At 42.9% G+C, this 144,179-nt stretch overlaps 1 protein-coding gene across 1 annotated transcript; it reads right to left on the bottom strand.

Annotated features, from left to right (window-relative positions):
* Positions 1–46,538: 46,538 nt before the first annotated feature.
* Positions 46,539–139,818, bottom strand: bnc1 (basonuclin zinc finger protein 1). Its single transcript, XM_068017612.1, has 5 exons — positions 139,613–139,818; positions 82,489–82,591; positions 78,243–78,478; positions 53,291–55,227; positions 46,539–48,134 (listed from the first exon to the last, which is right to left on the bottom strand). Exons 1-5 carry the CDS (start codon positions 139,619–139,621, stop codon positions 47,471–47,473), a joined length of 2,949 nt encoding a protein of 982 aa, XP_067873713.1. The 5' UTR covers positions 139,622–139,818; the 3' UTR covers positions 46,539–47,470.
* Positions 139,819–144,179: the final 4,361 nt, after the last annotated feature.

Raw genomic sequence — 144,179 nt, 5'->3', positions numbered from 1 at the left:
CAACTTTTTACCATTCAAGTAATAATCCTTTTTACCGTTACTCCTACCGAAATGAATGACTTCACATTTATTAACATTGTATTCCATCTGCCAGACCTTTGCCCACTCATTCGATGTATCTATGTTCCTCTGCAAAGTTTCACAGTCATCTGCACACTTTGCTCTGCCACTCATCTTAGTGTCATCTGCAAACTTTGACACCCTACACGTGGTCCCCAACTCCAAATCATCTATATAAATTGTAAATAATTGTGGTCCCAACACCGATCCCTGAGGCACACCACTAGTGACTGATTGCCAGCCAGAATAGCACTCATTTATCCCCACTCTCTGCTTCCTGTTAGTCAACCAATCCTCTATCCATGCTAATACTTTACCCCTAACGCCATGCATCCTTATCTTATGCAGCAGCCTCTTGTACGGCACCTTGTCGAAGGCCTTCTGGAAATCCAGGTACACCACATCCACTGGGTCCCCATTGTCCACCTTGCTCGTAATGTCTTCATAGAATTCCAAAAGATTTGTCAAGCATGACCTGCCCTTCATGAACCCATGCTGCGTCTGCCCAACGGGACAATTTCTATTGAGATGCCCTGCTATTTCTTCCTTGATAATAGACTCAAACATCTTCCCCACTACAGAGGTTAAGCTAACCGGTCTATAATTCCCCATCTTTTTTCTACCTCCCTTTTTACACAGTGGCGTCACATCTGCTGTTTTCCAATCTGCTGGGACTACCTCAGAGTCCAGCGAATTTTGGAAAATTACCGCCAGTGCACCTGATATTTCTCCCGCCATCTCTTTTAGTACCCTGGGATGCATTCCATCAGGGCCAGGAGACTTATCAATCCTTAGCTCCATTAGCTTGCCCAACACTACCTCTTCCGTAATAATGATTGTTTCCAGGCCCTCACCTACGTTCGTCTCTTTGTCAATTACTGGCATGTTATTAGTGTCCTCCACTGTGAAGACCGATACAAAATACCTGTTCAATGCCTCGGCCATTTCATCATATCCCATAACTAAATTCCCCTTCTCATCCTCTAAAGGACCAACGTTTACTTTAGCTACTCTTTTTCGTTTTATATATTTATAGAAACTTTTGCTATCTGTCTTTATATTCTGTGCTAGTTTTTTCTCATGTTCTATCTTACTTTTCTTTATAGCTCTTTTTGTGGCTTTCTGTTGACCTTTAAAGTTTTCCCAATCTTCTAGTTTCATGCTGTTTTTGGCCACTTTGTTTGCCTTCTCTTTCAATTTGATAGCCTCCCTTATTTCCTTAGACACCCATGGCAGATTACCCCTTTTCTTCCAGTCCTTCCTTTTTACTGGAATATACTTTTGCTGAGCACTTTGAAAAATTGCTTTGAAAGTCCTCCACTGCTCGTCAACTGTCCCACCATAAAATCTTTGTTTCCAGTCTACTTTAGCCAAGTCCTCCCTCATTCTATTGTAGTCCCCCTTGTTCAAGCACAGGACCCTGGTATTGGATTTTATCTTCACACTCTCCATCTGTATTCTAAATTCAACCATACTGTGATCACTCCTTCCAAGAAGATCCCTAACTATGAGGTCATTAATTATTCCTGTCTCATTACACAGGACTAGATCTAGGATAGCTTGCTCCCTTGTCGGTTCCATTACATACTGTTCAAGAAAACTATCACGGATACACTCAACGAACTCCTCCTCAAGGCTACCCTGACTGAGCTGGTTCGACCAATCTACATGTAGATTAAAATCCCCCATGATAATTGCCGTACCATTTTTACAGGCATTAGTTATTTCTTTGTTTATTGCCCGCCCCAATGTGATGTTATTATTTGGTGGCCTATAGACTACACCTATCAATGACTTTTTCTTCTTAGAGTTTCTAATTTCCACCCAAATGGATTCAACCTCATTCTCCATAGAACCTATATCATCTTTCAGCACCGCCCTAATGTCGTCCTTGAATATCAGAGCCACACCACCTCCCTTACCTTCCTGTCTGTCCTTCCGAATAGTCTGGTACCCCTGGATATTTAACTCCCAGTCGTGACCAACCTGTAACCATGTCTCCGTAATGGCTACCAAATCATATTTATTCGCGATGATTTGTGCCGTTAACTCATCAACCTTGTTACGAATGCTACGAGCATTCAGGTAAAGTGCCTTTATGCTAGCTTTCTTACCCTCATGATTTCCAACATCTCTAATAATATCTCCTGAGTTATCCTTCCTTTCTGCTTCTTTCATAGTCTGCCTTGAACTTAAACCCTCCTGCACACGTTAACCTGCTGCTTATCTTTTTATTTATCATCATACTCCCTGTCGTTTTCCCTTTCCCTTCCCCCCGACTCATTAGTTTAAAGTCCTAGAGACCACCCTATTTATCCTTTTCGCTAGAACACTGGTTCCAGATCGGTTCAGGTGGAGACCGTCCCATCGGTACAGATCCCCCTGGTTCCAAAACTGATGCCAATGCCCCATGAAATGGAACCCCTCTTTCCCACACCACTCCCTTAGCCACGTGTTTACTTCCCTAATTTTCTTATCCCTAAGCCAATTTGCACGTGGCTCGGGCAGTAATCCGGAGATTATGACCCTCGAGGACCTGTTCCTTAATTTCGTTCCTAGTGCTTTATAATCCCCAAACAGGTCCTCCATCCTAGCCTTGCCTATGTTGTTAGTCCCAACGTGGACCACAACAACTGGATCCTTCCCCTCCCACTCCAATATCCTTTCAAGCCGGTCAGAGATGTCCTGCACCCTGCAATACACCATGCGGGACTCCCAATCCGGCTTGCAAAGGATACTATCTATCCCCCTAATTATAGAATCCCCTATAACTACCACTTGTCTGTTTGCTCCCCCCTCTTGAATGGCCTTCTGCACCATGGTGGCGTGGTCAGTTGGCTCATCCTCCCCGCAGCCCTTTTCCTCATCCACACAGGGAGCAAGTATCTCGTACCTGTTGGATAAGGTCAAAGGCTGAGGCTCCTCTACTCCTGAACTCAGGATCCCCCTACCTGCCTCATTTGCAATCACACCCTGTTGTCCCTGATCACTAACTGAATTTGAATTACTTAATCTACCAGGTGTGACTGCCTCCTGAAACAAAACGTCCAGGTAGCTCTCCCCCTCCCGGATGTGCCGCAGTGTTTGAAGCTCAGATTCCAGATCATCAACTCTGAGCCGGAGTTCTTCCAGCAACCAACACTTGCTGCAGATGTGGTCACTGCCGTTCACAATGGGATCAGCCAGCTCCCACATTATACAGCTATAACACATCACCTGCCCAGCCATCTCTACTTAGTTAATTACTTTATTACTTTATATAAATTTATGAGTTAAATACTCTGATACTTCTCTGCTATGGTCTTTTTCAAATAACCAATTAATAGATAAATCAAAAAAGAAAGTAAATTTTTGACCAATCACACGATACAGAAGAAATAGAAAAGCTTACCTTATCAACACACAATTTGCAGCAAAAAAAACAGTTTTTAAAACTGCAAACGCAGCATGGATTTTGTTAAGGAATCATAGACAGTTCATCATAGATTAAGGTTTATTAAATCTATCCATTACATTGTATTTACTAACTATTGTATATGGGTCAGCAGCCTGCTGTTTTTGCCAATGCCACTCAGCCCAATTACACCATACTGTGGTATTCATGAGGAAATACAATGCTGACTTCTGGAGATTCCTTTGATTTTCCTGCCTGTTTTTCCCTCAATACAAGTTCTGGAACAATCTGATTCCAAATGGATAGCAGCAGAATTGTGACATTTATATAGAAGTAAAAGTCCAGCAACTTTCAACATGTCAGAGCTTGTGTCCTAGGTGAAAGTAATGCATGCCAGAGTGTAGAAATTGAGACATTCCCTAAGTGACTTTTGCCATTTTAAAATGAACTTACATAACAAAAACCTTTAAACTTGTGTTTTAAAATAACCTAGCAGCTAGGTTATTTTAAAACACAAGGTTAAAGACTTGGAGCAGAGGTGTCCAAGTTTTTCACATGGGTGGGGTGGGGGGCACATTACGATTTTTGTCTTACATAGGGTGCCAAGGAGATAATTTCAGTAAGATAAAGGCATGAAAAATTTATCTTACTATGAGCCTCAACAACAGCAAATGTGCATTTTTGTGAAGAAGCCTAAATGAGAAGACTGATTTATTGACTTACTTTCTCGTCACTATGTTGGAGACTGATTTAGTGAGATACCTGACATTTCTTTTGCTTGTACAAGTAGGCAATATCTGCCAGCAAACTTCTTGAAGTGATGTGGAGTATTCCGGACAGATATCCATTTGTCAGGCGTGATCTTGATCACCCTCTCTCATTCCTTTATCTATCTCTCTCTCTCTGTCTGTCTCTCTCATCTCCCTCTCTGTGTCCGTCTATCCGTGTAACCCATTTTTCTGTGTTCCCCCCTCTCTGTGTTCCCCCGTGTTGTTCCCCCAGTCTGTTTCATTCCCCCCTCTCTGTATCATCCCCCCTTCTGTATCCCCCCTCTCTCTCTGACCCAATCTCTCTGTCTGCTCCTCTCTCTCTCTCTGTCCCCATCCCTCTCTGCCCCCTCTCTCTCTGCACCTGTCTCTGTCTCTCTTTTTCTTTGTCCCTCTTCCTCGCTCTCTACCCCTTTCCCTCTCTCTTTTTGTCCCATCCCTCTCTCTCTGCCCCCCTCTCCCTCTTTCTCTCTGCCCCTGCCTCTCTCTCTCTGCCCCCTCCCCCCTCTCTCTCTCTCTCTCTCTCTCTCCCTGACCATTGCTGAGAGTGCGAACAACAGTTTCTGAACTTCAGACAGCTTTGTGGCTTTCCGGTAGGCTTTTTAAAAAAATCAGAACCCTCCGGAAAACCTGAAATCTGTCCAAAGTTCAGAAGCCACGGTTCCTGGCCTCAGCACCTGTCAGCTGTGAAATTGACATTTGCATTTCAGTTGGCTGAAGACTGGCATTTATGATGGTGGGGAGCTCAGGAGGAGCTTCTGGCTGAAGACTGTTGCAGATGCTTCAGCCTTGTCTTTTGCAATGACAAGCTGGGCTTCGCCATCATTGAGGACGAGGATGTTTATGGAGCCTCCTCCTCTGGTTAGTTGTCTGCCACCGTTCACGATTGGTTGTGGAGGAAGTGCTGAGCTTTGATCTGATCCATTCGTTGTGGGATCGCTTAACTCTGTCTATAGCATGCTGCTTCTGTTGTTTAGCATGCATGTGTTGAAACTTCACCAGGTTGGCACCTCATTTTTAGGTATGCCTGGTTCTGCTGTTGGCATGCTCTCCTGCACTCCTCATTGAACCAGAGTTGATCTGCTGGCTTGATGGTAATGGTAGAGTGCGGAATATGCTGGGCCATGAGGTTACAGATTGTGGTTGAATACAATTCTCCTGCTGCTGCTGATGGCCCATAGCGCCTCATGAATACCCAGTTTTGAGCTGCTATTCAAATTCAAATGTCATGGTTAAAATAAGAGAAAGGAGTTTCTTGGTAGAATCCCATAGAGTAATTTCAAGGCCATTTTGTGGGAAATTTCACTCAGACAATTCAAAGTCCAGGGAGCTCTGACTCTTTTCTATACCATAATTTTTTTTCAGTTTATTAAACTGTAACATTTTAATTGTCACTTCAATTAATGAAGATGACATTAATGAATGACATGAGAACAGGTTTATGCTGCTGAATTATATTAGGTATTCAGAACTGCGCATATAAATTTATATTAATAACAGCATTGACAAACATAGCCTTAAAATGTTTACAATATAAATGTGTTGTGGCATTGAATAGCTTGATACCTCTGGTGGGGAAATCGAGAAGGAGGGGACATAATCTTAAAACTAGAGCTTCGGCCATTCAGGTGAGAAATTAGGAAGCACTTTTTCACACAATAGTTCATTTAAATCTGGAATACCCATCCCCCAAATGGTTGTGGATGTGGGACAACTAATACTTTCAAGACTGAGACTGATAGATATTTGTTAGGTAAGGGTTCGAAAGGATATGGTGCTAACGAGGATGAATGGAGTTGAAGTGCAGATTGAATAATGGTGCAGACTCGAGGGACTGAATGGTCTCTTCCTGTTGCCGTATTCCTCTTATAATATTGTTTGCATCCGCAGACAGTGGTTGTGATTGCAAATCTTTCTTTGACAATATATGTCCCTGGATCTCATTGATTAAGCATTGACAATTGATTGCCAGAGACCTCCGGTTCTACAATACCCCACAGTGGAGTGTCTCTTTTTGGTTAATCATGGAGTAGTTTTGATGGAATATCGAAAGCTCATGTAGCCAAAGCTATTCAAGCTCTCAGGCTGATGTAGAAATTGTACTTAATTACAGATAGTTTTAGATGTGCCTTTTTAAATGTATTAGTTCAAATCACACTATGAATAAACCTGTCAAACATAAATGTTTTTAATTATAACCCACTGGCAATGCTGTTAAAACAATTTGAATGCACCAAAATCTACTGACCTAAGAAAATATTATTCTTATACTACATCGTAACAGCTGTCACAAGCAAGTGCAGTGCACAAAATCCAATGTTCTGTACTGTCCAGTGGTATGGACATTTGTTTAGTTACTAGTCCCAAAGCACTTATTTAGTAAGGCTGAACTGTTTCAAAAGTGGATTCTTAAATTATTTGCAATATTCCTCTTGAAATCACTGCTGATTTGCATTCAAAATATCAGCATTTACACAATTTCATATTTATACTTTGAGTTTTTTTAACGAGTATCAGCTCATACGCTCTGACACATTAATAACTTGTTATCTAGTACAGATCCAATGTTCAACCAATTCAACACAGAAACAAAGCAAACCACTGCCATTGTGTTTGGCCATAAAAAACTCAACTTGAAACTTGGGCAATACGCTGTGCCAAAGACATTATTTGGTCAAGCGTTAAACTAACAATGCAAAAAATATTAAATATCAAAATGTATAACTGTAAAATTTTGGGATAATTCCTGATTACATTGACTTGCAAACAGCATGTTTTTGTGATTTTTTTTTAATAAAAGGATGTCTGGCTAATGAACAGTTCCATAGAAACAATTCTGGTCAGTGTATTTCTTCAAACCATCATATTGCAGAGGCAGATTGCAACTTTAGTTAGCAGCGGCACTCTCCCCAGTGACTGAGAAATTGATGTTCATTAACTGGAAGTACTGTCAGTTGAGGAATGTATCTGTGGTTTTGTTTATACAGGTGGCCTGCATTTATGGCAAAATGTATAATTGGGGGCATTGATTTGCAGGATTTGTCCACATGTATATCTGCAAACATGAAAACCTTCTCACAGCTTTATTTCTCGTGGAGAAGGAAGGTCAAGCATTCACTGAAGCTATACATAGACTGCTCCATGGTTATGGGTGTCAGATGATAAGTGTACAAATAACATACACACGAGGCACATGTGTTATTTCTGGTCAGATACAGGAGCTGTAAAAATATATCATCCTGGTCTGCCAGTGTTGAGATGTATCAATACTTTCATTCTCCAAAATATTTTTTTAAATTAATTAATTCATCAGAGTCGCCCAGTTACTGATGCAGTTATTACGAATGTTTGAGGTATCTTGAAGCAGTATCACAGCCATGATATTACACTATAGACAGATTTATTTGGCTCAGACATGGCTTTTGAGGTGAAGCAGTAATTAAGACACCAAAACATCCAGGAAGAAGCAACAAACAATTGAAAGGTCTGTGTGCAAAAATTGAATGACCAAAAAACAGATTCTAATACATTATTACTCACAATATGGTATTATATGTTGACTGTGGCTCAGTGTCAGTGCTCTTGCCTCTGAAGGTTGTGGGTCCAAGTCCTACTCCACAGACATAAGTACATAATCTCGGATGACACTCTCAGTACGTTACTGAGAGATTTCTGCATGGGACAGTAAACTGAGGCCCTGTCTGCCCTTGCAGGTGGATGTTACTGATCCCACAGCATTGTCCTGTCCAATATTTATCCCTCTCTTTTGGGCCTCCTTATCTCGAGAGACAATGGATAAGCGCCTGGAGGTGGTCAGTGGTTTGTGAAGCAGCGCCTGGAGTGGCTATAAAGGCCAATTCTGGAGTGACAGGCTCTTCCACAGGTGCTGCAGAGAAATTTGTTTGTTGGGGCTGTTGCACAGTTGGCTCTCCCCTTGCGCCTCTGTCTTTTTTCCTGCCAACTACTAAGTCTCTTCGACTCGCCACAATTTAGCCCTGTCTTTATGGCTGCCCGCCAGCTCTGGCGAATGCTGGCAACTGACTCCCACGACTTGTGATCAATGTCACACGATTTCATGTCGCGTTTGCAGACGTCTTTATAACGGAGACATGGACGGCCGGTGGGTCTGATACCAGTGGCGAGCTCGCTGTACAATGTGTCTTTGGGGATCCTGCCATCTTCCATGCGGCTCACATGGCCAAGCCATCTCAAGCGCCGCTGACTCAGTAGTGTGTATAAGCTGGGGGTGTTGGCCGCTTCAAGGACTTCTGTGTTGGAGATATAGTCCTGCCACCTGATGCCAAGTATTCTCCGAAGGCAGCGAAGATGGAATGAATTGAGACGTCGCTCTTGGCTGGCATACGTTGTCCAGGCCTCGCTGCCGTAGAGCAAGGTACCCCTCTACCAACATCTAAAACAGGTGATCTGGTCATTTATTTCATTGCTCCTTTTAAGAACTTGTATGTAAATTGGCTGCCGCCTTTCCTTAATTATATCATTACTCTGATAAATCTAGTCAAAAACTAGAATGATATTTCTCCACCCAGAGAGTGGTGAGCCTGTGGAATTCACGACCACAGAAAGCAGTTGATGCCAAAACATTGTATGTTTTCAAGAAGGAGTTAGATATAGCTCTTGGGTCTAAAGGGATCAAAGGGTATGGGGTGAAAGCAGGAACAGCTGGATGATCAGCCATGATCATAATGAATGGCGGAGCAGGCTCAAAGGGCCGAATGGCCTACTCCCGCTCCTATTTTCTATGTTTCTATAAATAAAGTGTCAATGTACCAGATACAGTAAAGTATTATATATTTATCGCATGCCAACCGCATGTGATAAAGGAACATCTATAATTATGAGTGACTTTAATCTGCATATAGATTGGGCAAATCAAATTAGTCACAATACCATAGAGGAGGAATTCCTGGAGCGTATACGGGATGGTTTTCTGGACCAATACATTGAGGAATCAACTAGAGAACAGGCCATCCTAGACTGGGTATTGTGTAATGAGAGAGGAATAATTGACAATCTAGTTGTGCAAGACCCCTTGGGGATGAGCGACCATAATATGATAGAATTCTTCATCAAGATGGAGAGTGACGTAGTTGAATCTGAGACTAGGGTCCTGAATCTTAATAAAGGAAACTACGAAGGTATGAGGTGCGAGTTGGCTATGATGGATTAGGAAACGTTACTTAAAGGAATAACGGTGGATAGGCAAAGGCAAACATTCAAAGAGCGCATGGATGAACTGCAAAAATTGTTTATTCCTGTCTGGTGCAAAAGTAAAACAGGAAAGGTAGCCAAACCATGGCTTACAAGGGAAATTAGAGAAAGCATTAGATCCAAGGAAGAAGCAGATAAATTCGCCAGAAAAAAACAACAGACCTGAGGATTGGGAGCAGTTTAGAATTCAGCAAAGGTGGACCAAGGGATTGATTAAGAGGGGGAAAATAGAGTACGAGAGCAAGCTTGCGGGGAACATAACAACAGACTGTAAAAGTTTCTATAGGTATGTGAAGAGAAAAAGATTAGTGAAGACAAATGTAGGTCCCTTACAGTAGGAAACAGGGGAATTTATTATGGGGAACAAAGAAATGGCTGACCAACTAAATGCATACTTTGGTTCTGTCCTCACAAAGGAGGACACAAATATCATACCAGAAGTGTTGGGGAACACAGGGTTTAATGAGAGAGAGGAACTGAAGGAAATCTGTATGAGTAGAGAAATGGTATTGGGGAAATTGATGGGACTGAAGGCCGATAAATCCCCAGGGCCTGATGGTCTGCATCCCAGAGTACTTCAGGAAGTGGCCCTAGAAATAGTGGATGCATTGGTGGTCATATTTCAAGATTCCATAGACTTTGGAACAGTTCCTACAGATTGGAGGGTAGCTAATGTAACTCCACTATTTAAAAAGGGAGGTAGAGAGAAAGCAGGGAATTATAGACTGGTCAGCCTGACGTTGGTAGTGGGAAAAATTCTAGAGTCCATTATCAAAGATTTTATAGCAGAGCACTTGGCGAACAGTGGTAGAATCAGGCAGAGTCAGCATGGATTTACAAAAAGGAAATCATGCTTGACAAATCTACTAGAATTCTTCGAAGATATAACTGGAAGAGTTGATGAGGGGGAGCCAGTGGATGTGGTTTATTTGGACTTTCAGAAGGCTTTCGACAAAGTCCCACATAGGAGATTAGCGTGTAAAATTAAAGCTTATGCGACTGGGGGTAGTGTATTGCGATGGATAGAAAATTGGTTGGCAGACAGGAAACAAAGAGTAGGGATAAATGGGTCTTTTTCCGACTGGCAGACAGTGACTAGTGGGGCAAAAACAAGAAATGCTGGATTCACTCAGCAGGTCTGGCAGCATCTGTGGAAAGAGAAGCAGAGTTAACGTTTCGGGTCAGTGACCCTTCTTCGGAAGGGTCACTGACCCGAAACGTTAACTCTGCTTCTCTTTCCACAGATGCTGCCAGACCTGCTGAGTGAATCCAGCATTTCTTGTTTTTGTTTCAGATTTCCAGCATCCGCAGTATTTTGCTTTTATTTTAGTGACTAGTGGGGTACTGCAGGGATCGGTGCTAGGACTCCAGCTATTCACAATATATATTAATGATTTAGATCAGGGAACTAAATGTAATAGCTCCAAATTTGCAGATGACACAAAACTGGGTGGGAGGATGAGTTGTGAGGAGGATGCAGAGAGGCTTCAGTGTGAATTGGACCAGTTGAGTGAGTGGGCTAATGCATGGCAGATGCAGTATAATGTGGATAAATGTGAGGTTATCCACTTTGGTAGCAAAAACAGGAAGGCAGATTATTATCTGAACGGCTATAAACTGAGAGAGGGGAATATGCAACGAGACCTGGATGTTCTCGTACACCAGTTGCTGAAGGTAAGCATGCAGGTGCAACAGGCGGTAAAAAAGACAAATGGTATGTTGGCCTTCATAGCGAGAGGATTCGAGTACAGGAGCAGGGATGTCTTGCTGCAATTATACAAGGCCTTGGTGAGGTCACACCTGGAATATTGTGTGCAGTTTTGGTCTCCTTATCTGAGGAAGGATGTTCTTGCTATAGAGGGAGTGCAGCGAAGGTTTACCAGACTGATTCCAAGGATGGCGGGACTGACGTATGAGGAGAGATTGAGTCGGTTAGGATTATATTCGCTGGAGTTCAGAAGTGTGAGGGGGGATCTCATAGAAACCTATAAAATTCTAACAGGACTTGACAGGGTAGATGCAGGAAGGATGTTCCCGATGGTGGGGGAGTCCAGAACCAGGGTCATAGTCTAAGGATACGGGGTAAACCTTTCAGGACTGAGATGAGGAGAAATTTCTTCACCCAGAGACTGGTGAGCCTGTGGAATTCGCTACCACAGAAAGCAGTTGAGGCCAAAACATTGTATGTTTACAAGAAGGAGTTAGATATAGCTCGTGGGTTTAAAGGGATCAAAGGATATGGGGCAAAAGCGGGAACAGGTTACTGAGTTGGATGATCAGCCATGATCATAATGAATGGCGAAGCAGGCTCGAAGGGCCGAATGGCCTACTCCTGCTCCTATTTTCTATGTTTCTATGAAACCTTGTAAGTACTGTAATCATTCTGCCTTTTATAAGTCTGTAGGAATTTGCCATCACCTTTGACTGCATGACTATGTTTAATAAAGCTACTGCACAGAGTTCTGAACATATGAAAATGAAAGACCATTGAATCCAGGAAGCCCATCCATTCAGAAATGGCATTGTCAGTGCATCGTCAATCTCCCTCCCTGACAATGATGCACTCTCTCCAGGGAGAGGCAAAAAGCCAGAGAGAAAAAATAAACTTAAGACCAAATTCCTCTCCAACTCCTGAAGGCAATCAAGCAAACTCCAGGAGATTGTAATAATTCATGTTAATAATCATCTAACATAACACAAGAAATCCTCCATTCTTGTCAACTCACCCAGCTTCCTTGTGAAGGGAATGGAAGCTTAACACACTTCGATAATCTCTTCCAGAGGTCACTGACTCTGCAGAAAAAAATACTTTCTGATTGATAAATTAGATATTTTTACCTTTTCACCATTGTTCCCTCTAAGCTGCGCGGTCATGTGCCCATGCAGCAACCCGAAAGTTCCTGTGCAGGCTGTGCACGAGTTAGCCCCTTTAAGTTACTATACATGCATGGCCAAGCAAAAAAATTAAAGGGCCTGCATATTTAAACAAATGGCCCGCGCACTCCAAAAATTTAGAGGGTATGTTGCTTTTCACCCATATTTAGGTTTAAACAAAATCCCTCAGGGCTGCCAGAAATACTATTCATTCTGCTTGCTGTTTGCAAAAGATTTTCCTGATCATTTGCTGATATCTTAGACATCATTACTTAATTTAATTACTGAATTACCGCTTTAAAGACATCTGCAAATGCGACATGAAATCCTGTGACATTGATCACAAGTCGTGGGAGTCAGTTGCCAGTGTTCGCCAGAGCTGGCGGGCAGCCATAAAGGCGGGGCTAAAGTGTGGCGAGTCGAAGAGACTTAGTAGTTGGCAGAAAAAAAGACAGAGGTGCAAGGGGATAGCCAACTGTGCAACAGCCCCGACAAACAAATTTCTCTGCAGCACCTGTGGAAGAGCCTGTCACTCTAGAATTGGCCTTTATAGCCACTCCAGGCGCTGCTCCACACACCACTAACCACCTCCAGGCGCTTACCCATTGTCTCTCGAGATAAGGAGGCCAAAGAAAGAAAGAAAGAAAGATTACTGAATTGCTCGTATTTATGATCACGTGCAGATGCAACTTTTGAGTGACCGCACAACAGCACTGTGAACACAATCATCTTTATTGCAGTCAGCCTGAGTCTGGTGCAAGGGAATAAACACTTGATCAGCAACCCCACATTGTATTCACCAATGGCAGTTCCACCTGCCTCCAAATGCTTTACTTCCAAATGCTGGTGATTTAATCCAATTTCTCACCTCTCCCTGTAAGTCTTTTGAATAAAATGCTTAAGAAGATCTCAAGGCCTTGCAGAGGGTGCAGAAGAGGTTGACCCCAGAATGATACCAGGGATGTGGGCAGTCACGGAGAGAGACTAGTGAAGCTGGGATTGTTCTCCTTCGAGCAGAGGAGGTTATTGGAAGACTTAATAGAAATGTTAAAAATTAAAAGGGATTTTTGGTAAGAGTAGATAGGGAGAGATTGTTTCCACTGGCAGGAGGGTTGGCAATCAGAGGACACAGATTTAAAATAATTGGCAAAACAGAACACGGGGGGCGATGAGCAGAATTCTTTTCCTCAGTGAGCTGTCATGATCTGCCCGAAAGGGCGGTGGATGCAGATTCACTAGAAACCTTCAAAAGGGAATTGAATATAAATTTGAATAGGAAAATTTGCACAGCCATTGGGAAAGAGCAGGGGAACTGGGATTAATTGGATAGGTTTTTCAAAGAGCTGGCAGTGGCACAATGGGCTGAGTGGCCTCGGCTGTGCTGACTGCTTCTGTGCTGCAGATTGCTTTTTGTTTAACGCTGTGTTTGAGTTTATACCTCTACTCATTCATAGATTGCAACACAAAGGTTGCATTTAGGAAGAGCTCCATTGGTGTTCCAATTCCAATGATAAATAAACACCAAACCCAAGCTGGTCTTAGAACAAGTAACATAAGAACAACGCACTTCTTTGATACAAACTTTTGAGCCGCATTTAATAAAATATTCCACGGCTGGATTGAACTTTTACAGTTGTTCACTGACCTGAAAAACAAATCAAAAGTGTTCATTCAGCAGGAACCTTGCTTTTTTCCAAATTCATTTTTAACAGCTGAAAAGTGATTGCAAGCTGATTGATCCAGAAATAGAGCACTACAATATATTTTATTTCCAATAGGCAGGAGGTCAGTTTGCTGAAGTCAAATTGTGAGATTATAAAAAACACAAGAATATAAAAAGGGGATAATTCATACTAATTCCAGACTTTTAAATGCAGGGCGTTTTCCACCGATGTCTATCAAGCTGTGCAGAAACTTAATACAAATATCATCATTTCTGTTTAGTACCTACCCATACGTCCATCAACTATCTCCCATGGATTGGTTCCTCATGGACAAAAAAAGCCCATCAATTAATTTTTGGCCTCTTGTTACTGACGGCACATTGGCCACTTCGATATAAATATATATAGATATATATATAGAGCAGCAGGTTCTCTAACTGCAGGATTGCAGGGGCAGAAAGACAGAAATATTTACAGCAGTCCCCCAACTCCAGGCCACGTCTCATCTCACACTTGACAACATTGTTCAGAGTAAGTTTCATGCTCATATAACTTAATCAGATGAGAATTTAGAAGTGCTGAGAGATTATGATATCTTAGAGACATGATAACGCATTGGGCATACGCTCATCGATTGCTTCTGTAATTACTGGTTACCTATCCTTTTAGAGGGATATAATGGAAATTGTCTCACTAGATGACTCACTAAATGACTAGATGACATTTTTACATTTTTCTCAAGATTACACTTACCAATATTCTGAACGTCATTGTTTAACGCATCCCAGCTATAGAATAGGTTGTGTTATCCTCTATGTTAATTAAAATTACAATATAACATTGTCGTGAATAAATCCAACAAGGAATTCAGGAGAAACTTCTTTACCCAGAGAGTGATTAGAATGGGGAATTCACTAGCACATGGAATAGTTGAGGTGAATAGCAGAGAAATATTTAAGGAGAAGCTAGATAACTACATGAGGGAGAAAGGAATACAAGGTGCTGCTGATAGGGTTAGGTGAAGTAGGGTAGGAGGACACTCATGTGGAACATTAACACTGGCATAGACCAGTTGGGCTGAATGGGCTATTTCTTTGCTGTAAATTCCATGTAATTTTGATGGGAGGATGTGCTGTCCAACCAGCCCAAAATAGGAGAGCAGATGTATCAATGCCAGATTATTGACTTTAGCCAGGGTTCAGCTGCTTAGGTATATTGCACAATTTGATACTCCTATTCTATCATATATTTCTTAAATTCTTTGGTTTGGTCATATAAAGCTGCTACTTTCACAAAATCAGCAGCTTGGCATTGAGAGCAGGACTATCTGAAATATCCCTGAATTTGTCGAAGGTTGAAGAGAAATCCAGCCCTTCTGTTGTGCCACCTTTTGACTATCCCATCAAATTGCTAAGCACAGTTCTGTGCTTGGAATACCCAACATTGAAACTCTGCCTCCCATCACTTGTTGGAGGTGCAGACAGTTAGCTGCTTAAATCATTGTTAAAATGTACCTGATACTTGATGCAGTATAACTGGGCATGAGTGTATCAGGCTTTGCTTCATAAATGTAACAAAATCTATATTTGGAGGTTACCTCTGGGATCTAATCAAGTTGTCAGGGAAGAAATATAGAAAATGCATGTCCCCAAACTGAGTTACAATAACAATTTTGAGCACTACTCTTGACTTTGTTTAAGAGTGAACACACTATTCATGTGTTAATTTTATTCATACTTGGGTCCATAGTTGGCAAACAATTGCTGGCAAAGTAATGAGGAATTTCTTGTGTATTGTTTTGAGAATGCCTGTGCCAATGCCCTGAGTCTGTTACATCACTCAGCTACAGATTGTAATCAATCTGGCTGGAAGCCACTCTGCACTCAGGAAGCACTGAGTGCTAAAACAGCTGATTTTCATTTTTAAATACAGGGGACAGCAAATAAGTTTTCATTCTAATTGAGGACCAACAGTCATTGGAGGCAATTTTCCCCAGATGCTTTAGACATTAAAGAGCCTCCGAGGTAGCTAAGATGGGGTCTTCTGTTGTAATGCCAGTTTAGCCCACCTTTGGTGCAAGATGCCAACTTTGTAAAGGAGCTGAAGTGTGGTGTGCACTAGGTAAGGCAGCCCAGAGACATTGTGAAGACTCCAACTGACAACTAAATTGCTGCTAGTGCTCATTAAAGAGGCTGCATGGCATTTTGGTGGTTCGTGCTTCAATTGATGACCTCACCTAACAAATAACAGCTGAACAGGAGTACAGAATCATAGAATGTTGCCGAAGATTTCGAGTATCACTTAAAGCCATGCTCAGCTTTCACTCTTCTAAAGAGTACTTGAGATACATCACAATACTTTCTAACACAGTTTGTCAGACTTCACCATCACTTTTTCAACATTTATTCCGGAAACTCTGAGGACTTCAGCAAAAAACAGTAAGTACAGTGCTCCTCTATCTTTATCGGAGTTACCAGGGAAAAGGGAGTGTTTGGTGATGGGATCTTACTGAAGATCCATTTTAGCTGTGGCTCAGCGGGTAGCACTCTTGCCTTTTAATCACAAGGTTCCAGGTTCAAGTCCCACTCCTGGGCTTGAGTGCAAAAATCTATGCTGGCACTCCAGTGCAGCAGTGAGGGAGATTTGCATTGCTGGGGGTGCTGTCTTTTGGATGAGACGTTAAACAGAGGCCCCATCTGCCTGCTCAGGTGGATGTAAAAGATCACATGGCACTATTTTGAAGAAGAGCAGGGGAATTATCCCCAGTGTCCTTGCCAATATTTATCCCTCAATCAACACCACTAAAACAGATCATTACCACATTACTATTTGTGGGAGTTTGCTGTGTGCAAATTGACTGCTGCATTTCCTGCATTACAAAAGTGACTACATTTCAAAAGTACTTCATTATCTGTAAAGTGCTTTGAGACATCCGGTCGTCATGAAAAGTGTTTACAAATGCAAGTCTTTCTTTTAGAGGAGGAATTGGGGGTGGGCATGAGGCCAGGCAGAGCAGCAGTAGCTGCTGCATAATAGAGGAACAATGGGATGAGGTAGGCTACCCACCTCTCCACACCCCACAGGTACAGGACATTCTACCTCCTCCAGGACCTCCAGTGCTGTGTGCAAGAACCTGTACGACTTCTCCCTCGGTCCCTGACCTATCTTGAAATGTTCCATTGTGTTTCACCCAGTGCACTCACCCCTCAGTGGAAGCTACATATAGCATTCCACAAAAAATTGCTTCTAATCATGCTTGAGTGCGAAACGTGCAAGTGTCTGTTTTAGCATCTAGGGATGTTTAAATCATGATCAATTAGCCTTATAATTGCAGGCCAAAGCTAGACTTTCAAACATGTGTGTCTTATTACCACAGCACCCACTTGGCACCTGTTCTCACTCTTTCACCAAAATGAACCCCATTATATCTGACACTAGCAGAAGGATGGCATATAACTATCTCCTGACCTGGACACATCAACCCCTGCATCAGCTCTCGACTTGTGAGAAAATCATTACGGTGTCACATCAATTAATTTTATATAGATTTTCAGAGTACACAACAGCATGATACATTGTGGCATCTGTAATTTTTAAACTCCTTTCCTGTGCAACAGTACTCTTTCTCTGTGTAACCCTATAGATATCTAGTGAAGAATGTAATGGAGAACAACTTCAGTTTTTGTCTGACTCAATAGCTGTTGAGTTTGTATTGTTTATGTAGTGTAGCCATAAATCAATTTTTTTGAAGAAGTCGCAAATTCTGGCAGATGTGAATTATTAACAGGGGACATTGACGTGTAGCGGAAGGATAAAGAATCACTCTGTAATGGTCTGCCTGATGAATACTCTCGTGGCTTCATTAGGATTTGTTCCAAAGATTTTCTTTTACCTTTTTTTGTACATTAAGGAAAAGTAAAATTCACTTTAATATTTACTTTCCTGGGTTCCGCTGCCTCTTGTAATGAAGGCCCAATCCATCAACGCTCCATGCCTCACATATTGTTTCTATTTCTCTTTCTGTATTATTGAATCTTTTTAACATTTAATAAGGCACACTGTTTCATTTGGATTAAAACCTAATCATTGCTGAAGAGAACACCTTTGAAAGCAGTGGTTCAGAATTCATAAAGGAAGTTACAAGATACCTAAAATAAATAATTTCTACTTATTGAAGCTGGTAATTTTATTCAAACTTATCTGAATTGACAATAAAGGTCAGCAGTTAGTGAATCCAAAAGGAATGTCAAACATAAAATGTTGCACACAAAATCAAATGCTTTGAACTATTGTTGTTTTTCTCGCCAGCTTTTTAGAAATTCAATCTCGGGGTGTGGGCCAGCACTTATTGCCCATCTCTAGCTGCCCTTCAGGATTGCTGCTGTCAGGCGATGATGGTGCTCCCACAGTGCTGTTAAGTAGGGAGTTCTAGGATTTTGACCCAGAGACGATGAAGGAATTTCAATATAGGTCTACTTGGAGGGTAACTTGGAGATGATGGTGTTCCCTTGTACTTGCTGCCCTTGAACTTTTAGGTGAGGAGTATGGGCATCTGGGAAATGCTATTAGTGTGTTGCTGTAGTTCATCCTGTGGGTAGTACAGTTACCTATTCTCGAGTGAGACTTCACAGGCACCAGTCACTCTACGATTCCTCAATTCAAATGATCAATATTCATGGATGATATTGGACAGTAGGGACTTTTGACTGAGGGGACATTTTAGACCACATTCTCACTTGACATCTACACATGTGCACTTCCATCAAGTGTCACTTGGTAATGCTTATGAGCAATTCCCATCCCCCCACCACATGGGTACTGATCTAATTGTAATATCCCTACTGGTATCAGCAAACTTTTGGACCTGGAACTTGCCTGGTATATACGGTTAGCCTTTTTACCAGCCAAAGTCATTAAGCTAAAGAGGGAACCCTGTAAAAGTGTGCCCTTTTGGATCTCTGATATTACATGGCTTAGAATATTTTCTAAGTGGGTACTGTTATCATGTTAAAGTGACCATATTTGTATAGAGAGGGCAATTGCGAATGTGACTATATAACTGCCTCATTAAAGCCATTTGCTTCTGGACAGTCATTTGCAACATAGTTTATCAAATGTTAAGACAGAAATTGGAAAAATCTCTTGCAAAGGTTTGTGTTGCTCTAGGTATACCGTGTGATAAAACTTGAAAGCTCACCAGCAGGTAAGACTTTTACACAACTTTCTCAGTAGGTTTTAACCATATGTTCCAAAAAAACCGTCCTTTTGCTATGAAAACAAGGCTCTTTTAAATATCCCACAAAAAAGACCGCATTCAGATCTGCATGGAGAATCATACCAATTTCACCACAGATGGAGGCTATTCAACCCATCATAAATGTGCTGGCTGTTCAACAGAAGCTGCCAGATTATCCTTTTTATATTCTTTTTTATATATTTGTCCATTTCTCTTTTAAATGGTGTAAGAGCCTTTGCCTCAATAGCCACCTGTGATAAAACATTTCATGTTCTAATAATCCAGCATATGGGGGCAAAAAATTTCTAACTTATTGTTCTCAGAACCTAGGCCGGAATTTTGCGCTTGTTGGACGGGAGCCGTCCACCGACTGAAAGGTCGGTGGTGATCCTGCCTCCACTGGGCATAGGGATCCAATCCACATTTTACAGTCCCCAGGCCCTTAATTGGTCTGAGATGGGACTTCGACCTCATTGAGGCAGGAAGCCCTGCCTATTAGAGCTGCAGGCCAATCAGCGGGCCGGCAGCTCTTAGTCCCAGCAGCATTACTGGGAGTGGTGGCCACTGCTGGGACTGCAACCCAGCCTCCAGATGAAGAGGAAGGACGGCCCCTGAGTAGATGTGAGTTTTTGGGGCCTCGTGAGGGGTGATTGGTCGAGACCTGGTGAGACAAGGGGGCGTGCTGGGTGTTGGCGGTGGTTGGGGCATCGGGGGCGGCCCTCTGTAAGACACATGGAGCTCGATCAGGAGGGCCCTCCCACTAGTTGGTCAGAAAGCTGCCTACTTTTTATAGGTGGCTTTTCTGAAGTCTGGGCTGCCCGCTTGCCAAGGGTAAAATCTTGTGGCGGTAGGCGGAGACCCTCAAGTGACCGTTAACTGGCCACTTAAGGACCTTGATTGGCCTGGGGTGGGTGGGCTGTTTTTTGCTGCCACCACCCCCCTAAAATGGCAGTGGAGGTGGGAGTGGGTCAGGAAGGGCCCCCAGAGCCCCCCATTCCATTTTATGCAGCACCCCCCCCCCCCACCACCGCCCCCAATCCCCTGCCACCATCCTTCTTTTTGGGATGCCGTAGAATTCCAGCCCTACACTCTGTATCCTGCTGTTGTTGATTCACCAATCGGTGTAAAGAGATTTCCAATATTTTACCACATATTTTATAATGTTTAACACCTTTATTAGATCCCCTCCTTTAACCTTCTCTGATCCTATGGAAAAATCCTCTTTTTTTCAAGACTTTCTCCATAACAAAGTCTTATTCCTTTTCCTCTCATTCTAGTGAATCTTCACTGCAAGAGTTTGGCTATGGTACCTCCAAAATTAGGGTGTCCAGAACTGCACACAATACTCTAACTGTGGCTCAACCAAACACTTGTACAAATTCCTTACTTCTACATTCAGTGCCTCTATGTAAAAAAAAAAAAGTCACACCAATAAGGAGCAACTAAAAATGGTCTACCAATAAGATTGCCATTCGGCATTGCCACCATGGAAGTGGTATTTCAGGTCTTCGACATAATTCAATATAAGTTGGCATAATTCTCCAGTAGCTAGTGGATGAAATGACCTTAAACCTACCATGTGGTGTCAGCCTTGGCTCAGTAGGTCGCATTCTGATCTCTGAGTTAGAAGGTTGTAGGTTGAAGTCCACTCCAGAGATTTGAGCACATTATCTAGGCTGACAGTACTGAGGAAGTGCTGCACTGTTGGAGGTACAGATGAGATATTAAACTGAGACCCTGTCTGCCTCTTAGGTGGACGTAAAAGATCCCATGGCATGATTTAAATAACAGTGGGGACATTTCTTCCTGGTCAATATTTCTCCTTTTTAACCAAAGCCACTTAAAAAAAAGATTAGCTGACCATTTATCTGAGAGCTGTTTGTGGGATCTTGCTGTGTGCACATTGTTACGACCAGGTGATAAGGGGTCTAGGGTTCCCTCTCAGCCTTCACCTGGTCTTACCATAATAGGGTTTAATTTTAAACACACCATTTTTTTTTAGCTCCCCGTTAGTGAATCCTTGTTCACTAACTTCCAATTATAAGGCACAGAAACTAGCCAAACAGGTTTTCTTCGGTTTAAAGAAAAAAGGTTGAACTTTATTAAACTTAAACTCTAATTCAGTTAACGCCTACAGATGCGTGAGGCGCCCAGCAGAGACAGAAAAGAGCACAAGAAATAAAGTGGAAAAGTTTGCGGCAATATCTGAAGATCGTTTTGGTTATTGTTCTTCGAGCTCGCTGTAAAGTCCTTGATTGTAGATAGGTCTTGCTTTTCTTGGGGCCCAGTATTCTTCTTAAACTTTGTTCAATGTAGGAGACTTTTCTCTGTTGAAGTTCATGTGTCATCAGTGGGTCAAGAGGCTTATGAGAAAGAGATGGGAGCAGACAGGAGAAGTCTTCACACTTCAGGAGCAAACAGTCTTTCCTGAGTTCAAAAACTCTGTGGCTCATTCAAAAAACCCTGGACCAGCCAGTTAGTCATGTGACCAGCTGGTTTAACCAGTCCTGGCTTTTGTGGACTGTATCACCTTAGCAGTCTCTGGAATGCTCTTTCTTACGCCTTCAATGTCTGGTGATCAAAATCCATTGTGGATTGAATGTGTCAGGGAATGGTTCTTTTGTCTCCACAAGCACTGTCTGTTAGTATGCACATGTTTTTCAGCTTCGTGTCTGGCAGCCCTTGTAACAGGCCTTCTCTTCCCAGCAAGTTTAAAATCAATGTTCATATGACAAAATTAATATGCCTCATTCTTGGCAGGTGGGGCCTGCATAACAACATTAATAGCTGTATTTCCTACATTGCAACAATAACAGCACCTTAAAAGTTCGTGAATGGCTATAAATTGCTTTGGGATGTCCTGATGTCATGAGAGTTGCAAGATGAGTGAGTTTTTTTCTTCCCTTTACATGAAGATGTGTGGGAGTGGCCAACATTATTGTACCATTTCCCCAAACCTCTGTTGCATAACCTGACCTCCTCGAGAAACATCACTTAAAATGGCAGTATGAGCAGTTCTATAGTATCCCTCAGGTGGCTTCAAAGTGGAGGAGGACATTTTGGACTTCCTGATTGAAACTTTGCTTACATTGTGATTTTTGGTTGGTTCTTGCTCTAAAACGTCTTTGAAAACCTCGACTAACATCCTTTCTGAGTATTTAAGAAAATAATTTTATGGATTGGGGAAATGGATTTCCTGATGGGAATCCCTCTACTGGGGTGCTATGAAGAACAGGAAGGAGAGGCTGGATTAGAGGCTCTTACAGCACGTCAACAAGAAAGATACTTGCTTCCTATGTCCATACCCACTCCACAGCGATTACTATAAGTTATTACTTAGCTTCTATGCATGTCAATGGTTCAAAAGATCTCCAAATGTTACTGGGAAGTTATGCCAGCTGTTGGCTGAAAACGTGTAGCCCACTGCCACATGATGAACAGGACTGTCTGCAGCAGTGAAAGTGACTACTTCCATGAATTTCTTTTCACACTGAGTCCTTCCAAGCAGACATGGAGTGACCTTTGTCACATTAGTAATGCGACAACTTCCCATTGTGCACAGAGGGCCTGTAATGCTCTATTCAGGTGGGCCTCACAAGTTATTATCTTCCCCATGTAACCTGTGAAACAAAGTGCAAACAGTCCAATTCTATAGATTAGGAATGTTCCCACCAGTGCAAGTACAAATTGACAGAACACTGTGTGGCATTGAAAATCCCATATGACAATGTCCAATTTCATTAATAGGAACATTTTCATTCAGCTGTATGCGTCCATAGTATTGTATGATCGCCTTAAGAGTGATGTCCCTTTAAGAACTCAGTATGCTAATGAGCTAAGGTACTTGGACAGTTACTTGAATGAACAAGGCATAGAGGAATATGGAATTAATGCAGGCAGGTGGGATTAGTATCGATAGGCATTATGGTTGGCACGGATGCGGTGGACCGAAGGGCCTGTTTCTATGCTGTACGACTCTTTGATTCTATGACTAAGTACCAGGATGTAGGCATGTGACTAGAAGCCATAGTCACTCTGCAACTGTTGCACCTGAGACAAAGGTTCTGTATATAGTTTGCTCTGTATTCTGTATGCTAGTTTAACTGTTAATAAAACTTCTAGATATCTTCAATGAACTGGAATCCATGCACCTCATTGTGTTGCTTTAGATAACATGACAAAACCCATGAAACATACCTTCATTATAGTGCTTGCAGCTGCTGGCTCCCTTTAAACACCTTTCCTTTCATATTAGTACCATCCTAACATGATAGAGGATCTGTGTTACATACATACGGACATACAAATTAGGAGCAGGAGTAGGCCAACGGCCCTTTGAGCCTGCTCCACCATTCAACAAGATCATAGCTGATCTGATTGTAACCTTAACTTCACATTCCTGCCTACCCCCGATAACCTTTCACCCCCTTGCTCATCAAGAATCTATATACCTCTGCCTTAAAAATATTCAAAGACTCTGCTTCCACCGCCTTTACAGGAAGAGAGTTCCAAAAACTCACGATCCTCTGAGAAAAAAAAATTCTCCTCATCTCTGTCTTAAATGGGCGACCCCTTATTTTTAAACAGTGACCAGTAGTTTTAGATTCTCCCACAAGGGGAAACATCCTTTCCACATCCACCCTGTCAAGACCCCTCAGGATCTTATATGTTTCAATCAAGTCGCCTCTTACTGTTCTAAACTCCGGCGGATACAAGCCTAGTCGGTCCAACCTTTCCTCATGAGAAAACCCGCCCATTCCAGGTATTAGTCTAGTTTATGTCAATGGTACGTTAATAAGGTACATGGTAATGAGGAATTGATAGCAGAGGTTCTCCATGAGTAGTTCAGATTTCTCTTCACCCAAGATTGGCACTAAGAGAGAATGAAAGATCAGTGGTAGGGTGCAGGTTGTGCATGGGGCTCAGTGCCTTCACTCACCTGGCCAAGCTGGGAGGTCACTAAAACACTTCCTGCACTGTGGTGGAGGTGCACAGACTGCCTCAACATTCCCTTTTCCATTTGCATTTGCACCTTTCCTTTCTGTGGCTTGCAGTCCTTCGCTTCTGATGCTTACTTTTACTTGTAACACATTGAGGAGTGAATCAGAAAGGCCATAAGGCCTTCCCAAAGCTGATGCTCCCACACCATCCCCGCCCACAATCCCTGCATTTGTGCAACTCCTTCCTCAGTCACTGATGTGCCTGACTCAGCTGAGAAGACCAAGAGAATGAACAGCCATTTAATCAGCCACGGTGTTTTAAATCCAAAGCTGATGAGTTTACACCAAAGAGTTTGATCAAATAATCTATAGATGATACATTTTATGATCCTAAAGATTAAAGAAAACAATGAAAATATAATTGTATTTGAATCAGATGGAATATCGGTTTTCCGTCCCGACCAATATTACTGTCCATTGACTAAAATGGAGAGTAAAATCCAGGAACTTAACTGGACTAGCCGTACAAATACTGTGACTACAACAGCAGGTCAGAGGCTGGGAATTCTGCAGTGGGTAACTCACCTCCTGATTCCCCAAAACCTGTTCACCATCTATAAGGTACAAGTCAGGAATGTGATGGAATACTCTCCACTTGCCTGGATGAGTGCAGCTCCAACAACACTCAAGAAGCTCGACACCATCCAGGACAAAGTAGTCTGCTTGATTGGCTCCCTATCCACCCACTTTAAAAATTCTCTCCCTCTACCGCCGGTGCACAGTGGCAGCAGTGTATACCGTCCACACGATGCACTGCAGCAAATGGCCAAGGCTTCTTCAACTGCACCTTCCAAACATGCGACCTCTACCACTTAGCAGAACAAGGGCAGAGGGCACATGTGAACACCACCACCTGCAAGCTCCCCTCCAAGTCTCTCACTATCGTGACTTGGACCTTCATTGTCAAAACCCTGGAACTCCCTACCGAACAGCACTATGGCTATACCTACACCACATGGACTGCAGCCGTTCAAGAAGGTGGCTGATGATCACCATCTTAAGGACAATTAGGGGTTAGAAATAAATGTGGGCCCACATCCCAGGAATGAATTTTTAAAAATCGTGTAGGAGGCAAAATCGGCATTCCACCCAATCCCCTCAGTTTCCTGAGACATCAGCTATGACAGTGGCTACTCTTCTTTAGAGCAATATACTCTTAGTTTTATCCCCGTATTTAATTACAGTACATTTTTCACTGATTCCACTGAACAAGGAAAAAGTATTACAGTCCATAGGAATAAATTTGATTTTTGATAATTTCCTTAATCAGTGATTCCTAAGCAAGGACTTCATTGTGCAAAGAACTAGTGCGTGTAAAGAAAACTATTGGTTGCTAATAAAAGCAGGCAGAGGAAAAATTGCATGTCAACATGGACAAAATTGGCTGTGTAAATACCGAACTTAACTTCAAAGTCAACTACACTAGCCGTGAGCTAATGGTGAGCTGTGGCTCAACACGTACAAGTAAAAATGGAGGCAAAGGCACGTCCTGTAAATTCATGAGGTTACCTGAACTTCAGCACGTTGCCTGAATGTAATTTTTCAAATGCAGGCAGAGTAATTTTATCGGAAGCAGTTCCATAATCAGAAGCAGATTTTTGGTTACATTTCACATGATGTGAAACATAAACTTTTCCATTATATTCATATATACAAAAAGATTGGAGAATTTCAAGTGATTTTCACCAGTAGAAGTAAATCCACCTGTGAATAAATACCAGTTATAGTAATGATTTCCCATGTTTTTTCTATATTATATAGCAATAGGCCAAGTTGAATTTCAAGACATAAATAATTGATTCTTCATGAAAATCAACTCTTCTTGCTACAAGTCCAACCTATTACATTTGTGATGCAGCCCGCAGTACTTCACCCCTAACTTTTGACTATCCATGCTCAACACTCATTACAGTGCGGGGACTTTTAAGTCCTTACTTAACTGTTCTGGAATCATACCATTTGTATCACACAGGAGGCCATTCAGCCCATGCACTTGGCAGCTCTCTGAAAAAGTGAGCAATTTAGTCCCAGTCCACACCCGACCCTTCCATCCCCCCCACCCCGCACACTTTCCCCATACCCTTTTAAACTTTTTTCAAATATTAATCCACTTTTCTTTTGAAAGTTATGACTGATTCTGCTTCAACCTTTTTGGTAGGGCATTGCACACCCTAACAATCCTCTTTGTAAATATTCTCCTACCCTCTCCATTTATTCTTTTGATGCTGACATTAAATTTATTTTAAACTTTTGAACTCAGTATCCAGTGGATATAATTGTTGCCAAATTTATCGTGACGGAATCTCACAATTTTCAACACCTCTCTCAGATCTTCTCTTCACCTTCGCGAGCCCCAGTTTCTGCCGTCTCTTCTCGTATCCAAAGCCACAATGATTGGTTTGTTAATTGCTATCTGTATGTCAAATTTAAACCACATCCAAATGCAAGTCCGTAACTCTCAAAGGATTCAAATGCTGTCAAGAAATGCTCCATACAAACCACATTCAGTGAATGCTAGTCACATGTTGATGAGTTTTAGTGAGGAATGGTGATTAACAACTGTAATCAGCATCAACAGGGCTTGTTCACAATAATCAACAGCACGATCCAGCAACATTGTCCCAACAATGCTACAAAATTATCGAGGTAAAATTCAACAGCGACACAGGCACGGTGGCTTGCAGGTTGCCACCTGTTATACTCCCATCTCATTCAATGGTGGCTTACTACTGCTCGTTTTGCTCCCACAACGTCGAATTTTACTCCGCTAGTATTTTTTGAGATATAAATAATAGCCTAGGATACCAACCTGTCATTAGATACTAATCCAGACTGTAGCTCTTTTAAAGTCACACTAAGTATCAGGATCAACTAATGCTGCCAGTTCCTATGTTGCTTTGTATCCAGAGCCCAATGCCCAAAGATAATGACCTCAGTGCCCATTCATAGTGAGTCCTTTGCCCAGAGATAGTGACCTCTGTGCCCAGCAAGTGCATCCTGTGTCTAGCAATAGTTAGTGATGCCCAGTAATAGTGAGCTGTGTGGCTAGCAGTAGTGAGCCCTCTGCAAGTAAGGTCAGAGCTCAACTAAGCAGAATCCACATTCCTGATAAATGTTAATTTTAGAAGACAACTGACTGTCCCATCCACTCTCAGTCCAGATTAAAGTTTAAAATTGGATTAGAGATTTACCATTCATGTCTGAGAGTTGTAAGGTATGTGCTTTATTGCACTGCTGACTTCAGCTTTACTCAGCTGATGGGCAGGAATCTGTTTTCTCCTGGAACAACCCATTTCTCTGCTGGCTTCTGGGTTACACCTCCATTTTCTTACTCAGATTGCATTGTCTACTGGACTGCCTCTATTCAAGTACCTGGTCTGCTTCTGTAGGCTCAGTTTTCTGCTCCTCTGCTGCGGTTTCTTTACCCTACGCTGCGCTGCATATGATCTGCTCCTGCTGGTTTCCATTCTGCTCTGGATTCTGCTCCCTTGCTGCCCGATAATCTGTGTGCTGCTGCTTTCTGCTTACTTCCTGTGGCTCTGACTCTACACACCCTTTAGAGTTACTCCACCACTCTTCACTGCAATGGATTGGACCGGCTCATCAAGCCCCTACTCCTGCTCCCGATCTTATGTGCTCTTCATCTTCCCACATCTGTTCCTCTGACCAGCTCTTTCATTTGCACTGATCCTGTGGGTTTATCTTTTGTCCTCCTCTGGCTCCCTGGACTTCACCATTCTTGACCCTTGGATTTCACTTCCACTGCTCCTTGCTCCCCTGCTAGAATACTGGATCCATTGCTGCCTGCAGTTAACATCAAGGCTACTACGCACCTCCCTGGATCCTTGTAACAATGCTTGCTGCCTCATGGTTAAATCTCCGCTCTTCCTCTGCCCTCTGTTTTCATTGGATAACCTCCAGAAGTGTCACCACTTCAGGAGATGCTCTACTCCCATGACCTCAATCACAGTCAAGGCCATCTCCGAGCACCTCCTTGTATCTGGCACCACCCCCAATTCCTGCCGTCTTCTAACCTCACTTCCTACAGCACCCACTCCAGGAGAAACCCTCCATCTAATCAATTAAAATTGCACTTTTAAAGCTGCAAACTGCTTAGCTTTAGGCCTTCCATTCACCATGATACTTCTGCAGCTGTTAATCTGCTCATCCACTCTATCAGCTCCAACTGTAACACCCTTGTCCCCAGTAATACCTGAATTCTTGTGTATATCCTATTTTAATCACTTCAAGATTGGTGGTGGTGCCTTAAGCTGCCTTGGCTCTAAGCTCAGGAATTCCCTCCCTTAGCCTCTCCTCCTTTTTTGCCTCTCTTTCCTCCTTTAAGATGCTCCTTAAAACCTACCTCATTGGTCAAGCTTTGCCCTAATATCTCCTTATGTGGCTCGGTGTCAAATTTTGTTTGATAATACTCCTTGAAAGCATCTTTGGATGTTTTATTACATTAAAGGTGCTATATAAATGCAAGTTGTTCTTCAAGAAGATGCCTAAACTAGCTTACCTTTGAACCATCTTAGATTTCAGTTACATTGACTTAGCAAACCAAAACAACCATTGCACTCCTCCTGGCTCCACATTTTTTACTTACTATTTTGTTGGCAGACCAGATGGCATGGCTGCTCTTTGCCAGAGCAAACTGACTGCAGAATGCACGGCACCTGCTGTTGTCAGTCAGGAACCAATGGCCTCAGATTTGCATACACACAGGTGGCGTGTAGATGATACCTGGCACGGAATGAGCATGTGCACACAGCATGCCATATTGGACTCCTCTGCGCCCATTGTCTACCTGTAAAATGGGCACTGCGCAATCAATTTCTGGATTGTTGCTTTCTGAAGCCTTTGATTGCTTCTGGCTGTGAACAGAGATTAGAAACAGAGCCAGAAACACAGGCAAGCAGTCAGGTCAAGCCAGGGTTACAAAGTCAGCCAGGCTTTAAACAGAAATGGGTACTTGCAAGGGAAACACTTGGCCAGGTTTGGCAGGTTAGCATGCAGAAAGGAAGTTAGGAGTTATTTTGCTTAAGTCAAGTACGATGACCCCCTGATGTGGTTAAATGTAGCATGTTTATTATTTTGCTTTGATATGCAAAATGTAGCTGTACTGTTTGAACAAAGTGAGTCTGATCCTAACTGCTTTACATGCTCACCTGCTGTGAAATCCAGCAATGTAATAATTTGTATCTGGCCATGCCTCACCAAATGTTTTCTTGAATTGAGATTGAAGGAGAACACACAGGAAAGACATAAATATTCAGTTCAGATCACAAAGCAATATGACAGCTGCACCTCGGGTTATATAATCATACTGTTAATTATTGGGATTTACATACACACCTCTCATTGCAAGGTGCTCAGACCACTTACAGGAGTAACTAGCACTGCTGTTTGTGAGAGATTATCCAAGGCAAGACACTAAACTTGTAATAGACAGCAATGCCAGACTTTCAGAGTCAGCGATAGGCTTCCCATCGCATCCCCCACCTTATTTGGTTTAGAGATACATCCAAGCAGAAGTTGAATTACTTCATTATTCATGGACAGTGTGGTTAAGTAATTGATTCAGGCTTTACCTGCTTTGAATTTCAGTAACATGGTAACATCTGCACCAGATTCCTACTGATAGATGGCTACATATCTACCAGTAGGATAATGTGAGGGATGTGCTATTTGGTCTCCTTGTAGTGTAGGGAGACTTGTGTGTTAATTGTATAGTAATTGAATGTTTAATTGTATTCAAGTGGTGGGCATTAACTGGGGATTGACTTGTGTTTCTATATATAGGAGCAAACAAACTGTGTTGCTGGGTTATAGGTGCATGTTTGTAATGTGTATCTCTGTAAATAAAAGCTTATAACTGTCTAAAGATTAGGCTCTGGTTCTATCCTTCAGTGCCTGGCTATCTGAATTGTAACATTGTGTACCAGTTGGTTGAATTGGTATAGTTTTAATTTTATGCATATTTCAATTTTAGATTTCATAACTGCATCCCTCAGCACATAATGATACTGGGGATTTGGAGAGGGGTTAAACTTTGTTGTGTATATTATTACCACAATGCTACTGAATGAACCATTACATGACCTTTTTTTTTAAATCATAAGGGAGTGTCCATGAGTCTGTCTATAGTGCTGGAGCTGAAAGACCGACAGACCTGGAAATATCTCAGGTTCAAGACATGGCCTGTGTTATATGAGCTGATCGGAGCCAGGCAGGCAGTAAATGGAAGATGTTATTGTAACTGGCTGATGCTTCTTCACATAGATTAAAGGGGGGAGGAATAGATATGCCAATCACAGATGTGGCTCACAACTATCACTTGACCCACAATTAACTTGTACACATTGGATGCAGAGAGAAGTGGGATCAGCTACAATAGGATCTACTGGTAAATCAGGCCTCCAATATCCATTCTCCAAGTTACTCATGGAAAAAAATAGGCAGATGGGTAAGGCATCAAAATGTCCAAGGAAATATACACCGGAATTAGGGTTGCCAAATCTGGTTGGATGTATTTCTGGAGGTTTCATCACATGACCTCCTGCCTCCGACTGTCCAGGCTCCCACTCTCCCGTCATTGGTCACCCAACACACTTAGCTTCACCATGCACCCTGTTTCCTATGTCAAATGGGAAATAAACAGACACTTTGTGCTGGTTGTAAAGTTAGAATCGTAGAAAGTTTACAGCACAGAAAGAGGCCACTTCATCATGTCTGCACTTGCCAAAAAATGAGCCACCCAGCCTATTCCCACCTTCCAATAGAATCATAGAAAGTTTACAGAAGTTCTCAATGCACTGGGAGTGGGGGAGTAGGTGGGGGTCATGGGCAGGTGCTTCAGTTGTACACAGGGAATCCGGTTGCAAGTGCTGCACGTCCATCACTGTTTTTTTAACCCTGCTACTACATTACCATATAATTTCCGGGTTGCCCAGCTACTTAGCACGAGTTGGCCTGGTGACAACCCACGTGAGTTGATTTTCAATTCCATTATTTAAAGGGAACTCCAAACATACAATTTGGTGGAGTTGGGAGCACAACAGAAGGAATTGACAGAATGGAGTTCAGATGTTCAAAGGCTGCACTTTGTTTTAGTGACACTTCCCTGGACATGCTGCTGGTGGATGTAAGGGCCCCCAGGGAGATACTCTTCCCTAATGACAGGAGGAAGAAGCTCATCAGTGAAATCAAGAAGGCATGGCTGGAAGATGCCCATGAGTTCCGCAGCAGGAGTAGAAACATAGAAACCTAGACAAATAGGAACAGGAGTAGGCCATTTGGCCCTTCAGGCTGGCTCTGCCTTTCAAAAAAAGATCATGGCTGATCATCTAATTCAGCACCCTGTTCCCGCTTTCTCCCCATATCCCTTCATCCCTTTGGCATTAAGAAATATATCTATCTCCTTCTTGTATATATTTAATGACTTGGCATCGACTGCCTTCTGCAGTAGAGAATTCCACAGGTGCACCACCCTCTGAGTGAAGAAATTTCTCCTCACCTCGGTTCTAAATGGCATACCCCATATCCTGAGACTGTGACCCCTGGCTCTGGACTCCTGACTTTTGCGTATTGAAAGAGGCCTCCAGGTCTCTTCAGGCACCAGAAGCACACCTTCAGCATCCTGATGGGTTTTCAATGACAAACATCTGGTTGTCCTGTGACTTTCCCTGCTGTGTTCCTGGGCCTCACTGGTTGGGTTCCTCACAGGTGTCACCAACTATGTTTTAGGTGGGTGTTCCTTGTCTCTGAACAGCCAGTCATTAGCTCTGCTGCCAAGTGATTAGGGAGGATGAAAACAATGTGGCAGCTGCCTAGAAATCTTGAGCACACCTGCAGAAACTTTTTTTTTTTGTGGTTCACTCCAGCTGCACATTGATGGAGTGGAAGCCCTTGCAGTTGATGAACGCTCCTGGGTGAGCTGAGGGTGCCTTAATTGTCACATGCTTGAAGCTGATGACTCCCTGTACCTATGGGAAGCCAGCCAAAGCTGCAAACCCAAGCGCCTGCTCATTCTGACTGGTGGCATCGCAGGCTAAATTCATACAATTGGCAAACAACCCATCAGTCACCTGTCTTATACATTCATCGGCAGTCAACTGCAAGATCCTGTAAATGTCTCCAGCAGAGCCCTAGAAGGATCCAGTGGCAAAGACGTTGAGGGCGCTGGTGACTTTGACAGCCACTGGTGAAGTGTGGCCATCAGGTCCAGCTGGCAGTAGGTCTTTTTCCAGCAGGCTGAAAATGTCTGCCAGCGTCTGACAGGAGACCCTGAGCCTCCTGAGACACTGCTGTTGAGGAAGTCTATCCTCTGCCAGTAGACCCTGTGTGCATGGGTATGAGCTCCTGTGAGCTGCACCCCTCTGCTGATCCCCTCTTCTGTGAAGCTGCAGGTCAGTGAGGAGCAAGCAGTGGCTGCTCCAGCTGTTACTGCTCCTGTTCCTGCTGCTGATACTATTGGTGTTGCTCCTGCTGGTCATCTTAGTGCCGATCTGAGGTCCAAAGTAACATAGCATAAAGCCATACCCATGCTAGTCTGATAGATCAGAGCTGCAAAATACAGATCAAATTGTCAAAATAACTTCTCAGCAAAAGTACTGTGTACAGAGCCTTTCACACAAGCAGGCAAGGAAGCAGCTGTGAGGTTTAAGTACTTATTGGCATATTTCCCCGTCATGTCTTCAGCTACCTCAATTGCCACTGTGTTCTCGCCTCGTTTTCCCTGGTGAGTTCCAAGAAGCCGGGGAAATCCATCGAACCACAGTCACATTGCAAAAGTCATGTTATTATTGCCGTAATTGACCGATTAACATATTGACAACCCACTTGTGCTCCCATGCAGCCTAAAGTGCTGCAGTCAAATTTAGAAACTAGCGGATTGGAGTTAGCTTCCCGAGGTGGTCAATTTCTCCAATTTTAATCTCCCACCCACTCCCAAACCCACGTGCTTCTGCATATTAAACGTCAGCCTTTTGTTACCCAATTGGATGATTTATGACTCTCTTTCTTACCCATCAAAGAAAATTTAAAAAAATGCAAATTGCGTCTTAATGTACAGAATGGTATTTCTCCTGGGTTGCTTTCCGCAGTTTCCTAGAGACTAATCTTCAATTCCTGGAGATTCCAGGACTTCTGGAAGATTAGCAACCCTACCCTGCACAAGACACCACCGACAAGAGACAATGTGTAAGCGAAGAAACTAGCAGATTCCAAAAAGAACTTTGAGGAGTTGTTACAGTTTACTTGTATGTTACCCAATGAATAATTCAATTTTATAAGGAATGCAGCAAGCAGGTGTTAAGTTTCACATCTGAGTTGAGTAACCTCAGGGCTATTAAAAATCTCCTCAACATTCTCAGCCCACCCAAGTACCTTGTAGCCCATTAAAATGTCGGCAAAAACAAAACCAAAACCTTTTACTCAGTGCTATGATTTAATGTCTAGTCCCAGCCACTTGACCCAAATGGTGAAATGATTTGATTGTGGCCTGTTCATACAGCAGATTTCAGTTCCGACCAACAATAATCATCAGCGGTTCAAAGGATAATTAACTAATGAGAACTGTTCTTCATTTCCTCGAGAGCTTTTTCTACCCTTCCAACAGTTGCTTGCCTGCTGCTGGGGCTGCAGTTCTCCGGCATCTTTATGCATGAACCTATTCAGTATCAGCAGCCTATTCGATCATAAAGAAAGATTTGCTTTTATATAGCATCTTGCACTACCTCAGGACCACACGCAGTGCTTACAGCCAATGAAGCACTTTTGAAGTGTAGTCACTGTTGTAATGTAGGAAGCCAATTTGTTCACAGCAAGATTCCTCAAACAGAAATGACCAGATAATTAGTTTTTTTTGTGATATTAGTTGAGGAATAAATATTGGCCAGGACACTGGAGAACTGCCCAGCTCTTCTTATAAATCATGCCATAGGATCCTTTACATTCACACGAGGCACCAGATGGGGCCTCGGTTCAATGTCTCATCTGAAAGGTTCACCTCCGACAGTGTAGCACTCCCTCAGAACTGCACTGGAGTGTCAGTCCAAATTTTCTGTGCAAGTCTCTGGTGGGGAGTTTGAACCCACAACCTTCTGACTCAGAGTGCTACTCATTGAGCCACAGCTCTTCATTTTTTAAAAACTCATTCACGGGATGTGGGCGTCGCTGGCCAGGCCAGCATTTATTGCCCATCCCTAATTGCCCTTGAGAAGGTGGTGGTGAGCTGCCTTCTTGAACCGCTGCAGTCCATATGGGGTAGGTACACCCACAGTGCTGTTAGGAAGGGAGTTCCTGGAGGCTATCACAACTGAGCTCAGTCTTGTCCTTGCCTGGCGTCCTTAAATAAACACTTTCATGTTAGAATCATTAGACACTGTTCAGGAGCAAGGACCTAGACTGATTCTACTCCTTCGCAGAAGAGCATTGAAGCTAACCGAAGTACTCTGACTGTTTCCATAATCAACCAAGACCAGGAATCAAACCCTGGACCTGCTGGCCTTTCATTAAACTATAGACACAATTGAGAAAACTTAGTTAATTAATTAATTTCCATGCAACAATGTAATGTCAACATTTAAAAATGCAACTGTCCAATTATATAAATCCTATCGTAGACAGTAATGCAGGACTGCAAAGGTTGAAGTGAAATATAATTTTACACAATTCTTAAGACTGGGAGAATTGAAGAATCTGCATGTTACAAGTAAAAAAGAGTTTTTAAAAGAGCTACGACTTTGCAAAGCACCATCGCTGTTGCATGTGATCTCACTTGAATACTTTTGCCTGGAGTGTTTTCCATGCACAATCCAAATCAGAGTCCAAATCACAATGTTAATATATTCGTGCAGATTACACATCTGACCTGAATGTGGGGGAGAAAAGAAACAAAGAAATCTTTGTTACTAGACAAATTATATCCTAATATATCCATCTATCTTCTCCAATCATAAGTTCTGTTAACAATATATATTTGGATGACACTTTTTGTTAAAAAAATTTAATAGCTACTGTAGATGACAGTTCACACGAACACAGGCCCCAGAAAGAGTCTCTTAACTTCCTCAGTATAGAATTCTTGCTAAACAGGTGGTTATAATTATAATCAGCTCTTGAAGCCACTCTAAAGGTTCATTTGGTTATTTTCATGTGTTTCATTTCCACATTTATGTGCACTTTCTTGGCTTCAATATAAACTGTGGAATGTTAGTTATATTTAACATGCCAGGACATTGGTTTTTTGATGTCTTAATAAGAGGATTTTGAAAAACTCCCTCCTCACAGTATTTCGATGTTATAGTTTGAGGGCTCTGATGCCCACGAATTGAAACAAACCTTGCTGGGAGAGCAACCACATCAAAAAAGTGTCAAAACTGAATGGCATCTCATCACTCAGGTAATGTAGCTGTAGTAAGACAGATGCACAACTAACAGAGAGAAGGGCTTGTTTCTTCATTTTTCATGCAGGTAACTTCAGTGAAGTATCCTGCAGCACTCTCTATCCAAGTTAATGGCTGACTGCAAAACAGTGAGCAAGCCATAACTAACCCAAACCACGGCCTTTGCTAATGCAACACCATGTTTTTAAATTAATAAAAATAAATTTGCATTGATGGAAACAGATGTAGAACATTAAAAATATTTTTATAGTACACATTTAAGAGCTTAATAAAACAAAGTACTTGTGAGACAAACTGAAATACGACATCGACTTGGAATTATACAGCAACTTTTAACATAGTAAAATGTCCCAAGGTGCTTCACAGGTCAAAAATTGACAGCAAGTTGTCAAGCAGTCCCCCCACTTCCAAGAATGAAGCACATTAATTTCGCCACATGGACATTAAATTTTAAAATTGTTGCTGGGAAGAAAAGAAGGCCTATTACAAGGGGTTGCCAAGCCCCTGACTGGAAAGAGATTTTTTGCATACTAGCAGACAGTGTTGGAACAAAGGAACCAGTCCCTGCTCCCCAATACACAAAAGAGACCTGGTCAAACCAGTCAGTCATGTGACAACCTGTTGGCAAACTAGGGGAGTTTTAAACTGGAGAAACAGTATTGGAACTCAGAAAGCTGTTTGCTCCTGGACTGGAAAAGACCTCTCTCTTCTGTCTGCTCTCATCTCTTTCTCACCAGCTTCGGAATCCATTGAAGACACATGAACTCCGAGAGAGAAAAGTCTTCTACAGTGAACAAGGTTTAAGAAGAATACTGGGCCCCAACAAAAAGCAAGATCTACCTACAATCAAGGACTACAGTGAGCTCGAAGCACAGTAACAAAAACCCCTCTTCAGAGATTGCCTCAAACCTCTGTTTTATTTTTCTGTCTCTATTTGCATGTGCGTATCGCGTATGCATGCTAGTGTGGGCGCAGCGTGTATCTGTAGGCATTAACCGAATTAGAATTTAAGTTTAAGTTTTAATAAATTTCACTTTTCTTCTTTAAACCTAAGAAAGCCTGTTTGTGCTCATTTCTTTGCTGTATAATTGGAAAGTGGTGAACAAGGATTCACGAAGGGGGAGCTCAAAACACGGTGTGTTTAAACAAAACCCTGTTACAATAAGACCAGGTGAAGGCTAAAAGGGACCCCTAGACACCTTTCTCACCTGGTCGTAACAAAGCCAAAAAAAGAGACCTTAGGAAAGGCAACCAAACACTTGGTGAAAGAGGTAGGTTTTAAGGAGTGTTTTAAAGGAGGAGAGAGAGGTGAGGGAATTCCAGAGCTCAGGGCTTAGATGGCTGGAGGAAAGGCAGCCAATAGTGAAGTGAAGGAAGTGGGGGATGCACAAGGGGCCAAAGTTAGGAGATGTAGAGCAGAATTTTGTCAGGGCAATGGAGAAGGTCTGGCAGGCGGGGAGGGTTCAAATGTCGGGACAGAAGGCCGATGTATTTATGCCGCGAGGGGATATTCCCAGAAGTGGCTGGGCTGGCGGATAGAGGCTGTGCTTGAAGGTAACTGTGCCTGTTAAACAGGTAATTAACGGCTATTTTATGAGCTATTTACAATTTTGCGAGGGCGCACAAGAACAATGAAGTTTCAGAGCCTTATCAGCTGTAAGAAGGCAGAAGCTCAGCAGCAGGTCTGTCTTGGCTGCAGTTGGCAGCCATTGTAAGGTAGTCTGGCATTGTAGGGAGGGTAATAGTGAGTAAACCGTGGCAGTGGCAATCTGGAGGCGAGCCAAACTTGGCTAGAACAATGAAGGTATTCTGATTGAGTATCCTCTCTGATTTGCCACTTGAGAGTACAGAGTAAGGGGGGGTGGGGTGGGGTGGCTGGTGAGAGGCTTTGAGAAGTGAGTGCAGCACTTTGTAATGGGTCTCTCATTCATTCAGGCTTTGAGACCTTCAGTGAGGAGGAACATCAGAGAGGGAGAGAGCTGCAGCCACTGGGAGTGGGGCTGCTGTGCCCAGAGGGGTATGAGAATCATGAGGCTGGAAGGGAGTGCAGAGGGGCGCACAATCAGCCTCTTATGCGCAGATGACACTACCCACTGGAGAGGGCTTACCATCAGAGGCACTGTTTCCTACAAATATCAGAGCATCAGTGTCACCGAAACTGCACCTCTCCAGGGAGGTGGTCATCAAGCTGTGCACCATGATGCAGGAGCTTCTGAACCAAATGGCAAGTGGTGGGCACCCATTGTCTGTGGCAGTGAAGGTCACCATGCCAATGAATTTCTATGCCTCAGGATCATTCCAGGGATCTTCTGGATATATCTGCGGGATCTCACAGCCTGCAGCTCATCGCTGCATCAAGATAGTCACTAACGCCATGTTCAAGAGGGCCAGTTTCACACCGATCTGGACAGTCAGGCTGAGAGAGTTGTAAGATTCAGGGCCAATGCTGGATTTTTCCCAGGGTGTCAGTGACTGCACAAATGTGGACATCAAGGCTCCCACAGACCAGGCAGCAGGATTCATCAACAGAAAGGGTTTCCATTTGCTCAATGTACAAATGATCTGTGACCACTGCAAATGGATCCTTTATGTCTGTGCAAGGTTCCCAGGAAACTGTCATGACTCCTACATACTAAAGGTGCCAGACCCTTTCAGACCCCCCGAGAGCCTTCAAGGATGGATACTGAATGACAAGGGCCACCCACTGAAGACATGACTTAATACACCTGTGGAGAACCCCAGCACAGATGTAGAGGAGATTGTTATGAGCAGGTGAGTAAGGGGTCTAGGGGTTCCCTCTCAGTCTTTTCCTGGTTTGGACATAACAGGGTTTAATTTTTAAAACACCGTGTTTTAGCTTCCCGCTCAGTGAGTCCTTGCTCACTGCTCTCTAATTGTAATGGCAAAGAAATCAACCAGGCAGGTTTTCTCAGATTTAAACAAGAAAGGTGTAAGGTTAGGAACCTTAAAACTCTAATTCAGTTAAAAATACTCGAAATATGTGATGCGACCATGCTAGCATGCATATGCAATAAACACACACGCAAATAGAGACAGAAAAGGAGAAAGAATCAAAGGAGAAAAGGTTTGAAGCAATAGCTGGAGTTCAGTTACTGGCTTTAGGTTTGATGTAAAGTCTTTGATTGCAGTTAAGTCTTGCAGTTCTCGTTGGGGCCCAGTGCACACTTTCAAACTTTGTTTTGTTGATCTTCTATCTTGAGGCTTGAGTTACTTCTGTGGGTCTCTAGAACTCTATGTGAGAGAAAGAGAGAGAGACCGGGAGAGACCTTCCTTCTCTGTTGACTTCAAATTGTACGCTCTTCTAAAAAAACTGCTCTGTGTGGAACAATTCAAACAACTCCAAGTTGGCCAGCAGGTTAGTCATGTGACTAGCTCCTTATTTGGAACAACTTCCTGTGATTGGTGGATGTCCCCAAGCTTACCAGACATTTTCAGTAGGTGGAATGCTGGCTCAATGACCCTCAATGTCTCTTGATCATTCACCATGGACAAAAATGCATCTGGCTAATTGAATCAGGGAGGCACTCCCATTATCTTCTTCCTGCAACTGTCTTTTAGAATGCAAATGTGTAGCCATGTTTTCAGCCACTATTGTGGTCTTTTTAAACAAGTTATTTCGCGTCCAGTAACAGTTCAAAAATAATATTCCATATGATGAAATTAGTCTGTCTCAATTTTGGCATGTGTGGTTTCCGTCACAAATGATATAACAGCTGTCACGTGACAACTTGAGGGTCCATCAAGCAGGCCATAGGGCTTCTGAAGAGGCAGTTCAGATGCCTTGATAGATCTGGTGGAGCCCTTCAAAACACCCCGGTAAGGGTCTTGTGTATCATGTTGATGTGCTGTGCTCTGCACAACCTGGCACAGCTGAAGGGGAGAAGCTTTAAACAATGAGGACATCCTGGAGCGTGATGCTGCCTCCTTTGATGAGTGTTTGGAGGAGTTGCTGACCAGGTGGACTATGATGAAGACCCCAAGGGACCGTAGGCAAAGTGCAATGAGATACGCGCAAGGGTGGCTCGCGACTCACTAATACAGACTCGTTTCTCATAAGCCTTCCTTACACACCCATTCAACCAAATAAATCTTCCTTCTTCTAAAGCCTGTTGCCCTTTCCTTGAATGCCCTTACCATATCCCTGGACCCGTCATCACATCATCACATGAGGCAATGGCATGGGAAATACATTGACCTCATGCAGTGTGATCCTTCCCATCACGCCCTGTGCAGCAGCCATCAATTTGTTAATGGCCCAGTAGTATATAAATAAGTAAGGGATTTCTTTTGAGCTGCAGTATGTTGGAATTCACTAAAGACAAATAAACAGCAAGGTAACATCTAATTACATAATACAACCTCATGAAATCCAACTGCAGCATGGAGGACTTTCTCATACACTTGGCGTTGCTCCCACGTGGTGCTGTCAGCTGAGGTGAAGGCAGGCTACTGACCTTTCTGCTCTGTGGCTTTCGATTGCTGTGGTGGTTGTTCTCTGGTTGTCTGAGGCCTTGACTCAGGCATATTGGGGGCCTCCTGTGCATGTGCAGGAGCTGCCTCTATCTTTGCAGCTTCCTGAGGTGTTGGTGTCATTGTCAGAAGGCATGAGGACCCATGGTCCATGCCAGGAATGCCGGGAGAGAAGCCCCCAGGTGCTTGAGACAGCTGCTCCTCTACCCTTTCATGGCACACTTGCTCCTCCCTGCTCACCTGAGGATTTTGAGCACCTGGCAATGACTGTAGGCATCTCCCCCCCTCCCACCACCCCACCGGCCCCCTCCCACACCCCGCCGGCCCCCTCACCCAGCCCAGCCGTTGCATTCATGACCTGGATGGACTCCTCCATCGTTTGCACATGGGTGCATAAAGCCTCCAGACATGTTTATTGGCCAAGGATCAACGGTGACATTGCGAGTTAGTGAGGATGTGTGAGGCATACCATAACCACCAGCCACAACAACGTGAAGAACCTCTACACCCTCACAAAAATCCATCAGTCCCTTAGTTCAAAATCTACTTACCGTGAATGGAGACAACTTTATCTTAGTCATCGATTATTTCTCCAAATTTCCAATTTCAAACAGGTAAAAGACACTTCACGCGTGTTGAGTGCCATATTCAGTCTGTTCAATGCACCTGACGAAATTATTTCTGACAATGGGCCACAGTACACGGGCAGACCTTTCAGGGATATGCATGCCAAATGGAGCGTAAACGTGTGACGTCCTCACTACATTACCCTAGATCTAATCGTCTTGCTGAGCGAATGGTTCGCACAGTTAAATCACTTATCCTGACATGTAGGACAAAGAAACAAGATTTTCGTGTTGCCATGTTACACCTCAGAGCTACACCTATGGATATGGGATTACCGTCACCAGCAAAGATCATGTTTGGCAGACAAGTGAAAACAATTCTGCCAAACCATCATCTGGCCAAATTCTCCAAGATGCGGGAGACACTGCTTGAAAAACAAGGGAGAATGAAGATGGTGCATGACCAACATGCAGGGGCGGAACTACCTCAGCTACACGTAGGACAAAAGATCAGGGTCATACACCCCACAATGAGTACATGATTACCTGCAGAGGTATTTAAAGTATGTAGTGACCCTAGGTCCTACGAGGTTACAACATCTAACAGAACAGTGGTGAGGAGCAGCCAAAGCCAATTAAGAATTGCACACAGAGGACTCGAAAGTACATACTGCGGTGATGTGGGTGTGATGGAACAACAGGACAACAACCAACACATTGACAACATGCCTGCAAACCAAAAACAGCCAAAAGTAAAATCCACATCCCCAGAAGGATATATCATAACAAGATCTGGAAGAGTTGTCAAACCACTGAAATGATATATGGACTCTTAAGCTTCTGCACTCGTAAATTTCACATGAGTTTCTTTGTGTTATCTTTATACTTGTAAATTTTATAATCTCTATCCTTGTATAACTATCTTTATACTTGTAAATTTTATAATCTCTATCCCTGTATAACTAATTTAGAAAGAATCCAATTTTATGTGTTTTTACTTGTAGCATACAAGACTTATCTTTGGAAAGAAAGGGGATGTTGTATGATTGCTTTAAGAGTGATGTTCCTTTAAAAACTCAGTATGCTAATGAGCTACGTACCAGGATGTAGTCATGTGACTAGAAGCCATAGTCACTCTGCACTGCAACACCTTGAACAAAGGTTCTGTATATAGTTTGTTCTGTATTGTGTGTATTAGTTTAGCTGTTAATAAACCTTCTAGAGATATTCAAGGAATCCACGTACCTCATTGTGTTGTTTAAGATAACACAAAGAAACTCATGACACCCCCATCAGCTGCTCAGTTGTGTCTCTGTTGTGCTCATCAGATTTTGACCCCTTTCCTACTCACACGTGACTGTCCACCAACGTGAGGGCGCTGGTTCAGGTTGCTGGGGAATGATGTGACGCTTACTCCTCTGAGGTTTCTTCCTCCTCCTCCTGAAAGGTGGAAGGCTGTCCTGAAGAGTTTGCAGCTGCCTGTTCTCATACATGACCTGTGAGAGAGAGGAGAGTGATGAGAGTGCAATATTCATTCCAAAACATCCTTCTGGCTACTCATCATCTGGAACTCCATGTGACTAGTGGTGGCCACATGTGCAGTATACGTTTTGCTCACCAGAGGGTCTATTTCCCCCATCCAATAGGCCATTCACTCACAGGGGCTCCAAACACCAGTCTCATCATCAGTGACAGCCTGCCCTGCCACCAGGCCTCCTCGCTCCATTTCCTTTTTCCATTGGCATCAGGATCGCCATATATGTGAGGTCACCTACAGTCTTTCCTCTCTCTCTTGCATTGTGAGCTCTCTTCTCCTGCAAGCATATAAATTAACATGCCCATCATAGACAGACACGCAGTATGCCTATGTTGGTGGCAGCCTAACTGTCCATCATAGTGCCACAGGGATGCCTGCTGAATGTGGCCATTCAGTACTGACAGTGCAGGGGTCAAATCTGACTCCATAGAGAGGTTCCCATGCATGTGGCAGCCAAAGCTGCTGCCTGGGCATTGCCACTGACTGGGTAGGCACCCCTTCTCCAAATTCATATTCATTTTTTTGTCACATTTAAAGCTGCAAACTTAACCTTATGCGCTGCACTCACCTTGCCTCTTCCTACACTGTAGCCATGTATGTCAGACCACCCTATAGCTGCTGACCTCCTCTGCTATCTCCATTCATGCCCTATGCATCTGATAAGCCAGCCTCCTCCTCCCATCCCAAGGGAAAAGGACTTCCCTCCGAGCCTATGCTGCCTGGAGGAGCAGCTCCAGGGAGGCATCAGAAAACTTGGGTGCCACTCTTGCTCTGCCTTCTGCCATTTCCCGATCACTCGTTGCCAGGCTTCCCACTGCGTTTCCTCCAGGGCTCCTGCCTTTAAAACTGCTGCTGCCTGCTGTTTAAAGATGGTGCTAGCCTATCCTGCCTTGGTACTTCACCACCGCCTGTGCTGCCTAACTGGCTGGCTCCCATGCCTGCTGAGCGTTAATTACGTGCCCCGACAATATCACTGTTCCACTTCAATTCCTCGCCCGCGGCCATGCCACCCCGTTTATGTCAGGACATCATCACTGCCGGTAAAATCCTGGCCATAGAGTTCTTGGAGGGGTGTAGGGCTGGAGGAGGTACAGGGATAGAGAGGGGTGAGACCATAGAGGGATTTGAACAGGACAATGAGAATTTTAACATTGACTCTCGGTGTACCGATGCCTCAATGTAGGTCAGTGAGCACAGGGGTTATGGGTGAATGGGATTTGGTGCGAGTTCGGAGAAGGGCAGCAGAGTTTTGGATGAACTCAGATTTACAGAGGGTGGAGATCGGACAGAATATTGGAATAATCAGGGCTGGAGGTAACAAAAGCATGGATGAGGGTTTCAGCAGCTGGTGAGCAGAGACAGGGCAGAAACGGGCCAGGTTACAGAGAAACAGTAGCAGGAGTAGAATAGGATGGAAAGGATATGGGGTTGGAAGCTCAGTTCAGGGTCAAATAGAAGACAAGGCTATGAACAGCCGGGTTCAGCCTGAGACAATAGCCAAGGAGGGGGTGGAAACGGTGACGAGGGAACAAAGTTTGTGGCAGGGGCTGAAGACAATAGCTTTGGTCTTCCCAATGTTTCATTTAAAATTCAGTTTTGCATTCTCTGTAAAAATGCAGGAGAAATGAAGACTAACTTGCAAATAAATGACCTGCAGAAATAGTTTAGTCATTGGTTTATTCTCTACCGAAGCACCACTAAAGTGCAACATTATTGATGACACAAGACATCAATAGTCGTAATAGTACTTTTGAATATACTGCGACTGAACTCGAATTCTCAAGCACTGAAAACAAGAAATGATGACCAAGCGTGCCAGTAGCACTGTGTGTTTTCACGTGCCATCCTTGCTGAATTTCAAGTTGTAGGTGAGTATCGTTGATAAAGTCACTGTACCGTGTAAGAATGCATCAGGGCCAATTTTAACTCATGATGTTTTCAGGGTGTTTGGGAGGGAAACTTCTGAAGAGAGTTCAGCGTGAAGCCCAGGCCTTTTTAACACCTGGACCTCATTTAAATAATGCAGCATTGTGTCCCCACCGAAACCAGTGAGAGCGACATCAGAGCCAGTGAGCATGAACGGAAATTGAGAGGTGAGCCCAAGGGTGCCGGGAACCCACATGAATGGTCTCCAAGCCTGATGTTAGTGCTGGCGGTGGATTGACAGCAGATGCTGGCACTTGGAGGGAAAAGCAAGGTCTGGGCTGGGGAGGCCCAGGCAGTAAAGCCCCTCCAGCCCACAATGAATCCTCCGAAATGTTTATGTTCACATGCTTACCTTAGCCTCTTTTGACCACTTTGCTGACTCATGGCAGGTCCTGCTGTCGAATATCATCGCATTTGGGCCTCCAGAATTTTTAAAAAATTAAATTGGAGTCTCGGCCTAATGACATCAATGTAAAGTAGGCCCTCACCCGTCTGGAGCTGGCGACCCTCCTGTGCCTGTTTTAAGTGTGGTGAGGTGAGGTGAGGTGAGGTGAGATGGTGGGGCACGGAAATGTGTCACAAACCCTCTCGCCATCTTAACCCCTGAGCCACAAATGGTCTTGCCTCCTGGGAGGTTGGGTTAAAAGCAATCCCAATGTGCAGAAACACTATTATATCACAGGTGGAAAATTTTGGGTAAGTTTACATTAATTACAACTGACCAAAGAAAAGGTTGAGTTATTTACCTGGCAGATCAGAGTATAAAAACTGGAAGTTATTAAATCTCTGGTAATATAATATTGAACTTTACCGTCCCATTTAGTACCCTCATCTTCTGATTTTTGAGAGAAGATTGTAAGAGTCAGGCTCTGATGTGTTTAAGTAAAATCTGAAACAAGTGATATTAAGTGTAATCGCAATGTTGATCCTCTTATGAAAAGCATATTTGGAGTTCATGATCAGTACGATTTACACAAAATGCTTTGGTATGAAAACAAATTTTAATGGACATTCTGGTGTCCATGTTTTAAGTAAAAGTTTAATTATTAATCACAGTTTTTTTTCAAATGAAGAGAATATAAAAACTTTTCACGTGAACAAATGTTTCTTGCCAATGGAAACAAATTAATTTCATCAATGTCAACTCAAATTATGGGTGTAATAATGTTGTAATGTGACTTTGAACAATCACAAACAGCTGTGTAGATTATTTCTTTAATTAAAAACAGTTAATTTCTGAAGAAATGCTTGCTTGTCTTCAATGTTTGAGTATCGCTTTCTTTCTCTTCTCCTTCTGCCAAATTGCCTGATTGCAAACCTGAGGAAAATGAAACTGGAATGTACTTTCAAATTAGATCTGAAACTTTAGAATCAGAACTGTGCAGTGTATACAAAGTTGTGAGAAACAAATGTTAGCAAGCACGGAGTCCAGGGTCTCACGCCACTGTGAAAGTTTTATTTACAGTGAGTAGTTTTCCACTTTAAAAAAATCTTTTATTGCTATTAACAAAAAAGGAGGCTGTGAGCTCTTACAGGGATTCATGCTTAATTATAACTGGAGGTCTGATTGAGAGGTCACTTGTCAGTCAGTTGTGGCACTGTACTGAGGGATTTCTCTGGACATGCTTATGTAACTGGAAGTAGAACACTGGTTTTCTATATTGGAGTGGTCGACCAACTTTGTGGGATATTATTTATAACAGCCAATCTCTGATGATGACTAAATTATCATATTTGATGGAGTTATTTTAGAAAAGTAAAAAGCAAAAAGACTTGCAAGCTCCTGCAGACAGAAATGAGATAATGAGCAGATAATCTGTTCTTTTAGTAATGTTGTTCAAGGGTTAAATATTAGCTAGGACATCGGGGAGAATTCCCCTGCTCTATTTGGAATAGTGCTGTAGCATCTTTCACACCTACCCGAAAGGGCAGAAGGGGCCTGGTTTAATGTCTCATCTGAAAGATAGCACCTCCGACAGTGCAGTGCTCTGTGAGTACTGCACTGCAGTGCCAGCCTAGATATATGCGCTTAAGTCTCAGGAGTGAACCTGAACCCACAACCTTCTGACTCAGAATACTCTTGTACACTGTGGTAGTCATATAATTTTTTAGCACTAGCAATGTTATACAGCTCGAAACAAACTGTCAAGAGAAAAGTGACTTTTCAACTCCGCAATTATAATTAAGTTTAGCTTTTCCTTTTTAAACAGTTGGTTGCAACACATTTACATACATTAAATAGAAACACAGCACATTTTTAAATCATACATCATTTAATATTACAAAGTAATATTTGGAATTAACAAAAAATGTTTTTTTATTATTTTAAACAGAATTTGCTGCCAAGACTATTACTAGTCAATGTATTTATTTACAGATTAGTACATTGGATCCATCTTTGGCAAGGTGTGATTTGTAGGTTTCTTGTGAGCAGTAGGATGCCCCAATACCAAATATTTTTGCATGTCACAAAGCAGAAAGGTTGAACATTCACAATGTTATGGAATAACTTAAAAGCACAAAAAAACAGCAAAACACTTTACATTCTTAATTTCAACAGACCCCACAAAGCCTTACCACAACCTGAAAAAATATTCCAATTCAATTCTCTGAACCTTCACTTTGCCTAAACACATCTTATTCAGACTGAGGAAACATCATTCAACAAAAGGAGCTTAATTAAATGATTGTTTTTTTTTTGCGCGTATTGGGAGTTACATTCACAGTAACAGGATTTCAGGAAAACTTCTCGACAATAACACTATGGAAATAACTTGGAATCAGAATTGCTGAAGACTTAGGTTATTAGAAAAGTTAAATATTTGGGTTGCATCTGGTCATGTTTTTGTGCCTCATTTGCCAATCCAAAAGTAAAGATTTTTTTTAGTCAGGAAGCTCGAATGTGAAAAAGGTGGCATAAGTGCACATGAAAAGGCATCTTTAATCAAACAGAGTGAGAGCCAAAAGCAAGTATCAAAAGTGCCTTTTGATCCAGATAATCAAAGAATTGCAACAAAGAGCCTTTCATGCTATAAAAGAATCTAATTCATAAAATGAAGTTTTCAGGGACTATGAGGTCAATTTGATTCCTATCTTCATCACCTATAAAACAGGAATGTTGGAAATATTTGGCCGCATTCTATTATTTTTGAGGACCACAGAAGGTAGCAAAACATAACGATATCAATACACAATACAAAAAGTCTTGGCAGTTTCTTGTGAGCATCTGAATTTCTCCATCTGTCGCTGTAACAAATGTCGGATCGACAAACCAATAGGAAATTTGAAATCCATTAACTTAAGAGGTGTGGGAGAAGCTTAGAGATTCTCTTTGGAGCAGAAGAATGTGTCTTTGTGCAAATTAGGGTTCTGACTGTGCCGGTTTCGACTCCGAACAGATGAAAACATGGTGCTACAACCAGGCACCTTGCACTTGTGCAGCTGACGAAGGTGCACAGTTTTGTAATGAGCCCTGAAAGTCCCTTTATTACTGTACATCTTCTGACAGATGTTGCACATGATTGATGAGTTTGCAGAAGGGGATTGTATCAAACAGTCAATAGGGTCCTTGACCACAGCAGCTAGCTGGTATAACCTATCTTTCACCATTAAATCAGAATGCTCAAAACCTTCCTCACCATTCACAGGAACTCCTTCTTCGCTCCCAATGTCTGAATCCCATGAATGGATACTGCTTCCGGACTTGATACTGGATGTAGTGCTAAGATCCAGCACAGTTCCATCATAAAAACCATCTCCTCCTTGGGCATCACTGGACTGCTCCTGAGCATTGTTAAGAGAAAATACAAACTGTTCATTTTTGCTCTTTCCTTTCAGTATTACTGGAGTCTGTCCCATCTGAGTTCTTACCAGAAGACCTTCGCAAAGTTCCTTCGTTACAGCAGTACTGTTGAAGAAGTTTTGGGTCTCATATGAGCCTTTGGTCAGAAGTTTGTGATGAAGATTGATGTTCGAACTATGTCTAAAGATCAGAAAAAGAGATATCAAACAAATTAGCCTATTTTTGATGCTGGATTAAAATGCAATCATCTCTATTCTGTGATACACCAAAAGGTGCAAATCTTCTTCTAAACTGTCAAATTGGAGCTGTAGACAAAGTTTTTTAAACATGCATTTATTTCTCTTCAGTTTAGTTATAAGGTATTTTATTGACTAGTGGATCTTCTCGCAAGTCAGAAACATGCCGTTTTATAAATACATTATACCATGCAACACAGTGTATAACTTAGCCTGTCACGAAAATGGCCACAAAGCATATTCACTGTGCAATTTTCACGACAATTGGAGGCTTAGTGGATTTTCGGGCAACAGAAACTTTGCTTTTTGAAAACAAAATTGACAACGAAATGTGACAGTGTGACAGACGAAGTGTAATGAACAAAGATGAATGTCAGATGTTTTTATGCACTAGTGTATCTTCCCTGGCTCTGCGCTTAGTAACTTGGATAATATTATGATGTATAATGATGGGTTGTTATAATCCACAATGCACTATTCTGTTAAACTGACAATGTGACTTTAGTCTATGTAAACAGCGACTTTGGTCTATCAAAGTTTAACTGTTTTGTCAGCGAACTTTGCAGAATGGAATGTAATCATCAATTTCAGGCTGTAGCCATGGAGCCAAAATCAAATATGTTTTGTATTACATGGTAAACAGATTTTTAATTGGTGAATTCGGGACTGAATTCTGCAAATGTCCATTTTTCCATGGAAACTGTAAATGGCCTTGATTATTGTATGGTCCTTTACCTTTGAGTTTAACTTTTATTTCGTCCTTTTAAAAAAAGTTCAAGATGGTAGGCAGCATATCAGAGATTTACAGTAGGCGTATGCATTTAGGAGCAGTGAAGAAAGAAAAGAAAATCATTTGCATTTATATGGCACCTTATCACATCCGCAGATTGCCTTTATAATGCAGTCACTGTTGTAATATAGGTAAATATGCCAGCCAATGAGCAGACAAACGGGGATTGTGGGCTTTATTGTAATTATGGGAGAAGGATTACTGGGTATTGCTAAGAGGGAATGACAGCACTGCAGAAGAAGAAACTGGAGTTTGATAGCACTAGAAGATGGAATATGAGGTTTGATTTACAATGTGACCCCTGGGATCTGCTGGTATTGGGGGAGATGCCATAGTTTGGAATGGACAGGAGGGAAAAGGGATCTCTGGGGTATGGAAACACTATGGATCGGGTTATCCCAGGGTCAGAGAGCACTGGGGGAAGCACTGGGGTGGCAGATATTAGGATGGTGTTGGTACCTTGAGCATTGAGAAAATCTTGTTATCCAGGAGTTAGGAGTAGGAAACCTGGGCTTTATTGGTCCTGGGGCAGAGAGTTATGAGGTGTGGGTACATTGCACAGGGAAGACATTCTTTTGCCATGGATGGGGGAAGGTCTTGTATTCTAGCATTAGTGGAGGGGGTAATGGGAAGTGAAGCACTGGGGGTAGAGAGGGTGCAGTCTGTGATTTACTTTTGGTGAGGTCCAGCGGCATGGGGGAGGAGCCTATGTTCAGCGAGTATTCGGTTGGGGGTTCAGAGGAAGAGGTAACCTGACCAACCTGGTCAGGATCTCAGTGTGTTGCCAGTTTTAAGGCTCTTTCATGCCAATGCTCTACTGCTAATTGTATGCACAAAGAGCATGTCCAACTGCAAATGATTCTACAAACCAGCTTCAGCCCATGACCTTATGGGCAGGAACCAGGCTGTTGCCAGATGGATAGGTGGGACAGTCCTGGCAGGTAAATGTGGGTAGTAGGTTAGGATGGATCCCTACAGATGTCAGGTCTCGGGGGGTTGAGCTAAGACACATATTTATCAGGAGTTCCAAAACTAGGATTGGATTTTACCAGGTTCCCAACATTGGGCTCCGTGGTGGGAGGGGGCGCCGGAAGATTGTTCCAGCAGAGACCTGTCAAGATGCTCGACGCTGGGAGGGCCTGGCCTATTCCTCCCGGCGGCGGCGAGCCTCTGTGGCGGCCCCCCCTGTCGCTGGGTGACGGGACCTGAATTTCAATATGTAAATCAATAACATGAATAAATTTAAATACACTCACCGCCAATCTTCCAGGCCCGCCGCGATCTTCAGTGCGGCAGCCGGCACTCCTGTGCCTTCACTTCCCCCTCTGGGGAAAGCCAGCCTGACACTGGTGGGGAGGGGGGGGGGCATTAAGATTTTTAGTGCTGGGCAGGGGGGGAAACGGGGTCAAATAAACGTAATGGGTGTAGGGGATGGTGGGAAGGGGTGAACTGTGAACTTTGTACAGTCTGGGGTGGGGGGGGGACGGTCAGATTTCAACGGTAATGTTTTGGGGTGGGGGAAGGGCAAATACTTAATGTAATTTTTATTGGGGGGTGGGAAAGGGGCATTCGGATTTTATTTGATACATTTTGGGGAGGTTATATCTTTAAAAATTTAAAGGTGCCGACAGGGCTGGCTGCCCTTTTAAAAATGGCACCTGATGCCATTGCTGGTGTTGGACAGCCCGCCCCCTCCATGTGACTGGCGGGGGGGGGGGGGGGGGGGTGCGGGCTGCTCCAGCTATTTAAATGAGCCATCGTGCGGGAGATTGCGGTGGCTCTGCGGCATGGGGGCCACCATTTTTTCTGCCCACCACCGTTCTCGGCAGCAGGATCTTAAAATCCAGCCCCTAGTGTCTCTGCCCTGGTCACTGCACTGAACCAGTCCAAAATATAAATGACACTCCCTTTGATAGTGACCATGGAGCACTCTCCTTCCTCACTCTCTCTACAGTCTTTGACATGGTCAGCCACAACACCTTCTCCAACACCTCTCCTCTGTTGTCCAGGTCAGTTGTTTGCTCTCCCTTAGTTCCAATCTTACCTATAAAGTCATAGCTGGAGCAATTCCATCAATGGCTTCACTTCCTGCAATTGCATTGTTTTCTCTGAAGGCTCCCAAGAATCTATCCTTGGCCCCTTCCTCCATCCAGACTAACCTGTACACCATCTGCCTTAAACCCTCCACTGCCTCTAAACAACCTGACTTCTCATCCTATACCCAGTCTTGGATAAGCCAGAATTTCCTCCAATTAAATATTGGGAAGCTTTTGTCTTTGACCCCTGCCATAAATTTCATACCCTTGTCACTAATTCATCCCTTTTCCCAGCTACTGTCTTAGTTGGCCCAGACCACTAGAAACCTTGGTGCCCTATTTGAACCCAAGTTGAACTTCCAATCTCATATTGTGTCCAATGCAAGGACTGCTAACTTCCTCCTCTGTAATATGTCTGCTTCTGCCCTTGCTGTGGAAATTCTCACCCATAGCTTTTCCACCTCCAGATACAACTATTCCAATGCTCTCCTGGCTGGCCTCCCATCCTCCATGTCTGTAAACCTCACCTAAATCAGGACTTGACTGACTGCACTTTGGCCCGCACTAAGTCCTGCACACCCACCACTACTGTTCTTACTGACCCAGCCTGACTCCCTATCCTGCACTTGCTCCAATTTATAATTCTCATTCTCAGATTTAACTCTCTTTGTGGCCTCATACTCTGGATCTCTGTAACCTCCTCTAAACCTGGAAGCCCACCCCCAGAACTCTCCAATATGGTTGCCTGAGCATCCCTCTTTCCCTTCGCCTCTCCAGTGAAAGCCACGCCTTCAGCCAATTAACCCCCTGTTCACAATTCATTGCCTAAAATCCTGCAGTTCTCCACCTCCCTCTCTTTTTAAAACCTCTTTGCCTATCCTCATTTCTCCTTCATTTGCATGCCATTCATTTTTGGCTGATTGTACCTCTGTGTTAAAGGAGATATACAAATGCAAATTGATGCTGTTGAGTAAGTGAGTGAGTAAGAAACAGATAAAATAGATGAGAACTATATCAGGCTTGGCTGTAATGCCTTCCCACAGTTGAAAAACCCAACAGTAGTTGCCGCGGCATGTAAGAGCAGAAAGGCCACTGGGGACATCTGACTGTGCCCTTCTACAGGACAGAAAGGATATTAAGATTAAGAGAGGAATCTGTTAAGATGTGCCAGTGTTAATAGTGCATCCAAAACAGGTTTAAAAAAAATCATTGCTACAAAACTGACAGTAGGACACAGCTGGACTAACCTCCTCCTCTTTGAGTGCATGAGCACTTTTCAGACAAAAAAATGTTTAAATGAAATTTCAATAGCAATTCCTACATTTGGCTCACATCCTGTGGACTGTGTAAATGAGTGACTGACACAAAGAGCGTCCTACACACCAGTGATTGCCACTCCGACAATTGCTAGCTGCCCCTCTCCCGATTTCCTACATTGAAGGCATGAATTCCTGCTGGGACACCAGGAGCCCCTCAATACCTCACCCGAGTGGCTATTCTTCATCTATGAGTCAATGCAGTGAGTTTCAGTAGGCTAATCAACAGGAAGGTGCATCACACCACCTGTCCTCAATTGATGCGATTTCTAGCAGGAGCTGTGTTTCTCTATCCTTCCACCAAGGGCACCGAGGCCAGCTATACTACCACATGGCTGAGATGAGCTATCTCAGGGGATCAGACTGGATATATTCCTGGTCTGCCTGGCTCAACTAGTCATCGACTAAACTCACTAGAACAGCAGGGAAACCCTCTTTCAGATTTTAAAAAAATTAATTGAAAGCTGAAATTCTGTCCCAAGGTCACATATTATTTTAAGTACGTACTGTGCAAGGCATTTTATTTTACATCTGAAAACAATCTGATGATTTTTGTTTCAATATAACAACTTGAAGGCAAAATTGAAGATAAACCACTTGAAGGGTCGATCTCCCCTCAGCCACCTAACCACCCACCCTCATCACCCCACCACTGCCCAACCCCCACGATTTTACTTGCATCCCATTCCTCTGCACCTCGCAGCTGCAGTTCTGGCTCCCTAAGGCCAATGCAGGTGGGACAGCCAAAATTCCGACAGCACTGTCTCAGACACAATTCTGCTTTCTGTACCTGTGCCAGACACAAGTGATGCTTGCCAAGGAGAATCCAGGCAAAAGGTTTTCAAAACATGCAAATGTGAGGACCGATTTGAGAACACAAGGTGAAGTGAATCAGAACATTATTAAACCAACTGCCATCAGCTTTTAAAAACAAGACAAGAAGCAACTTTTCACTGACCTGTCCCTACTGCGCCTTGAAGGGAAAGCTGCATTACAACCTCCAACTGTGCACATGTGCATCTCCTTTAGATGCACATTTTTGTAATGCAATTTAACACTGTAAGAACTTTTAAACACCTTCTTGCAGACATAGCAATAGTTAGGATTAGAAGTACCCTGATTATCCCCCTTATCTGCAAATAGTTGTGGACATGTGCATCCATTGACTGCTGGACTGTCGGAGCATGGTGAACCAGCCCTCTGATGCAATAATGAACTGCCGAAGCCTCCATTGATCAACCCGCGCTGTACTTCTTTATAATTGTTCACCGGCTGCTCCTCCTGCAACCAACCTTCTGATTTAGATACCAAGTTCTCGCCATTGTCTGGTTCAGTATCCCTTTGCTCATCCCCAAGGGACGAAATGATTACAGTTTTTGCCTTCACATAAGCATCTCCATTTTCCATGTGGAGTGGGCAATTGGCTGATTTTCCTTCAGTATCTGCTCGGGTATTGGCAGCCATCAAGTCTTGTTGCTGCACTTTGAGGCTCTGTTCCTCTGTATCAGACAAATAACTTATACCACTTTCAGTTCTTTCTAAACTATATTTCATATTCTTAAACTCATTGTCACTTCTACATTGTGCAGCCATGCCACAGTCAGGAACTCCACTTTCAGGGTCCTCTAATTCTTGCATTGTTTCTTTCTCGATTTTAACAGGCATGCTAGATTTTCGTGATTTCTTTTTTGGTACAGGATCGGTTGATGGGTCTCTAGCTGGAAGCTGCTCCGGTATCAAAGGAGCTGCAGGAGGCAAAGAAGGGAGGGCACCTTGACGAATGGAAAGTTCCGACGGTGTTACAAGGCTGCGATAGAAAGGGAGAACTGGCTGCACAGTCTTCAGGTTTTGAAACATGGTACTATGCCCGGCATTAGAAATGCTAGTCTGAGCAGTATTTTGAAGGTTTGACTCTGCACGGGGATGATCAAATCCTGTGAGAGACCGGGTGTCTGCGCCAGGACAGTTACTGATATCAAGTTTTTTGTTATTGACCTGGATAACTGTTGTTAAAGAGCAATTTCTTAGATCCTTATCACGATTGTTTTTCATGGTTGGCATGTGAAGCCGGGGATTGGGATTGGAACTGTGGCGATTGCGGCTGCGTAGAGAACTGAAAACCATATTACAACCTTCGACGGTGCATCTGTGTTTAATTTTCAGGTGAACAGCATTGTAATGAATCTTTAACGTGCCTTTATCATAAAAGGTCTTCTCACATGCACTGCAGAACACCCGCCCCTTGGTCATTAGGCAACCAGTTTTTTCCATGGATTTGACTCTGGTATGAGAGGGCACGTGTACTTGTTCAAGTTCATGCTTTGGTGTTATACTTAGTGAAGGGGATGCCACAACGCTGGACTCATTGGTGGAGTTATTCTTCAGATCTAGGTTAATGTCATCTTGGGAATTCTGGCAGTTTTCTTCAATACTCTGAAAAGAATCAGGACGAGTACTTAAAAGAAAACCTTTACTGATAGGAATTGGAATTTCTTGCTTGGTTTCTCGTGGTCTATCTTGAGCTTGATCAAGAAGAAAACTGCTGGGAGATGCCCCCAGCAGAGGCATTGGGATAGGATTAAAAAACTGGAATGGCAACATAAAAGCCAGGTTGTTCACGATGTTCTCAAAGTGGTGAATACTGTTTGGGTTTACTTTTTCAGAGTGAGTGGCTACACCGGGATTTCGGGTTTGACTGTTGCTTTCTATAAATGCTCTGATGTCGGAGTTATTTTTGGTAGGTGGGACCACAACAGCATGTCCCTCCTTCTCCTGAATTGCCATGAGTTCTACGATGGATTTGGTCTCTCCAAAACGAAGGAACTGGTGCAGAGAAACCATTTCTTCCTCATAAGTCATTATGCTCCACCGATCGAGTACTTTTCCTGAGGCATCCTGTAACACAAGAATTAGCATGGAATAAAACTCGATTATAGCTTAGAATGATTTAATTCATTGGTAAATGTGGTTTCATGTTTTCCCACTGGTGCTGGGGAACCTACTCCCTCGAAGGGCACATGTTGGAATTCTGTGGGGATAAAAGCTCAAGATTTTCTAATATGTGCTGGCAGTGGATGAAGGTCCCAGTTATCAGGACAGATTCAGAAAATTGTCCCCATTATATCATCCGCAGCAAATAGTAGACCCAGTTTTTGAACAAACACTTCCTATAGTTCTCACGTGATTTATCAATTGACTATTAATCCCAAGGTCTCAAGTCTCCAAACAGCCAATCAAACATTCTTGCTTCAATTGGGTGAGCTTTATCGGTTTTCACTCAAGCCATTATATGCAACAAGATGTAGAAGCAAGGTGGAACAAGCCAAAAGCAAAATCAAGTTAAACTTATCCCACTGGAGTTACACCTTTTTATCTCATCATTCTATGGGCACTGAGGTAAGGCATGGGGATAGTTTTTCGCTAGTCTCTTGCTCCCTCCTAGCTGAAGCAAGATGAATTACTTTTGATAGCAAAAGTGGGAAAGAGGGAAAACTTTTTTGGGTAACTTACCCTTTCAAGATTAAAGAGGGTGTTCCACCCTGAGACTGAAAAGGGTATTAACTCACAAAGAAGTACTGACAAGAACATTTATAGAATGACCTTGCATACTTAAAACCCAGAGGTAAAATGACTTAACAGAGCAACTCTACCCATTTAACAATAGTTACAATTTTTCCTAACACATACTCAAATAAACTACAAACCCAATTTGTATCTATAACCTGGTCATAGGTTTTGAGGAGATTTTTGAAGCAAGAGAGACGTAGAAAGCCGGAGGGATTAAGGAAGAGAATTTGAGAGGACAGGGATAGGATGGCTTGAGGCTGCGCCACTGATGATGGAGTTGAAGGTGGTGTTTGGGGTGGGGAAGGAGAAAACAACAAGACACTGTCAGAAGAGTGGAAGTTGTAAACTGTGACATAGGGCTGGAGAAGGATGCTGAGGTGGGGTGGGGTGAGGCCATGAAGGGATTTGTAAATAAGGTTGAGGATTTTGAAAGTGGTACATTAGAGCTAATGGAAGTTAACTAACTCAGAGATGATAGGAAATGAGACTTTATACAAGATGGGCAAGTGGTGGAGTTATTCATTCATTGAAATTTATGGGAGATGGGATTTGGGAAACTAGCAAAAAGAGTGCTGAAGAAGTTTAATTTAGAGTTAATAAAAGGTGTCCTGAGAGTTTCAGCAGCAGGGGAAGAAGGGTGAGGTTAGGTTCCAGCATAGTCTGCTCTGACTGGAGGATATCATCCTGTTTATAGGCAGTCCATAGTGGGAGTTGCTTAGGGACAGGGTTTGACCCTCAATTGTGGCAGCTGATCCCCCTCTGCCCTATATAAGGCACATGGGAGGGAGCTAGAGCTGCTGTTATTTGTTTCTAAATATCTTTGCTCAGATCTGAAAAGAGAGCATTTGGGGTGAATTTGAAGCAGTTTTAGCTCCTTTATTCCCTTGCATGTGCCACTGTTTTTGCAGCCTGGGATGCTGTTGGTTTGGAAATTCTGGCACGGAGGGACAGCAAAAGAGGGTAAGTCTTATCTGGAGCTGAGGGCCACAGGTGTCCGTTGCATGAAGTCATCAACCGAGCCAATGAAGCCACATAGGTTACTTATACCTACCTGTAAAGGAGGGGGAAGTTGGCTGGTATCAGATGAGATAAAGGTGACCATGCTCCTTACTTCAACAACAAAAACAACTTGTACTTGCAAAGCACCTTTAACATAGTAAAGCATCATAAGGCACTTCACAGGAATGTTATCAGTCAAAGTTTGACACTGAGCCACAAAAGGAGATATTAGGGCAGGGGACCAAAAGCTGGATCAGATAGGTTTTAAGGACCGTATTAAAGAAGGAGAGGCTGAGAGCAATGCTTCCTTTAAAATTTAGTTATTCTATGCTGCCTGTTTTTTAAAAGTGTATGGCCCTTTAAATTGTTTTGTGCAGCCACATACATGCTATTTATCACAGAACAAGGCCTGCACAATACCTTTTAGGCTGCTGCGTGGCAACGCACCCACGCAACTTAGTGGGACAATTTGTAGAGAGGCAAAGAGGTTTTAGAGTGGGAATTTCAGAGGTTAGGGGCTAGGCAGCTGAAGGCACAGACATCAATAGTGGAATGATTAAAATGGAAGATACGCAAGAGATCTCGGAGGGTTGTAGGGCTGGAGCAGAGAGAGATGGGGAAATGAGAACATGGAGGGATTTGAAAACAAGGATGAGAATTTCTGCATGCATTTCTCATTTTGCCCGTCAACCACAGCACGGATTTAATTTAAAAACTGAAGGAGCCTCTGAGGGTACCTCTTCAGGTATTGTGCACAGCCATTGCCTGTTTGTGTTGAAGCCACTTGACACATTTTTCACCAAGATGAAGGTGCCAGGCCTGAGGGAGGAAACAGATGCTGAGGCATCAGGTTGCAGTACTATGTTAGCATTCAACCTCTGCCCTTCTATGATTCACAACAATACGTTTCGAGGAAGCATGAGACACACGATGGTAGAGCATTCTGAACTGACTTTATTGATACCGAGGATGAGGGATCAACTTAACCCAGATCAGAGAGCGGCCTTTCGGCTTCAACTGCAATTTTTCAAGTCCTCCAAAGAACTGCAGAAAACCATGCTCCTTTGTACATCATATTTTGCCTACATCAAGGGTACATGTCATGTAGAAGACCTTATGACATATCCATTCCGAAATGTTTGAAGACAGTCAACTCATGTAAGCAGATGTTTACTGCAAAGCTACTTCCCTCAAACACAACTTCCTGACCTTACTTTTCATAACCTCTTTGAAGAACAGGCTTTATTAATCATTATATTTCTATACTACAGTTAATGAATCCCTCTATGTTTATTACCCTAGCCACCAAAATTATACTTCAAACTCACTCATGGCTGATCCATACTTCGTACCAGAAGATAAGCCATACAATCCTCTCACGATACTTCAAAACTATCTTGGAAAGTCTGCTGCTCCACGTTACAAAGAAATTTGACTATTAATCTTTAATTCCTCCAGATGTCCAACATATAACTCTACAGGATATTATCCAATACTCTACTACTGGGTATTTCTCAGTGCAATCCACAGCCATAGATACAGAGGGTAGTTCAGTTCATTGGAGTCATTCACCCAGTATTTCTTCTCCTTCAGATAAGATGAGCATTCTTGAAAAGCTGCTACTTGGATGCACATGATAAGAAGTTCAGTAGTAAGACATCACTCCAACTGTGATTGAACACAAACCCTTTCTGCTGCTAAAGGTTATGGGGTTAATATTAAGAACCTGGATTTCCACATGTAGCATGTAGAACCATGTCACCTGGTCAAAACTCTGTATACTAGTTTCTGGTGCCTGCATCTCATAGGAAAAGTGATGAAGGTGTTGTCCGCCTCCCCTCCCCCACCCCGTAACCATTGCAGTTGTCACGTCCTTGACATTTGCATGTACTACAGCTGGTCTAAAGTGGCAGGTGTCTCGTGGAATGGCTTGGAAGGATCAGGTAGCACAAAGGCATGCAGTAAATATGACTTTTGTGGGAAAATGATCGAGATGCTGTCTGCAGCTCATTGTGCAACAGGTGTCACACCTCTGTGTCTGTCTGTATTGTGAAAAAGGCAGTGAAGATAGATCTTCTCACATGTTCTTCTACATGTGCAAGTGTCTGTAAATACAGGTCCTGGGATAGAGATGGATGTGACCATAATTGCCCCAGAGTTGTTGCATCTGCATTTGATGGGTCCTCAAACTTATATTTTTAATCCCCAAAGGAACATCCATCCTTCCCTTTTTGTATTGTGTGCATACAAAGTGAGCAGCAACCAAGAATAAAATATTGATGGGGGCAGAAAATACATAAAAAGAAAAGAAAGAAGAGACTTGTAATTATATAGTGCCTTTCACGATCACCAGACATCTCAAAGTGCTTTATTATAGACAATAAAGTACTTTTTAAAGTGTGGCCATTGTTGTAAAGTAGGAAACGCAGCAGCCAATTTGCACACAGCAAGATCCCACAAACAGCGATGTGATAATGACCAGATAATCTGTTTTTGTGATATTGATTGAGGGAAATCAATATTGGCCAGGACACCAAGGATAATTTCCCAGCTCCTCTGCGAAATAATGCTGTAGGATTTTTACATCCACCTGAAAGGGCAGACAGGGACCTCAGTTTAATGTCTCATTTGAAAGACGGCACCTCCAACAGTGCAGCAAGCCCACTGACTGGAGTGGCAGCTTTAACTCTTGTACTCAAGCCCTGGAGTAGGCCTTGAACCCACAGTCTTCTGACTCAGACGAGAGTACTACCAACTGAGCCACAGCTGACACTGCAAAAATTGAGGAGTATGAGAGGTCTTGTGTGTTCCAAACACCGCATGCAGAAGAGCATAGTGTTAATGCTGAAAATGTACTCTTCATTGTGCAGAGACTGCAGTAAACAAAGGATTTGTCGGTAATAAGAACAAAAAATGCTGGAAATACTCCACGGGTCTGGCAGCATCTGTGGAGAGAGAATTAGAGTTAACGTTTCAGGTCAGTGACCTTTCATCAGAACTGGCAAAGGTTAGGAATGTAATAGGTTTTAAGCAAATAAAGCAGTGGTGGGGCAAAAGTTAATACAAGGGAAGGTATTGATAGGGCAGAAGATCACGGAGAATAACTGACAAGAAAGTCATGGACCAAAAGCAAAGGGTGTGTTAATGGTGTGGTGAAAGATAAAGGGTGAGTGCAGAGAGGGTGTTAAATGACAGAATAATGAACAGCCCTGGCCAAAAGCACAAACAGGAAAAAAAACAGTGGGCAGGCACATGGTAAAAAAAATGAATGATGAAACAAACTAAAATAAAATAAGAATAAAAAACAAAACTAAAAATAAAAAGGGGAGCCAGTCATGCTCTGAAATTATTGAACTCAATGTTCAGTCCGGTAGGCTGTAGCGTGCCTAATTGGTAAGTGAGATGCTATTCCTCGAACTTCCATTGATCTTCACTGGAACACCGCAGCAAGTCCAGGACAGAGATGTGAGCATGAGAGCAGGGGAGTGTGTTGAAATGGGAAGCGACAAGAAGCTCGGGGTCATGTTTTCAGATAGAGCAGAGGTGTTCCGCAAAGCGGTCACCCAATCTGCGTTTGGTCTCCCCAATGTAGAGGAGACCACATTGTGAGCAGTGAATACAGTATACTACATTGAAAGAAGTACAAGTAAATTGCTGCTTCACCTGAAAGGAGTGTTTGGGACCTTGGATAGTGAGGAGAGTGGAGGTAAAGGGGCAAGTATTACACTTCCTGCGATTGCATGGGGAGGTGCCTTGGGAAGAGGATGAGGTGTCAGGGGTAATGGAGGAGTGGATCAGGGTGTCGTGGAGGGAACGATCCCTTTGGAATGCTGACGGGAAAGGGAGTGGAAGATGTGTTTGGTAGTGGCATCACGCTGGACGTGGCGGAAATGGCGAAGGATGATCCTTTGGATGTGGAGGCTGGTGGGGTGGAAACTGAGGATAAGGGCAACCTTGTCGCAGTTCTGAGAGGGAGGGGAAGGGGTGAGAACAGAGGTGTGGGAAATGGGCTGGACACGTTTGAAGGCCCTGTCAACCACAGTGGGGGGGAATCCTCGGTTGAGGAAAAAGGAAGACATGTCAGAAGAAGGATTTGTAGGAACAAGTGCATTGTCAGATTGATTGCTCTGGAAAGATCATGAACCCCAGCTCTAGGATTCTCAAAGCACAGACCTCTGATGGAAAACCATCTTGAATATATTAATAGAAAATACAATTTCACTGTTATGTTTAATCATTTTCATGGAATTGTTCAAACATTTCACTGTTACAAATGTTATTTCCAGTACTAATTTTCTCACCTACTGAAAGCTAAAGACAACAATAAGTCTATTTTAATCTACTTCATTGGTTCACCTTTCTTTTATTGGTTGATTGTCCATTTTTCATTTGGGTTTTGCAGTCCTGCTTTCTAATTGATGATCAGTAAATGCAGTGTGATGACAATCAGTAACTGATGCACAGCTGAACTCATGTTCAGCTGCAGAAAGGCACCCTTCCCGCCTCATCAGCAATGTTTAAAGGGACCATCGATTACTCACAGGTGAGTTGCTGGTTGATTTTTTTCTGGCTGTTGCTATGATTCTACAAATGATTAGTGCTTTCTATAGTTATCTCAAGGTGCAAAAATCTACAGAGAGTGGTATGGCAGCTGCTGAAGGACTTTTTACTGACTTCAAGCGTTCTGCACAAACCAGTTGCTCCCACACATGGGTGCACTTACAAGCAATTCGTTTGGAATACAGCAAGACTTGAAAAATGAACAAAGGCCACGCAAAGCAGAATAAGCTGCCGGAAGAGGGGGCAGGAGGAGGAGGAGGGGGAGCAGGGCAGTGGCAGGCCATATCCACCAGGGTGTTCAACGAGAAATACTTCTACCTGAACCTTAAAGTGGAATAATGGGTGAGAGGTCATCGTTTCAGTAAAGACGTCTTCACTGAAATCTGCTGCCACAACTGCAATCTCAACAGCAATGCAAGCAGCGCATTGCCAGTGGCTGTGATGGTGACTATGGTGATGAACTTTCACGTGTCTGGCTCCTTCCAGGCCGGAGCTGGAAATATTTGCAACATCTCGCAGTTTGCCGTCCACTGTTGCATGAGGGAGATCATTGTGGTTCTCTATTCAGAAAGAGCTAACTGCATATCATTCTTTCATGCCAGAGATAAGCAGGCGGAGTGAGCATGCGGCTTCGCTAGGATTTCAGGCTTCCCCAGGATGCAGGGTACCATTGACTACAAGTACATCTCTCTGAGGACGCCACATGTCAATTCTGCCATGTACTGGAACTGAAATGAGTCCACTTCCACAACATCCAGCTGGTGTGTGGCCATAGGCACTGTATCATGTAGGTGAATGCTCAGTATCCTGCCATTCATTCTGCAGCAGGCTGCTATGCCAACTGCATTTACGCCACCACTGCAAACCAAAGGGTGGCTACTGAGTGACAACAGCTGTCCGCTGCCGACATGGCTGATGACTCCGGTGCACAACCTATGCACAAAACATCCAATGAAAGCCAGGCTGCCACATGACATGTAATAGAGCAGGCCATTGGTGTACTGAAGCAACGATTCCGCTGCCTGCACTGCCCTGGAGCAGGCCTGCAGTACTCAGCACAGCGGGTCTCAAAACATGTGGCCTTCTGCTGCATGTTGCAGAACCGTGCGATCATGAGGGGACAGCCCTTGCCACCAGCAGCTCAGCAGCAGGAGAATGAGGACGACAAAGATGACAAAAAGGAATAGAGGAGGCAATCTACGCTGCACCATTTTGCCTTGGGTGTCCGTGAAGAACTCATCCAACCGCGACACCAGTAACCACAATCCCAACTGCCCATTCACCAACAATCCCACACCTTACATTCCCTCTGTCACTGACCATCACAGTGTTGCTTGGCCACAATACTAAAAAGCCAGCACAAAATAAACATTCCAAACCAAATTTAAAATGAAGTCATGCCATATTGCATACAAAAGTCATCTAATCACACTGGTGCACTTCCTCTGTCTGTCTGCTGTGTGCCTTTGCTCCTCAACTCCCCTTTAATCCTATCATTTACTTTAAATCCATGCCCCCTGGTTACCGATCTCTTTGCTCAGAGAAATAGATCCCTCCTATCCACCACACTCATAATTTTATACACCTCAGTCTCCTCTGTTCCAAATAAAACAACACTAATCTATCCAATCTCTCCTCTTGGCTAAAATTCTCCATTCCCAGTAGTGTCCTCATAAATCTCTTCTGTACCCTCTCTAGGGTAATCACATCCTTCCTGTAATGCGGTGACCAGAACTGTGCATAATACTCTAGCTATGGCCTACTCTAGCTGCAGACGAATAGTGTTTCATACAGTTCTAACATAATATCCCTGCTCTTACACTCTAGGCTTCAGACAATAAAGGACAGTATCCCATATGCTTCTTCACTACCTTATCTATCCGTCCTGCTTACCTTCAGGGACCTATAGACATACCTAATCACCAATGTCCATCTGTTCCTCTACACTTCTCAGAATCCTACAATTTATTGTCTAGTCCCTTGCCTTGTTTATCCTCCCCAAATGCATTACCTCACACTTTTCCAGATTGAATTCCATTTGCTGATTTTCTGCCCACCTGACCAGTCCATTGATATCTTCCGGCAGTCTACAGCTTTCTTTCTTACTGTCAGCCACGTGGCCAATTATCATATCATCTGAAAATGTCTTCATCATGCCCCCTCATTTAAGTCTAATTCATTAATATACACCACAAACAGTAAAGGATCCAGTACAGAGCCTTGCAGAACCCCACTGGAAACAGCCTTCCAGTCACAAAAACATCTGTCAACCATTACATCCTTTGCTTCCTGCCACTGAGCCAATTTTGGATCCAACTTGCCACTATCCCTGGATCCCATGAGCTTTGAATTTACTGACCAATCTGCCATGTGTCATCTTGTCAAAAACCATGAAGAATACATCAAACGTGCTACCCTCATCAACCTTTCTTGTTACCTCCTCAAAAATTTAAAACAATTTATTCAGACATGACCTTCCCTTAACAAATCCATGCTGTCTATCCTTGTTTAATCCATGCTTCCCTAATTGATGATGTATACTGTCTTTCAGAATTTTTTCCAATAAGTTGCCCACCAGCGAGGTTAGGCTGACTGGCCTGTAATTACTCAGGCTATCCCTTCCTCCTTCTTTAAACAATAGTACAGTGTTAGCAGTCCTTCAGCATCACGCTCAAGCCAGAGAGGATTGGAAAATGATGGTCAGAGCTTCCGCTATTTCTTCCCTTGCTTCCTTTACTAGGCTGGGATACATTTCATGCGTGCCTGGTGATTAATCCATGGTCCTGTTCGTTAAACACCTTAATACTTCCTCCCTCACTATATTTATCCCATCCAATATTTCACAATCCTTCTTAACTGCAATGTCTGCTTCATCCCTCTCTTCTCTGAAAACAGAAGCAATATATTCGTTAAGAAACATGCCCATGTCTTCCACCTCCACACAAGTTACCTTTTTTGTCTCTAACTGGCCCTACTCTTTCCTTAGTTAACCTCTACTACCTTATGTATTTATAAAACAACTTTGGGTTTCCTTGATTTTACTTGCCAATATTTTTTCATGCCCTCTCTTTGCTTTTCAAATTTCTTTTTTAATTTCACCCCTGCATTTTCGATACTCCTCTAGGCTTTTTGCAGTATTGAGCTCATGGTATCTGACATAAGCTTTCATTTTTTGCCTTATCCTACTCTGTATTAGATATAAGGATGCCGTCAGTTTTGATGGTTTCAGCGCCACTGCTGGCCACAACCTCAGCAATGGGTATCCCAATAATGGCCAAGCACCATCTTCTCCATCGGGTATAGGACGTGCAGGCATGCTTGACCCCTTCCGGTAAGGTCCTGCTGCCTCTGGCTGCGTGCCACCTTGTCCTGCAAGAGAGAGGGTAGTGTGTCAGTGAGAGTCCTGCAATCTATTTGGCTGGTATGGCTGCCATGATTGAATAGCTGGTATTGTGTGCAAAGCTGTGAGATGTGAGTGTGAGGCTTGCAGCAGTGCTAAGTGTGTGAAGGTGAGGTTAAGCTTTGAATGTGGAATATGAGGCATGATTGATAGAGATTGTTGTCCTCACATCCCCTTGAGCAGCCAACGCTCACAAATCACCCTCATCAGGGCGGCACAGTGGCGCAGTGGTTAGCACTGCAGCCTCACAGCTCCAGCGACCCGGGTTCAATTCCGGGTACTGCCTGTGTGGAGTTTACAAGTTCTCCCTGTGTCTGCGTGGGTTTCCTCCGGGTGCTCCGGTTTCCTCCCACATGCCAAAGAGTTGCAGGTTGATAGGTAAAATTGGCCATTAGCAATTGCCTCTAGTATAGGTAGTTGGTAGGGAAAAATATAGGGACAGGTGGGGATGTGGTAGGAATATGGGATTAGTGTAGGATGAGTATAAATGGGTGGTTGATGGTCAGCACAGACTCGGTGGGCCGAAGGGCCTGTTTCAGTGCTGTATCTCTAAAACTAAAAAAAAACTTATTGTCCTGGGCACCCATGTCTCAAAGTCACCCTCCGCAATTTTGACAAATTTGTTAAGAGTTGTTTGATGATATAACAAGCAGAGTTAATAAAGGGGAACCGGTAGATGTAGTGGAATTGGATTTCCAGAAGGTATTCGATAAGGTGCCGCATAAAAGATTATTGCACAAGATAGCAGCTCACGGCATTGGGGGTAATGTATTAGCATGGATTGAGGATTGGTTAACTCACCGAAGACAGAGAGTCGGGATTAATGGGTCTCTTTCAGGTTGGAAAGATGTAACTAGTAGAGTGCCACAAGGATCAGTCCAAGGTCCTCAATTATTTACTAACTATATTAATGACTTGGAGGAGGGGGCAGAGTGTAATATATCCAAATTTGCTGACGATACAAAAGTAGATGGGAGGGCATGTTGTGATGAGGACATAAGGAATCTGCAAGGGGATATAGATAGGTTGAGTGGGTGGGCAAAAACTTGGCAGATGGAGTTTAATGCAGGAAAGTGCGAGGTCATGCACTTTGGTAGGAAGAATCAAAAGGCAGACTTTTATTTAAATGGAGAGAGACTCCAAAAAAGTGCAGCACAGAGGGGGATCTGGGTGTTCTTGTGCATGAAACACAAAAAGATACTTGCAGCACCTGCACACTAATTAAGAAAGCAAATGGAATTTTGGCCTTTATTGCTAGGGGGTTAGAGTTTAAAACTCCAGATGGTAGATGCAGGAAGGATGTTCCCGATGGTGGGGTAGTCCAGAGGCAGGGGTCATAGTCTAAGGATATAGGGTAAACCTTTCAGTACTGAGATGAGGAGAAATGTTTTCACCCAGAGAGTGGTGAGCCTGTGGAATTCGCTACCATAGAAAGCAGTTGGGGTCAAAACAATGTATGTTTTCAAGAAGGAGTTAGATATAGTTCTTGGGTCTGAAGGGATCAAAGGGTATGGGGCAAAAGCGGGAACAGGTTACTGAGTTGGATGATCAGCCATGATCAGAATGAATGGCGAAGCAGGCTCGAAGGGCCGAATGGCCTACTCCTGCTCCTATTTTCTATGTTTCTGAAAATAGGGAAGTCTTGGTACAACTGTACAGGGTGTTGGTGAGGCCGCACCTGGAGTACTGTGTACAGTTTTGGTCCCCGTATTTAACAAAGGATATACTGGCATTGGAGGCAGTTTAAAAGAGATTCCCTAGGCTGATTCCTGGGATGAAGGGGTTGACTTATCAAGAACGGCTAAACAGGTTAGGCCTTTATTCATTAGAGTTTAGAAGAATGAGGGGTAATCTTATTGAAACATACAAGATTCTGAGGGGCCTTGACAGGGTAGATATTGAGAAGAATGTTTTCACTAGTGGGGGAATCTCGAACTAGGAGACATAGTTACAGAATAAGGCGACACTCATTTAAAACTGAGATGCGAAGGAATTTCTTCTCACAGAGGCAGGTGAATGTCTGGAATTCTCTATCCCAGAGAGTTGTGGAGAATAGATCACTGAAAGTATTTAAAGAGAAGGTAGATAGATTTTTGAAATATTGGGGATTTGAGGGCTAAGAGGAGCTGGCACGAAAGAGGAGTTGAGGCCTGGGGCAGATCAGCCATGATCATATTGAATGGCTGGACAGGCTTGAGGGGCCGAATGGCCTACTCCTGCTCCTATTTCTTATGTTATGTTCTTCCACAAATGTTGTCCTTCCCTCCAAGCCACACAAGACATTACTAACACTCATAACTCAGTGCTTACAACTTGGTGAGAGGCAGAGACTCGGACAGGGCGGGGGAGGGCAACTACCTTCCAGTCTGGTGCCTTGATGGCCACTGGCATGTGTGTGAAACTGGCCCACTGGGATGGAAGTCTTATTCCAGGAGGCTGCTGATGTCAGCAAAGACCTACTGTGAAAACCTGAGACTCCTCAGGCACTCGTGCTCATACGCGTTGAGACAGCTGATCCTCTGCCTGTAGACCCTATGTTGGGGGTCTCGCCTCCTTGGAGTTGGATCTCTGAGTGCATCCCCGCTGCCCTGTGGAGCGGCATGTGGCCGAGGTGAAGGCCGCTGGTGCTGGTGTTGCTCCTGCTGCTGTTGGTATTGGTGTTGCTGCTCCTCTTGCTCTTAGTCAAAGGTACAAAGTGGAGCTGCATAAGCTGTTCCCATGCGATAGTGAAAGCAGGCAGCAGGGAAATGCAACTGAAGATGAGTGAAGTGATAGGTGAACTGACTTCCAAGAATTTGGCAATCACTTATCAAGCACTGAAAGCTCCGTCTGAGAAGAGGCGCAGCCTTTCACCAGGCTATGGCTGGAGATCTTCAGTTTCACTGATCAAAGGTTTACCACTGAAGAAGCACCTCCCACTGTGCACCTGCCTCGGTGACCTCGAGAGTTGCCGACAGCTCAGGATAGGCCCACTGGCTGTTAAATTCAGAATCCTTGGATAAAACAGATCTTAATGAGCTATTTTCTTTATTTAAATGTCTTACCTGTCACCAACTTGCCTAGAAACCCATCCAGGTGAAACCTGGAAGAGTGCGGGTTGATGTCGGGGTCCCGACCCGACATCAGTTTAAGGGGATTTAACTCCCCACATGCAACCAAATCCAATTCCTGTTGCCTGTAAAAAAATCCTCCACTTTGTGTCCTTCTCACAGTTTACTTCCCACCTAGCTTTGTATCGTCAGCAAATTGAAATATATTGCTTGGTGATGAAGTTATCTGAAGATCATAACCAAATCAAGTATCAACCATCTGAAAGTACACAAATTTGCAGACGCAAGTTTATGCAGTGAAATCTGCATTTGATCTCCAAAGAATGTAGAGGCTGCAAATGCCTCTAAATTATATCAACTAGAGCTAGTTCTGAGCCTTGGATGGAATAACATCCCATAAAAGGAAGTTTACTGAAATGCCTCAAGTTACAGCCATATATGGATTATGTTGGCCCCATTCTGTTCTACTTATTATATTGCCTTTCAAGTAGGCAATACCGTTGGATGTCATGAGTGTATTCACCATTGATAGTAGGACATCTCTATTGCAAGATTTCTTTTCCTCAAGAGATGAATCATTTTATCTTTGGATGCTCACAGGAGCAGATGTACCAAGCTCAATTGAGTCTAAGGTGATGATGCCAGCTTGTGAGCAATATTTGGAGGTCAAGATGTCCAGCTTCAACAAATCAGATACACAAACTTTCACCAATGAAGGCAATATTGTCTCACTTAATTGGTGATTGCCAAGAACAATTAGGATGATTCCCTTCCTGAGGAAGGCAAGATCAAAGAGCTGTTTTAAGGCTTGCCATATTCGTTAATATAAAGGGTGAGTGAGAATTCTGAAGTAGGCACAGATCTGGGTGAGCACCTGAGTCTATTTGAACAGTACATACTGAAGAACTTTTGCAATCTGTACAAAGAACAAAGAACAGTACAGTACAGGAACAGGCCATTCGGCCCTCCAAGCCTGTGCCGATCTTGATGCCTGCCTAAACTAACACCTTCTGCACTTCCGGGGCCCATATCCCTCTACTCCCTTCCTATTCATAAATTTGTAAAGATGTCTCTTAAACATCGCTATCATACCTGCTTCCACCACCTCCCCTGGCAGCAAGTTCCAGGCACTCACCACCCTCTGTGTAAAAAACTTGCCTCGCACATCCCCTCTAAACTTTGCCCCTCGCACCTTAAACCTATGTCCCCTAGTAACTGACTCTTCCACCCTGGGTAAAAGCTTCTGACCATCCACTCTGTCCATGCCGCTCATAACTTTGTAAACCTCTATCATGTCGCTCCTCCACCTCCGTCCTTCCAGTGAAAACAATCAGTTTATCCAACCTCTCCTCATAGCTAATGCCCTCCAGACCAGGCAACATCCTGGTAAACCTCTTCTGTACCCTCTCCAAAGCCTCCACGTCCTTCTGGTAGTGTGGCGACCTGAATTGCACGCAATATTCTAAGTGTGGCCTAACTAAGGTTCTGTACAGCTGCAACATGACTTGCCAATTTTTATACTCTATGCCCCGACCGATGAAGGCAAGCATGCCGTATGCCTTCTTGACTACCTTATCCACCTGCGTTGCCACTTTCAGTGACCTGTGGACCTGTACGCCCAGATCTCTCTGCCTGTCAATACTCCGAAGGGTTCTGCCATTTACTGTATACCTCCCACCTGCATTAGACCTTCCAAAATGCATTACCTCACATTTGTCCGGATTAAACTCCATCTGCCATTTCTCCGCCCAAGTCTCCAACCGATCTATATCCTGCTGTATCCTCTGACAATCCTCATCATTATCCGCAACTCCACCAACCTTTGTGTCGTCCGCAAACTTACTAATCAGACCAGCTACATTTTCCTCCAAATCATTTATATATACTACAAACAGCAAAGGTCCCAGCACTGATCCCTGCGGAATACCACTAGTCACATCCCTCCATTCAGAAAAACACCCATCCACTGTTACCCTCTGTCTTCTGTGACTGAGCCAGTTCTGTATCCATCTTGCCAGCTCACCTCTGATCCCGTGTGACTTCACCTTTTGCACCAGTCTGCCATGTGGGATCTTGTCAAAGGCTTTACTGAAGTCCATATAGACAACATCCACCGCCCTTCCCTCATCAATCATCTTCGTCACTTCCTCAAAAAACTCAATCAAATTAGTAAGACACGACCTCCCCTTCACAAAACCATGCTGTCTCTCGCTAATAAGTTTGTTCGTTTCCAAATGGGAGTAAATCCTGTCCCGAAGAATCCTCTCTAATAGTTTCCCTACCACTGATGTAAGGCTCACCAGCCGATAATTTCCTGGATTATCCTTACCACCCTTCTTAAACAAAAGGAACAACATTGGCTTTTCTCCAGTCCTCTGGGACCTCACCTGTAGCCAATGAGGATGCAAAGTTTTCTGTCAAGGCCCCAGCAATTTCTTCCCTTGCCTCCCTCAGTATTCTAGGGTAGATCCCATCAGGCCCTGGGGACTTATCTACCTTAATGCTTTGCAAGACACCCAACACCTCCTCCTTTTTGATAATGAGATGACTGAGACTATCTGCACTCCCTTCCCTAGGCTCATCATCCACCAAGTCCTTCTCCTTGGTGAATACGGATGCAAAGTACTCATTTCGCACCTCACCCATTTCCTCTGGCTCCACGCATAGATTCCCATCTCTGTCCTTGAGTGGGCCAACCCTTTCCCTGGTTACCCTCTTGCTCTTTATATATGGATAAAAAGCCTTGGGATTTTCCTTAATCCTGTTTGCCAATGACTTTTCATGACCCCTTTTAGCCCTCCTAACTCCTTGCTTAAGTTCCTTCCTACTGTCTTTATATTCCTCAAGTGCTTCATCTGTTCCTAGCCTTTCAGCCCTTACAAATGCTTCCTTTTTCTTTTTGACTAGGCTCACAATATCCCGTGTTATCCAAGCTTCCTGAAACTTGCCAAACTTGTCTTTCTTCCTCACAGGAACATGCTGGTCCTGGATTCTAATCAGCTGACGTTTAAAAGACTCCCACATGTCAGATGTTGATTTACCCTCAAACAGCCGCCCCAATCTAAATTCTTCAGTTCCTGCCTAATATTGTTATAATTAGCCTTCCCCCAATTTAGCACCTTCACCCGAGGACTACTCTTATCCTTATCCACAAGCACCTTAAAACATATGGAATTATGGTCACTGTTCCTGAAATGCTCCCCCACTGAAACTTCGACCACCTGGCTGGGCTCATTCCCCAATACCAGGTCCAGAATGGCCCCATCCCTAGTTGGACTATCTACATACTGTTTCAAGAAGCCCTCCTGGATGCTCCTCACAAATTCTGCCCCATCCAAGCCCCTAGCACGAAGTGAGTCCCAGTCAATATTGGGGAAGTTAAAATCACCCACCACTACAATCCTGTTACCTTTACATCTTTCCAAAATCTGTCTACATATCTGCTCCTCTACCTCCCGCTGGCTGTTGGGAGGCCCGTAGTAAACCCCCAACATCGTGACTGCACCCTTCCTATTCCTGAGCTCCACCCATATTGCCTCGCTGCATGACCCCTCCGAGGTGTCCTCCTGCAGTACAGTGTGATATTCTCCTTAACCAGTAATGCAACTCCCCCACCCCTTTTACATCCCCCTCTATCCCGCCTGAAGCTTCTAAAGTCTGGAACATTTAGCTGCCAATCCTGCCCTTCCCTCAACCAAGTCTCTGTAATAGCAACAACATCATAGTTCCAAGTACTAATCCAAGCTCTAAGTTCATCTGCCTTACCTGTTATACTTCTCGCATTGAAACAAATGCACTTCAGACCACCAGTCCCACTGTGCTCAGCAACATCTCCCTGCCTGCTCTTCCTCTTAGTCCTACTGGCCTTATTTACTGTGTCCTCCTCGTTTACTTCACTAGCTGTCCTACTGCTCTGGTTCCCACCCCCCTGCCACACTCGTTTAAACCCTCCCGAGTGACGCTAGCAAACCTAACCTGCTATCCAACAGTGGAACTATGATAGCATTTGCAGAAGTTTGAATGGTCCTGGCAATGGGTTCAGTCATCATTTGCTGGTGGATGAACATTGCAGAATTTATCCAATATGTATAAATACTGCTTGGTAAATGACCTTGGAAGTATGCCTTCCTGCCCTTGACATTCAAATTCTTGGACTACTTCTTGGAGAGGGAGAGGGTGAGGGTTCTTCCCTGTACGTCATCAGTACTTCAATTACCACTGATGAAACCAAGGTATTGCAAATGAAGAGAACTTCCCCCTGGTGTGCTTTAAAATTTATGCTTCTGGTCAGACTTTAAAAACTTACTGAAACCATTTAAAATCAAATCTATGTTACACCATACTGGAGGAGTGAAAACAGAAAACAGAAGCTTCAAGCCCAAGAATTAGTTGAGATCTTAAATGTCAGGGATAGCAGTAATGAGCTATCCAAAATTTATACTATTACAATGCTAAAACAATCAAATAATTCTGCCATGAAGACAGAAGTATGGGTGTCAAAAGTCACCCCTCTCCCCAAAGGGTTATGCCAGCAAATAGAATGTAGAAAGAGCAGATGGGACCCAGCACAAAAAAATGTATCAGGGAATCTTGCTGTAGACATTCCTAATGACCCTTCTAAAGTGGAGTCTGAGTTCAGGGTTTTTATACGTTGCTTCCTGATAGCTATCTGGAATGTTAAATTCTTAACCAATGCCATGCCAAACCCTTACATGATTAAGAATTCTGTCGGGTAAAAGGAGTATACTCACCAGAAATATTTCCCAGATCTGTTTGTTTTTGTTTTGTTAAATATTTAGCTCACAATGAGTATCAGAAATGTATCATTTCATATTTTCCCATTTCTGATTCTGGAGGCCCAAATTTCCATTGGGACTCTGGCATAACCACTGGAGGAAAACCACAAAATGCAGCGCAATTCAGCTTCACCAGAATGTGACCCAATGGACAAGTGGCTGGGAAATTACACTAAGAATTTGGACCTTGGGTTCTGCCTGGTCAACCATCTAATAGGTCCAACAGCACCCCATAGATTCCCAGAGGTGACTGATTATCTTAATGAGGTAAGCGGAGAGCTCCTTTGGGGATTAAGACTTCTATGCAGTCCTTTCCAAGTTCCTGCTGCTACATTTCCAGGACTTTTGCCACCAATAATCTATCTAGAAACTCCATTCTATGTGCTGACCACACTTTGTGTGAACAGCAACTGCCTGATATCTGTATATAATTATACTTTTACTCGTTTGAACCAGTGTCACCTTGTCTCACTCTCTCAATTTAATTTGAAGCGATAGTCTGGATTTAAATTTTCCAATCCTTCCACTGTGTTGCACACATTTATAAAAATCACCGAGTGATTACCTCCTTTCCAGACGGAAAAACCCAATTTTGTCTCGGTTTCTGGTGCTTGACTGCTCCCCTTGCTTCACGATGAATAGAAATGGCCAAAATATTCGAAGTGTGGTCTGATGAGAGTACTGTACAGTTTGATCATGATTTCCTCTAATTCCTACAGTTTTGGCCATAAAAGCCAACACTCTATTGCTGCTATTAACTACATTGGTTGGGCTGCTTTGGCACCTGTCCACAGACATGCTTCGTGCCCCTACATTTCGGTCCTTTCTTTCTTGGCCATCATTTTCAAACAACCTTTCCAAAGACTGAAAACTTACTTGAAGCATTTTACAGCCCCCACTTTACCTTTATTTGGCAGTATCTGATTTATTTGGAGCAGTAGCCCTGTCTCCTTGTGATATTCTGTGAGGCCGCCTTTATCTCGCTTCATGCACATGGAGGTAATTTCAATGGTGTTTATGAGCTGACCTTGCACCTCAGACTTTGCACATGGTCTTGGTAACTTTTCAAGAACTTTTCCAACTGAACAATTAACTGGCATGCCATCACTGCTGTTGACAGAAGACTAGAAGAACTGAGAAGTGGTTTGTGGCCAGGGATGTTATGCAATATGAGACTATGGAAAAATAAATTTACTGATGTCACGTGCGACCCCAAAACTCGCAAGAAAGAAATATTCTCAAATGTATGATGGGTCATCCAATGGTATTTGAAAAATAAAGAAATGAAGAATATTGAGTTTAGAAGAATGTTGATTTCCACGGAGTTGGGGAGTATCAAGTATTTGGGAAAAGATTTTCTGTTTGGGGAGGAAGCAAAGGCTAAAGAAATGTCTCATTTTCACTGCAGTGAGCACTTCAACATAGCTCATGATATTTAACTTTTACATTTTGGAAACAGCAAAAAAAGGTTTAGCAGACTGCATTTCTTGATAGTACTTCTTTAAGAAACCTCCATTGCATAAGAAAACTCTCAGGTTAAGTTGGTTTACCATTCCCCAAAAAGCCGTTGAGGCTAGGTAAATAGAAAATTTCAAAACTGAGATCAGAAGATTTTCTTTTAGAGAGGGGTATTAAGGGATGTGGAACCAACGAGGGTAAATGGAGTTAGAGATCAGCATGATCAAATTGAATGGTGGAATATGCTTGACGGGCTCAAGGGCTGACTCCTGTTCTTATGTACCTAAAATATTAGGTTTACAATAATAACATGTAGTTATATATGTATTAACATAATAAAATGTCCCAAGGTGCTTCACTGGAGCATTATAAAGTGTTACAACCAGGTGAGAAAGGTGTCCAGGGGTCCCTCTCAGCCTTCACCAGGTCTTACTGTAACAGGGCTTAACTTTAAACACACCGTGTTTTTAGCTCCCCCTTGGCGAATCCTTGTTCACCACTTTCCAATTATAAGGCAAAGAAACCAGCACAACAGGTTTTCTCAGGTTTAAAGAAGGAAAGTGAAATTTTATTAAACTCTAATTCAGTTAACGCCTACATATACACAACGTGCTCATGCTAGCATGCATACGTGATACACACCTGCAGACAGAGACAGAAAGAAAACAAAAGAAATAAAGTGGAAAAGTTTGAGGTAATATCTGAGGAGGTTTCTTTGTGTTACAGTTCTTTGAGCTCACTGTAGTGTCCTTTATTGTCGGTAGATCTTGCTTTTCATTGGGGCCCAGTATTCTTCTTAAACCTTGTTCGCTGTAGGAGACTTTTCTCTCTTGGGGGTCATGTGCCTTCAGTGCATTTGGAATTCCGTGAGAAAGAGATGGGAGCAGGCAGACAGGAGAGGCTGTGGCAAGCCAGCCAGGGAGAGATCTTCTCAGTCCAGGAGCCTGCTTTCTGCCCAAACTGTTTGTAAAAATTCAAAAAACTCAGGTTGTCCAGCAGGATAGTCATGTGACCAGCTGGTTTGACCATGTCCGTTTGTGTATTCGGCCACTTTTGCAGTCAACCTGGAATACAAGCTCCCCCAGCTTCAACGTCTGGTGATCAAAAGTCCATTGTGGGTTGAATGTGTTAGGGAATGGTCCTTTGTCCTTTCCAAGCACTATCTGTTCATATGCAAATGTATTTTCAGCCAAGGGTCCATTGTGGGTTGAATGTTTCAGGGAATGGCTGCTTTGTCCTTCCAAACACTGTCTGTTAACATGCAAAAGTCTGTCCAGCCAAGATCTGGCAATTTTCTTTTTAAGTAAGCCCTTTCTTCACTTCAACAACAGTTTGAAATTTAATGTCCATGTGCCGAAATGAATATGCCTCATGCTTGGCAGGTGGGGGCCTGCATGACACTGAGCCACATAAGGTGATATTAGGGCATAATTAAATTTAAAATGAAACACAAATCATGGAGCTAGAATATCTGTATTGTTCCTGCCCTAGCAAATTATCAGAGCTAATCCACATAAAATCTCCCAGCTTTTAAAAACTATTATTCATTCCCAGGATGTGGCATTGCTGGCATTCCTTGCTCATCCCTTGTTGTCCCGAGAGGTGGTGGTGGACTTTCTTCTTCAAGAGCTGCAGTTCTCGAGGACATTAGTGAACCATTTAAGCTTTACGACCATCTGACAGCTCCATGATCACTTCTACGGATACCAGTTTTTTTTTATTTCTAGATTTTTTTTTAGACAGTTTTTAAATTCTCAATATGGTGGGATTTGAACCCACAGGGCTGAATTTTACCAGCCACTCAACGTCGGGCGGAGGGGAGGGCCTGTAAAATATTTGCGGGAGAGGCCCGCCACGACCCCTGATGCCAAAAAGGTCCCGCTGCATTTTACTGGCGGTGGCGAGGCCTCGATGCAGTCCCCCCGTCGTTATGCGGCGGGGCCTTCATTTACATACTTAAATAAATTAAAACAAGATGCTAATTACCTTACCTGCTCCCGGCGGCCATCCCACGCCGCTATTAAGGGCGCCAGCTGGAACTCCATTCCAAGGCTAGACACAGATGGGGAGGGGGGGGGAGGACTGAAATTATCAGGGCGGGAGGAGGGCTGAGCGGGGAAAACTATTCCTATTGGTTGTGGGGAAGATGGGAAGAGGTTGAGGGTCAAAGGTGCTGAGGTTCGAGGGGAAGTTCAGAATATCAAAGTGCTTTTTTGGGGGCTGAGGTCAAGTTATTTATTGAGTACTCAGTGGGGTGGGGGGTGTGAGAGAGGGGATTCCAAGTTAAATTAAAATTTTATTGAAATTTTTATCAAAGCGGGATCTTTCGAAATGTAAATATAACTCAGGGGTTTGAAGCCCTTTAGAAATGGCGGCAGATGCCGTTGCCTCGGATACGTCATCTGGCACAGTCATTCTGCCCCCTCCATTTAAATGAGCCCCCAAACGTAATATCGCGGGAGCTCAAGGATGGTGCATCTGTGCGGGATGCACGTCGCTGTGAACTGCAGCGTACTCATAAAATTCAGCCCACAGTTTCCGGATTATTAGTCTAGGCCTTTGGATTACTAGTACAATAATTAAAATGGATTTGTATAACATCCTAGCACCACCCTGTGTCACGCACTGTTCTGCAAACGACCAATATTGTACTCTTTGTGTGAAATATATACATTTCCCTTTGCTCCCTCAAATGCTATCCCATAACACAGTCTGAAAATGACGTACTTTGATTTAATTCAATCTGGCAATCCAACTAACTCCGTTTGCTAGTGATCTCATGCATCAGGCAGTCTCAGGACTTACTCAAGATGTTCAAAAGTAGACCAACTTTCACTCAGTGGGTTAACTATTCAATTGAATTAAACACTGCGAACTGCCAATGTAATTAATGGAATCAATCATTTCTAAAACAAGAATTAAAAAAGGAGTGTGCAATAATGGATTCAAGGCTAAGAACCACCACTTTTACCTTCAAATTGTTTTTGAACATAGACCCATAGCAAACATTGTCACGAGACAGCACTTTTTTTTCAGTGCAATTGGCCTCAACTCAGTCAAACCAATGCAAAAGATTGTGGAAATTCAAGTGAAAACTAGATCCAGCAAAAATTTACAGGGATCTTTTGTGCTAATTTGAAAAACATTGCACTATAAGCAGGTCCTGCCCAAAAATATCGGCCATGCCGCCAGATCGAATTAATCACCATGGCGAGTTTCCAATAATAGTGCCCGTTTGTGGGCCTTTGAGGTTGGTCTTAAAATTAAGCTGTTTCTTTTGGGCACGAGGATACTAATAAGCACTTTATAAAAGCCTTTGAAGAGAATTTGTTTTTAATTCACGAAGAAACTGAACGCTCTACACCAATATAACGAGCAAATGGTTCTGTACAGCTTTTTGAAAGTCATTTTCAGGTATTCAAAATCGCGTCACTCGCTGAATGTGGACTAGACGCTTTGATTAAACAGCTTTTTTTTTCTGATGAACTCATTTTCAGTGGTATTAATAAAATTGAACCAGGTTACCACACTTCAATATCAGGGAATAACTTTTTAAGCAAAATCATTAAAAAAAATTATGTTCTAAAAGGCTGTTCGATTGGGTTGGTTCATGACAGATCTTACATTCCGCGATATGTCAATGTGTTTGAGCAGAAACTTGGGGGAAAAAACTTTTCAAAACTAGCACAATTTGCACCTGGATTGCCAATTGCGTCAAAAGCGGAAGGTCTGAGATATAAATAAGACTTAAAGTGTCAAATTAAAGAAGGCAGCAATTATTTTTTCTATTAATTGATCCTTCAGTAAGTAACTCAGTAAGTGTGAAGTAGAAGTGTCATGATAAAGGGTGGTTGGGGGTGGGGGGGGGTGGAACGGGGTGGAATTTGCCCTTCAATTTGACATCTTCCCTTAGTTATATCACAATGAAAAGATACTTGCTGTTTATTGAATGCAGATTATATCTAAGTGTGAACTTCTTGAAAACAGTTGTTCCACTTTCTCAATGTTAAACACGTGATGTTCCACTAAAGAAAAATCTCAAATGGGTTCAACTCTCTGAAATTTTTATTGCTGTGTTACCTGCAGAATGTAACCACGGATGTAATCTTGAAGCGTCCATCCCAAGGAATGCAAGATCTGGAGTACTTCTTCTTGCTTGAGTACGCTAAACAGACGATCCAGCAGGATTTTGAGGCGAATGGGAATAGCCTGCGTACCATAGAGCATTAGGCTACTAATGTCAAACACAACGTTAGACTGGACTATCTCCACCTGACTCTGTTGATATAGGTGATTCACTCGCAGTTTGTCCAGGGCTGCAAGAAGAAAACCAGATATTGGTATGCTATGGGAAGAATCACAAGAAGCTAGAAAAAAAAATCATCTGGGATTTTGAAACATGTCATCCAGTAAACTTCTGTCATGCGTCATTTTACAAAGGGATTTGCAATAAATTGAACACAATGCTCCGTCAGAATTCTGTCTCGATTTTAAAGGCTTTTAATAGCTAGATCCTTATCTCTATAGTCAGTATTTCTATTTATAACGTAGACTACTTGCTGAAACTTATTAAAATGTGTTACCCTTTAATAAGACACAAAATCTTTACGTTATGGTGTAGATATTCGAAGATTGAATTTCCGTGCGGGCCCTTTCAATCGTCCATCGCAACTTTGCCAGAAGTTCTGCGGAAACCTCTACAGATGGCATAAGTGCTGTTTATACCCTCTTACCAGGGTTACTGAGGGTCCTTCACCAAAGTTACAGGTGACTATCAGGAGAACATCTGCAGAACCCCAATCTCTCAGTGTCAGCTTTAAAGGTGTGTTATACAGTTTATGATCAAGCCATTAAACCTGAATATTCCAGCCAACCTACAATAGTTGAATGTTATGTGAAGTTATTCAAACTCATTACTCTAAAAGCAAAAATAAGCCACTTGATTTATGTAAATTAATGTGACTTACTGCAATTTGACTGAAAATGTGAAGGCCCAAGATTACCACTTCCTGGTAAGAAATTCTTTTGTGTAAAGCGAAACATAAATGTATTACTTTATTGACATAGAGCATTAAACAATAGGAAGGAGTCAGGTGGCCCAGATCATCAATAAAATAGATCATAGCTTGTCAAGTTCTGAAAAATGTAGACTGCATAATTTGATAATTTGAATTATTAAATGCTTCAACCATGAATTGAAATTTAAAACAATAATTAAAAAAAAAACTTTTCTTGAGGGCCAAACACAGCCACATGCTTCACCCCATAGAAAGCTGGAGAAAAAAATTATAAATCTACAGGGTACCTTTCATTCATAAGACTAGGATGTTCTCAGACTTAGCTGAGTTTTTTTTATGGATACTTTAAAAGATGTACATCAAATCATTTTATGACAGACTTATAGGCCGGAATTTTACGGTGGATGCACGGGAGCCAGACTCCGACGTGAAAGTCGGTGGCGAACCCACTTCCGCCTAGCCTGGGGATCCGTCCCGTATTTTACGGGTCCCGGGGCTTTAATTGTCCTGAGGCGGGAGTTCCACCCACTTGAGGGAGGAGGTCCCGCCTCACTGAGCTGCCGGCCAATCAACGGGCTGGCAGCTCTTAGTGCCAGCAGCGCCATCAGGAGCGGTGGCCACTGCTGGGACTACAGCCAAGCCGACACCATGGATCGAGGAGGGAAGGTAAGTAGGGGCATGCCTCACCAGGGGATTGGTCCTTCCCTGGTGAGGCTGGAGTGGTCCTTTTGGGGGAAGGGGGTGTCTTCGGTCCCAGGGGTGGGTTGGGAACAGGGGTAGCCCCCAATCGGGCACCCTGTGCCTGACTGCCATGCACCTGCACCCCCCCACACCCGGAGTGCAGAAAAGCTGGCAGCTATTGCTGGGTGGCCCTTCACATCCTGCACACCTGCTTGCCATGGGTAAAATAAGGGTCTTAAGGGTCTTGATTGTCCTCGGGCCGGTGGGCCGTTTCCCACCCCCTGCCTGACCTCCGTAAACTTGTCCGGCGATGGAATTGGGGCGGGTAGGCCTCCCGGAGCCTGCTGCTCAATTTTACGCCGCCCCCACACCACCAACCGACCTGCTGGGGCGGCGTAAAATTCCGGCCATAGTCAAGTCTGGCAAGTTCTCTTGCATGATGTCCTGTGCACAAATCTGTTAGCTGTGCTTGAAGTAAATACAATTTGGACTTCCACATCTATTCCCTCACAATCTCACTAAGAAATCATCATCTTCTTGAACAAGGCTCTAAAGATGTCTGATGATAATATTCATAATGATAATGATTAAACATTTGGTGAGGCCCCAAAAGCAAAGGATCTACATTTATTGCCCATCCTGAATTGCCCTTGAGAAGATGATGGTGAGCCGCCTTCTTGAACCACTGCCGTCCGTGTGGTGTAGGTATACCCACAGCACTGTTAGGAAGGGCGTTCCAGGATTTTGATCCAGCGACAGAGACATAGTTCCAAGTCAGGGTGGTGTGTGACTTGGAGAGGAATTTGCAGGTGACGGTATTCCCATGCGTCTGCTGCCCTGTTCTTCTAGGTGGTAGAGGTCATAGGTTTGGAAGCTGCTGCTGAAGGAGGCTTGGTGAGTTGCTGCAGTGTATCTTGCAGATGGTACACACTGCTGCCACAGTCTGTTGGTGGTGGAGGGTGTGAATGTTGAAGGTGGTGGATGGAATGCCAATCAAGAGGGCTGCTTTGTCCTGGATGGTGTCAAGCTTCTTGAGTGTTGTTGGAGCTGCACTCATCCAGACAAGTGGAGACTATTCCTTGACACTTCTGATTTGTGCCTTGTAGGTAAAGCACCCTTCAGGCTGGAAGGAGTCTACATATCATCATTCCTACCACACATGCAGAGCCTACTACAGGGGAACACCAGCTCCATAATTCAGGCCACTTCAAATATCAGTAAGCAGTCTCTTAAAGAAAATTTAGAGTAGATTTACAGCAACCCTACTCATTGCATCTCTGAGATAGTGCTTTAAGGTCTCTGAAGGTCAACATCGTGTTTCACTGTGGCTCATCTGCTACAACATGAAGGATGTGACTTTTTCAAATCCTGTTAAGTGCAGGAGGAGGCCATTCAAGAAATCATTCCTGTGCTGAAACTCTGTCGTGAGTTATTAGCATAATCTGCATAACTACACTTATTTATCCAATTTTACAAGGGTCTTTGACTACGTGGTCTTTGACTACTTGACTATACTTTCTGGTCACTGCAGCCTCAAGTCTTTATTTTGCCATCTGTGCTATTTTCCTGTTTCCATTTTATCTACAGATTAAAAACAGAACATTGTCTTGGTCCTTGCTCTTACTGCTTCTGGAATCTATCATCTGTGCTGCTTTTTTCTCCCATGTTCTGCTTTCATGTTTGCTTATACCAGATGACATAATTTAATTGACAGCATAATAATCATAGAGTTTCGAGCACAGAAAGGGGCCATTCATGTGATTGGGCCTGTACAAATGCTTGTTCTTCAATTGAACCTTTTTTCATTCCCTTATCCAATTCCCTTTTAAATAATGTCATCATGTGCATCTCAATAGCTGTTTGTGATAAAGTATTAAAAGTTTTAATAACCCTCTGTGTAGAAAAACGTATTCTAATTCCAATTCCATTCTTCCAATGGTAATCCCAAATCCACACTCCCTTGTTACAGATTTGCTAAGCAGTAGAAACAATCTTTCACCATTTACCTTTCACAATTTTGAAACTCTCCCATTCACCTACCTTCTCTGAAAAATGTTCCAAATATCTAAATCTTTCTGCATAACTATAATTAACTATAATTGTGCTTATCTGGTATAATTCTAGTGATCCATTAAGTATCAATTCTATGCTTCTATTATCCCTCTTTTAATGGGGTATCCAGAACTTCATGCAAAACTGCAACTTTAACATAATCAATGGCACGTCATTTTGGTGTTTTTATATTCAATGTGCCTCTTGTCTACGTACACACCTGCCTTAATGATCTACATATCTGCACCCCTAGGTTTCTCCATCACTAGGTAAACGTACATAGGAAAATGACAGTCAAAGCTTGGATTCCAATTTCAAGTTGAATGTTTAAAATACATTCAAAGGAGCCCAAAGCAATAGTGCACGAGGTTTGTGCTGAGGGTCTGGAGGGAAGGGGGGAAATTGGGTTCTATGATTGTTCTTAAGGTGAACGAGTGTCATATTACCAATCCTCAGGACATCACAATGCCTGCCATGGGATTAATTGTCAACTGGATGGGTAGACGGCTCCATCTTTGCAAGGGTCCCCAAGACTGTCTTGGGATGTCATTATCAACATCTCCAGTAGTCCTTACCATGTACCACCCATCCATGTTTACACTGGTCACATTGACGTACGTTGATCTTCCCTGCCTGAAAGCACTCGCAGTTACAGTTCATCAGTGTGCAGCGAATGGCCTGAAAATAGAGAAAGAATGAAGTATGAAGCATGTTGGGTGTCCATTAACACAACACAGACTGCACCACATGTACAACAAGTACATAAAATACATTTTAATATGTTTAAGCATTAAACAATGGAAAATTTACTTATTTAACCACATGGCCAAGTGAATCGTCATTAAAACTAACTGGATTATTCAGAGTGGTGACTGGTGACCTTAAATTTAGAGCTACCATTCGAAAAATAGTACTGTTTTTTAACATTTCTTTTGTCATGACACAAGGGAACACTGAGCATGCATTTAGTCTTGCATTACAAGGAAACACTTCAGGTTTTATGTAGCAAAAAAGTTGGAAACAACATTGTATTTGAACTTCACAGTGAAGCTTGTATTTTGGCAGACATCGTGCTATAGATCTTGGTCCAATTATCTTTCAACTGCTTGTTTATGGACTTTACATGTATGATTTAGAGATTAAATTTATGCAATTTTTCACAATATATCTCAGGAAAGTGTTTCACCTTCAATAAACTCGCCACAAAATATTAAAGCAAGTTTAGCATTTAAATATGAAATTTCTTGCAGATAACTTGCAACATGCTGCAACACTTCAATTCTTAAGCAAGAGTGACTCCTACGGAAGCTGTCTTACTAAAATTGCCTGATGTCAAACTTTCCCATCATCGCAAGAACACTGGATTTTCATTCGAAAGAATAAAGTGATGTGTAAAAATTGGGTATCTAAAAGTGAACAACTCCCATTGTTACTATGCAGATGAAGTCGAGTGGGAGGCGGCTTGTGTGGAGCATAAAAAAAACCGACATAAACCATAAACCGACATAATGACCTCTTTCTGTGTGGAAAATTCTAAGTAATTAAATGAACCTACTCCGATTAATATAATCCCATTCCACAGGAGAGTGCCTTTGCTGTTGCTTTCAAACTACATACTGATTGGTCGATATTCAAAAACAACACACCATCTTGCTTTCTAGCATTGAGGCATATGTTGGACTAAGCATTTTGTGTTCATATTGTCTCAAATAACAACAAAAGTGAATGCACCTAGGAAACATAGGGACAGCAGCAGACCATTTAGCCCCTACAGCCTGCTCCGCAATGAGATTCAATGAGATCATGGCTGATCTGCGACCTAACTCCATATACCTGCCTTTGCCCCCCTATCTCTTAATACTTTTGGATAACAAAAATCTATCAATTTTAAATTTATGATTTACAATTGACCTAGAACCAATTGCCAATTAGGGAACAGAGTTCCAAATTTCTACCACCTTTTGCGTGTAGAAATGACTGCTCACTTCACTCCTAAAAGGTCCAGATCTAATTTTTAGACTATGCTCCCTGGTCCTATACTCATCAAACAGAGGAAGGATTTTCTCTACTTGCCTATCTATTCCACTTAATATCTAAAAAAAACTTTCATCAAATTCAGGGAATCCAACTCTAGTTTGTATAATGGTTTTGCAGTTGTTTTGAATAATCTATCAATTAATGATTGTAACATGCAGACTTTTGCATTGATTTGCCATTTGTCCCTTGTAGGATAATAAGGCTGCTTGTTTTTATTCCTCTATACGTCCTTCTATTCAGTGAAGAAAAAGGAGGCCAAATGGAAACTATTTACAGCGGACAAGTGCATTTGATTCAAATGTGTGTTACATACCTGTGTGTGAGGGTCTCCAAGGGCTGGAGATTTTGCTGCAGCTATATAAACAGATATTGTGCTTGGTCTTCAGCCACATTCCATTGATTGTTTTATTTGCCAAAAGTGCACAAGTTTTGCTCATACAATGTCAAAGCAGTGGAATATGTCTTAACTGAATAGATTAGGCTTTCAGGGGAGAAACCCTAATTACGTTTATTCACATACACATGACTGCAGATTAAAAACACAATAATCTAGCTCCAAAGTAGGCTACATAGATTGGTACTTGAGCAAAAGCTCAGATTTCCATACACTTGCATGCTAAAACTGATGACAAAATTGGCAATTAACAAAAAAGTTAATATCTGGATTAATTCCTGCAATATCCCTGAAATACCAAATGTACTTTTATAGGAAAAAAGTTTATTGAAGCGCTATGTTTAATGCTAACTGCAGATTTTTTAGTTACTTCTCAATGAAATGTAGAACAGATGTGATTCTTAAGGAGAATAACACTGCAGAAAGAGTCCACACTGCAAAACAGCTCAAAACGGAAACCCCTCCAATAATTTCACTTATTTTGATGTGTAATAATAAGGAACTACATACCAGCTTTTAATCTAATATAATTATATGTACACTAGCTGTCGAATACTGCAGGTTGGCTATTTAGAATTAAGAATGACACAGCATCAGTTTCACTTCATTGTCAAACACAGCTCTCACTTGTTGTTCTGTAGCATTAGAACTACGGAAGTTCCTTTCCCTGTGGACTTGATTTCATTGTTGCACAATGGGAATAATATTTCCTCAGTAAAGTGCACGTGAAAATCAATACTTATATGTTCCTAATTCACAGAGATGAACAAAGCAGGTCTTGAACTGGGAGGACATTCACATTCTGGTACCAACTACAGATCCCGCTCAAAAAGAGACAACAAAAATAGTTCTCTCTCTCTCCAACAATTATTAAGGGTAACAAGTGATGGAGCTTCCAACATTTCCAAGTCCACATGCTAGACTTCCAGCGTTTCTACACGGCTGTTACAGGACAAGACCACAACGTAGAACTAAAACAAATTTACAAGCAGCTGGTACCAGTTTGACAACTCCAAGTAAAGTCAAAAGTGGAAATTGAAAAGTCAGACTGATGCAAATATAGTAGCAGGGAGCAGGGTTTCCACAATGGTAGCGTTGAGCTCCATTTTGGGTTTGTAGACAGTTTATGATGCCAGGACACTGAGTACTTGAGTAAAATTATGCTTTGTACTTTTAGGCAGCCAGTTACATGTCATGACTATGTACAATTGGTGGCATTAACATCACTACAATTGCCATGATATATATCCACATGTTTGCATTCGCTTGGTATATCTATCTTAAAACCTTGCTAATGCAGAGATAGGTCTGTGCTACAAATAACCTTGGAATATTTGATTTTGGTGTGAAGAAACTAGTGCCTTAAATTTAAATAAAGGCAATTACAAAGGTATGAAGACAGAGTTGGCTGAAGTGGACTGGGAAAATATATGAAAAGTTAATATGGTAGATATGCAGTGGCAGACATTTGAGGAGATAAATATTTGATAACTCTCAACAAAGATATATTCCATTGAGAAAGAAAGACTCTACAGGAAGGATGAACCCTCCGTGACTAAGTAAGGAAGTTAAGGATGTTATCAAATTGAAAGAAAAGGCATGCAATGCTGTGAAGATTAGTGGTAGGCCAGAAGATTGACAAAATTTTAGCAACCAGCAAAGGAAGACTAAAAAAAGGGAGAAAATAGATTTTGAGAGTAAACTAGCAAGAAATAGAAAAACAGACAGTAAGAGCTTCTACAAATAGATAAAAAGGAAGAGAGTAACTAAAGTAAACATTGGTCCCTTAGATGATGAGACTGGAGAATTCATGATAGAAAACAAGGATATGGCACAGACTTTGAACAAATATTTTGTAAGTTTACATAGTAGAAGACATTAAAAGCATTCCAATAACAGTAGAAAATCAAGGGACAAAAGAGAGGGAGGAACTTAAAACAATTATCACAAGAGAAAAAGTACAAGGCAAACAAATGAGACTAAAGGCTGACAAGTCCCTGCACCTGATGGCCTGCATGCAAGGACCTTAAAAGAAGTGGCTTCAGAGATAAAGGATGCATTGGTTGTAATCTTTCAAAATTCCTTAGATTCTAGAAAAGGTTCCCAGCTGATTGCATGCCCATATTCAAGAAAGGAAAGAGAGAAAAAGCAGGCTATAGGCCAGTTAGCCTAACATCTGTCACTGGGAAAATTCTGGAATCTATTATTAAGGAAGTAGCAGGAGATTTAGAAAATCATAATATAATCAAGCAGAATCAACATGGTTTTATGAAGGATAAATTGTGTTTGACAAATTAGAGTTCTTTGAGGGTGTAACAAGCAGGGTGGATAAAAGGGAACCAGTAGATGTAGTGTATTTGGATTTCCAAAAGGCATTCAGTAAGGTGCCACATAAAAGGTACCTGCACAAGATAACAGCTCATGGTGTTGGGGGTAATATATTAGCATGGATAGAGGATTGGATAATTAACAGGAAACAGAGAGTCGGGATATATGGATCACCTTCAGGTTGGCAAACTGTAACTAGTAGGGTGCCACAGGGATCAGTGCTGGGGCCTCAACTATTTACAATCTATATTAATGATTTGGATGAAGGTACCGAGTGTATTGTTGCCAAATTTGCTGACAATTCAAAGTTAGGTGGGAAAGTAAATTGTGCGGAGGACACAAAGGGCTGAATTTTTGTTTTTGGGTTCCAATCCGAGCGTCTGGAGGAAATGCAGATTGGGAAGCCACCAATGCCGGCGCCAGCACCCAGAGGGCGATTTTCGAGGAGGCGACCAATTAAGCGGCTGCTTCCGGGAGCCCGGACAATTAAAGGCAGAGGGTGGACTCCCGAGACTGGACAGCCAATGGGAGACCCTCCAGCACTGAAAGACCAGCAGCCCTACCATCAGATGTGTGCACTGCCAATGTAGGTAGCAGCAAGAGAGGGTGCCTTAAGAGTGCCCTCTGAAGAACCTTCAAAATGCTAAAACAAAAGTGGCCACAGCTGCCAGACTGTCACTGTGCAGGGGAAAATCTGATGCAGCCTGACGGTTAACGTGACTGCGGGGGTGGGGGTGGGGGAGGCTTAACTTCAATAACGGAGTGCTGGCCCCCCTGGTCTGCTGCTGGGAGGCCTCCTCCATTCATCGTCTAGGCTATGGCCTCAGCAGGGGGTCCACATGCAGAATGGAAAATTCCAGTCAGTGCTCGCAGAGTGGCCTTAATAGGCCCTTTAATTGGCTTAAATGGCTACCCGCAATTTGCAGGCGAGTAGTCATCACCTCCCCAAAGCAGATTTTCCAAAATGGCCCAAGGTGGTAACATGTTGGTAAACTGGCACATTGGCCGGTCGCTGGAAATTGCCGGCCAGCCCAACCAGAGGTCGGTCCTGCCTCCACAATGGAATGAAAATTCAAAATGCTGTGGTACAGAAGGATCTGGGTGTCCTTGTACATGAAACACAAAAACGTTAGCATCCAGGTACAGCAAGTAAATAGGAAGGCAAATGGAATGTTTGCCTTTATTGCAAGAGGGATGAAGCATAAAAGTAGGGAACTGTACAGGTGAGACCACACCTAGAGTACTGTGTACAGTTTTAGTCTCCTTATTTCAGGGAGGATGTATTTGCATTGGAGGCAGTTCAGAGAAGGTTCACTAGGTTGATTCCTGGGATGAAAGGGCTGTCATATGAGGAAAGGTTGAGCAGGTTGGGCCTCTACTCATTGGAGCTTAGAAGAGTGAGAGATGATCTTATGGAAACATATAAGTTTCTGAGGGGGATTGTCATGGTAGATGCTGAGAGGATGTTTCCCCTTGGTGGGGAATCTAGAACTCGGGGGCATAGTTTCAGAATAGGGGTCTCCCGTTTAAGACAGACATGAGGAGGAATTTCTTCTCTCAGAAGATCATGAATCTTTGGAATTCTCTGCCCGAGAGTTGTGGAGATATAAGCGTCGGGCCAGTTCTGGGTTCTGAATCAGAAGTCTCTAGTTTGAATCATTTTGCTGATTAAAAATTACTACATGAGTGATCCATTTGAAGGTGGGTCTCAGCTTAAGTGGGTTACAGTCTATGGAAGAAATCTTCCCAGTCCTGTGGGGGGAGGGTTTGAAATGGCGCTGGGAGAAACTCCAGAGATATAAGCGTCAGGCCAGTAGGCCGACAGGTTCCTGCCTCCGGCTGATTTTCCTAGAGGCGGGCCATCTCCAGCAGGAGATACTCACCTGGCAATGGATAGCCAATCTGTATAATTGGCTACGCATTTGTGAGCTGATTGGGGACACCGCCTGGACCTTCCCAGCGACGGACCGGGCCCCCATTGTGGGCCAGGCCAAGCAGGTGCCTGGAGGCAGTTTGCCGGCGACTGGTTTGGGGGGGGCCCCGTGAGGCCTCCTACACTCATCCCCACTCGTCCCATACTAGAATCACAGCCATCAGCGGGCCACAGCTGCAGCCTCCAGGCATCTGTGAGGGGTCCCTCCACAGGGGTGGCCTTGCAGCTGGGACCACCACTTATTTAATTAAACTCAGTACCTCCTCAGATAGCGCCTCGCCTCGTAGTCCCCCTCCGACAGTGGCACCGCCCACATCCGCAGTGGGGCTGCAGTCCTTCCAAGGCTGCAGGCACTCTGATTGGGTCTGTGGCCTCAGGAACCCGCCCGCTGTCCTTAATTGGACGGCGGAACTGGAGGCGGCCTCTTAATTGGCTGCCTCCGGGAATATCTCCCAGGTGAAGATGCCTTCAGCCAGTGCGGGGTTGGGATCCAGTAATGGTCCCGACCCCCAATTATTTCTTAGAATGCACAAAATTCCGCCCTATATCTGCTAAATAGGTGGCTTCATTGATGTGATATCAGTAAGAGTCTAATGAAAGAGATCTATCCTTTTTGGAAAAAAAAAGAACTCACACCTCTGAGCAAGAAAGCTGTGGGTTCAAACTCCACTCCAGACACTTCAGCACATAATACAGGCTGAAACACCAATGCAGTACTGAGGGACTTCTGCACTGTTGGAGGTGGCGCCTACCAAATGAGAGGTTAAACTGAAGCCCTGTCTCTTCCAGAGCCAATGCTCCTTCCTCCACCAAAATCACCAGAACTAGTCAACAGGTGATTCATCTCATTCATTGTTTGGGGAACATGCTATGTGCAAAATGGCCATCATGTTGGTCGACCTACGTAACAGTAGTAACTATTTATTGGTTTGAAATGTGGTGCATAGATACAAGATATTTTTCACTCAGCATATACCATAACTGAAAAGAAATAGAAGAGCAGAGAGCCTTAGGGAGCTCAGAAACATGGAGATTTTGGTGGGACAAGATGAAAAGCTGCCAAAAAATAAATAGAGGCACAAGAGAAGAAAGCAGAAGTAATGCTAAACCTATGCAAACCATCAGTTTGGTTGCAATTGGATTATTGTGTCTAGTTTTAGATAGCCTCCTTTTGGAAGATGTCAAGGCAATAGAAAGAGCTCAGAAGGGACTTAGAGACTTATTAAAGGTGATACCAGGGATAAGAGGCTTTAGTTAGAAGGGTTTCTTTTCACTAGTTAAGAGGAAATGCAATAGAAATGTTCAAAATTATGTCGAGTTTTGACAGGGTAAATTGGGAAAACTATTTCCACTGTTTGTAAATAGTAATGAAAGTGTAATTATATAGAAGGTAAATAAACATTTATGAAAATAAGGGGGCGGTTGGGAGAATTAAAAAAAAAAATTTGCACAGATGGTCAACATGACATGGAGGCGGTGAAATTTGGCTTAGTGCCCAGTTTTTGGGTGCTACAAATGTTTTGCCTCCAAAATGGTGCCCACAATGCCCTCATACTTCTGGAGTGAGCCACGCCGGATGCACTTTTGGTGAAGGCATTAACTGTACATGGGGAGCGTCTGCTGGAAGTCTGCAGACTGTGACATCAATTTGGCTTGTAATACTGACTTGACGCCAGTGCTGCAATTCTGGAGTTCAGAGCTCCAGCTAACGCCTTCTCTGAACCATGCACAACTGAGCATGTATTCAGAAGCAGGAAGGACTCCCCACCAGCATCATTTAAAGGGATCATCAACTACTTTCAGGTCAGTTGCTGACTGCATTTCAACTCGAGTTGCACCACAAACGTAAAGGATTTCACTCCCTCAACGTTGAGCTGGTGTGTGACCATATGCAGGTCAATACTCAGCATCCTGGCAGCAGTCATGATGCCTTCATTCTGTGGCAGTCCACTGTTCCGTCTGCATTTGAGTCACCACGACAAACCAGAAGGATGCATAAAAGAAAGGTTGTGCTGCCACACAAAATGAGATAAAACAGATTAAACAATGTTTCCACTGTCTGGACCAGTTTGGAGGAGCCCTGCAGTACTGGACAGAGTGTCAAGATTCGTGGTGATCTTCTGCAAGCTGCATAACCTTGCCATTATGAAAGTAGAGCCCTTCCCACCAACTCGACAGCAACCAGCCGAGGAGGAACGGGAGGAAGGGAGGAGGGAACCAACACACCCCCTTTCTGGCCAGGCTGTGCATGATCGACTCATCTGACTGTGATACCAGTAAACCCCAATTCCCCAAAGAGGAAGAGGATTAGGTATGAGGATACGGTCATCTTTGATGGTTTCAGCCTCACTGTTGGCCATGGCCTCGGCCATGGCTGTTCCAATGATGGTAACCACCATCTCTTCTATTGGGGTTAGAACATGCAGCTGAACCTGGTTAAGGGTCCTGTTGCCTCCAGTTATGTGGCACCTTGTCCTGCAAGAGAGAAGGAAGTGTGTCAGTGAGTGTGGTGCAATGTGTGTGGGTAATGTGGCTGTAATGGCTGAAAAGCTGGCAGTGTGTGGAAGTTGTGACATGTGTGTGAGAACATATGAATTCGGAGCAGAAGTAGGCCACTCGGCCCTCGAGCCTGCTCTGCCATTCAATAAGATCCATTTGCATTTCGAATTCCACACTCCCATCTACCCCATCTTTGATTCTCTTGCCTAACAAGAATCTATCTACCTCCGCCTTAAAAATATTCAATGATCCTGCCTCCACCATCTTCTGAGGCAGAGAGTCCCAAAGTCGCACAACCCTCTGAGAGAAAAATTTCTCCTCATCTCTGTCCTAAAAGTGTGATGCCTAATTTTAAAACAGTGCCCCCTTGTTCTGGACTCACCCACAAGAGGAAACATCCTCTCCACATCCACCTTGCCAAGACCGTTCAGGATCTTATAAACTTTAATCAAGTCTCCTCTCACTCTTCTAAACTCCAATGAAAACAAGCCCAGTCTGTCCAATCTTTCCTCATAAGACAACCTGCTCATTCCAGGTATCAATTTCGTAAACCTTCTCTGAACCGCCTCCAATGCATTCACATCCTTCCTTAAATAAGGAGACCAAAACTGCACACAGTATTCGAGATGTAGTCTCATCAATGCCCTGTATAACTGAAGCATAACACCTTCACTTTTTCCCACATTATACTCCATCTGCCAGATTATTGCCCACTCACTCAACCTATCTTTGTGTTATCTTCAAATGTAGCTACCATGCCATTGCTCCCGTCATCGAAGTCATTGATATAAATTGTAAAATGTTGAGGCCCCAGCACAGACCCCTGCGGGACTCCACTTGTCACATTGTGCCAATCAGAAAAGGACCCACTTATGCATCTTCTCTGTTTTCTGCCATCCAGTCAATCTTCTATCCATGCTAATATGTTACCCCCTACACCATGAGCTCCTACTTTGCACAGTAACCTATTATGTGGCACCTTGTCAAATGCCTTATGGAAATCCAAGCACAGTACGTCAATGGGCTCTCCTTTATCCACAGCACATCCCTTCTTCAAAGAACTCCAACAAATTGGTTAAACATGATTTCCCTTTCACAAAACCACGCTGACTATTCCTGATTACCGTGAGATTTTCTAAGTGCCCAGCTATAGCCTCCTTAATGATCGATTCTAGCACCTTCCCCACAACAGTTACCTGTTTTCTGCCTCTGCCCTTCTTGAATAGAGGAGTTATATTTGCTACTTTCCAGTCTGATGAAACCTTTCCAGAATCTAGCGAATTTTGAAAAATTAACACCAACGCATCTTACTACTGCATTAGCCACCTCTTTTAAGACCCTAGGATGAAGTCCATCAGGACTCAAGGGAGGGTGAGGTGAAGCTTTGAACGCTAGGTATGAGTCATCATTGTTGGTAGCTGCGTGATGGGGTGTGGTGAACTGAGCAGTGTGCGGGTCTTGTGGTACAGTTAGTGGAATATGGCATTTGAAGATACATTCATTGACCCTGACCACTTGTGTGAGGCCATTGAACTTTTGGTGGCACTGAATTCAGGTCCTCGGGACTAGACTCCTGGCATAGACATCCATGGCTAACTGGCCCCACTGACTTTGCAAAGTTTGTCTGGTCTCAAGTGAACCTCGGGAATAGGTGACATCTCTCTTCCTCTTCACCTCCTATTATCAAGGCCTCCAGTGCAATGTCCAAAAACCTGGGAACCTGCTTTCTGCCATTATTGAGTGTTCCCCGCATCAAAATCAATTTTATAACGACTTCCAGAAACTGCTTTAACTCGTGCTAGCATCCCTCGATTTTGCGCCCCTGCTCACAGCGCACAGGCACTCAACAGCATGCTTATGGTTGGCTGCACGCTAAAAATAATTTAAATTATCAGGCAGCTTGAAGTTTGTACGCAGCCTCTATTAGAAGCAACGGGTGCAGTGTAATCCTGCATTAATGATTCCCGCGCTCATTTTTTGGGCCCTGTCCAATTTCATAGATGGAATGTCCAACCAGAAACAGTGGCTAGCTCTTTCAGAGAGCTGATGTAGGTGTGATGGGTTAAATGACATATGTTGGGTGCTGTGAAGTTTTACGTTATATGAAAATGTCTGTACCCTCATAAATATATAAACACTCACAGAGGATTAGAATTTGTAACCAAATATAAAATTTGTACTATCACCGATTTGCATTCAATGAAAATTACTGGTTCTCCTTCCCAGATGGCCCTGCATAGCCATAAAAAAAACCCCAACACAACACATCTGTTTTCAAATGGTCTGGACTATTATTTTCTGCGCTGTTATTTATTTCCCCGCAAAGCTGCCGTCTTGCTCCAAAACAGTTGAAGTTTCAGTCTGTTCTGTTTTGCAGCTGCAGAACATTTCACCATTCCGTTCTGATGTGATTTACTGGTGAGGAGGATTCTGTGTGATTATGAAAGTGTAATCCCTTGGTATCTCTGTTTGGCAAGATTAGCAATTGCTGGCCCTTTTTTCCCCTTCAAGTGCACAGTGCTGTTTTATCTCATTTACTCTGGTAAGGAGGAAAGCTCAATAACATTGCTGCCAATGACAAGTACACCAACAATGCTTGCAAACCAAGATGTTACGTGAGGATTCCTGCCCCAGTTGTAGTCAGTCATGGAGCACAAAGAAATTGTTACCATGTTACTTTCTATTAAAAGAGCACTATTTTCCATGGCTTCACAAGCAGCTTCTGGGTCACAGTGTGGCTTTTAAAATGAGCTAATCTCTACTAATTATACTATGCTCTGCAGCTGGATACGCACACCATAAGCCAAGGAGTTTCATGCAAAATGGAAGGTGCTTTGATCAATACACGTTTAAAAAAAACCCCTGAATCTCAACAGAATCATGGAAAACGTACTATTCAGGAGGTCTAATGCCATGTAACCCCTCTCCTTACTAAACTCTCTCTCACCCAACAAAAATAACACCCAAACATAATTATACGAGAGGAATGATCTTCCTTTGTAAAACAATTAAAAGCAATCGTGCTATGGACTGCAGCTGACCAAATATTTCCACATACATACAAACTGCTCGACAGGGGCCAGTAACTGGTTTTGAAAATTTGAACCGTGGTATTCCCAATAATTTCTGGTTGGTTTGATGGAAATTAGGGCATCTTCAAGAGAAACCATTAGTTTAACTAATTTAACTAAACGGAAAACAGCCTCAGTGTCAACAAAATCGTTTAACCAACTAAGTCCTGCAATTCTCAGCAAACTCGATTTTTATGATTTTTCTCCTGGCTTGCTCGCAGTAAGTGTACTGCAGATTAATCTGGAATCCCTGGAGATTCCAGAACAAGCCTGTAGGGCTGGCAAATGATAGCCCTCACAAATCACTGGTTAGGCCTCAGCTGCAGTATTATATACAATTCTCATCACCACACTTTCAGAAGGATGTTGAGGGCTGAGGAAAGGGTACAGAGGAGATTACAAAGATGATACTAGGGATGACGGGGTTAGAGTCATAGTCATAGAGTCATACAGCACAGAAACAGGCCCTTCGGCCCATTGTGTCCGTACCGGCCATCGAGCACCTATCTATTCTAATCCCATTTTCCAGCACTTGGCCCGTAGCCTTATATGCGATGGCGTTTCAAGTGCTCATCTAAATACTTCTTAAATGTTGTGAGGGTTCCTGCCTGTACCCCTTCAGGCAGTGTGTTCCAGATTCCAACCATCGTCTGGGTGAAAAAAAAACTTTTCCTCAAATCCCCTCTAAACCTCCTGCCCCTTACCTTAAATCTATGCCCCCGGTTATTGACACCTCCGCTAAGGGAAAAAGTTTCTTGCTATCTACCCTATCTATGCCCCTCATAATTCTGTGTACCTTAATCAGGTCCCCCCTCAGCCTTCTCTGCTCCAAGGAAAACAACCCTAGCCTATCCAGTCTCTTCATAGCTGAAATCTCCAGCCCAGCAACATTCTGGTGAATATCCTCTGCACCCTCTCCAATGCAATCACATCCTTTCTATAGTGTGGCGACCAGAACTGTACACAATACTCCAGCTGTGGCCTAACTAGCATTTTATACAGCTCCATCATAACCTCCCTGCTCTTATATTCTATGCCTTGGCTAATAAAGGCAAGTATCCTATATTCCTTCCTAACCACCTTATCTACTTGTGCTGCTGCTTTCAGTGATCTATGGATAAGTACACCAAGGTCCCTCTGACCCTCTGTACTTCCTAGGGTCCTACCACCCATTGTATCTTCCCTTGCCTTGTTAGTCCTCCCAAAATGCATCATACTTCTCAGAATTAAATTCCATTTGCTACTGCTCTGCCCATCTTACCAGCCCAGTTCTGTGGAAAGATTGGAGAAACGGGATTGTTCGCCTTAGAGCAAAGAAGGTCAAAAGGAGATTTAATAGAGATATTTAAGATTATGATAGAGCAAATAGGGCACATGGTTTCCTCTGGCAAGTGGATTGGTAACCAGAGGTCATAGATTCAAAATAATTGGCAAAATGAGTAGAGGGGAAATGAGAAATTTCTTCGCACAGGTTAAGAGCTGGAACGCACAGGTGTGGAATCAGATTCCAAAGGAAATTTGAAAAGGCAATTGGACATCTACTTAAAGAGAACTAATTTGTATGGTTATGGGGGGGAAAAGCTAGGGTGTGAGACTGGATTGGACAGCTCTTTTAAAGAGCTGCCACAGATGTAACAGGTTGAACAGACTCCTTCTGTGCTGTAAGATTCTATTATTCCATAATCCTACATCTGAAAGATGGTAGCTCGTGACACTTACTGTGAGCCCTGTGTCAATCACTGGCTGGAGGTGAGAATGAAACTCCAGGTCATCATGAAGAGCAAAATAGTAAAGCACAATTATCACAGTAAAGTACCAGCACAACACATAAATGCATGAGCTGGAAGCTGTTACTGTAAAGAGTGTACTTCAAAAAGGTAGTATTGAATATTAAGAATGTAACAGGTAAGGTATTAGAAATCAATAGATTTATGTCAGTTATAGAACCATTTCAGCACCAAAACAGTCCCTTTGGCCCATCAAGTGAGTCCAGGTGTGTTTCTCTCCACAAGCCACCGAGTTTAATACCATGCTCCTGCTTGCTTCCCAAACCTAAGGGAAGTATAATTTAAGTTAACTTATGCATGCCTACATGGCAGAAAATTTATGTACAACAGGAAGCAATTCCCATGGCCAAATTATTGTGTCCAATACCTTTAAAAGCCAAACTTATAAATAATTGGAGGGCATGGGGTGGAAAAAGCAATGGGCTGAAAACAGTACACCAATGGCAATGTACAAGCGCATGACAGTTGACTTGTGTGATATAGAGAGTTTGAAAGGTAGGAGGTCTGTGGAGACTAGATGGCAGTACAGAAATCGGCCCCATATTATTTAGATATATGATTTGCACAATGTTATTTGAGTGCATGATTGTACTTATTTACCCCATTCTCCAGCCAAATCAGGAAGTACTATCCACTGAAGCACTGTCTCTGGAAGCAGTCACCAGCACACAGTGATGAAAGTAGATAGTGATGTTCAAGAAAATGCCTTGATGAATCATCAAGCACTGGTGAGGAAGGAATGTCAGTGGTACTTGATAAGGGACCAGCTGCTGCAGAGCAGAAGCCTAGTATACTGAGTGCTCCTTCTGATTTCTACAGGGATATAGACTTCAGTGGCCCTGCTTTTAAACGAAGGCTGACAGAGCACCAGAACCTCACAGAGAAATGACTTGTCTCTTTGAACAGAAGGTGGTCTAGCTCGTGTCGGGGAATCCATCACCTAGGTATGCACTGCCTTCTCTCACATGGAGCACTGCTGTTGACTGTCATTGAGCATATGGCAAACCCATGGTATCTGCAGCAGAGATCTTGGCTACTCTCCAGTCCAATGGAACAATTTGCATCATTAAGTAGGAATGAAAAATTGTGGCTAGAGCCCCTGCTGTCTTTCAACATCCCAGGATGCAGCCATCAGATCTTGGTGAGTTACCTACCTTGGGTTCTGCTCATTTATTCAGAGACAATTTCTTTTGTACAATTATCTCTAACAATTCTTCCCTATCCTTTTTTAGTTCTTCTAGTTATGTTTTCCCTTCCATCATTATAAAAACCTATACAAAATATTTAGTATCTCTGCCATAGCTTCATCCTTCACAATTCAACCCCCTCCTTCAGCCCCGAGTGGTCCCATGCACTAACTGTTCTTTTATTTTTCATGTATGATTATTAAAGTCCTTACTATTGCCTTTTTAAAAAAAGTAAACATACCAACAAAACACATTTAAAATACCTAGCACTAGAACTTTACAATAATTGCCAAATGGAGGAGAGGTAGAGAGGCAGAGAGGTTTAGGGAAGGAACTCTAGAGCTTAGGGCTATAGCAGCACAGCCTCCAACAATGGAGTGATGGAAACTAGGGATGCACAAGAAGCCAGAATTTGCCAGAGATCTCAGAATGGATCTTGGGCAGCACATAGCATGCAGCTACGATTAAGCAGACCTTCTCTGGGTTACAGACCAAGATCTCTCCTGCTTTAGCAACCCATGTCAGTTCACTAAAGGACTGAACTCACCCAAGTGCCTGGCTGCACTTTTCCTGGGACCTTGGGGTACAGGGGTTGTGCTGCGGCATCAGTGACAATGATTGCAACATATTTCCCCAAGAGTCAGCTGTCCACTTTTCTCCTTCAACACTGTGCTATATTTGATTTCCTCAGAACGAAGATGTCACTCCTCCCCTGTGAGAACCATGTAGTGAGGTGGGTATGAATGGCACATTAATGGAAGAATAGACTCTTCCCATCTAGATATGTGATGGGATGGATGGGAACATGACTGTATATAGACTTATAGTCAATAATGCCCTGGTACCTTGGGAAAGTCAGCAATTTGGAAGAACTGTTGCTGTTGAAATGTATATAATGAGGTGAGTAGCAATGCAGAGTTTCAGTTTCCTTCTTATTAAAGCAGCTCACAAAAAATGTTGTGTCCTAAGGTATCTGAATGGTCCCACAACAGAGTTGCCCTACACTGCCACTGGCTGCCTGCCTCTTGGGCATTCTCTCAGAGTACAGATCTTCATGGGTCTACTTTCCAATTTCCAATGATTGATTTTGCAACACATGGGCCCTATCGTTCAGTCTCTGTCCTGCATACATACATAGTTGAGCCAAGTAATCATGGACAGCTTCAATGCTCATAGCATAACATAAGTAACTGTTTCTGAAAGTAATGAGCTTTAGGGACTTAAATAAGTGTCAGGTGTGGCTCAGTTGGCCACAGTGGCCAAAATGGGGTTAGAATAGTTAGGTGCTTGATGGCCAGCACAGACACGATGGGCCGAAGGGCCTGTTTCTGTGCTGTATAACTCTATTACTACGATTTCTACCTCTGAATCAGATGGTTGTGGATTCAAGTCCCACTCCAGTCACTTGAGTACAAAAACCAAGGCCGACAACCCAGTGCAGTATGTTAAACTCCAGAAAGCTTGTTATGGAAGGATAATTCTGGAGCCTATCTTTTCTCAGTTTCACATTTACTACAGAGTAAAAGGATTATGAACAAGTAGCTCCTCCCCCAAACCCTCCACCAGTCTCAGTAAGTGTCTGCTTAGAAGTGCTCAAGCAAGATCCCAATTAACACCCTCTACGTGCATATAATCAAATAAGTGATACAAAATTAATGGATTAACACAGTACTGAGCGAGTGCCGCTCTGTCAGAGATGCTGTCTTTTAGATAAGATGTTAAACCGAGGTCCAACTGCCCTCTAAAATAGACATAATAGATCCCATTGCACTATTTCAAAGAAGGGCAAGGGAGTTCTCTCCAGTGTTCTGGCCAATGTTTATCCCTCAACCAACATCACTAAAACCGAAGCAAAATACTGCAGATGCTGGAAATCTGAAATAAAAACAGAAAATGCTGGAAATACTTAGCAGGTCTGGCAGCATGTGTGGAAAGAGGAGCAGAGTTACTGTTTCAGGTCTGTGACCTCTCGTCAGCTCTGATAAAGGACTATTGACCTGAAACCTTAACAATGCTACTCTTTTGACTGATGCTGCCAGACCTGCTGAGTATTTCCAGCATTTTCTATTTTTATTTCACTAGAACAGATGATCTGGTCATTATCACATTGATATTTGGTGGGATCTTGCTGTGTGCAAATTGGCTCCCATGTTTTCTGCATCACATCAGTGACGACACTTCAAAAGCATGTCATTGCCTGTAAAGTACTTTGGGATGTCCTGAGTTTGTGAAAGGAGCTATATAAATGCAAGTCTTTCTTTAAAGGAAAATCCAAGTACTGTGACGGTGCATCAGGATCAGATGCAGATAGACGTAGCAGCTCCACTGAACCTCTTTGTAGCTTGCTGGTCAGCTAAACAGCCAATTGCCACTGATCTTCCTTGCTGAGAGATCATATTGGAACTGGGCATCTGGAGAAGTTCACGACTGAAAACGGGTCAACGCACTCATCGAACACAAATGCTATGTGCACTCGAACACATTATATCTTATTTCACTTTTAATACATTTTGTATTCCACCATTCTTTTATGGGCAGCTGCCCTAAAGTAAAGCACGCTTAATAGATTCAATTCATGTTTAGTGCTTCTCAGATGATTAACAAACTTCAACCAAATGCCATTATGTGCTGCTTTTGCACTTTAAATGAGGTTATGAAACCATTCTCTGGTTGCAGAGTCAAATGGAGAAGTATTTTCTTCCAGCTCACAACCAGCATTCCTGAGCTGAACAAACAGGAACATTTCAAAGCACAGTCTACACTTAATATTTCAAGGTCATTTTTTTTTTGGCAATAAAAAAGTGAATGATCCAAAAATTTGAATGAAACCACATACATATCACAGCAATGCAGGGACCTTGTGTTTAAAATATTGAATTTGCAGATAATTTGAATGAAGCAACTTTGAATTGAGGGGAGTCAGCTGTATGGATACAGGTATGGCCAGGGGTACAGGAACAGCTCACAGGTCCATTGTGTTGCTCTTAAATGGGGCACAGCCAATCTTCTGAGGGAGGAGGAGAGAAATGATAGCCAAAAGAAAAATAGGAAAAAAGAACTTTTAATTCTAGTCAATTCGAGCCAGTTTGTAAATTTATGGCCCTTCTATTCAACTTTGAAAACAAGCAGCCGGGAACAGCGGATTCTTCATGTCTGAAAGGACATGGAGGCCCTGCTAGAAGGATTTTTTCTGGAGTGAGGAAAAGGAGGAGACAGCCTGAGGAATAACCTTTCAAAAGCTGTGATTTTTGACACTTTAATCATTGCATTTGGCAGCACTTTAGAGAACAAGACAATTCCATTTTCTCAGTCAGCATTCTAAGCTCTGCCTTCCAGGCTACAGCTGTTCCAATACTCTGCACGCACTGTGCCTTTAAAAAAATGACAGACCTCACACCATGTAAGACGGCTCTAAAAATCTCCTGGACGTGGTTTTTAATAATTAGATACTGTAATTTTCCAAGGGGAAAAATTCAGTCCACCAACTTCGCAATTTAGAGTGCCTCACTCAGTCTCTTGATTAAATTTGTTTTGATGTGCCCTTGGCTTACCTCAAACTTTGAGAGTCAGTGTCCTTATTGTGACGCACATATACAATACTAATCTCATTCACAAGCAAAGTGACAAATTTATCAAACCTGTCTCTTTGGCTGGTCATTGATGCTGCCTTTGTCCACTCATGTTGCTTAATAATATGTTAAAAAAGTTCCTGAAGTTTCATTCATTGAAATAGTTACCCTGATACTAAGTACATAATCCTAAGTATGGTGAGCCAATAGCTGTTAATTAGGTTTTGAAAATTCATATTGAGAATTTAAAAGTAAAGGAAATCAGTTAGACTTTTGCACTTTTCGACTGCTTCAGATGTAACTGCTTTTGTAAAATTACTTTACCTTCCAGATGTATACAGAACAGAGGAAAAGACAAATCATGGCGTGGGGCACTGCACAGAATATTCAACAATATACTTTGAGTACCTCAGCCAAACATCCGCACAATTTGCAGATAGTCAATACTTTAAATTTTAATCTCCACTCTTTGACACCTTCTACACAAGTTTCAGCTGAGTAGGTAAGACAGCAGTGAGGTCAACCAGTTAACAAGTAGGCTAATAGCAGCTTAGAATGTGCCAAAGGTATACTGCACCATCAAGCGTTAGGAGTTTTGAAAGCCATTTGTCACCAAATCTACAATTGTGCCCCTATCGTAAAGTATCAATCACTGAATATATAATGCGGTAGATTTTTGTTTGACTTTCATTCCATCAATTCCAATGGAATGATAATCCAGTGAGTTCTATAATTGGGATTCTTTTTTTTACTACTGGTGTTCCGCCGCGTCTGTAAACAATTATGTGCTTCATGCTGGACGAATGACCTTTTTGACACTTTTAATTGTTATATGGCTTGTTAACTGTCAAAATATGAGAGGGTCATTACTGCAGATGCCTCATGATTAGCTACTAATTCTTCATTATTGCTAACAAAATCTTACAAAATCACACCTTCTGCATTTTTATCAGTGGATCATGAATACAGAAGGGGGGAGGAAAGAATTTTGCTCCATGCCCCAAGTGTAAATTGCATCAGTAAATGCAGCCAAGATCCCTCCAACATAAGGTCAGAAGTGAGGATGTTCGCTGATTATTGTAGTGTTCAGTACCATTCGCAACTCCTCAGATACTGAAACAGTCTGTGTCCACGTACAGCAAGACATGGACAACATTCATGTTCGGGCCGATAAGTGGCAATAACATTCATGCTGCATAAGTGCCAGGCACTGGCCATCTCCAACAAGACAGAATCTAACCATCTCCCCTTGACCTTCAACAGCATTACCACTGCCTAATCCCCTACCATCAACATTCACTGTTCCTTTATCACCATTGGGTCAAAATCCTGGAACTCTCTCCCTAACAGCAATGTGGGTGTACCTACATCACATGGACTGCAGTGGCTCAAGAAGACCATCACAGCGAGTCCAACAAGAGAGGGCGCAGTTTTGGACTTGGTTTTAGGAAATGAAGCTGGTTAGGTGGATGGCAGTGGGAGAGCATTTTGGTGGTAGTGATCATAATTCAGTTAGTTTTATCATTATTATGGAAAAGGACAAGGATAAAACAGGAGTTAGAGTTTTCAATTGGGGTAAGGCTAATTTTACTAAGCTGAGGAATGATTTAGCGAAAGTGGACTGGAAACAGCTACTTGAAGGTAAATCAATGTCAGAGCAGTGGGAGGCATTCAAAGGGAAGATTCAAGATTCGGAGTAAACATGTTCCCACAAAGAAAAAGGGTAGAATGGCCAAATCTAGTGCCACCTGGATGTCAAGGAGCCTTCAGGGCAAGATAAGGCAGAAAAGGAAAGCTTCTGCCCGACACCAAGAACTCAATACTACAGAAAGCAGAGAGGAGTATAGAAAGTGGAGGGGTGAAATCAAAAAGGAAATTAGGAAAGCAAAGAGAGGACATGCAAGAAAAATCAAGGTGAACCCTAAGATGTTTTCTCAATACGTTAAGAGTAAGAGGATAACTAAGGAAAGAGTAGGGCCCGTAAAAAGACCAAGAAGGTAACCAATATGTAGGGGTGGAAGATGTTGGTATGATTCTTAATGAATACTTTGCGTCTGTCTTCACTAACAAAGGGGACAATGCATATATTGTAGTTAAGGAACAGGAGTGTGAAGTATTGGATGTGATAAGCATAGGGAGAGGGGAAGTATTAACGGGATGAGCTTCCTTGAAAGTTGATAACTCACCAGCGCCAGATGAAATGTACTCCAGGCTGTTAAAAGAAGCTAGGGAGGAAATAGCAGAAGGTCTGACCATCATTTTCCAGTCCTCACTGGATACAGGTTTGGTGCCGGAGGATTGGAGGACTGCAAACGTTGTACCTTTGTTTAAAAAGGGACTGAGTGATAAACCGAATAATTACAGGCCAGTCAGTCTAACTTCGGCGGTGGGCAAATTATTGGAATCAATTCTGTAAGACAGGATAAATTATCATTTAGAAAGGCACGGATTAATCAAGGATAGTAAGCATGGGTTTGTTAAGGGAAGACTAACTTGATCGAAGTTTTTTGAAGAAGTTACCACCAGCTTCTCAAGGGCAATTAGGGATGGGCAATAAATGCAAGCCTTGTCAGTGATGCCCACATCCCATGAATGACTATAAAAACTTAGATATAACCAGAGAATGTGTGTTCAAATCCCATCAAGGCTGTTTGAGAATCTGAATTCAGTTTTAAAAAGCTGGAACTTAAAAAGCTGGCATCAGCAAAAGTGAAGCTGCTGGAACTGTTATAAAAACCCAACTGGTTCTTTACACAGAGGGTGGTGAGTGCCTGGAACTTGCTGCCGGGGGAGGTGGTGGAAGCAGGTACGGGTACGATAGTGACGTTTAAGAGGCATCTTGACAAATACATGAATAGGATGGGAATAGAGGGATACGGTCCCTGGAAGTGCAGAAGGTTTTAGTTTAGACAGGCATCAAGATCGGTGCAGGCTTGGGGGGCTGAATGGCCTGTTCCTGTGTTGTACTGTTCTTTGTTCTTTGAAAGAACATTGCCATTATTACCCAGTCTGGTCTATATGTCCTACATCAAGGTGGTTAACTTACCTGCCCTCTGAAGTGGCCTAGCAAGCCACTACATTATCACCTTCAGTGGGTAACTGGGGTTGGGCAATAAATACAATTTAAGAAATCACTCAATGATTGTCCAAGAATATAAATGCCACCATGACTATGGTTACACTATATACCTCGTCATGGGCACTTAGTTTCAATGCTGGTAAAATAACTGGGTATTTACAGAATTATATGGAAACAGTGCTAAGACTCAATTGCATCAGTGGTATGAGTGTCTGATTGTAAAGTTAAGTGTGACTTGTGTAACTTTAGTTTCAGATACATTCTTCATAATGGTTATTGCAGAATTTAGAGTCGCCTACATAACCTGTTGTGACGGGCAAGTGAGGAGGGGGTCGAAGGGCTTCCCTCTTTTCCCTCTCTTTGTTTGACCACAACAGGTTTAATTCTTTCTTAAAGTAAATGTATTGGCCAATTCAGTAGATGTTTGATTACTTACTTGCTATGATCACAAGAACCAATCGGACAGGTTTTCTTGAGCGAACAAAGGAAGAGGTTAACTTTATTGTACCTAAAGCGAACTAATAAAAATAATAAACAACGTGCCAACTTTCACTCTCACACACACTAGAGGTTTACACACACACACAAAGAGGTTACAGAGTGGGGAAGGTTGGGTTCGAGTCCATAACAAAGGTATACAGTCTGTGGAGTTTGGTGATTAGGCTGGCTTCCAGCTGAATTCAGTGGTCCTGAGGCTTTTAGTTTGAAGACGTAGATGACTGGTTGGGTGGGTCCCTTGGAGACAGCTATGCGGATGATTTCCTCCAATGGGGTTTCTGATTGTAGCCAGAGTATGTAAAGATGGTCAGTCAACAAGCAGGATTCGAAAGTTTTCAAACTGGAATGGAGAGAGAGAGAGAGGGAGCCCCTCTTAGGGTCTGCTCATGTCAGAGTCCAGTTGCTTCTCCACTGCTGCAGAGAAAAACATCAGCTTAAAACCACAGATGGGGAGGGGCTTTTCACATGACAGTCACTCAGTGATTCAAACATAGCAGTTAGCAATATTTCTCTGCTTGCTGAAAGAACAGGTAGTTCCTTTAAACTTCCCACCTCTTGGTTCTTGCTGGGAAATGCAGCCATTTTGTCTCCCTCCTCACAGTCCTTTGCAATGTCGGATGCAGTGTTGCAAACCAGGTGATCATCGTAAGCTGCCAGCAGCTTTTATAAATGGTCCTTTTAAATTTCTTCAAACAAAAATTCAGATCTCCGGTCAGTGGACCAAAGAAAATTATCATTCAACAAAACACATTGGCGTAACATGATGTAATCTGGTTTCAGGTTGGATAGTCAGAGTCACTCTGTAGTAAAAGCAGGACACTGAATCGGGGCCTTGCAGTAAAGACTGTAACAAGGTCTTCCTGTTTTTAATCTCTAAAACACAATGCCCAGAATTTTTTCCAGTATTCTAGAATCCCTTCAGTTGGCCTGGTGCTTTGTGATCCCACAAGTACTCAAACTTCTCAAAAGGTTGTTGACGACCATATCCTCCTCCCTTTGCATTCCGTGAAAACACCACCAACATGCTCTGTGGTGATGAAACAATTCAAACGCCATGCCTTACTGCTGGCCTCCGCCACCTCCAATTCTTTGCTTGTATTGGAGCAACTGCAGTTGATGTCCTCTGAGTTACATTAATGGCCATTACGGTCATGTTTTTAGCAAGTATTGCATGTTTATCAATTCCCCTCCTTCCAGCTTCCATAATCATTTTGCTAGTTCCTTTTTAACCCTTCAGGTCATTCTACTACCTCCAGGCACTATTGAGCTTCCTTTACAACTTCATCGAGTACATACTTTGGTTTACAGCACAACTGTTGATGATGTGACCATCAAGTGCTTGGGCCTCAATGTCGAGTTTTGCAAAATATTTCCCCACAGAACTCAAAGATACTAAGACACTGCAGTATCATATGAACCATCTTTGGCGAAGCCAGACGAAAGTGCAAATATATCCTTAAAGAGAGAAACGGGCAGCCAGAAGGTGTTGTACCCCACCCTCCCCCTCCCCAGGCAGATCACACTGCAATTACAGGAAAACTTTCTCGTTGCGTTCAGCATGTGAATGAGGAAATTGGCAAATTCGGCATTGCAATTATCCAGGCACTGCACCAGATAAGTGAATCAAAACCAATTACATGCACTTGGTAACAAAAGCAGATTGGAAGATGACTGATGAACTAGAACACTGAGACAGAAATGATACTGTTCCAAGTTAGAGCCAGGGAAGATCTGTATCTTGAGGATCTTATCTCCAAGGACTTTTTCACTGGCAAAGAATCAACTCAGGGAACCAACCCGGTTGATAAAAGCAACACCAGAAATCCAAAATGTAGGATGAAAAAGTGACAAGGAGCCAGCTATTCTTTTAGGAGCAGTAAATTAATGGGTGGAACACTGTACTTTGCTCAGATCTAGCAGATACATGCCAAAAACAGGTAAACTAAACTGAACTCAACAAACTCACTCTACAAGTATCATATTTCAGTGGAAACCAGCTATATTATGCAATGAACCATCAGTATGACTGGACCAAAAAATGCACCACCTTTGATATGATGGGAAAGAGAGAATCGTCACACCCTGTGTGAACACAAAGGAACAGACCTTGGCATATGCAGGCAGTGATGATTTGTACCCCTTAGACCAATAAGGTATTGTGGCAAAGCAGCCAGCCAGCCAGCCAAAACAGGATCAGGGAAAGGAGACAGGGCCAATCAGAAGCCAATTCCACCTCACTTCGCAGCAAAAAACCTGAAGGAAGCCTGGGCTTGAGATCCAGCCTGTCAGTCAATGAAAGACAAATTGTGAACTGCACCAGTAGCTGCAGAAAAATGTATGAGAACCATCTCACAATCACACACTTTATGTACTGCACCCTGTACAGCTCCATAAATTTCACCGTCAAATATTTGAGCAGATGAAGAAAGGGCATATTCCTACATATAGTTCTGCATACTGCTCTCGGAGCCCACAAGGACAATGATCAGCCTCATAATCCAAAAATCAGTACAAAACTTTCCAAGGACTCTGCATTGGACAGGCTAGCGTGGCTTTCAATTCTGTGGTCAGCTGTCCCCCATGACGACCATGTGACTAAAACACCAATGAGACACATCCCAATAATAAGCAAGTGGTTTGTGGCCTCCATATGGAATTGCAGATATAAAATGGAGCCTGTAACCTGCTCCTGGAGACTCGAGTGGTGCAAAGTTTCATCCTCTGATCTACGCCAACTCCCTCATGCTCTCTGCTGCCCACCATAAACCATCTTCAAAGAGGTACAATTTTAATCAGAGCTGAGGCATTTAGCAGTGAAATCAGGAACCATTTTTTTCCACAGACAGGGCAGTGGAAATCTGGAACCCTTTCTCCAGTAGGCTGTGGGTGCTGGAGGTCAAACGGAACTTTCAAGTTTGAGATTGATAGATTTTTGGTAGGTAAGGGATCAAGGAACATGATATAAAGGCAGGGAAATGAAACTGCGGTATGGATCAGCGATGATCTGACTGGATGGCAGAGCAGGAAAAGGGGCTGAATGGCCTCCTATTCCTTTTTCCAGGAGGAAACAGCAGCATCGACTTACCCATAGATAGGCAAGGACAATATTCTCAAGCAATGTGACAATTAATTAGCAAGATTACCTCCCGTTCCAACTCTACTAGATCCCAGTGATCACGATCAAATTGCTTCAATCCAGAAACTTGTATTGCTTCCAATTTAAGCACAACCGAGCCAAGAAACCTTAATTTATTACTTCACTTTTCCAGCAAGTGTGTAACCAAAATGTACAGCTACTTCATAAAATATAGTGTCAACTATTTAAAAAAATTCTTGTGCTTTGGGCATCAGGCCAGCATTTTGATTGTCCATCCCTAGTTGCCCTTGAGAAGGTGATGGTAAACCGCCTTTTTGAACTATTGAAGTCTACGTGGTGGTGAAGGTATTTCCACAGTGCTGTTAGGTAGGGAGTTCCAGGATTTTGACCCAGCATCGATGAAGGAATGATGCAAAATGTCCAAGTCGGAATAATGTGTGACTTGGGGGATGGTGTTCCCATATGCTAGCTGCTCTTGTCCTTCTTAGGGGGTCTGGGACCTTCAATATGAACTCTTGAATGTTCAATAAATAGGAGATTTTCCCTCATCCTGTTTGTTCTAAAATGGTTGTTAACATTTTTGGTCAAAGTGAAGAATGTCAATGTGAAACAATGAAATGTTTTCTACTCTTTGAAGTGGTACTTTAGCCACAGTAGATAGCCTTTTAACAGCATAATCTATGAATCTCATAAAGCAGCAGGAGATAGGGGAATCCTAGCGCAATGTGATAATGTAAAGAAATAGGTATCACTATCCAGACAAGTCCTTTTCATTTGAAAAAGAAACTTAAGCCACTGGTAGAGCTGTTCACAATTATAAACACTTTTGAGAAGTAGAGGAAAATTATTTCCACTGGTCAGGAAGTTTGTAACGAGATGGCATTAATTTCAGATTTTTAATGAAAGCACAATACGAGAGATTAGAATTGTTGTTTGTTATCCAGAACTGTTAGGACATGGAACGTCCTACAAGGAGCAGTGTTTAAACACATTCCATGATTCCTTTTAAAAAGGAAGTCATTCATATTTTTGGAAAAAATAAAAATTCATAAAGGGACAGGGAAGGGAAATGGCACTAAGTCAGTAACTCTTTTAAAGAGACAGTGTAGTCATGATGGGCCAAATGGCCTCCTTCTGTTTTGTAAAATTCTGTAACTCTTATGCACACTGAACTGCAGAAACAATTGCAAACTCTAGAGCTCGACAGTCTCGTATTCTTGACAATTACCAAGTAGTAAAGAAGAAAGAAAAAATCATCTGACATCTGGACGAAAAAAAATTGAACATTTCTGCACTCATAAAAATCTCAGTGGGTAAATGAGGGGCTTGTGATGTGGTATTGGGCCAGATAGGTTAAGAAGGCTCCAGACCCAATCCCAATCCCTGGACTGTGCTGAGGTACCTTTATCAAGGTGACACCACAATTAGCCTGCATCTCAAGATTTAGAAAGGGAGACAAATTCTCTCTGGATCACTATCCCAGCTGGAAAGTGCACGAGGATGGACATTGTTATTCTCTTGTGATGAACTAATGAAAGCTAAGGATAGATGTGGCATTGGTTGTTAAGAGACTGTTGAAACAGGAGTGCATAATACAATTTTTGGCTCACAATGAAAAATGGCCACGTGGTTAGAGGTACTACTGAAGAACAGTAAACTAGAGTGAACAATCATCTTCAGGTAAGAGAGGGGTGGGAGGCGGTGAAATTTTCTGTGTCCATTATGTGACAAAAGTAACTTTTTTAGAACTCTGTCTTCCATTAAAATTTCAGTTTTGTGAGAATCTAAAGCTGTGAGGTACTAAATTGACAAGCAGTTCTTTTACTTAGACTTTAAGATTTTAGCACACTTTTAAATTGGGTTTTTATTTGGTGTCTACAGACATGGACTGGTTCCCATCTGTACAATCAATGGAAAGAAACCCATAGCAACATTTGGCATCTCAGTATAAATGACAGTGAAATTTCCATTAACATGGCTGTTCCTTACATATTTCAGGAGTTGTCAGCCAAACCTAGAACACCTTAGGCACAGCCTCGCTCTCCAACAGGGGTTTCATGAGAGCCTTGTAAATTAGTCCTACTTTTTCCCTTCTTCTCCTGGGAAGATCATCCTGTCCTTCCTGCCTTGTATCTCCTGCTGGGTAAGTTATTTCCACAAGTGATGTTCCTGAGACATTTATATCCATTTCATTTTGGCAGCATTAAATCAACAATCAAATTGGACTAAGCACCCACCGACCAGCTAAAGTAGCAGGAAAGCAAACATAACCTCCAGGTTGCAGTCTGTAAAATCTCTAAAATATAAATATTCATAAAGTCCTTTGTTCTCAATGCACATAACCAGTAAACATTAATTTATGTTGGAAGCAGTCATTACAGTCTACAAGCTTATTGCAAACCTTAAGTAGTTCCGTTTCCCCCCCCCAACTCTATGCAAATATAGTGGCCTGATATATCCTGGCAGAAAGTTTGCAGGCCCAATATGCTTCATTAAGACTGCATATAACCCAGGGCAGGATTTTCCCCATGGGCTTCGGGCCCCCGGCAGAAGCCCGCATTGTGTGGGGAACAGTCACCCGGCTGTGATTTTCCCCGAACTGGCAAATTAATGGTGAGACAGCAGGCTCGCTGGAAGGAGCAGCAGGCTGTCTGTCAGGGAAGAAAGAGGATGCTGACATTTTGAGGTGCCCTCACTCCAACTTTTTTTTTTACAGTTAAAAAAAGCCCTCAACAGCCAGTCCACCATTGTGGAGGGGAAACCCCTTGACAGGATAGCCCTGCCACCCCCATCCCCCATCCAGGAAAATAGCCCAGGGGCAAGATGGTGGCGGGCAAACTGGCACACCGACCGGCAGCATGAAATTCCACACCTAACTGCCTCTGCGCCTGCTGCCATCGGGGCTTAAAAATTCAGTTTTGGATTCCAACAGTTCTGCCTAATGGCTGGGGATGACTATCTCTGATAGACAAACACGAGGTTCTCCCAGTTTCTGTCCCTGTTGCTTTACTCGAGTCAGTGCACCAGCCCCTGGTGTACTTTCTGTTTTCATCTGTTTCCAACAGAAGTATTGGTCATTACAAAATTAAGATCAGTTAAAAATATCCTAAAGGAAGACATGTACAGCCATTTTGGAGAAGGGGAAAACCAAATTTCGCAGGAAGAACAGAGCACAGAAAGTGTTGTAAAATAAGCAAGGGTGTTGGCCAAAATGCAATCTGTAGTTGTAACCGGATTTGACAGCTTGCTGCTTACAGCCGGTGATTCCCTCTAGGCTGTGACACCCGCCATGATGTTTTACTAAAATCTTGGAGATCACCTTGCAAGACTTCAAGCAAGTTATTGTGCTGCCTGATCAAAGATTGATGAGTCTATGCTTGCATGGCATCTGTAGTAGCTGCTCCTCACTTCTAATGCTAAGTATGTCACCGTTTGAACTCCATGTTTGAATTCCTCCAATCAGGTTTCCGTCACTGCCACAGTACCGAAATGGCTCTTATCAAAGTCACAAATGGCATCCTATGCAATGGTGACAAACGTAAACTATCCCTCCTTATCCTTCTTGACCTGTCTGCAGCCTTTGACAGGGTTGACCACACCACCCTCATCCAACGTCTCTCCACCATTGTCCAGCTGGGTTGGACTACATTCGCCTTGTTCCATTCTCATCTCCCTAATTGTATCTAGATTATTACCTGCAATGGATTCCATTCCTGCTCTGGCACCTCGGGTGTCCCCTAAGGATCTATCTTTGGCCTCCTCCTATTTCTCATCTACATGCTGCTCCTCAGCAGCATCATCTGAAAACACTAGCAGTTTTCATATGTGCACTGATGACAACCAGCTTTATCTCACCACCAGCTCTCTTGATTCCTCCACTGTTGTTAAATTATCAGACTGCCTGTCCGACATCCAGTACTAGATTAGCAGAAATTTCCTCCAATTAAATATTGGGAAGGCCAATGCCATCATCTTCGGTCCCTGTTATGCTCCGTTCCCCAGCAACTCAATCCCTCTCCTTGGCAACTGCCCAAGGCTGAACCAGACTTTTGCAACCTTGGTGTCATAGTCAACCCCGAGATAAGCTTCCTACCACATATCTGCGCCATCACTAAGACTACTTATTTCCACTTCAGCAACATGGCCGACTCTGCCCCTGCATCAGCTCATCTGCTGCTTAAATCTTTATCATTGCCATTGTTACTTCTAGACTTGACTATTCCAACACACGCCGAACTGGTCTCCCACATTCTACTCTCTTTAAATTTGAGGTCATCCAAAACTCTGCTGCCCGTGTCCTTACAGATGGAATCATGGAAAGTTTATGGCACAGAAAGAGGCCACTTGGCCCATCGTGTCTGCGCTGCCAAAAAAACAGCCACCCAGTCTAATTTGACTTTCCAGCATTTGATCCGTAGCCCTGCAGGTTACGGTACTTCAGGTGGACATCTAGGCACCTTTTAAATGAGATGAGGTTCTCTTGAGGTTTTTTTGCCTCTACTACCCTTACAGGAAGTGAGTTCCAGACCTCCACCACCCTCTGGATGAAAAAATCTTTTCCTCATCTCCCCGCTAATCCTTCTACCAATCACTTTAAATCTATGCCTTCAAGTCACTGACCTCCCTGCTAAAGTAAGTAGGCCCTTCCCATCCACTCCCCTCACAATTTTGTACATTTCAATCAAATCTCCCCTCAGCCTCCTCTGTTCTAAAAGGAACAACCTCAGCCTATCCAATCTTTCCTCATAGCTGCATTTTTCCAGTCCGGCAACATCCTCGTAAATCTCCTCCATACCCTCTCTAATGCAATTACATCCTTTCTGTAATGAGGTGACCAGAACTCCATACAATACTCAGGGGTGGCCTAACTAATGTGTTATATAGTTCCAGCAGAACCTCCTTGCTCTTATATTCTATGCATCGGCTAATAAAGGAAAGGATTCCATAGACCTTCTTAACTACCTTTCTTGACCTGTCCTCCTATCTTCAGGGATCTGTGTACATTCACTCCAAGGTCCCTCACTTCCTCTACACCTTTCAGTATCCTCCCATTTATTGTGTATTGCTTTGCCTTGTTTGACCTCCCCAAATGCATCTCCTCACACCTCTTTGGGTTAAATTCCATCCGCCACTTTTCTGCCTACCTGACCAGTCCATTGATAGTCTACAGCTATCTTCCTTGCTATCGACCACGCGGCCAATTTTTGAGTCATCTGCAAACTTCTTGATCATGCCCCCTACATTTACATCCAAATCGCTAATATATACCACAAAAAGCAGGGGACTGAGTACTGAGCCCTGCCGAACCCACCTGGAAACAGCCTTCCAGTCGCAAAAACAACCATCAGCAATTACCCTTTCTTTCCTGCCATTGAGCCAATGGGTCCCATGGGTTTTTATTCTTTTAACAAGTCTGCCATACTAGTCATACCAAGTCCCATTCACCTCTGTACTCATCCATATACTTAAGCAGCGCCTCGATTTTAAAATTCTGATCTTTATTTTCAAAGCATGGCCATGACCTCAATCCTGCATATCTTTGTAATCTTCTCTGCCCCACAAACCTCCAACAAAGCTGCGCTCCCTTAAATCTGGCATCTTGAGTATTCCCAATTTTAATTGCTACAATTGTATAGAGCCTTGATGTGTGTCTTCACATTGAGGGTACCCACCATCGTGTTGTGTGACACTACCACCATGCTAAATGGGATAGATTTCGAACAGATCTAGCAACTAAAAACTTTTTTAAAATTCATTCATGGGATGTGGGCATCGCTGGCCAGGCCAGCATTTATTTCCCATCCCTAATTGCCCTTGAGAAGGTGGTGGTGAGCTGCCTTCTTGAACTGCTGTAGTCCATGTGGGGAAGGTACCCCCACAGTGCTGTTAGGAAGGGAGTTCCAGGATTTTGACCCAGTGACAGTGAAGGAACGGCGATATAGTTCCAAGTCAGGATGGTGTGTTACTTGGAGGGGGACTTGCAGGTGGTGGTGTTCCCATACATTTGCTGCCCTTGTCCTTCTAGTTGGTAGAGATCGCGGGTTTGGAAGGTGCTGTCTAAGGAGCCTTGGTGCATTGCTGCTGTGCATCTTGTAGATGGTACACACTGCTGCCAGTGTGCGTCGGTGGTGGAGGGACTGCATGTTTGTAGATGGGGTGCCAATCAAGCGGGCTGCTTTGTCCTGGATGGTGTGGAGCTTCTTGAGTGTTGTTGGAGCTGCACCCATCCAGGCAAGTGGAGAGTATTCCATCACGCTCCTGACTTGTGCCTTGAAGATGGTGGACAGGCTTTGGGGAGTCAGGAGGTGAGTTACTCGCCGCAGGATTCCTAGCCTCTGACCTGCTCTTGTAGCCACAGTATTTATATGACTACTCCAGTTCACTTTCTGGTCAATGGTAGACCCTAGGATGTTGATCTTGGGGGATTCAGCGATGGTAATGCCGTTGAATGTCAAGGGGAGATGGTTAGATTCTCTCTTGTTGGAGATGGTCATTGCCTGGCACTTGTGTGACGTGGATATTACTTGCCACTTATCAACCCAAGCTGGATATTGTCCAGGTCTTGCTGCACTTCTACACGGACTGCTTCAGTATTTGAGGAGTCGCGAATGGTGCTGAACATTGTGCAATCATCAGCCCACATCCCACTTCTGACCTTATGATTGAAGGAAGGTCATTGATGAAGCAGCTGAAGATGGTTCGGCCTAGGACACTAGGGCACAACTGGGCATCCATGAGGCGCTGTGCATCATCATCAGCAGCAGAATTGTATTCAACCACAATCTGTAACCTCGTGGCCCGGCATATCTCCCACTCCACTATTACCATCAAGCTGGGGGACCAACCTGGTTCAATGAAGAGTGCAAGAGGGCATGCCAAGAGCAGCACCAGGCATACCTAAAAATGGGGTGTCAGCCTGGTGAAGCTAGGAGGAGGAGGCTTCACTAATACTCCCATCCTCTACAATGGGGAAGCCCAGCACATCAGTGCAAAAGACAAGGCTCAAGTATTTGCATCTATTTTCAGCCAGAAGTGCCGAGTGGATGATCCATCTCGATCACCTCCTGAAGTCCCAAGCATCACAGATGCCACTCTTCAGCCAATCTGATTCACTCCACGTGATATCAAGAAACGGCTGAAGACACTGGATACTGCAAAGCTATGGGCCCTGACAACATTCCGGCAATAGTACTGAAGACTTGTGCTCCACAACTCGCCGCGCCCCTAGCCAAGCTGCTCCAGTACCGCTACAACACTGGCATCTACCTGGCAAAGTGGAAAATTGCCCAGGTCTGTCCTGTGCACAAAAAGCAGCTCAAATCCAACCCGACGAATTACCGCCCTATCAGTCCACTCCCGATCATCAGCAAAGCATTGTCAACAGCGCCATCAAGCGACACTTGCTTAGCAATAACCTGCTCACTGATGCTCAGTTTGGGTTCATCCAGGGCCACTCAGCTCCTGACTTCATTACAGCCTTGGTCCAAACATGGACAAAAGAGCTGTACTCAAGAGGTGAGGTGAGAGTGACTGCCTTTGACATCAACACAGCATTTGACTGAGTATGGCATCAAGGAGCCCTAGCAAAACTAGAGTCGATGGGAATCAGGGAATTCACTGGTTGGAGTCATACCTAGCTCAAAAGGAAGATAGTTGTGGTTGTTGGAGGTCAATCATCTCAGTCCCAGGACATCACTGCAGGAGTTCCTCAGGGTAGTGTCCTAGGCCCAACCATCTTCAGCTGCTTCATCAGTGATCTTACCTCTATCACAAGGTCAGAAGTGGGGATGTTCGCTGATGATTGCAGTGTTCAGCACCATTTGCAACTCCTCAGATACTGAAGCAGCCCATGTCCATATGCAGCAAGACCTGGACAACATCCAGACTTGGGCTGATAGAGGGCAAGTAACATTCATGCCACATAAATGCCAGGCAATAACCATCTCCAACAAGAGAGAATCTAACCATCTCCCCTTGATATTCAATGGCATTACCATCGCTGAATCTCCCACTAACAACATCCTGCGGGTCACCATTGACCAGAAACTGAACTGGACCAGCCACATATATACTGTGGCTACAAGAGCAGGTCAGGGGTTGGGAATTCTGCAGCGTGTAACTCACCTCCTGTCTCCCCAATGCCTGTCCACCATCTACTAGGCATAAGTCAGGAGTGTGATGGAATACTCTCTATTTGCCTGGACGGATGCAGCTCCAACAACACTCAAGAAGCTGGATACCATCCATAGGAACACCCACACTTGCAAGTTCCCCTCCAAGCCACATAGCATCCTGACTTGGAACTATATTGCTGTTCCTTCACTGTCACTGGGTCAAGATCCTAACAGCACTGTGGGTGTACCTACACCCCAAGTACTGCAGTGGTTCAAGAAGGCAGCGCACCACGACCTTCTCAACAGCAATTAGCGATGGGCAATAAATGCTGGCCTAGCCAGCGACGCCCAATAAAAGGGAAAAAAAAGTATTGTGAACAGTTTTGGTTTCCTCTTCTAAGGAAGGATATACTTGCCATAGAGGGAGTGCAATGGAGATTCACCAGACTAATCTCTGGAATTGCCGGATTGTCTTATGAGGAGAGATTGAGGAAACTGGACCTGTATTCTCTAGACTTTCGAAGAATGAGAGGGGATCTCATTGAAACATGCTAAGTTCTTACAGGGTGTGACAGGGTAGATGTAGATAGAATGTTTCCCCTGACTAGTGAATCTAGAACCAGGGGTCATGGTCTCAGAATAAGGGGTAGGCCATTTAAAATTGAGATGAGGAGGAATTTTCACTCAGAGGGTAGTGAATCTTTGGAATTCTCTAACCCAGAGGGTTGTGGTCGCTCAATCATTGAGCATATTTAGGCAGATATTGATAGATATCTAGATATGAATGACATCAAGGGATATAGGGATAACGTGGTAAAGTGGCGTTGAGGTAGATGATCAGCCATGATCTAATTGAATTGCAGAGCAGGCTCAATGGGTTGAATGGTCTACTCCTGCTCACACGTTCCTATGTTCTTACCAGTGTTGGCCGTGCCTTCAGCTCCCTTCACCCCAAGCTCTGGAATTCTTTCCCTAAACCATTCCACCTCTCTACCTCACTTCCCTCCTTTCAGATGCTTCTTAAAACCTACCTCTTTGACCAAGCTTTTGGCCATCTGCCCTAATATCTCAAGTGGCTCAGCGTCAAGTTTTACTTTAGAATGTTCCTGTGAAGCACCTTGGGATGTTTTATTACATTAAATGATCTATATAAATATATGGATTTGTAATTGCAATGACATCAGTTTTTTTGCATTATGACAATTTATTCAAAGTTAATTTAAAAAAAATAAGGGTGGAATGCTGTCAGGTTTATCACGATTAACTGTTTCTGCATTACTGACAATGCACATTTATCACAACAAAAAAGTCTAATGATAACTTATCCATAAAACAATAGATCAAAGGCTTTAACATAAATTTTAAATTCATGAATTTTAGTGAAGCTGTGCAACAAAAGATGAAGCTAACAAGTGAATCTATTCAAAACAAGGGAAAAAGGTGGTCTTGGTGTTTTATGAAACAGTGACACCGCCTCCCCCCCCCCCCCCCCACACACATCATCCACCAAACAACTTTATTCAGTCTTTTGCTTATGATTTCATTCAGCATTCATCAGCTTCCTTCCGATTTCCACACATTTCCAAGCTGGAGAAGCAGCAAAAACTTCTCAATCTGATACAACAGAAAGAGATTTTGACTCAAAAAGAGCCCTGAATGTAGCCCTTATTAGATATGAAGACAAGAAGTTGAGACATGCGCAACATTTATAACACTTATATAATGGGGGGAGAAAAACTAAAAATTTGCAGCAGTGTTGCTTTTTGACATTTCTGAAGACAATGGTAGTGTTGAAGGTATGAGATTCATTTTTAAAAATGAGCTGGAGCCTTGCACCTCCCCCACACCTCCTCTCCAGAATATGCTTTGAATTTGACATTTGGTACATTTTCTGACATTTTGGAACCAAGTGTAATTTTACATTTCAAACCAAATATCATTTCATCTGGAAGAGTTACAGATATTTTGAGGAAGAAAATATAGATAGTTGTACAGTTCAATAGAGAATAAAGTTAAAATCAAAGTGTTAACACTCGCTGGAGAATTGTCAAATGAACACGATCATCCACAGTCATTTTTTTTCTCATTTCTCTTTTGACACAGTCAAAAGGTTTTTTTAAAGAACAGAAACAGGGATACATGTTCAGACCTCATTCCAGCTTTGGTCCAAACATGGACAAAAGAGCTGAATCTAAGAGGTGAGGTGAGAGTCATTGCCCATGACATCAAGGCAGCATTTGACCAAGTGTGGCATCAAGGAGCCCTCGCAAAATTGAAGTTAATAGAAATCAGGGGGAAAACTTTCCACAGGTTGGAAACATACCTAGCACAAAGGAAGATGGCTGAGATTGTTGGAGGCCAAACATCCAAGTCCCAGGACATCACTGCAGGGGTTCCTCTGGGTGGTGTCCTAGGCCCAACCATCTTCAGCTGCTTTATCAATGACCTTCCCTCCAATATAATGTAAGAAGTGGGGATGTTCACTGATGATTCCAGTGTTGTCTACCATTCGTGACTCCTCAGATACAGAAGTTGTCCGTGCCCACATGCAGGAAGGTCTGGATAGCATTCAGGCCTGGGCTGATAAATGGCAAGTAACATTTGCATCACACAGGTGCCAGGCAATGACCATCTCCAGTAAGACAGAATCTAACCATGTACCCTTGCCGTTCAACAGTATTATTCTTGGTGAACACCCCACCATCAATATCCTGGGGGTTACCATTGACCAGAAAATTATCTGGACCAGCCATATTTATTGTGGCTACAAAAGCAGGTTATATGCTGGGAATTCTACAGTGAGTAACTCACCTCCTGACCCCTCAAAGTCTGTCCACCATCTACAAGGCACAAGTCAGGAGTGTGATGGAATACTCTCCACTTGCCTGGGTGGGTGCAGCTCCAACAACACTCAAGAAGCTCGACACCATCCAGGACAAAGCAGCCCACTTGACTGGCACCCCATCCACAAACATTCACTCCTTCCACCACCGACGCACAGTGGCAGCAGTGTGTACCATCTACAAGATGCACTGCAGCTATGCACCAAGGCTCTTTTAGACAGCATCTTCCAAACCTCTACCAAATAGAAGGACAAGGGCAGCAAATGCATGGGAACACCACCACCTGCAAGTTCCCCTCCACGTCACACTGCATTCTAACTTGGAACTATATCGCCATTCCTTCACTGTCGCTGGGTCAAAATCCCAGAACTCCCTTCCGAACAGCACTGTGGAGTGTACCTACCTCACATGGACTGCAGCGGTTCAAGAAGGCAGCTCACCACCACCTTCTCAGGGGCAATTAGGGATGGGCAATAAATGCTGGCCTAGCCAGCGCTGCCCACATCCCATGAATGAATAAAAAAAAGGAAATATCCCTATCTCAAACAGAAAGATTTTATGTAAATGAGACAAGTAAGTCCCTGTAAGATATTTTGAGAAAAGTAATTTAAAAAAAATGCATTTTAGCAGCTGATTTTATATATAACGTCTTTGAGGACAAAGGCAGGGGAGTGGGACTAGCTGAATAGTTCATGCAAAGAGCTGGCACGGACACGAGGGGCTGAATGGTCTACTTCTGCGTTGTAACCGTTCTATAAATGCTACATAATTATACCTTGTAGCTGTGACTTTCAAATCATCAGCTCATCTTACAACTTTACTGCCTCAAATTCATGGGCAAATGACAGCTGGAGAAAGTAACAGCTAATTGATTGGCGTTTGGAGATTTTTTTTAGATTAGAGATACAGCTCTGAAACAGGCCCTTCGGCCCACCGAGTCTGTGCCGAACATCAACCACCCATTTATACTAATCCTACACTAATCCCATATTCCTACCAAACATCCCCACCTGTCCCTATATTTCCCTACCACCTACCTATACTAGTGACAATTTATAATGGCCAATTTACCTATCAACCTGCAAGTCTTTTGGCTTGTGGGAGGAAACCGGAGCACCCGGAGAAAACCCACGCAGACACAGGGAGAACTTGCAAACTCCACACAGGCAGTACCCAGAATCGAACCCGGGTCCCTGGAGCTGTGAGGCTGCGGTGCTAACCACTGCGCCGCCCCTTTTCAGTCATGCCCTCCAACATCTTTAATTGGTTTATGTTGATACCTCCAATCCCTGTGAAAAAAGTAGATTTTTCTTCTGAAACACTGAAAGCCAACATGGAGAGAGGGTTAAAATACCAAGTCAGCTAAAAAAAAAGCTGATGTTTGCCATGCACAGATTCCACACTTCAGAGATTGTAACTCTCAGACATTTTGCAGTGTAATGCAGAATTACCACATCTTAATCTTCTACATGCTGTCCAATGGGACCAAAGAAATTTGTGTCTTTCAATTTGTAAATGTTTCTTTATGTTTTACAAGCAACTGCTAACACCTCTGAACATTGCTACTCCATCTTTAAGCACCTCCTTCTCTATTAGGATTCTTGGCAATGGGGGGAAATTTTAACCTCCCTTGAGGACAGGTGATAGAGTGGCAAGTGGAGATTTAAATTGCTAAAAATGGGAAAGTTGACCCCAACCTGTTGTTACGCCAATGTGTTTTGTTGACTGATAATTTTCTTTAATCCACTGACTGGAGATCTGAATTAGTATTCTTTTTCAAAAACATTTTTAGAAGACATATAAAACTGGATGTCTGCTAGTAGCTTAAGATGATCACCTTGTTTGCAGCACTATATCCTACGTTGCAAAGGACTGTGAGGAGGGAGACAAAATGTCTGCTCAGTCCCCAGCAAGAACCAAGACCCAGGAAGTTTAAAGGAACTACCTGTTCTGCTAACTGCTATGTTTGAATGACTGAGTGACTGTCATGTGACAAGTCCTTCCCTACCTGTGGTTTTAAGCTGCTGTTTTTCTCTGCAGCAGAAGAGAAGCAACTGGACTCTGACATGAGCAGACCCTAAGTGGGGGTCCGCCCCTCTCTCCATTCCGGCGAGACAAGGGTGGCCGTTTGGAGGAAAGGGGGGGTGTCTCGGGTTCTGGGGGTGTTTGGGGAAGTGGGGGCAGCCCTCAATCGGGAACCATGTGCCCGATTGTCAGGCCCACCCCCACCCCGGTGCGCTGATAGGCTGCCAGGTATCACTGGGTGGCCTTTCACGTCTACCGGATGCCCGCTTGCCACGGGCAAAATACCCATGGAGGCAGGTGAAGGCCCTTAAGTGGCTTTGATTGGCTTTGGGTGGGCAGCTCGTTTCTCCTGGCCCACGTAAAGTAGGGTGGTGGGGGGAGCGGGCCGGGAAGGCCACCTGGAGCCTCCTGCTCCATTTTACGCCACCCCCCCACCTCCCCCAACCACCATACGGTTCATTGGGGTGGTGGAAAATTCCGGCCTATACCTTTTTTATGGACTCGACATCAACCAATCTACCTTTCCCCACTCTGTAACCTATTTGCATGTGTGTAAAACCCTAATATGTGTGAGTGAGTGAAAGTTGGCAAGTTGTTTATTATTTTGTTAGTTCATTTTAGGTACGATAACGTTAACCTATTTCTTTGTTGAACTCAAGAAAACCTGTCTGGTTGGTTCTTGTTATGTTCATAGCAAATAATCAAATATCTACTGAATTGGCCAGTACACCCACTTTAAAAAAGAATTAAACCTGTTGTGGACAAACAAGGAAAGGGAAAAGAGGGAAGCCCTTCGACCCCTCCTTACTTGACCATAACACCGCCATGAACTTGCCTACTTCTGGTTTAACGGGGGTCATTGAGTAAGCTGCTCTCGAGAGGTGGGTCAGTAATTATTATATGTTAATGGGCTCTGACTCTCAGATTTTGCCAGCCATTTTGACGTAACGCCTCCAGCACGGGTTTCCCAGGGCTTGGGAAACCCAGCGTCTAAACAAGGGGGTGGGGAAGAACTGCCAGATTCAGTTGGTAAATACTTCTCCAGCGCTGCTTGTTGGCCAGGAGGAACAGGAATGATTCCCCCCAGACTTCAAAAAGACCTGCTGCGATCTTCATAACCCCTCCCCACAAGCTGATCTCTCCCTTCCTCTTCTCCAACCCGCCACAGGCGCCTTGTATCGCAGGCTTTCCTGCACAGCAGACAGCCTCTCAATCTGGCTGGCTCCCAGGTAGGAAATGGAGTAAAATAATTCAAATGAGATCCTGCTGTTAAATTCAGCAGGAACCCTGCCTTCTGCTTATTTCCAGGTTTCTGAACTGCTGACAAGCACCCCTCCTCCCTCCCCATTAATATCAGGGCCTTGGTATCACTATTTCCTGTGACGTCAAGTGGAACTCCACTATCTCCTCCATTCCTGAAGATGCCTGCAAGGAATTTGGTTTCCACTTTCATGCCAAACACTTTCCACTTGACAGCCTCCGAGTCTCTATAAAGCCCAAATCCATCTAAGACTTGAATACTGCATCCATATTTGGGAAAGGTCTTCAAACTCCACTTCTGTGCTCCTGAAGGCAAGACGAGAGGTACTGATCCTTTTCTCACCTCTAGCCCATAACCTCTCTCATTCTTCTACGACCTTCCATGACTTGTTCAATTTTAATCAATATTGCTGTGGTCAGTGCTCTTTCCTTCTCTTGCAGCTTATACTGTGGCTGAGTACATATCATTCCTCTTCTTTGTGTCTCCACTGTGTTGAGTTCAAGACTATTCCTCTCAAAATCTCAAAACAGTCAAACTATTTATCACCCTCACTCTCATCAGAACCTTTAGTTTATCTCAATCCAACCCTTGTGTCTCTTAGTCATCATTTCCTGATTAACTTGCTGTCTGTTTTGCTCCGCTCAATTTGATGCTCTGGACCCTTACACCATGGGCCTTCACCCTTCCCCATGTCGAACTTTCCTGCAAGTTAATGTGGTAGCAGAGGAAAGAGTTTTCAGAGTAGGAACCAAGCCTGTCAAAAGATGTGACCATACATATTTAATAAAACATTAACGTTTACTGTTGCTCTCTTTTGGACGAAACAATTTTGCAGTTTGGATTAATAATTGGTATCCTAGAATGTTTTGACAGCATTCATATTTCAATGATTAATCTCACTGGAAGATTAATTCAGTCTCAGGGTACTGTTAATGTTTTGAAACTATTTGGGGGACACTAGAGTTATAATCAAAAATTGTATTCACCAGGTTTCAAGCTTTTGGACTGGGATAATTTATCAACGATGGCAATATCCCATATTAACAACATTTCATTGATAAGACTGTAAAAATTGAGTAACAGTTGATGGCGTTCTTTTGCACGCCATGCTTCAACGAAATAAAGGATTGCATTTATAGAGCACATTTCACAACCTCAGGACACCCCAAAGTGCTTTACATGCAATGAAGTACTTTTGAGTGCAGTCACTGCTGTAGTGCAAGGAACACAACAGCTAATTTGCAAACAGCAATGTAATAATAACCAGCTAAGCTCTTTTAGTTATGTTGGTTGAGGGATAAATATTGACCAGGACACCAAAGAGAACGCCTCTGCTCTGCTTCAAAATATTCCATGGGATCTATTATGTCTACCTGAGACTGTTAGGGATAAGACGTTAAACTATCTATTGAGTCATAAGGTTCTGAGTTCACGTCTGACTCCAGAGACTTGAGCACAAAAATTTAGGCTGACTTCAGTGCAGTACTGAGGGAGTGCAGTACTGTCAGAGGTATTATCTTTTGGATGAGACATTAAACCAAGGCCCCATCTGCTCGCTCAGGTGTACATAAAAGATCCCATGGCATTATTTTGGAAGAGGAGCAAGGGAGCTCTCCCTGGTGTCCTGGCCAATATTTATCCCTCGATTAACATCACTACAAAAACAAATTATTTCGTCAGTCTCACATTGCCGTTTGTGGGAGTTTGTTTTGTGAAAGTTGGCTGCCATGTTTCCTACATTACAACAATGACTAGACTTCAAAAGTACTTAATTGGCTGTAGAACACTTTGGGACATCCTGAGATCATGAAAGGTGGTGTATAAATTAAGGTTTTTTTTGATAAAGCATATTAAACTAATTATAAATGGGACTGAAAAGACCGTAGCTTCCAATAAATGGGTCGCTATTTCATTTTGGGAGAAAAGCTCTAGTTTACAGTATAGATATAGCCTTCATGAAATAGGAAAATGACTTGTGTGTCACAACCAGTCCTGGAAGTTTGGGAGTACAAGACCCTTTTAGGAATAGGGAAAAGGATACAGAGACTCCACAAACTTCATTGAAACAAGTTATTTTCTGGGAAGCAGTTAACTTGCAAATTCTGAGCAGTGAGTCTTAGCTGCAACAACAGCAGAATTAACAGTTCATTTGTTGCACTGAACTGCTACCTTCCAATGTGTTCTGGATGATAAAAAAACTCCCACAACACAGTAGAAGGACATGTTGGTGGGGTGGGGGTTGGTCGAGGGCATTAAAGGAGAAGGTTGAATACCACAGAAGCCGAAAAATTAGGATACTGTGGATTGACCATTTGCAGCAAACCGTTGTTGTACTGTGGCCATTAATTAGAATTTCTCAAAAAATAAACTGAATACCCTGCAGCATTTAAAGCATGTTTATGTACTTGTAGTTTTAATGTTTAATGATTTTCCCAGAAGTGTTGTAAATACAGTACATGGCTATTTTGATCAAAACTATTCCCAACATACTATGCCAAAGACTTGCAGGTTGATAGGTTAATTGGCCATTATAGAAATTGCCCCTAGTATAGGTAGGTGGTAGGGAAATATATAGGGACAAGTGGGGCTGTGATAGGAATATGGGATTAGTGTAGGATTAGTATAAATGGTTGGTTGATGGTCGGCACAGACTCGGTGGGCCGAAGGGCCTGTTTCAGTGCTGTATCTCTAAAAAAAAACAGGCTCTATATTGAAGTATGGGCATGCAGAGCAGTTAACGTGAAATTATGGCAAAGGTTGTGTTTTCTGTAGCTTGACTGGGCTGCTGCAAGAAATACTCTGGTCTGCACAGTGTGAACATAAGAATCAACAATCTAAGGGAACCCCAGCTTTGAGCATTTCCATCAGTCCTCTCTCTCCAGAGATTCTTCTTAAAACACTTTCCAATTCAGGAAGGCCAACCATCATTATTGATTCTATTTTGGGGTGGAAGTCACGAGAAGGAAAATGAGGGCAGCATTGTAAAAATCAACTCAGAACATGTGGTAACATTTTTAATGCCTACTGTATTTGTCAAGCCAACTTCAATCACGACAACCTAAAGCACAACCGTGTTAAAAAAAAAAGCAACCCATACTGAGTGTTGTGGCTCCAACTCCTAGCTGTACTTTCAAAACAAACCTTGCACAAGTTGTTTTTTCTAAATGCATGTAGGAAGATGCAATGAATCAAATATGAGCTTGTACCAGACTACAAATAAGTTTTGGCCACTTCTATCCAGGGATGGTTCAACTGAACTTTTATACGAGTTATCTGTTAACCATTAAAGTTAGCAAATACACCATAATTAGCAATAAAATGGGTACTTATTTTCTGAAAAAAATGGCAACAGCTTTGTATCATCACTCATTGTATTTCATATCTTCACTTTCATGATGATATTGCTATCAGTGCAAGGAAGAAAAAAAAATTCACAAGCAAAGGAATTGGAATATCTGTGTCCAAAATCCACTGTTAAAATAGGGGCAGGCAGTGGCGAAGTGGTAATGTCATTGGACTAATAATGCAGAGCCCAGGGTAATGCTCTGGGGGCATGAGTTCGAATCCCACCACAGCAAATGGTGAAATTTAAATTCAATTAATAAATTTGGAATTAAAAGCTAGTCTACTGGTGACTATGAAGGGAAAGATTCCTTTAGGGAAGGAAATCTGCTGTCCTTACCTGGTCTGGCCTACATGTGACTCCAGACCCACAGCAATGTGGTTGACTCTTAAATGCCCACTGACATGGCCTGGCAAGCCACTCAGTTGATGGGCAATAAATGGGCAATGTCCACATCCCTCAAACAAATAAAAATTCAGCAAGACACATATTCATCTTCACAAAGACCAGAACTATTAAATCCCATGCAAAACCGTTGATTCATAGTTACTTCAATAGCACATTTAATGAATGGGAAAGAGCAGTGAGCACACTCACGTTCTATGGTAAATTGAAACCCGACCCAAGCCCGACAAAACCACGTCCGATCCAACCCAACCACCGGAATGAGGCTGATTATATTAAAGAGGTTGTGCTCTATCTTGGGTGGAATCGCTCACTGTAGACCAGTGCGAAGTCCGAATGCATGTTTCCCGCCTTGACATCCTGGCTGTCACTGTGTCCAAGCCAGCTCGACTGGACCCGGAAGAGCAACCCGACACACATCGTCAGTTTCGGGTCAGGTAGCCATGGTCTCTTTTAAATGGACTGATTTGCAGTGGAAGATAGGATACTAGCTAGACTGGTATTTTCTGTCATCAGTTTCTTTGTGTTACCCTAAGCAACACAATAAGGTACGTGGATAACAGTTCTTTGAAGAGCTCTCGAAAGTTTATTAACAGCTAAACTAATACACACAATACAGAGCAAACTATATACAGAACCTTTGTCCAGGGTGTTACAGTGCAGAGTGACAATGGCTTCTAGTCACATGACTACATCCTGGTACTTAGCTCATTACCATACTGAGTACTTAACGGGACATCACTCTTAAAGCGATCATACAACATTTTCCTCTGCCAATTATTAATTTTCTTTCATTGTTCAATTCCTACTCACTTCCTTCCTCACTGCCAATTTGACATTTCATATTATTTGACTCATTGTATTTTTTTCGTGTCAATTTTAGTCAAATAGGTCAGCTATTTTTGCTTTGATCAGCTGATCACAGTTTGTCCATGACCCTAAAGGGAGAGAAGATGGAGGGAGTTAACAAAGTCACAACTTTTAGTGGATCGTTAAGAATATTTTATAAAACATAAGCTGCTGGATAAAATTGTACAGTCTGATGTGGGGTTAGATCCTAATGACTGGATTCCATGATAGGTTTGATGTTTTGCACATTGGGGGATGAAACTCAATGGTTTACACATCAGCTGTGGGGCAATGAAACTAGTCGCAGTTATCTATAGGAGGCCATTAAATGATTTGATACTTTTCCCTTGATTGATCTCATGGAAATTTAATGCCAGCTTTTCTTAATATGGAGAAAAACATTGCTTTTTAAAGTCCCAGTTTTGATAATACAGTGCAAGGTCAGAACTTAAGCATTTTAAAAATAACCACTGTATAAACTGTACATTAGTATTGAACACCTGCACATTCTATGAGTGACTTGGGATATTTTTGTTCCTACATTAAAGGTGCTATTTAATGCAAGTAGTAGTTGTTGTTCAAAATGAATAATTTGAACATTAATATTGAAATTTTATCACCTTACTGCTTTCGAAACTTTAAGTATTGAAAATGTTTGCTGTATTTAGAAATCTAGAAAGGATCTACATTTACAGTTAATTCTGTCATTTTACTTCAATATTTTCATCAGCAGTGATTTAAAGGGGGAAAATGCACCAGTTGTCATTGTACACATCTTGAAGCACATTAGGCACTTGAAGAATCAGTTGCTGATATTTTCAAACCACTTACAAGACACAGTTGAGTCTATTAAAAGGTAATAGAATGGTGTATGAATAAAAATTCCTTGTGGCCATTTAGAGAGAGAGACTTTAAAATGTTTAAAATGATGGATTACATAAATTGCTCATATTAATAAATGTCAGCACAAGAAGTATTAATTTACAGTACATAGAAGCATTTACAATATAAACTTTTCATCAGGCATACAATCATAAGAACACCGTCAAAGACACACTTCTGAAGAATTTCAAACAATATTTGCCCCACACCCATAAGCTATAATCTCTACAATTTGTTTCCAAAACAAAAGATCATTCCTAACAACCTACCAGAATTTAAAAAATGCTTTATGTGAGGTTCAATCAAAAAAACTATACTGGCTAAACAAACTATTAAGAGTGGATGGGACAATAGGAGTTTGATTTAGAAAATGTTCAATGTAAAACAAAGCAAATAATTTCCCTGTTTCACATCTTGCTACCAAACATAACATTCAGCAGCATCAAAACTTTTTTGCAATGATTCATCTATTTTTCTTACAAAAACCAATGACCCACTACAGATTATTTTCCTGGGGATGGGGGAAAGGCATGTATACTGTTAATGTGTATATGGATATCTTCTAAGTATAGCATACAGATAGATACACAGGGACACTTTTTAAAACTGGCAATTCCCCAGCTCTAAAATGAATTCTAAGCATGTCATTAAATGTAATTTGATCTAAGGGGCCTGTTACTTCCATTTCTTTTTGTGTGAGAGCACAGAAAAATGTAACTTTTAATTGTTCGTTGTTCATTTTTTTTCCAAAATATACTCTATTCATAAAAGTTGTAAAAAAAAATACATTACAGAACAGTTCAAATTTGACATTACATAAAGTGCAATACAGATCAGTTTCTTTCAATACAGTATATGAGGTGCCTCACTACACTTGGCCATTACAGGTTATATTTACAATGTGCACTTACAATACGCGTCAAACATATTCTGGTGCATACAGTCCGAAGAGTTTTCCACAGTTTCCAGCCCCTCGGTATACTATGGCGGGAGGGCCTTACACTATGGACTTTCCCCATTGACCCTTTTTGATGGCTGCCCCAAGCTATACTGCGTCCCTCCTATGTAGTCCTGAACCTTGGAATGTGCCAGTCTGCAACATTCAGTCATATTCAGCTCTTTGCACTGGAAGACCAGTAGGTTTCAAGGCAGGCCAAAGTGTGTCTTTCGCCGAGTTGATGGTCCTCCAGCAGCAGTTCATGTTTATCTCAGTGTGCGTCTTTCAGAACAGCCCACAGAGCACGAAGTCCTCTATGGAGTTACAAACATACGAATTACGAATTAGGAGCAGGAGTAGGCCACTCGACCCCTCGAGCCTGCACCGCCATTCAATAAGCTCATGGCTGAACTGATTACCCCACATTTCCACCTAGCCCCGATAACCTTCCACCCCCTTGATTATCAAGAATCTATCTACCTCTGCCTTCAAAATATTCAAATACTCTGCTTCCACTGCCTTTTGAGGAAGAGAATTCCAAAGACTCACGGCCCTCAGAGAGAAAACATTTCTCATCTCTGTCTTAAATGGATGACCCCTTATTTTTAAACAGTGACCCCTAGTTCTAGATTCTCCCACAAGGGGAAACATCCTTTCCACATCCACCCTGTCAAGACCCCTCTGGATCTTATATGTTTCAATCAAGTTGCCTCTTACACTTCTAAATTCCAGTGGATACAAGCCTAGCCTATCCAATCTTTCCTCGTAAGACAGCCCACCCATTCCAGGTATCAATCTAGTAAACCTTCTCTGTACTGCCTCCAATGCATTTACATCCTTCCTTAAATAAGGAGACCAGTACTGCACACAGTACTCCAGATGCGGTCTCACCAATGCCCTGTATAGCTGAAGCATATACACCCTACTTTTGTATTCAATTCCCCTCGCGATAAACAATAACATTCTATTAGATTTCCTAATTACGTGCTTTACCTGCACTAGGACACCCGTATCCCTCTGCATCTCAGATCTCTGCAATCTCTCACCATTTAGATAATATGCTTCTTTTTTTATTCTTCCTGCCAAATTGGACAATTTGACATTTCCCACATTATACCCCATTTGCCAGGTCTTTGCCCACTCACTTCACCTATCAATATTCCTTATGTCCTCTTCACAACTTACTTTCCGACCTATCTTTGTGTCATCAGCAAATTTAGCAACTATACCGTCGCTCCCTACATCTAAGTCATTTATGTAAATTGTAAAAAGTTGAGGCCCCAGCACAGATCCCTGTGGCACACCACTCGTTACATCTTGCCAACCAGAAAATGACCTATTTATGCCTACTCTCTGTTCCCTGTTAGCTAACCAATCTTCTACCCCCCACACCATGAGCTTTTATTTTCTACAATAACCTTCAATGTTATCAAATGCCTTCTGGAAATCTAAGTACAATACATCCGCCAGTTCCCCTTTATCCACAGCACATGTAACTCCCTGAACGAACGCCAATAAATTGGTTAAACATGATTTACCTTTCACAAAACCATGTCGACTCTGCCTGATTACCTTGAATTTTGCTAAATGCCCTGCTATACCTGTGTTATAGAGCTGCTCGGGATGAACCTCAACAAAAACCATTTCATCTCTTTCCAAACCTGATTTGCAAAGGCACATTCCAGAAGGAGGTGGACGACAGTCTCTTCCCCACCGCAGCCACCTCAAAGGCAGCGTGCGGAGGCGGTGAGACTCCAAGCGTGCAGTAAGGATCTGACGGGGAGGGCCCTTCTCACCACCAGCCAAGCTACATCTTGGTGCTTGTTTGAAAGTTCTGGCGATGAGGCATTCTGCCAAATGAGTTTGATAGTCTGCTCTGGGAACCATCTGATAGGATCCACCACCCTCTTTCCCCGCAGGGCCTCAGGACATATGTGTGGACCACTGCCTGATGGGACCTGTGGTCAAAGGTGTTGTTCTGTACTAACTTTACCACGAGGGACAGGTGGTACGGCACAGTCGAACTGAACGGAGCATTCCGCTGCAACATAGCCAGACCCATCCTTCATAACACCAGGGACAGATAGCACCTCAGCACCTAGTGACACTTGGGGCTGTATTTTAATCGCGTGCCAAGCTCCGTGGCAGCGCGCTTTGGACTCGGCAGCCTTCTGACATGGAGGGGCTACCGAACAGCTCCTGCGATATCACACACGGGGGCGGATTTAAATAGAGGGGGCAGATGGCCACACCTGATGACTTAGAGGGGGTAGCCGCCACGTCCCCGGCAACAGTATCTGGTGCCATCGAGCAGGCATGGTGCCATTTTTAAAGGGCTTTAAGCCCTTAGATGAAATTTTAATTTTTAAAGGTAAAGTATTCGGAATTTTTAATTAACAGATATGAAGGTATGGAGGTCCTCTCCCAACCGCAACCCCCTCCAAAATGTTAATTTCAATGCCCGAAATGACAAACACTCTTTCCCTACCTGAACCTCCACCCCCCAACCTTTGCCCTTCAACCCTTTCCCACCATCCCCACATCCAATAAAAAGTGATTTCCCTGCTCCCCCACTGAAAATTTTATTCTTCCCCCCCCTCCCCACCAGGTTCTTGCCTCGGAATGTTCCAAAGGCACGCGAAGGACGAACGACGATCGTAAAATCGGCGTGGGACGACCACCACCTGCAGGTAGGTTAATTTACATGTCTTTATTGTTAAATTGAATATCCAGATGAAGGGGCCGCCGCCAGGCAGCGGTGGGGCCTCACAAAGGTCCCCCCGCCGCCGGCAATATGCAGCGTGCCCTTCTCGATGTCGCAGGTCAAGGCGGGCCTCTCCCCGCAGAATGTTACTGGCCCCTCCACCACGACGCATGGCGTCGAGGGGCTGGTAAAATTCAGTCCTTGGTCTTTGCGTACTGGGGGTCTACGCACAGCTTGATGCAGCCGCACACAAAGGTGGCCATCAGGATGAGGGTGACGTTGGGTACATTTTTCCCCCTTTATCTAGGAGGATTGAACATCATGTCTCTGCAGACATGGTCCTTTTTTGATCTACAGATAAAGGAGACGATGGCTAAGGTGACAGCCACGTTGCAGGAGCGGGGAATGGGCCAGACCTGTGCCATGTACAGCAACACTGAGAGCACCTCACACCTGATGACCAGGTACTCTTCATTGTTAAAATAGGAGGACTGAAATGGAGAAAATAAAACATGACTGTTACAAACCATTAACTCATTGTGTTCTAAGGTGTAAAGACTTAACAATTTGGTTGCTGATTTTCTTGGAAGAAAATGCGCAAATTTCAAAAGGAGAAAATGATATAATTTGGATTCAGGCACACTCCAGAATATTTCCTCAGATGCAATGCAAAGGCATACTTCCACAGATAAGCCCATGCTCCCCATGACCCAAAAGGTGACCATATGCGCAAAGGAATCTGGACAGTGGGCCACAGGGTAATTGCAAAGTATACATTGGAAACAATATGGACCGCCACCTTACCTCTTAAAGGCAACCGGTTAGTCCACAATCTTATTAACTGCCCAATTTGCAGATATTTGCAGCCAAGGTGACCATGGTTGCAATTGCGAACAATAAAGTGAGGAAGCTTCCACCTTCATATCTAGTCTGTGGCCATGGATAATTTCCTAAAATATAACTACAGATATCAGAGATGAAAAGGAACCTAAAGATGCCCAATTTCCATAACAATGAGCCATAGAATGTTGGAGCCCTAGTTCAGATAATGGCTGTATGCCATCTGGACTGGCTGCTTCTCGCCATGTTGTAACAATTTTTAAGTAATCACTATACAGGCCAGACACAAATACCCATAAAGAAATATTTAAAATCTAGTTTTTTTTATGATTTAAACAAGGCAGACCTCCAATCCATCACTAGCCATGGAACTCAAGAATCTTTTAGTACTCGCAAGTTGCTGTTCATCACTGATGTTACATTTATGGAAGGTAATAGAGCTCCACAAGCAGCACCTATCTACTTAACACAAAGACTCCAGAAGAGGGTCTGGGAAAAGGCAAACAGTCATCTTTCTTAAACAGCCAACGCAGTTAGATGAAACATAAATCATCGATTATACTGTAGTCCATCTTGCCTATGCTTTTATTTCTGTGACTCATTTTTATTTGTTAGTCATTCTTAGTAGTTGTTTGACCTGGTTTTGGTCCGGCAGCGTGAATATTCCCCATCACAGTTGACAGGAGACATAGTGGGAATCCTACGTATTCTCTATGAAGCAATTCACCATGATCGACCTTAGTTGCTAGACCTGGGCTGTTCTAGCTCAATATAGAATACAGTAGTTGACTCTTGTTTCAGTTCATATATGTAGCCTGCTAACACATATGGTTAAGCTGTTCATTCAGGTAAAAGTCCAAGTGGTAACAGTAAGTGGGACCTCTTTAGGGCTGACTCCATGATGATATACCTGACATGGGCGATTAGAATCAAATCCATCTTCTGTCCCAGGATCAGTAATCTGATTCATGAGTCAGGCAGCTCTGAGATACTCCAAGGTGTCCTTGATTGTTGGATGGTCAGCCTACTTGTTAATGGAATCTTGGAGGGCTAACGCTGTCACTGAGGTTGGGGCTGGGATTAATCAAACACAGCTGCAGACAACTTCATAAACTAATTTTCTGCTGTGCAAGGTGCTCCTAGTGAGTCAGAAGTGCAATGTTCTGTGCTGGGAAGATGCATGACCAACTGGTTAAACTCCAGCGCAATTGGGTGTCACTGTGCCTTGGATCTTGCCAAGCCATTCCTAAAGTTCTCTGGAATAAGGTATCTGGGATGTGTACCTACAGGGGCGCATGTGAACTTTGTATCAGGCAACCAAAGACTGTACTTGCTGCTGATTTAGAGATTGATAGGTTTCCATATGTGTCAGACACCTAGCTAGATAAAAACTAACTGGATTTTAGCACAATGCTACCACTTGATCTTAGCAAGGAAATTATATTTAACACAATGATGCCATTTCCCCCTGTGGACGCCCACTCATATTGCAGAATCATGTGATTTTCCAGCTACGGACCATTTTCATTGCCTGAACAAGTTCCTAATACAGACCCAACAACTAGCTGGGCCTTGCATAGGGTTACCAACTCTGGTTGTACATATTCCTGGAGCTTACATCACATAAACCTTCCCTCCAACTTCCCTGCCCAGCTGTACAACCTTTTCCCCATCTCTAATATTTATTTTATAAATAAATGTAAGCGTTTAAAAAAATGAACAAAAAATATTCCTATGATTTTTCTCCTGGGTTGCTCGCAGCAGTGCCCAGGAGAATTAACCTTCAACTTCTGGAGACACCAGGCCAATCCTGGAGGGTTGGACAAAGACTGATCAGTTGCCTGGAAGATCTTCATCTTCCACCTGGCTCTGGTCTGCAGCTGTCCAGACACAGGTCTTGCACCAAATTTCTTCAGGTGGACTTGTGCAGGCTCACCCAATGGACATATGAACAACAGAATCAGACAGGAGGCCCATTCCTGCATCGTTAACATGGTTACTCTGGCCGAATGCCTACAACAGAGACAGGCTCATTGACTTTAAAATAGGGGAGCCCCAGAAAACCAGGTGTCATGCAGGCCCTCACCTGCCAAGAATGAGGCACATTAATTTCGCAACATGGACATTAAATTTCAAATTGTTGCTGGGAAAAAGAGAAGGCCTATGACAAGGGGTTGCCAGGCTGGAAAGACATTTTTGCATATTAACAAACAGTGTTGGAACTAAGGAGCTATCCCCTGCTCCAATACAATCCACAAACAGACCTAGTCAAACCAGTTAGTCACATGACTAACCTGCTGGTAGTCTGGGGTTTTTTCTGAATTGTACAGTTTTTTGAACTGAGAGCCTGCAGAAAGCGGTTTGCTCCTGGATTGAAGAAACCTCTCCCGGCTGGCTCGCCACAGCTTCTCCTGTCTGTCTGCTCCCATCTCTTTCTCACAGAACTCCAAAAACCCAAATGATGACACATGAACCCCAAGAGAGAAAAGTCTACTACAGTGAACAAGGTTTAAGAAGAATACTGGACCCCAATGAAAAGCAAGAGCTACTCACAATCAAAGACTCTACAGTGAGCTCAAAGAACCGTAATAACATCTGTTCAGACATTGCCTTAAATCTTTCCACCTTCTTCTACTCTTTCTGTCCCTATCGGTTTGTGTGTATCGCATATGCATGCTAGCATGGGCGCGTTGTGTATCCGTAGGCGTTAACTGAATTAGAGTTTAAGCTTAAGTTTAATAAAATTTCACTCTTCTTCTTTAAACCTGAGAAAACCTGTTGTGCTGGTTTCTTTGCCTTATAATTGGAAAGCGGTGAACAAGGATTCACCAAGGGGAGCTAAAAACACGGTGTGTTTAAAAATAAAACCCTGTTTCAGTAAGACCAGGTGAAGGGTGAAAGGGAACCCTAGGCCTCTTTCTCACCTGGCCGTAACACAAGGGTATGCAGTGGGGACAAGACCTGGTTTAATCTTTTCACTTTGTCTGAGGAATGCCACAGCAAAAGAGAAATGTCCCCCCACTCCCTCCATGATATAGCTACAGAGCTCAAGCAAAGGAAACTTCAAAATATTTATCCTCCAGAGTTAAAACCAATAGATGAATAACATTATAACAGATGTTATTGGAAGTGTAGCCACATCCCAGCCAATATTACAAACACATTCTACACCAATTAAAGCATTACATCCCATAATATTGATTAATGCATTTATGTGCTTTCAGAACAAGATAGTTCTCATGAGAAAAACTTAAGTGCATGTAATGGGTTTCAACTGCTTACATAGTAAACATTTATTCAATTTGGCATTTAAATATGCTCTAAAATCACAAATTCTGATTACAGCTCGTAATACCAACAGTTTTCAGTGAAATTAGCTAATAATTTATTAATTCTGGTTGATATATGTCTACATTTATGATACCATAAATAAATCTGGAACTTGCCCGCACAAATACTATTAACAAAAGATCAGTGTTGGGATGTGGAACAGACTGCTACAGATATACAAATGCTGCGACTACTAAATAGGATGCAATATGGTCAAGTCAGTCTGTGGTGTATTTTGAAAAAAATCTAGCTTTGTGAACATATGATAACAACCTGAATAAACCTTTGCCTTGTCTGCCAAACTACTTAAAGGATACTTTAGCAACTTGACATCGAAGCCACTCCATTGTGTAAGAGTGTGTTCATTCACTTGAGCCATTGTTACCTCCCAGCCCAAACAAGAAAGATTGGAGAGCTTAGAATGGGCAATTAATTTGGTGCAATAGATTTTCAAGTTAAAGAAAGTGGGCTACAAATGCAAACAATTAACCTGTTACAATTCTGGGCACAGAGGGTTTAAAAATATCAGCAGCTTTGCACAAATTATGGACAAATTTGATGCCAGCCTCGAATGGCATGCAGCAATGACTTTATGTAAAAGTGAAGCAGCATTGGGAGTGCAGAAAGAACTGGATTTGAGGACTGCATCATAAAATAACCGAGTCTGCTCAAATTAAAATGAGCTTTTCTCGTATATAAATGTCACTACTGCGATAGATCATTCATTTATACTTACGATAAATATCTTTCCTCAATTGTTGTTTAAACCCTTCTCTTAGTATTGCTGTAGCCTCGAAATATATGCCTCCATAAAGATTTTTACAATGGCAGAAAACAAAGTAGGCATGGTAAACTCAAAAATACTGAAGCTTTGATTCGCGAAGAAGACAAAAATCATACAAAAAAACATAAGCTCCAAACTTGATCTTACTTAGCACTACTGTACATGCTATAATTTTTGTAAAAACAAAGGCTGCATACAGTCTGTGTCTGTTTTCAATGTAGCCAAATCACAATAGAATGGTCTGTTTCGTGTATTAAAAAGGCTGCAGGGGATTGGGAGGTGCAATGGGCTAGATACATGCCTTAAGCCTCTGCAATCTAGCTTAAATCTCAGCCCAGGCTGATGACACAAATGTCCAGGAGACTAAAAGATCTGATGTGAAGTGAGCTTGGGCGGACTCAGTCATTGTGGGTCAAAGCCCCAAAACTGGTTGTTATGGAGATACTGAATCAGAGAGCCTACAGCACAGCTGGTGAATGATATGGAAAACAAAATCACACAAGTACTGTAAGGAGTGTACCTCTGAGAGCTGTGGCTCATCCCCCTTATGGAGCAAACTGGCAGGACCTTCACTCAACATCAGGCCCTGCTAGGTCTGCACCTGATGCGAACATTGCAATCAAAGGTGTTCAATTCTGCTGACAAGTGTCACCTTAAGCACAAAGTCATGAAAAAAAAAGCCTGATAGAACTAGTATCGGTACATGAAGAATTAGGAAGGGAGGAAACATTTCACTCAAAGTACACTGAATAATGTTCACAGCTACTACAACAACTAATACTTGCATTTCTATAGACCACTGTACATTTTTGAGGGTGAAGACCTGTACAATATTTAATTACAATCCTATCTAGGGCATATTCTTCAATGTAAAATGTAATCTTTTTTTCCCCAGATGTAAGAAAGAAGATTTCATGCGTTTGACAACTATTGCAGCTAGCTACACTGAAGCAAAGCTCCATGGTTAATGAAAGTTAAAGCAAGAATTTGTAAATAAAAAAAGAAACGTAACCTTTCCTCAAACATATACATCAAATTTTATCTTGCTAGATGTTTTAAACCACGGTAAGTGGTGGCTGGGGAAAACTGTCAAGTTACTGTAGGTCACAGGCAAGAAAGTCAGCCAGTAAAGGCTATTTCACACAGAAAGACCACTGTATGTAACAGGAACTGGAGCAAAGAGACAGGAGAAGGATACCTATAAATGTACATATTGAAACAATGTTTAGAAGAAAGGCCCAAACTGCAAGTTAAGCTTGTAAAGGAAATTCTGTCTCTTACCATAATAAATCCCATGCAGACAGATTTGGGACACATGTTTGGACATATAAACTGTGTTCCTATACTCCACAAATATAAAATCACCCTACACTTCTTTGTTATTGTTTTGGCTAAAAGAAAACATAGAAACTAAAATGTAGAAGGCCATTCATGGAAGAAGGCCAAAAGTACTGAGCCAGACTCCAAGATTTTAAAGTGACTAAAATCTTAGTACGTGCCTTCCCACCTCAAGACATTGTGACTCCCTCACTGAGACTATCTGCAATTGACTCGATGTCTACATGGTTTCTCAAAGATCTTTACAATTATTCCTCAAATTGCAAATGGTACAGTTTACACATGAAGGTGAGACTGGCAGAGAAATGCAACTGACTCCAAATGATGTGCAACATGCTTTGCCACTTTCTTTTCAATACTTTTATATTCACTCTAATTGTCTTTCTTTAACAGTCCTTTGTGTCTGAATTTTAATTTTACTGCAACAGTCTAAATTTCACTATGCCAGGTAACTGGCTTTTCATTCACAGATAATTATTAAAACTACACAAAATATTTTATTATTTTGCAAACCCCACAGTCTGTTTAAAGTAACTTTGATCATGGTTCAAACTACAGTCTATGGCCCACCTCAGTCAACAGCTTGTGTGTTAGTCTTTGATATTCAGCCATTTAGTGGTTAACACGTTTTGGCACACAGAGAACTTAGAGGGGGGGAAAAAATCAAATACATCTTAGGAAACATTTGATTTATGAACCCTTTTATGATAATGAATATTGTCAAGGATGTGTTTTTTCTATGATTTGAATTTTTTAAAATCTCATTTCTGTATCTTCCCTTTAATGTTGAACCTGGCATTAATACCTCGAGCAAGTTACCTGCCAATGTAAAATTACATGCAAGTGGTACTAAGCTACTTGGATTGCAGATTGATCTTGGGGTTTAATGTGCTATGAATCCCCGATACTTGCAATCTTGCTATTCAATCCACTTTAGTGCAGCCTATACAGCTCCGGCTTCATAATTTTCTAACATGCTAATTGCCAAACTTGCAGTAGCAAGATATTGTATGGAATCCCACAGAAACAGATTGGACAATGTATCAAAAGGGATTAAGTCACAGCAACTCTTACCATCAGATTTTTGCAAAAATGGCTGGAGATAAAATGGACAACATCAGTTAGCATGCAGCCACAGGGCTTCTAACATCTAAACTTTCAGAAACAAATTCACATCAGTAATAGTACATTTTGGCAATTGCTAAGATCCATTTATTTAAGTAGGCCGTAAAACTCTGCATATTAAACTTAATTAGAGTTGCAGGTAGAACAGATGCATCTGTTTTGACCGAACAGATGGCAATTCATAGTTGTGCATAAAAAAAAGGTTTAACTCCTTTAGCCAAGCCTGGGATTTTTTTTTACACAAAAAAGCTAGGAGACAATTAAAAGCTTTTCACCTTAACTAAAACTTCACCTGCCATCCAAAAGCGAGTTAATCTCTCCAAATCCAATAACTGAGGCGTGGAATGGCAGTTAAGTAAGGACCCGATATCTGGTTAATCTAGTGTATTTTACTGGTAATGCAGCGTTTGTAGTTATGATTCCGATGTGAAAACATAGCATTGGATCACGAGAGGGAAAAACACCCCGAAAAGATGAAACTATAATTCGCAACGAATAAAATGTTCAAATCAAGCAATGGAAAATGGAAATAGCTTCATACTCTCAAACCATTGTGTTTCTTGCAAACTTACTGCAGAAGCGGCAATGTACATAACAGCAAGTTGTCACCTGCATGTTGTACCGTCAGCTTGCTTCTGTCACCATAGAGCTTTAAAAGCAAACACTCAGTAACAGGCAATCACACTGTGGCAGTGTTGTGGTCACAAAGCAGAGTACTAAATGAGAAAAACATGTTACTACACAGCACATCAGAAAGTTTAGCTGGGAGCTATGTGCTGATTAATATCAGATCCCCTCTTTCCCAGCCTCTTGATGATCTTGTCACATCTGGCTGACAAAATCCTTACAAGCTCATCCAAAACCAGTTCAGCGCACTGTGCTGCGGGACAAGCTCAAGGAGTTAACAGCAGCAAGCACATTCTGATGCGCTATCACGAAACTAATGAAGCTGACTGCTTCGGCAAACTGCGAGAAAAAAAAACACACACACACACACAAAGAAACACATCTTACCCCAAAGGCTTTCAGTACAATTTGCAAAAACAAAATAAAGACAGGACAAACAGTTAATGCGTTTCATTGGAAAGACAGATAGTTACAGCCCATAGAAAGCTTCGAATGAGTACAAAATACTAAGTGAGTTCACAACAGAATGCACTTCAGAACAGGTCAGTTATTATCGATGACATTTTTCACTATATTTCCATGGAAGTATTGTTCCCTTAGTCAATTTTCTCCACATGATCACTCCAGACAGCTGATCAACTAACTCAGGAATCAAACATCTTCTGACAGGTCGTCCTATACAAGAATTAACTAATTCAAATTTACGTGAAGTTCTTTCGAACGATAAAGAACAATTCACATATTAAACTTTCATTACTCCCTGATGCTGTAACAATGCAGTTTACCCGGACAGAGTCAAAGCAAATTACTTACGTCGGACATTGTCAGCAATGATCAATCTCCACCACTACCATCCAGTTTGCCATTCCTCGCCGATTTAGAAAGACTTGCATCAGTTCTGCCTGCCTGTACAAGTAGCTAGGAACGTGTCTTTATGGTGTCTGAACCTCACTTTTGGTTTCTGATCCAACACTGCACAGGGCAGTGGAATGAGATCCTCCCACTCGGTGTTCTGCGGAGTTTGGAGGCTGGTTAGGCTGCTCACCTCCAGATCAAACTCTCACCTCACTGCCCAGCCTGGTGCGTTCTGAGCATGCCCCTTGAGTCACAGGGCAGTCCCTTCGCAGCTGCTTGAAACAGGGCACGACACTTATCTTTCACACAGATTTGATCAAAAGGAATTGCAGAGGCTCTTGGCTCCTTCGACATCCCACGAAATGCAGTCAGAACAGATTGTACCTCAGTCCTGTCTGCTGGAATGACATCTCAGTGCAACTATTTTCTGCTTTCATTTTCAGATTTTTTTAAAAACCCTGCTCACTATAACAGATACTGTCTCCCTTTAATTTGCATCCACATGAATCCACACTGCCCATTTTAAAAAGAACTTTTCTAAAAATGTTACATTTATTAATCTTTTAGAAGAAAAACATCGTAATAAACTGAATCTTTGGACTATTTTTTCTAGTAATGCAGGAGGAAAAACTGTATGCCTTGCTTGATGAAATAAAAAAAAATCATCTATCAGGCAAATACTGTGACAGGGATTTAGAATCATCAAACGTCTGCAGCACAGAAGGAGGCCATTCGGCCTGTCGTGCCTGCTGTCTCTTTGAAGGAGCAATTCATTTAGTGCCACTCCCCCACCTTCTCCCTGTGGCCCTGCACATTCTTTCCAGATAATAATCCAATTCCTTTTCGAATACCTCGATTGAACCTGCCTCAACCACATTCTCAGGCAGTGCATTCCACACCTTAACTACTCACTGTGTGAAAAAGTTTTTCCGCGTGTCGCCACTGTTCTTTTGCCAATTACTTTAAATCTGAGCCCTCTGGTTCTCGATCCACCAATGGGAACTGTTCCTCTCTATCTACTCTGTCCAGACTCCCATACCTCTATCAAATCACCTCTTAACCTTCTCTTCTCCAAGGAAAACAGTCCCAATTTCTCCAATCTATCTTATCTATGTAACTGAAGTTCCTCATCCCTGGAACCATTCTAGTCAATCTTTTCTGCACCCTCTCTAACACCTTGACATCCTTCCCAAAGTGCGGTGCCAAGAACCGGATGCAATACTCCAGTTGAGGCCCAACCAGTGTTTTATACAAGTTTAACATAACATGCTTACTTTTGTACTCTTTGCCCCTATTAATAAAGCCTAGGATGCTGTATGCTTTATCAACCGCTCTCTCAACTTGTCCTGTCACCTTCAATGATTTATACACATATGCACCCAGGTCCCTCTGCTCCTGCACCCCCTTTAGAATTGTACCCTTTATTTTATATTGTCTCTCCATGTTTTTTCTACTAAAATGAATTATTTCACACTTCTCTTCATTAAATTTCATCTGCCACATCCCATGTACTGATGAGTCATTCCTATGCTGAGTGGGCACAGTAAAAGATTTGCAGGCGATATGAAGCACAGGTGAATGCTTTGGACTTGCAGGTTAATAGGTAAATTGGCCATTATAAATTGCCCCTAGTATAGGTAGGTGGTAGGGGAATTGAGGGAAGGTGGGGATGTGGTAGGAATATGGGATTAATGTAGGATTAGTATAAATGGGTGGTTGATGGTCAGCACAGACCTGGTGGGCCAAAGGGCCTGTTTCAGTGCTGTATCTCTAAATAAATAAATCAAATAAATAAATAAAGTCGATCTGTACACAAATACATTCAGCAATAGTTCCATGAAGTCTGTTCAACACCGACCAAAACACCTGCAGGCCTATATGACCTCCATGTAAGTGCCAGAAAAGATCTGACAGCACTCTGCAAATACTTACAGATTAAGGCTAATGTATCGAATAGCAAAGCAGTCATTTACTATGGGGTGTGTTAGCATATCCATGCTTTAAGATCATGTGCAAATAGTGAAGAGCGCACACACTAAGCAGGAGACTGTCCTACATGCTTTGTTCGCAGACTGTCGCCCTTTATAAATCTAATCTCTTAGCAGAACAGGTGAAACGGCAATGGAAAGGCAGGAGCATGAACTCACCCTTCATTTGAAGTTTTGGAATGGCAGCACTTTCCTATTGTCTGGGAGTTAATCTCCTGTTAGGAGTGCCATGGCAGTCACCTTACTCTTGGCTGTTGTGGGCAAGTGGGTGGCCCCCACCCAAAGCAATTTTTTTAATTCAACTGGATCACCAAGAAGGAAAGGAATGAATTTGCATTTACATAGCACCTTCCACAACCTCAGGACTTCCCAAAATGCTTTACAGCCAATGAAATACTTTCAAAGTGTAGTCACCTATAGTAATGTGACAACCAATTTGCACACAGCAAGCTCCCATAAAGAGCAATGTGGTAACAGCTAGGTACACTTTTTAGTGCTGCTAGTTGAGGGAATAAATATTGGACAGAACTCCCTTGCCCTTCTTCAGATAGTTCCATGGGCTATTTTACATTCATTTGATAGGGCAAACAGAGCCTTGAGTTAATGTCCCATCTGAAAGTTGGCACCTCCAACAGTACAGAATTCCCTCAGTGCTGCAACAGAGTATCTGTCAGTGGGATTATGCGCTGAAGTTACTGGAATGGGGTTTGAACCTACAACCTTCTGCTTCAGAGACAAGAATGCTACCCACTGAACCAAGGTTAACACCTAAATTATTCTGGCCGCTCCTCAAAGTCAGTAGTCATGAATTTAAAAGCAGCTGCCATCTTACAGGCACATCCATTAGCAAATAACCTCTAACTTGTTGCAGGATGAACATATTGAGACTATTCCACTAAAAGGAGCAGTGGTGCCCTTAAAGGGACATGCCAGGTTGAATACAGATCCACCTTAGCAGCCAAACATCATAATGATAGACTAGACATAGGCAACACCACAGAAAATTATTTTAAATTTTAATTCATGACAAGTTATATAGACTAGAAAGATCCACTGTCTGGGATCAGTTATCCAGTCTCAGCACATACAGTGGTAAGAAAGAAAGATGTTGTATTATCTCTTTCTAGATTAATACAAATGAAGCTGGAGAACTATAACACTATTTACATAAAACATTCAACTGTAACAAGAACATTTGGGACACTCCTCTTCAAGGTGCTGTCTACAATTGGAACCATGCTGATTGTCGGCTGGCTCGACCAGACCTCGTCACAATGACATGTGGCTTTGTTCTCAAACTGTCCGCCCTCTCCGCCTGAAGATAGTGTTGGGAGAATTGTCCTCAGTTGTCGGTGTGTTGCTTGTTGTCTCTTTGTCTTCAAAACGTATGTGGGTTGGTTGCCTTGTGCATGGTTAGCACAGAGTCCCTGAGGTAAGATCGATTCCTTCCCAGTGCCACACCATTTGGTGTTGTCACCTCATACAAACATGGTTCTTTGCACACGTTGGACCCTGCTGCTGGGATCCATGTCTGTTCTTGCGGGTGTAGGATCCTCACCTTCCGACCAACGTATAGTGGTGGTAATTCTGCACCCGTATGCACATCATGTGTGTCTATCATTTTATCTTATTTCTGAGGAAATCAGTCTGTGACTTGGTGAGATTGATAGCTTGGTAGTGTGGTTCTCACCAGTCGACCAAACATAATCTTAGCAGGGGATGGCAATCTGGAGTCGAATGACATTGCGCAAGGATGCAATAAAGCAACTTGGATATCTTGCCTGGTTTCTGAACACTGTTTGTTCAGCAATTTGACCATGCGTTCAGCTATACCATTCAAATGAGGATATATGGTGATGATGTGACATGGTTGATGGAGCGTCATTCTCACATGTCCTGGAACAGTCAAGAGAGTGTGGGAAAATGGCGCAGTGACAGGGAACACAAAAGTCCGAGTGCATCAAGCCTGTGTCCTCAGTGCTCTACGGCAGCGATGCCTGGACAACGCATGTCAGCCAAGACTGACGTCTCAATTCATTCCATCTTCGCTGCCTCCGAAGAATCCTTGGCATCAGGTGGCAGGACCGTGTCTCCAACGCAGAAGTCCTCGAGGCGGCTAACATCCCCAGCATATAAACCCTACTGAGCCAGCGGCGCTTGAGGTGGCTTGGCCATGTGAGCCGCATGGAAGGTGGCAGAATCCCCACGACACATTGTACAGCGAGCTCGCCACTGGTATCAGACCCACCGGCCGTCCATGTCTCCGCTTTAAAGACGTCTGCAAACGCGACATGAAGTCCTGTGATATTGACCACAAGTCGTGGGAGTCAGTTGCCAGTGATCGCCAGAGCTGGCGGACAGCCATAAAGGCAAGGCTAAAGAGTGGCGAGGCGAAGGTACATTGTTGGCACTTGCACCACTGTCAATCTTCACTCTCAGTCGATGCCGTCCAGCCTTATTGGGGAAGATAATCTGGACTGTTGCGAAAGCCTCCATTTTATTAATGGAATGGACCTGTTCCACTCGGGTGATCAGGT

This window comes from Heterodontus francisci, chromosome 38, assembly GCF_036365525.1.
Source record: "Heterodontus francisci isolate sHetFra1 chromosome 38, sHetFra1.hap1, whole genome shotgun sequence".
NCBI lineage: Eukaryota > Metazoa > Chordata > Chondrichthyes > Heterodontiformes > Heterodontidae > Heterodontus > Heterodontus francisci.
This window is presented reverse-complemented; position numbering and strand designations above follow the sequence as displayed.

Bases quoted from the DNA above. Each gene is read 5' to 3' on its own strand.
- bnc1 (XM_068017612.1), bottom strand. The intron at 78,479-82,488 runs GTAAGGACTACT...TTCTTCTTGCAG, and splicing joins ACATGGATGGGTGGTACATG to CCCTGGACAAACTGCGAGTG. The intron at 48,135-53,290 runs GTCAGTGAAAAG...TCTGATCTTTAG, and splicing joins TCAAGGCGCAGTAGGGACAG to ACATAGTTCGAACATCAATC.